General features: G+C 43.1%; 4 protein-coding genes across 8 annotated transcripts; 2 read left to right on the top strand and 2 right to left on the bottom strand.

The window, feature by feature from the left end:
* Positions 1 to 2,254: 2,254 nt before the first annotated feature.
* Positions 2,255 to 33,471, bottom strand: LOC129838426 (GAS2-like protein 3). Of its 3 annotated transcripts, none has more exons than XM_055905364.1 (9): positions 33,323 to 33,471; positions 12,896 to 12,951; positions 8,763 to 8,940; positions 8,409 to 8,527; positions 8,010 to 8,151; positions 7,297 to 7,360; positions 6,740 to 6,881; positions 6,026 to 6,133; positions 2,255 to 4,852 (listed from the first exon to the last, which is right to left on the bottom strand). In XM_055905364.1, the coding sequence occupies exons 2-9, from the start codon at positions 12,917 to 12,919 to the stop codon at positions 3,638 to 3,640; spliced, it is 1,992 nt and encodes a 663-aa protein (XP_055761339.1). In that variant the 5' UTR covers positions 12,920 to 12,951; positions 33,323 to 33,471; the 3' UTR covers positions 2,255 to 3,637. The 3 variants fall into 3 exon arrangements, with proteins under 3 accessions (XP_055761339.1, XP_055761340.1, XP_055761338.1); XM_055905365.1 differs by having other exon boundaries at positions 33,338 to 33,471; XM_055905363.1 differs by lacking the exon at positions 33,323 to 33,471 and adding an exon at positions 15,321 to 15,635.
* A 5,166-nt stretch (positions 33,472 to 38,637) lies between these two features.
* LOC129838759 (AT-rich interactive domain-containing protein 2-like) lies at positions 38,638 to 62,605 on the top strand. Of its 2 annotated transcripts, none has more exons than XM_055905919.1 (21): positions 38,638 to 39,164; positions 39,276 to 39,369; positions 40,209 to 40,306; positions 47,717 to 47,850; positions 50,385 to 50,603; positions 51,048 to 51,115; positions 51,357 to 51,426; positions 51,669 to 51,925; positions 52,092 to 52,188; positions 52,389 to 52,598; positions 52,977 to 53,144; positions 53,769 to 53,844; positions 54,042 to 54,176; positions 54,446 to 54,636; positions 54,890 to 57,249; positions 59,052 to 59,197; positions 59,463 to 59,601; positions 59,684 to 59,775; positions 60,613 to 60,736; positions 60,947 to 61,038; positions 61,198 to 62,605. In XM_055905919.1, the coding sequence occupies exons 1-21, from the start codon at positions 39,073 to 39,075 to the stop codon at positions 61,307 to 61,309; spliced, it is 4,974 nt and encodes a 1,657-aa protein (XP_055761894.1). In that variant the 5' UTR covers positions 38,638 to 39,072; the 3' UTR covers positions 61,310 to 62,605. The 2 variants fall into 2 exon arrangements, with proteins under 2 accessions (XP_055761894.1, XP_055761893.1); XM_055905918.1 differs by having other exon boundaries at positions 53,766 to 53,844.
* A 584-nt stretch (positions 62,606 to 63,189) lies between these two features.
* Positions 63,190 to 88,638, top strand: LOC129838760 (protein SCAF11-like). 2 transcript variants are annotated; one of them, XM_055905921.1, is made up of 15 exons: positions 63,190 to 63,420; positions 72,472 to 72,535; positions 72,671 to 72,816; positions 72,996 to 73,079; positions 73,218 to 73,300; positions 80,438 to 80,514; positions 80,594 to 80,631; positions 82,907 to 82,977; positions 83,216 to 83,341; positions 83,565 to 83,665; positions 84,052 to 86,238; positions 86,435 to 86,727; positions 86,938 to 87,096; positions 87,308 to 87,418; positions 87,682 to 88,638. In XM_055905921.1, the coding sequence occupies exons 2-15, from the start codon at positions 72,514 to 72,516 to the stop codon at positions 87,775 to 87,777; spliced, it is 3,594 nt and encodes a 1,197-aa protein (XP_055761896.1). In that variant the 5' UTR covers positions 63,190 to 63,420; positions 72,472 to 72,513; the 3' UTR covers positions 87,778 to 88,638. The 2 variants fall into 2 exon arrangements, with proteins under 2 accessions (XP_055761896.1, XP_055761895.1); XM_055905920.1 differs by having other exon boundaries at positions 87,299 to 87,418.
* A 7,511-nt stretch (positions 88,639 to 96,149) lies between these two features.
* LOC129838950 (sodium-coupled neutral amino acid symporter 2-like) lies at positions 96,150 to 107,585 on the bottom strand. The gene is made up of 15 exons (XM_055906231.1): positions 107,256 to 107,585; positions 105,919 to 106,044; positions 105,654 to 105,735; positions 105,428 to 105,543; positions 102,340 to 102,506; positions 101,866 to 101,941; positions 101,147 to 101,229; positions 100,680 to 100,738; positions 99,962 to 100,132; positions 99,726 to 99,805; positions 99,479 to 99,579; positions 98,722 to 98,846; positions 98,429 to 98,573; positions 98,222 to 98,319; positions 96,150 to 98,059 (listed from the first exon to the last, which is right to left on the bottom strand). Exons 2-15 carry the CDS (start codon positions 106,041 to 106,043, stop codon positions 97,955 to 97,957), a joined length of 1,533 nt encoding a protein of 510 aa, XP_055762206.1. The 5' UTR covers position 106,044; positions 107,256 to 107,585; the 3' UTR covers positions 96,150 to 97,954.
* Between the last annotated feature and the right edge of the window lie 14,311 nt (positions 107,586 to 121,896).

Below are 121,896 nucleotides of genomic sequence, written 5' to 3'. Positions count from 1 at the left end.
CCACTTCTCAGTTCCTATGCTTCCTGGCTGATGTTTTTTGCCTGTGCCTGTTTCCTCTAGGATTTTGCCTCCGTTAGTTTTTTATCCTGAAAAACTCCCCTGTCCGTAAGGATTTCAAGCGTACCCATAACGTGACGCAGCCACCACTATGCTTGTAAATAACGAATGGTGGTACTCAGTAATGTGTAACATTTTGTATTTAGGACAAAACTTTAATTACCACATTTCTTGCAGTATTACTTTAGTGCCTTACTGCAAAGAGGATTTATGTTTTGGAATATTTTTTATTCTGTACAGGCTACCTTCTTTTCACTGTCATTTAGGTTAGTATTGTGGAGTAACTACAATGTTGTTGATCCATCCACAGTGTTCTATCACAGCCATTCAATTCTGTATCTGTTTTAAAGTCACCATTGGGCTCATGGTAAAATCCAACAACTGAGTTAGGAAGGCCTGTATCTTTGTAGTGACTGGGATTGTTGATACACCACCAAGTGTAATTTATAACTTCACCATGCTCAAAGGGATATATACATATTTTTTCTGTACAGGTATCCTTCTTTTCACTCTGTTATTTAGTATTGTGGAGTAACTACAATATTGTTGATCTATCCTTAGTTTTCTCCTATCACACAGAGATGAGGTAGTCATTCAAATATCACGTTAAACACTGTTATTGTACACAGAGTGAGTCCATGCAACTTGTGACTTTTTAAGCACATTTCTACTCCTGAACTTATTTATGCTTACCATAACAAAGATGTTGAATACTTATTGACTCAAGACATTTCAGCTTTTCAGTTAAAACATAATTCCACTTTGACATCATGGGGTATTGTTTGTAGGCTAGTTACCAAAAAAAAATCTATATTTAATACATTTTAAATTCAGGCTGTAATGCAAGTCTCCCTTGACAAATTATATTTAAAAAAAAGTTGTATTAGATATAATTACTGGGAAAACAATAGGTACATAACACATACACAGAGACATCTAGAGCAGGGATCTTTAACCTTTTCATGCCCAGCGATGCCCACCCCATCATATGTTAGCAACACATTTTTTCACGTCTTATCAGGTGAACGTTAATGGCAAGGAGAAGTAATAAACATATTAAAATGAATGGATTTGGTAGACCTGCTCTTTCCATGACAGACTGACCAGGTGAAAGCTATGATCCCTTACTGACAGATTTTTAAGCCTTGAGACATGGATTGTGTATGTTTGCCATTCAGATGGTGAATGGGCAAGACAAAATATTTAAGTGCCTTTGAACAGGGTATGGTAGTAGGTGCCAGGCGCACCGGTTTGAGTGTTAAGAACTGCAACGCTGCTGGGTTTTTCATGCTCAAGAGTTTCCTGTGTGTATCAAGAATGGTTCACCATCCAAAGGACATCCAGCCAAGTTGACAACTGTGGGAAGCATTGGAGTCAACATCCCTGTGGAACACTTGACACCTTGTAGTGCATGAGGCTGAGGCTGTTCTGGGGGCAAAGGGGGGTGAAACTCAATATTAGGAAGGTGTTTGTTTTTAACACTGAGCTTAGTTCAACTGTCCTACCCCATCAGAATCCAAAATACAAGCTCGTTTTACTCCAATGTTTGTAAACCAAGTAAATTTAAACACCATTTAACCTCCAACCATGGTTAAAACTATAATTTGTATATTACAGATGGTCACTCCTTGCAACCATTGCTCTATGGATTTCAGTGGGTACATTTCTCCAGCCCCAGTAGTCAGCTTTTTACCAAAACAGGGAGGACAATTTGTTATCGTTTCAACTGCTGATTGCTGCTTTAAGGTTCCCAGCTAAGACAACCAACCATCACAATGTTCCTCAATAAAGCAGCCATCACTGAGCTGATCAAGTAAATGAAGTGGTAACCAAGGACTATAGTGGAAATGATGAATCCATACTGAACTAAGTATATGGCTCTAATCTGACTGCACAGATCTCAACTTTCAATGACCTTCTAGTACTTCAGCTGCACATCTACTCATACCTTTTTCACACTACTGAGCCAAACCCTAGGATTATTCTAGGCCAAGCCACACTACTGTGCCAGCCTGGTTACGCATCCATTGTAGTTGCTAAAACTACGCTGGAAAGGACAATGTGAAAGCTAGCGCAGTATGGTTTGGGTTAGCACAAGAGTGTGAAAAGGGTATGAGTATGCTTAGTTCCTGGAAATTAAGTCAATATCATTTCCACTGACTTCAAATGCTACTGTCAATTATGAAGCACAGACATGTTTTGCAGTAAGTCTGGCAACGTTTGGCCTTTTATTGGACAATGTAACAAAGGTAGATCAGACAACACAAATCAACAGAATCAACATTCAAATTGACAAACACACCAAGAGGTTTTAATAAAGTGCTGACCAAGAAAACAGATAAAGTAACTTAGACATGAAGCCCACATAGAAAAGTAAAAATATGATCAATAAAACTCTACCTCACGATAACTTCCCCCTCCGTAAAATGATTAAGGGCTTCGCTTGTCCCTTAGTTGCAATCGTACTACGTGTTCAAAGGATGTGTTATAGGCATATTATTATCAGTAGTAATTCATTTGAGATTTGACCATGTAATAATTTTTAAAAAATCAGTCAGAGTGCTTGTACTTTGTGCAATTCTCATTTGTAAAAACAAATATTAAAACCCTAGTTTCTAGTACATTCTAAAGCCACTCAGCAACAACAGTCATTTCTAAAGGCACACGAGAAACATTACAACAGTGCTTAATTTGACCTCTAAAATGGAAAACACCCCATTCATCATCCAGTCTGTGACAAAGAAAAACAAACGTCTATATTCAATCAAACCTCCATCAATGAAATGCTTATCCACACAGAGGACAAACATTCAGTCCAGTTATACTTTCTGTCAAACATGTGAAACTTTGGTTACAGTAACCTGCTTGTAATGAATATTAAAAACTCAAAAAGCAAATGTTCAAAGTGTGCTGCCTTACTTAGCTCTGCACAGAAATGACCCTTTCTGAAAAGAAAATATCAACGTTAAAAAGTCAAACATTTATATGCAGAGAAATAATATGGATCAGATCAGATGGACAAAGATAGAGCCCTCTCTAGGGAACCTCAAGACATACGAATAGATGTTAGAAAGCTTTCAAAAACACTCAAAATGATGGAAAAAGGTTACGAAACAAAAGGCTGTTGATGGGATGTTGGTTTCCAACGCTTCCATTGAGTGTTTCTGTGTTAGGCTAAAGACTGAATTGAGCTGACCTCAGATAAAATCAGTATCATTCACTTCTCAACCCATTCAAAGACTGTGTAAAAATGTACTTCTTGTCAAATGCTATTGAAGCATGAGCTTTTGACAACAGGACAATAAAAGGAGACAAAGTAACATAAAAAAAATCTAACCAACTGAGAAACATAAATGTAAAATTGGTAGCGGTGCAAATGGCGTTTTGAAAGTTACACACTGGCGTGTGTCTTGACAGTTGCTGCATCTGTAACCGGTTGGGTATATATTTGTGTGGACATTGGTGTTCTGCAGAATCCTGGTTGGGGACTTTTTCAGACAAATACCATGATGGAAGCATTAATGTTCAGTAAGACAGTACAGTCCCTCCCCGTCACGTTACTACGCCCCCCAACTACGTCTCACGTCTTCTGATGCCTTCTACTGTTCATTTCAAAATAAGGGTCCTCGTTTTTGTTCTTGAGTTGGGTCTTCTTTGTGAGAGCAGTGTTCTTTTGGGAGGGGAGGGCTTTGATGTTGGGGCTGGTTTTTTGGGGGGCCGTTTTGGTGGGCTCCGGTTTGAGAGAGGGGGTGTTGGTGGTAGGCACTTGCCTCCGTCCTGCCCTCTGTGCAGTTGGTACCGTTCTTTGGTTGGTCTTGCCAACAGTGGAAGAGCCACTAGGGGTCCCTGGTACCCGCCCAGGGGTGCCACCATGTGGAGGCACAACCACTTTGGGGATGGCCCTGGTTTGGGCCTGGCTTTTGGCTGTGGTGTCTTTGCTCTTGGGGAGCGAGATGGTGGATTTGGGCAGGACTGTTGTGGCAGTCCTGGAGGTAGGGGTTAGTGCCCTGGTGGGTTGGGCCGTTGTAGGCCTGGGTGTTGGCACAGTCACCCGGGGGGTTGGACGGACCCGTCTTGCAACATCCAGATGAAGGCGTGAGGCCGGGGAGGTGGGCCGCCTCTGAGACAGGTGGCGTTGGGTGGCGCCGGTTGGGGGTCGACCCTCTTTCTGGAAGGGGACCCTCGATGGGGCTGTGGCGGGGCGAAGCACTGTGATGGAGGTGTGGGTGGATGGAGTGGAGGGTTTAGGACATTTACAGGAGGGCTCGGGGCACACAGGGCTACGGGGCTGAGAGAGGGCGCCGCGAGGGGACGGCCTGAGCTTCAGCTTGGGGGCAGAAGAGTAATGGAGCAGTGGTGCCGTCTGCTGGCTTGGGCCCTGCTGCGAAGACAGGGTGGGTGACACAGTAGCCACCTTCTTGGGGATTGGCAAGGGCATCTGAGTGGGCTTCTTGGGGTAGGGAAGGGGCATCTGCAGGATCTTTTTGGGTGCTGCGGCTGCTTTCCTGGGCAGAGTAGGGGTCGAGACGGGGGTGCAGGTGGCTTTGGAGGCCGAACCAGAAGAAGACGAGGAGGAAGACGAGGGGATAAGGTTGACTGCAGCAAGAGGGTCCATGTCAGGTGGAGGGGCCGCTGCTGCAGAGCCGTGGCCCGGTGGCCCCTTCTGGTATGCCAGGATCTTCTGCTCCAGAGTGGTGAACTGGAGCACCCGGCCAGGGTCGTACTTGAGCAGGAAACCCCTTAGGGTGTCCCAGCCACCCCCCACACGCACCATCACATGCTTCCCATGCAGCATCTACCACAGTGAGAGAGGGAGAGACAGGGATAAATGTGAGACATTTCAGTTATCTCTTTAAAGTTAACAGTGAAGTGGTGACGCAGGGTACCATGCTAAAGGAAAAATGACCTCTAAGTCCCGCGGTGTAAGCTCACAGCTTTTAAAGGAGGAACCAGTATACCACCACTACTAACCGCTCACTACTCACTCCTACTACCACCAACTAATATCTACGGTGCTGCCAACTACTATCGACAGCTACCATCTATTTTTTCAGCTGCTGTTTGATGGAAGTGTTAACACTGGTCCTTGGCCAATATAATGTAATCCCCCCTGTAGGTCCAGTACTAATGAGATCCATTCTGCTTCCCTAATGAGTTTAGGGAGTGATCTGCTGCTGTGTGGAACCATGAGTAACTGAGACAGACCTTTCCTGCTTCCTTTACCCTACACCGCTGCTTTTTATACTTAGCACGGTTTTTTACTTTCCAGTTGTATCACCATTTTATCAGCCTTAAATACCCAACATCGGTACTAAGCTTACTTGACCTTTCCAAAATGCTGTGTCTCAAGTCTACAGACCTATCCAGTCTATTTAATAGGTTAGTCTCAAGTCTACAGGACTCTCTAGTCTATATAATAGGTTGGTCTCAAGTCTACAGGACTCTCTAGTCTATATAATAGGTTGGTCTCAAGTCTACAGGACTCTGGTCTATATAGTAGGTTGGTCTCAAGTCTACAGGACTCTGGTCTATATAGTAGGTTGGTCTCAAGTCTACAAGACTATCTGGTCTATATGGGTTGGTCTCAAGTCTACAAGACTATCTGGTCTATATAGTAGGTTGGTTTAAGTCTACAAGACTATCTGGTCTATAGTATGTGAAGGTCTAGGTCTAAAAGGACCAGACGACAGGTACTGACCATAGAATTACATCAAGTGTAGTAATTTAATTTCTACGGTGCTGACACAGCCAAACTTGTGCCAGGCACCGAGACTGAACCTTTGGATTAGTGGCCAGGTAATGAATGAGGTTACGATATAGAGAGGTTTCCTGGTCTCTTGGCAGAGGACAGAAAGGGTGTGTCACTAGCTACAGGTCTAATGTTCACTTAGCAATGGAATTGACTCCAAAACTGGTGTTCAATGCTTGGGAGTGTTCAGTGTGTCACTATACAGTGTGTGCTGCTCACCCGGATGAAGAGGGTCTTGTCTCCCAGTCTATAACGGCCCTCTGACAGGTATTCAATAGATACTCTCTGGGAGCAGTTACACGGAGGCTCGTCCGTCAGATGTTGCTCCTGTAACACAGAGGGAGAATTAACATGGGCCTATAGAGTACTGGCTAAGTAAGTAAGAACATGGGAAAGACACTTTCTAAAACATTGAGAAACCCTGTTTCATTAACCCATCGCCTAAGGATAAAGTAGAGTTGCTAACAGGAAAACGCAATGAACCGATGAACTCAAATTAACCAATTTTAAGTTGCAAAGACTTGAAAGGCTATAGAACAGCATTCAGTAGCAGCCTCTGAAAACTGTAGATGAAGAGGACCGCTTTGGCAAACACACTAATCAAAGGCTAAGTGTCATGCAGCTTCGGCTGTGGACACAGGAAGCGTTCTGATGTTCGTTGATGTTGTGACTGAGCTGCATTGGTGCCACAGGCTAGAGTCACATGACCCCAGATGGATGGAGCATCACGAGGACCATAATGACTCATACAGCCCTGAGCAGTGAGGCAACTAGAGCCACCGCTGCCGCCATTTTGGATCTGATGAACTGGGTCACTAACTATTTTAATAGAACAACAAGAGAGATGAGAGGAGAGGAAAGTGGAGAGTTGAGTCCCTATTTAGTCAGTAGAAATTTGACATTAGCACAGTTTTAACTCCTGGAGTGACTTGCCCCAGGCTGGTAGAGGCCCCCATGCTGGCAGCACACAGTGAAGGTTTTGACTGCAGGAGCAGGCTCTGTAGTCTTCAGCAGGGTCTCCTCCAGCTCAATCTCCTTCTCCAGTTTCACCAGCACCGGAGGCTCCACACCATACCTATGGAGAAAAACAGATAAGTCCAGTGCTTTAAAGGGACTGTTAGGAATGGGAAAAAAGATGCCACACATTTCACTTTTGCTGCCTTGTCCATCTTTCTATCCCAAAACAGCTGCAACATACCACATTGCATAACTACAGGATCAGTGAAAGGTAAAAACAAAACGTGGTGGTCATGTTCTAGAATGATCTTAGCTTACATTTGTCACAGTGCAACATCTACAGCACATACAGCGCAAGTCAAAAGTTTGGACACACCTACTCAAGGGTTTTTCTTTATTTTTCAAAACTATTTTCTACATTGTAGAATAATAGTGAAGACATCAAAACTATGAAATAACACATGGAATCACTGTAGGCATGTCCAAACTTTTGACTGGTACTGTACATCATCAATCAACCAAGGGAAACTTACTTGGAGACGATGCGGCCGATCTCTAGTAGACACAGACACACCTGCCTGGGATCCTTGTGCAGAACTGCGAGACAGAGAAAATACATACCGTAGAGACGACATGGTTGTATAGTATCGCAGCAGTGTCACAAACCCATTACTTATAATGAGGTGTCCACATAGAGAACTTATGTTAATTGTTCTCTATGGTGGATCTTATTATGTCATTAAGGAGGATGGCTTAAACAAAAGCCAGACAATGGCTGCAGTGGAGGCATCTGCTCCGTTCAGTCATTAAAGGCTTACAACTCAGCCCATGTTCCTTTGAACCGATTAAGCTAAGGAGCCATTAAGCAACTCCAAGGGTAATGTAGTAATGTATCAAACTCCAAGGGTAATGTATTAATCAACTCCTGAGGTAATATAGTAACATTAATTAACTCCAAGGATAATGTAGTAATGTTACAAGAGTGGTGGGATGGAATGGAGTTGGACCCTACCTCAACTGTACATCCATGGTTCTGCTCCACTGATTACACAAGACTGAATGGGTTTTGGTTTGATTGATACCTGTGGATATTCATGCTAGAATGCTAAGCTAACTAGAGGCTGCCGGAAAAAAATAACCCAAATATACACTTCAAAACTGTCTGGAGCGATGGCCGTTTGTGATTAGCTCCTACTTGCTGTGCCTACTGGTCAGTACAGCCTCCCCACCAAACTAAAACACGTACCTAGGCCCTCTGATTCAAACAGGTACGTCTCCTCCACGCCTATGCGGCGACACCAGCCCAGGAAGTTGGCAGTGTTGTCACGGGCGAAAAAGGACCCTGGAGAGGCATTGCACTTACATGCCACCTTCTTCATGGGAAACAACTGCAGGGAAAGGCATTCAAAAAGTACAACAAATTAACCACACATGTATTGCATCACAGTTGACATATGACCATTCTTGGTTAGGTGATATTTTCAAATGGACAGAAAAACGAATAATTTCAGAACCAAACGCACCAACTCTTCTCAGATGGGAAACAGACCGCCATCTCAAACTACCCTATCCTTACCACTCTCCCCACTCGCCTACTTTTCCTTAATATCCTGTTCCCCCTGCCATTCCTCTAATCACAGCTCACCTTGCCCATATCCGAGGCCCCGCTCTGAGAGATCCTGCTCTGCAGAGCTCCGATTAGCCGACACAGCTTCACCCCGTTGTTCAGCTCCGCCATGAAGCTCTCCGCTCTCACCTCCTCTCCTGTGTATCAGAAACAGAGGAAAATATTAGCATGAGTGTGTTAGTGTGTATTGTTGGGAGTGATGGGTGAGTGACAGGGCGAGACATTTAAGGCCAAATGATTAACAAAAGGAAGAATTCTAGGCTGCACATCCAAAAACTTCCATTGCCAGGTTCAGGGGACAAATAATGCCGCAGGAACAAGACAACGACACACTTTTTGAATTATTCCCCCCCATGACCTGCCTGGTCTTACCCAGCATCCCGGTGAGCCAGATGGCCAGGTCCTCTTGCATGGGTACCAGTGTGGCTTCGTGGCGCACGGCCAGCCACTGGTCATACTGGAGGACATCGGCCAAGCCCGGCCCATGGCGAAGCGTCAAAGGGCTGCGTGGACTCTGCAGGGGCGTGTCAAACTTCTCCCTGAACCACACCTGCAGGGGGGGGGGGGGGGGGGGGAGAAAGAGAGAAAGAGCACATTGAGTGACAAACTACCACCAGCTGGTGCCGTTACTATGGGGAGAGAGGGCAGAAAGGTTTTGGGGTCTGAAAATTAAATGTTCATAGCATATCGCTTACATTCATCCGTCATTCAACCCTTCCATTATATTACAAGTGGTGTCAGCCTGACAAAGGGTGTCATATTTTCAGAATAGATTCCAGCACGATAGTGATTGTATCCAAATGCTCGTAGACTATAGGAGCTGCACGGATCACTGGAAGTGGGTTTAGACTCTGTTGGCAGTGAGATAGGCCGGGGGGAGAAATCCTTCACTCACACAGGATACTAGACCTCAGCCCCTGGCACACAGACCGCGCCTTCGTCAGGGCAAGAATAACATGATTCAAGCATATCAATTTTCAAACATGTTGATATTTATCAGCATACAATTTTGACATTTGGCCCCCCCAAAAAAACTATCCAGCTACACTAAGATTGAAGTGCAAATAGACAGAGGAAAGGTTGCCTTGGAGATAGAGCAGCATTTTGTATGACTCTAAAATGGAAGAAGAATAGAAATGGGATATTGTCGAGACAACCAAGTCCTCTGAGACGGCCTACTAGATGTCTGTGGTGATATTCCAATCGCAGCGAGGGAAAGGAAATCAGCTGAGGGGAGGAGAATTCCTGGAGGCTGGAACAAGCCTTGTATCCTACAGTCACATCAGATTAACCTCCAATCATACACACAGCTGACAGTATATCCGCTATCGCTGCCTCTCTCCCACATCCTCACTGGTATATCATGATTGAGACTTTCCCTGGGTTTAGCCTCACAGAAAGGTCTCGGTTGTTCTTTGGGAGTTTTTTTCACGACCCCATTTGAGTGACTCCCAACCTTCAGTGGAGGTAGAGAACGAGGGTGAGTCAAGTTATCACTGTTGGAGATATCGGACGTCACAGAAAACATCCCAGACTGAAAAGAGAGTATGAGAGAGAAAGTGACAGAGAAAGAGAGCGCGAGAAAGAGAAAGTGAGAGAAAGAAGATAAGAGCAAGAAGGTGTGAGAGAGAAAGAGAGTGAGAGCGTAAATGGCCCTGCTCAGTAGAAAGCATTTAAAATTCTGTCTGGTTGTCAAAAAGAGGTGCATTTAATTAAAACACAGAAATTAGAAGAAATTCTCGCAACTCCCCAACCCCCTCTCCCTTGCATAACTATGTTCTAAGGATAAGGTGCCTGGCTTTTGCTCTGGGCAAGGCAACCCCACAACATATGTTGTTTTCCGTCTTACTCGCACTGAAAACAGCTAATTAGAGAAAAGGCGACGAGGAGGGGAGTGTTTTGAGTTACATAAACATGTGGAGATTACCACCATACCATTGGGGATTACCCGTGGTGACCTCTCCGGCATCACCTGACGATGCAGGTTTCAGGAAATGAAAGCTTTAGTAGCCCTCACATGGGCTTATTCTAGTTAGACATCAATTCAACTTATCCTTTATGGTAGTCCTTGTGCAGTAGAAAACCTAACACCTTTCCTGTGTCCAAATCGAATAGCTAAATGGTTTTGGGAACTGTGAAAACTTTAGACTCCTCCCAGGTATACGTTTAGTTTTCAGAATAAGGGTGTAGAGGTAGCCTGTGTACAGGCAAGTAGACTAACTGTGGAAACAAATACAGCATAATCCTGGTAAATCTGGCACATAGGGGAGGGAAATCGTAAGAGTTTTAAACATTGGACTTTAAAGCTCCCTCTTAATGGAACATAGTTAGGAGAAAATCTACATTCCTAACTCGTTCTTAATGAAGCCACCAAATAGCCATTCAGGATGATGTGGATCGCATATATGTACACCTACTAGGCCTCTCGATTGCATGTTGCTGTGATCACAAGACAGACACCAAGCCAATGAGTTTGAATACTTCTCAAATGCATCCTTTCACCCTTCCTTAACGGAATCACATGATTTTAGTGCATAAAAATTGTTTCCACTACATTGCTTTCACTAATAATGTCACATCAGATTAGTGATGGGAGAAAAATACATATCACAATAATATTTTGGACGATATTATCATTTATATTTTCGCTGTGCCTGCGCCAAAACTCCAGTATTTTTCATCCTATATCTTGTTCTCCATCTTCTTTTTAAAATAGTGAGCCAACATGGTTAACGCACTTTTATTTCAATGACTGATCACTCATTTTGTCATGGTTCTCTCGTCCCTCTGCAGCAGACATATTGTGAGCAATATGTTTGGAACATCAAAGCATAATAAAATCACAGTATCGAATCGCAATTCATATTGTATCGGCACCGACATATCATGATAATATTGTATCGCGAGGTCCCTGGCAATTCCCAGCCCTACATCAGATCAATGGTAACTTCAAGGATGAGAGAAAGGAAGGATTCAAACAGGGCCAGAGTTACACCTGCTAGTCCTTTATGCTCCTCTTAGTTGTGAAATCTTCCCATGGTTCTTGTTGACCTTTGACCCAGGGAGGAGAAACCCCACAGGCAGGGCCGTAACCAAGGTCTGAGTTTTAGTGAGGTCTGGACAGGGGGGGGGGGATTGAAGCTCATTTACTGCATTTCTATACCATTTAAAAACTCCAAAGTGCTATTTGAAGAACAGCAAAAATAACCCTAGCCATTATCACATTGGTTGCTGTTGCTTCATTCACCTCAGTCCATCTACAAACACATAGCCTATTAGCTATGCAATTACCCGCTACACATTAACCCAGCACCGTGATTAAAAACTATAATTTAATACGTACAGAGGGATGTTTGCAGCAAAAGTATTTTATTGACAAAAAGTAAACAAATGAGTTTGCTTTACAGAACTTTTTTTTTTTAAATCCAGACGATTTTTTGCTGGAACACATTTTGCCACAGGGTGGGGATATTTTTTGGTAGGTTTAAAGCACATTTTTTACAATTCTACACATTCTGCAATAACTTATGCCATGTTAATATAATATCTGAGTGAGAGTGACTAACAAAATAAAATACATGAGGGCCTCCTGGAGGTCAGGGCCCCTGGGCACACACAGTGTGGTGGTAATTCAGGCATGATTACTACAAATTTAGAGTTGGCTAAACTAACTAATTTACCAATCAACACATTTTTACTGGCGTTGAGTGACTATCAAGTGAGTAACATAACTGTAAAACTGCTTATGCACAAAATGGCACCTAGTGTATTCTAATATCTTAACTCAACAGTAAGTTGAGACCCTGACTGTGGGTCCCCCCCCCCCCCCCCAAAATTGAATAGTTTATTTCATTTGTTTTATTTAAGAAACATGTATGAAATCCAGACCTCTGTGTCCTCATATGTAGTTACGGCCCTGCCCACAGGGTTTATTGGCCTCCTCAGATATCAGACGGCCTTGAGAGCAAACAGATTATGTTGCTGGAGATAATAGACCAGTAAAAACAGTAAAGCGATTGGATTGGTGTCAATCCGCCTCCTAAATAGACTAACTCAGGGCTGCCCAACCCTCTTTCTGGAGATCTACCGTCCTGTGGGTTCAGTCCAACCCTACTTTAACACACCTGATTCTACTAATTAGCTGCTCAACAACACCTTAACTAGCTGAATCAGATATGCTAAATTAGGGTTGGACTGAAAACCTCCAGGACAGTAGATCTCCAGGAAGAGGGTTGGGTTGCCCTGGACTAGCTAAACCAGGAAAGCGTGAAGGGTCCTAAACTGGCGAGAACGTCACGATTTTGCTTTGCCATTGTAGCTGAGCCGTTTTGCTAACACCTGACTGCTACTCCTATCCTTTAGATATGTAAATACAGCAGGGATAGTGGCCACGGTATGAGAAGAGGTCTTTGGACTGGGCCTTTGAGGGAAAAGGAGTTACCCCTTCTGAACAACAAAAAACGTTCGAAAAATCCTTGTATGTTCATGATAAGTCATTTTCTTACCTGCATGCCAGCCTGCACTGCCATCGCTGCAATCAGAGGAGTTTCACCTTTTCATCCTGAAACAGACACGAGGCTATTAAGTATAAAATATATAACAAACAAATATACAAATTAAACTAATATATATACACTGCTCAAAAAAATTAAGGGAACACTTAAACACAATGTAACTCCAAGTCAATCACACTTGTGAAATCAAACTGTCCACTTAAGAAGCAACACTGATTGACAATAAATTTCACATGCTGTTGTGCAAATGGAATAGACAACAGGTGGAAATTATAGGCAATTAGCAAGACACCCCCAATAAAGGAGCGGTTCTGCAGGTGGTGACCACTTCTCAGTTCCTATGCTTTCCTGGCTGATGTTTTGGTCACTTTTGAATGCTGGCGGTGCTTTCACTCTAGTGGTAGCATGAGACGGAGTCTACAACCCACACAAGTGGCTCAGGTAGTGCAGCTCATCCAGGATAGAACATCAATGCGAGCTGTGGCAAGAAGGTTTGCTGTGTCTGTCAGCGTAGTGTCTAGAGCATGGAGGCGCTACCAGGAGACAGGCCAGTACATCAGGAGACGTGGAGGAGGACGTAGGAGGGCAACAACCCAGCAACAGGACCGCTACCTCTGCCTTTGTGCAAGGAGGAGGAGGAGGAGCACTGCCAGAGCCCTGCAAAATGACCTCCAGCAGGCCACAAATGTGCATGTGTCTGCTCAAACGGTCAGAAACAGACTCCATGAGGGCGGTATGAGGGCCCGACGTCCACAGGTGGGGGTTGTGCTTACAGCCCAACACCGTGCAGGACGTTTGGCATTTGCCAGAGAACACCAAGATTGGCAAATTCGCCACTGGCGCCCTGTGCTCTTCACAGCTGAAAGCAGGTTCACACTGAGCACGTGACAGAGTCTGGAGACGCCGTGGAGAACGTTCTGCTGCCTGCAACATCCTCCAGCATGACCGGTTTGGCGGTGGGTCAGTCGCGGGGTGGCATTTCTTTGGGGGGGCCGCACAGCCCTCCATGTGCTCGCCAGAGGTAGCCTGACTGCCATTAGGTACCGAGATGAGATCCTCAGACCCCTTGTGAGACCATATGCTGGTGCGGTTGGCCCTGGGTTCCTCCAATTGCAAGACAATGCTAGACCTCATGTGGCTGGAGTGTGTCAGCAGTTCCTGCAAGAGGAAGGCATTGATGCTATGGAATGGCCCTCCCGTTCCCCAGACCTGAATCCAATTGAGCACATCTGGGACATCATGTCTCGCTCCATCCACCAACGCCACGTTGCACCAGACTGTCCAAACAGACTGTCCAGGAGTTGGCGGATGCTTTAGTCCAGGTCTGGGAGGAGATCCCTCAGGAGACCATCCGCCACCTCATCAGGAGCATGCCCAGGCGTTGTAGGGAGGTCATACAGGCACGTGGAGGCCACACACACTACTGAGCCTAATTTTGACTTGTTTTAAGGACATTACATCAAAGTTGGATCAGCCTGTAGTGTGCTTTTCCACTTTAATTTTGAGTGTATCAACCTCCATGGGTTGATCAATGCCTTTGATTTCCATTGATCATTTTTGTGTGATTTTGTTGTCAGCACATTCAACTATGTAAAGAAAAAAGTATTTAATAAGAATATTTCATTCATTCAGATCTAGGATGTGTTATTTTAGTGTTCCCTTTATTTTTTTGAGCAGTGTATATATATCAGAATGTTTACTAAAAGTAAAGCTCTCCCTCTTCCTCCCAGGATGTAGGGGATTACCCAGAACCAGACCCATCCCCTTGGCCCAAAGGTGTGTGTGTGTGTGTGTGTGTGTGAGAACGAGAGAGGGAGAGCGAGAGACAATGAGCTGCACTATACTAGCCTCGGACACTGACAGTTTAGTTAACAAGAAACACAGCTCCCCCAACATATACACACCCCAAAACAGCTTCCTTTCTCCCTCAGCAATCCACCCAATTTAAAACTTCTCTACTGGGCTGAGCTCCAGTACTCAAACATAAATGTCACCATAGACCCAAGGGGCAGGCAGCACAAACTAAGACCCCAGAGCTATGACCACATTTCAATATCATAGATAGGGTTGCAAAATACTGGTTAGTTTCAATAAATTCCATGGTTTTCCCCGAAATCCCAGTTGGAGGATTCCCGAAATCAGGTGGGAAGAAGCAGAAAATCCAGAATCCTCCACCAGGATTTCTGAAAAACCAGGGAATTTATTGAAAGTACCCGGAATTTTGCAACCCTAATGATAGATTCACATTGCAGCTAGTTAATACCCTGTTGTCATCTGATAGACCGCTCCTTACGTGCACCAAAATGTGCATTCAGTTACTCTGACACAGCATGAAAGAAATCAATCCATGTCTCATCTGTGATGCGTTGCTCTCGGCAGAGGACAAGATGACAGCAGCGCAGACAAGCAGAATTACCTTAGGAATTCAGGAGGAAGACAGTAGTCATGTACGAAAAGAGCTGCGTAGAACCCCCAGATAGTCGGAAAAAACCGTCTCCACCCTGCTTCTGACCGGAAAGCAGAAAGCGCAACACAAACCACGCAGGCTTCTACTGGCTGGTTCCAGACTTCAGAGTGTGTTATGTCGACAGCGAGCGAGAGAATGACAGAGGGAGGAGAGAGGGAATGGAGGGAGGAGGGAGAGCCTTGACTAATGAAGTGGCTCTGCTCAGCGCTGCAGAGGCCCCCCACTCTTGCCACGGCCAGTCCTCTCACAAAGCACCCATTGTTACACACCACCCCCCTTCCAGGCCCCCCACGCATCCATCATCCCCCAACTCTGCTCTACCCCGGGAGCTCCCTGCGATGAGCTAGTGGAAATGGAGCGCTAGGGGGCAGGGGAACCAGCCACTTCCTCATCTCCCCCCCCCCCCCCCCCCCAAAAAAAAACATGATAGCAAGAGGAAGGTTTGGTGTGGGAAAGACAGAAGAGAAAGGGACAAGGGCCAGGGTTCAAATTACACATTGTGACTGTCCCTGATCTGGGATGCCCTCAGAATAGTGGCTGGACCAAAGTGTTCATTGTCTAATGCTTATGTGGGTGCTCAGGCCAGTGCACATGTCCTGATTTGCTAGAAGGTGACACGCACTGCCATAGTTGGAACCCTGGCAAGACTTGCTCCTGGAGGAGATCAGTAGGCCTAAACTAGTGGACAGTAGACAAACAAAGTGGGGGAGAAAGAGAGAAGGGGGTGACTTTTAATTTGAGTAAAGAGGAATATGTGGCTGACAGCAGAGGACAAAGGGAGCAGTCGTCTCTAGAATGTGCTGCATCTGGGGCCCCAATGCGCGAGCTGAGAGAATGCCTCCCTGTGGGGACCAAAAGGGCAGCATGCGCGTCCACACCACCACCAAATGTCAATGCGAAGGAGGGAGCGAGAAATGAAAAGAGGCATTCAAAAACAGAATGTGTTTTATGCTGCTGGGTTGGCTGATAATAATGTGCGAGTGTCTTTGAGGAAAGGGCAAGGCTCGACACTTGCACATTCTCCAGCGGTTACTGAAACACTCGAACAACGCCCGTTCTCTCTTGGCAGCCTTGTTCAATCAAAACCGGTCTTCCAACAATGACCTTTGGGTCCAGCAAAAACAACTGTTTGAATGAATATGCATTGGAGCTTGTTATTGCTTCACAATGTAAACCTTGTTTGGTACATTATACATTGGTACATTGTTGGGTAAATTCATTAGATTTTATATCTTATCTTTAACTCTGCATTGTTGGAAAAGGACCCGTAAGTAAGCATTTCACTGTTAGTCTACGACGCATGTGTAAAATAACATTTTACTTGATGTTGATTCATGCGTTTTGTTTCTGATAGAACCGGGATGTAAAATTACAACCTGCTTCCTACCAAGACGGCCCTTTAAATGAATTGAAATGGTGGGTCTCCCTTTGTGAGGAAGTAAATGGGAAGGTTTAATGAAGTAGAGGGATATTAGCCAAGCCTATCTGTAGTCCTGAAGATAAACACACAGATGGATGAGGGAGCAGGGGTAGACTGGCCACATGTTCCCCACGCAGGTCATCATCTTGCTTCAGTAATCATTTAAGAGGATCAGGGGCTATTCCAGACATGGACGAGCTACCCTCACTGATCACAATACTACAGACAGCACGTGGCACATGAATGGAGCTGCAGTTGATGTACATCATGTGTTTGATTTGCATTCAAGCGCACAGCGAGAGACCACACAATGTTGGGGGGGTTGCATGTTCATTTGTTTTACAGTGCATTGTAAAGTGTGTGTGAATTATTGAGTTTGGGGGGGGGGGTGATTCGCTTATTTACCAAAAGCATGGAACAGCTGCGCTAGTCTAACGTAAGAGTGTAAAGGGGCTGTAAGCCAGCACATGGGGCCATAGGCTTTTTATTTTTAACCTGCTCTCCTGCCAAACGGAGTCTGCTCCACTCTCCCCAGAGACTACGAACTCCTCATTCATTCAACTTCTCCTGCTGAGCTCTTTGTGTCTCAACTTAATTGGCCTGTCAGTTGAAGGTTTCATTCAGTGCCTCTCCATTGGAAATGGACCTTGTATTCATTATGGGAGTAGGTGCATTCAGGCAGGATTAGGCCTAAATGTAGCATACAGCGTTTAGGCTCAACCCATGTCCTTCAAGAAGAGTTGTCCTGAAGATGACGGGTCGCCAGGAAAGCCCCTCTTCAACTTTTAGGTGTGAACTGAGGAGACACCTGCCAATCCCACTTCATCTTGGTTTGATTAGTCTATTTCTGCTCCACAGCATGCACTTTACGAGGCAGTTGGGAAGTTTGTCTTGTCCAAAAAAAAAAAAAAAAAAAAAAAAAGGTATTTTGGAGACAATCGACACTTCTGGTAGGGAGTAAAAAACGAGTGGATTTACTGAAGTCTGAAATTGAGGCAACCAAATGAAAGCTGTCAAAGGGAGCCGGCATCGAGATAGGCCTCCTATAGGGTGATTGTGCCTGTTAAGCTGCGGCAGGCAGGACTGGCAGCTTGCCCATTCATCTGGAGAGTTTGCTCGCTGATTAACATAGGCTAGGCCACTGAATTGCAAGCCAACGCAGATGACATCATCCCTTCAGGAAACAATATCCCAAAAGTCCCAACTGAAGTACCTAAGAATGTCCCGAAGACCGCCAAGAGCACTGATCTAACCTGGCAGTGTCATAAATGTTGACGTTTGCTTTAAATACATTTTCCAGAATGAATAGGGTTCCATGGCCATATTGACAAAGTCATCAGGAAGAGATTCTTTGATTATCAAGGAGGGTTGTGATCTGATCATTGCAGTGATGGCAACAACTGCAGAAGCTGCTGTATTCAAAAATGGGTCAGTTGTAAGGACAAGGTCGTTAATGACCTCATCTGAAACTATGACTGGATGATGTCAACAGAATAGAAAAAGGGCTTTGGCTTAAAGAGGGTGTTGAGGAAATGTTATGTGTGTATTAGGGTATGCCGAAATGCTCTTATGACAGGAACATACTTTTTTTATCTTATGGTATACAAGACTAGTTGTACCTTTCAAATTGTATGCCTTATTGTCTTAAAATTCAAAAAAGAAAATCTTGGAAGGAAAGAGAACACAATGCGAACACCAAATATGGGCCTAAAAGGTGTCAGCTAATTTGTAACCGGCTTTATCAAAGTGGTCAGATAAGCTGCAAGACGTCCGAGTCCCTGAAGAAGACCCTCGCAGAAGGTCAGGTAAGGAGGGTTATTTGCCTGTATGATAATCCCAGGGATAGAGGGGAGGGGAGTGGGTAAACCTTTCACCTTAACATAAAAGGCTCAGCTCTCAGTAAAAACAAAAGCTACCATAGATCCTGTTGTCATTAACTAATGACCTGCTGTCATTAACAAAGACCTCCAAACACCCTTTCAGCATCCTCCTCTCATCCTGTTCTTTGTTTTGAAACTGGACTCATCATCTGTCGTAGAGGAGACCGAAGACCTCTAGAATTAAAACTGGATATATTCACAGGACTAAGGTTGCAAAGGGTCAAAAACTGTCCAGTAAATTTCCAGAATTTTCCCAGAATTTTTTTATGGGAAGCAAAAGTCCCCAAATTCCCTTGCTTAAATTCATTAAAAAAATGTAGCTTATAACAGTGAACCTTTTTTTGTGGGATACACATAGGGCAATACTAGGTCTTGTGGCATATTTTGGTTAAACTATCCCAAATTCAATGGAATTGCATCCCTCTGCATGCATTCTTCCATCACATGGACAGCTGATTCTCAAGATCTTGCACAGAATGAGATGCTATTTAGCCCACACTACCACACTGACTGAGCCAAGGACTACATGCTTTCTGGTAAGTTTTGATCACAATACTGGGTGGGGTGAATATATTTTATATGACATACATGATTTTTTGTTAACCTGTTGGGGATGGGGGCGCTGTTTAGACTATTTATGCTAATGTGGCTAATTTTTTAAACGGCTTCCCACAAAATCCTTGATCGTACAATATGCATATTATTATTATTATTGGATAGAAAACAGTCTATAGTTTCTATAGGAGTTGAAATTTTGTCTCTAAGTGGAACAGAGCCCATTCTACAGCAATTTCCCTGACATGGAGTCAGATTTGAGAAACGTTGGCCACTTTTCTGAAGTCATTTAAAAGGGCTCTGTCGTTGCTATGACTATACGGACACTTCTTACGTCTTCCCCTGGATGCCTTTACGTGATGACGATTCCAACGGGCTCGATTGCTCGTTCACAGGCCCTACAAATGAAAAAAACCTTTAGCTAGCAAGTCTTTTCTTGCTGCGTAACGCGCGTGGAAGACACCGACCCTCTCCTGTTCCAAGCGTTAGTTTAGCCTGTTATATTTCTCCGGTCATCTTTTCACTCGTTATAGGAGTTACAAACATCACAAAGTAGTTAATTTAAAGCGTTTTATAGCAATTTATATCCGTTTAGTGCGATTTTGGGACATTTATTTTTGCAACGATGTGAAAAGTTGGGCACGCTTTTCAGTTCATCCCGAACGTAGTTGACATTTCCACATGGCAAGAGGACAGCTTTCCACCAAAAGACGATTTCTCCCAAGAAAGGATCCTTTGCCCAAGATACTGATGGAAGAACAGCTCAAGGTAGGACATTTTTATTATGATAAATCGTGTTTCTGTCGAAACATTTTAGTGGCTTAGGACGCCATGTTTTTTGACGTAGCTTCGCTTGGCGCAAACTGTATTGAAAAGTAAGGATAAATTAAAAAATGTAATAACGCAATTGTATTAAGAATTAAATTGTCTATCAATCCCTGTCCACCCTATATTTTTTAGTCACGTTTATGAGTATTTATGTATAAGAGTAGATCACTGTCTAAGTGGCGCAAGGACGTTTTCTTTACCAGCTTGTCTACATTTCACATTGTCTAACCATGATTTTGGTGGCTAAATATAAACATTTTCGATCAAACTGTATATGCATGTTGTAATGTGATGTTACAGGAGTGTCATCGGAAGAATTCTGAGAAGGTTAGTGAAAAAATTAATATCTTTTGGCGATGTTGACTTTTATCGCTCACTTTGGCTAGAATCAATGCTGGGCTGCTAATTGCTATGTGCTAAGCTAATATAACGATTTATTGTGTTTTCGCTGTAAGACACTTAGAAAATCTGAAATATTGTCTGTATTCACAGGATCTGTGTCTTTCGATTCGTGTATGCTGTGTATTTTTACGAAATGTTTGATGATTAGTAGTTAGGTAAACACGTTGCTCATTGTAATTATTCTAGTCCATTTGTGATGGTGGGTGCAATTGTAAACTATGCCATCTACCTGAAATATGCACTTTTTTCTAACAAAACCTATCCCATACCATAAATATGTTATCAGACTGTCATCTAATGAGTTTTTTTGTTGGTTAGGGGCTATAAATATCTTAGTTTAGCCGAATTGGTGATGGCTACTGGTGTTGGTGGACAAATAAAAGATGGTGGAATATGCTAATGTGTTTTTAGGTAATAGATGTACATCTTTACATATTGTGTCTTCCCTGTAAAACATTTTAAAAATCGGAAATGTTGACTGGATTCATAAGATCTGTGTCTTTCATTAGCTGTATTGGACTTTAATGTGTGAAAGTTAAATATTTAAAAAAAATATTTTTTTTGAATTTCGCGGCACTGGTTTTTCAGTGGGGGGGGGGGGGGGGGGGGGGTGCCGCTAGCGCCACGCTGATCCTAGACAGGTTAACTAGTAAATAGTAGTCTACAGCAAAGTGTGTTTAAATAATTTCTAACTTGTTAACATTTTCTGCTAGTTAGTTTTTGATACCATTTGGGTTTTAACTTGCTTGAGCCTGCCAATGGAGGAGTCTTAATTCACCTGTTTCCATACATGTTTCATTTAAAAAAAAGAAATGTTACAAAGGAGTTGTTTAATCCAACTGTTTAACTATTTATCTGTACCTGGATTATTATTATTTTTTACTAATTTCTTCTAATCTTTACAGGAAAATGCCACTCTGATGTGTGGAGACATTTCACCACAGCTAATGTAGAAGGACAATCTGTGTACATTTGCAAATACTGTGCCAAATCATATGTGAAGAATGCAACAAAGATGCAGAATCATCTGGCTAAGTGCATAAAGTTCCCTCAGCGCTCACAACAAGCAACCTCTGACAAAAGTCACTACTTCTATTTGAGGTGAAAAGGATGAATCAGACACCTTATCGATAGCAACAGCTCATGGTCCTCTTGGAATCAGAAGGTTTTTTTGACTCAATGGAGAAACGTCGTCAGAAATGCTGATGAATGTCTTGCTTGAGCTGTGTATGCAACTGGTTCACCTCTGACGCTCACAGGCAATGTGTATTGGAAGAGATTTCTGAATTTCTTCGCCTAGCATACACCCCTCCAACCAGACATGCTTTATCTACTCATTTGCTGGATGCCATCCTGTCTGATGATCAGACTCTGCTTGAAGATGTAAGAGAAGAAATCCGTACTGCCCTGCCCACTTCACTGTTGCTCCAAGCAGAGGAAACTGCAGTTCTGAAATACATCAAAAAAGCTTGAAGACTTCTGCCTGAAGCCCATACACGCCGCAGCGTACATGCTGGACCCCAAGTATGCTGGCAAGAGCATCCTGTCTGGTGCAGAGATCAACAAGGCCTATGGTGTCATCATTACCGTGTCTCGCCACCTTGGCCTGGATGAGGGCAAGGTTCTTGGCAGTCTGGCGAAGTACACTTCCAAGCTAGGGCTTTGGGATGAAGATGCAATATGGCAGTCGTGCCAACATATCTCATCAGCCACCTGGTGGATCTGAGGCTCTTTCCCCCGTTTGCTTCCATCATCCTCCAAATCCCACCAACATCAGCCACCTCAGAGCACAACTGGTCCTTGTTTGGGAACACACACGCCAAAGCACGCAACAGGCTGACCAATACAAGGGTTGAAAAATTGGTGGCCATCCAGGCAAATTTGAGACTTTTTGAGCCTGACAACAAGCCATCCTCAACAAAGTTGGAAAGTGACAGTGAAGATGAAGCCTCAATCTGATGTTCAAAAGGTGGACATTGAGGAGGTCAAGGGAGAAGACATGGAAGCCTGAGAGGATGACAACCAAAGCCTTCGTTTCTAGACTATCATTTTGCAGATGTATGTTGAAACTGTTTTTGGGAGATGCGATGGATCATTGGGGATCATTCAATATTCCCTTTCTTTTGTTGTTCAGTGAAATCATCCGATGTGAAGAGTCAACTCATTTAATTAAAGTTCAATTCGTAAATAAATATATATTTTTTATTTCTATTGGAAGGATTTAATCATTTGCAATTATGTCTACTTATGAAAAGGTAAAAGGTTTATGTCTCCATATGATATGGTAAATATATCCAGTGAAAAAAACATCTACATTTAAATGGTATTAATATTAATTTGCATATATTTCCGTTAATTCCCACAGAGCATTTCCTCCTCTGAATATTCCCCAAAATGTGTAACCCTACACAGGATGCCTAAAAGATAGGCCTCTCTCACTCTGTCAATGAAATGATTTTCATTGAGTCAGGTCAGCGAGGTTATTTCTGTAAGGCCCTACCTATAGAAGTATGTCAACTCTTGTAATAGAAGACTCCATGAAAATACAACCCTCTAATCGTGTTTGTTTTTATATCAGAAGAACTGAAATATTGAATGAGGTCATTAGCCATGAGGGTTCGGCAGGTAGAGAGTGAGAGCATGGAGACGCTGTTAGCCAGACAGGCCACAGCCCAGCTGAAATCTGGCCAAAGGAGAAGACATTTAAGCCAACAGAGAAATGTTTGTGCTGGGGACACTATGAAATATTCAAACCCTTAGTGAATGCATCCTTTGAATGTGTACTTTGAGAACCAGTAGCCGAGCATGCCATATGTTTGGCAGAAAGAGAAGAACTGCTGCGGAACAAAGTGAGCTTAAATGACTGCCCTAGGGCAACACACCAGAGTTATCACACCAACCAACCTATCCTGGCTAGGAAAACATTTAATAATCATGAATGTATGTATCACTGGGGGCACACTGTCTGCACTCCAGAGCATCTACAGCAACCTGTCACATGAAGGCCAAGAAAATCATCAAGGACCGGAGCCACGGCCTGTTCAACCCGCTACCATCTACAAGGCGGAGACAGTACAGGGGCATCAAAGCTGGGACTGAGAGAATGAAAAACAGCTTCTAACTGCAGGCCATCAGACTGTTAAATAGCCATCACTAGCCGGCCTCCGCCCAGTACCCTGCCCTGAACCTTAGTCACTTTACTAGCCGGCTGCCCTATGTACAGTTGAAGTCGGAAGTTTACATACACCTTAGCCAACTACATTTAAACTCAGTTTCACAATTCCTGACATTTAATCCTAGTTAAAATTCCCTGTCTTAGGTCAGTTAGGATCACCACTTTATTTTAAGAATGTGAAATGTCAGAATAATAGTAGAGAGAATTATTTCTTTCATCACATTCCCAGTGGGTCAGAAGTTTACATACACTCAATTAGTATTTGGTAGCATTGCCTTCAAATGGTTTAACTTGGGTCAAACGTTTTGGGTAGCCTTCCACAAGCTTCCCATAATAAGTTGGGTGAATTTTGGTCCATTCCTCCTGACAGAGCTGGTGTAACAGTCAGGTTTGTAGGCCTCCTTGCTCCCACAAGCTTTTTCAGTTCTGCCCACATATTTTCTATAGGATTGAGGTCAGGGCTTTGTGATGGCCACTCCAATACCCTGACTTTGTTGTCCTTAAGCCATTTTTCCACAACTTTGGAAGTATGCTTGGGGCCATTGTCCATTTGGAAGACCCATTTGTGATCAAGCTTTAACTTCCTGACTGATGTCTTGAGATTTTGCTTCAATATATCCACATAATTTTCCTCCCTCAGGATGTCATCTATTTTGTGAAGTGCACCAGTCCCTCCTGCAGCAAAGCACCCCCACAACATGATGCTACCACCCCCGTGCTTCACAGTTGGGATGGTGTTCTTCGGCTTGCAAGCCTCCCCCTTTTTCCTCCAAACATAACGATGGTCATTATGGGCAAACAGTTGTATTTTTGTTTCATCAGACCAGAGGACACTTCTTCAAAAAGTACAATCTTTGTCCCCATGTGCAGTTGCAAACCGTAGTCTGGCTTTTTTATGTCGGTTTTGGAGCAGTGGGTTCTTCCTTGCTGAGCGGCCTTTCAGGTTATGTCGATATAGGACTCGTTTTACTGTGTATATAGATACTTTTGTGACTGTTTCCTCCAGCATCTTCACAAGGTCCTTTGCTGTTGTTCTGGGATTGATTTGCACTTTTCGCACCCAAGTACGTTTATCTCTAGGAGACAGAACGCGTCTCCTTCCTTAGCGGTATGACGGCTGTGTAGTCCCATGGTGTTTATACTTGCTACTATTGTTTGTACAAATGAACGTGGTACCGTCAGGCGTTTGGAAATTGCGCCCAAGGACGAACCAGACTTGTGGAGGTCTACAATTATTTTCCTGAGGTCTTGGCTGATTTCTTTTGATTTTCCCATGATGTCAAGCAAAGAGGCACTGAGTTTGAAGGTAGGCATTGAAATACATCCACAGGTACACCTCCAATTGACTCAAATTATGTCAATTAGCCTATCAGAAGCTTCTAAAGCCATGCCACCATTTTCTGGAATTGTCCAAGCTGTTTAAAGGCACAGTCAACTTAGTGTATGTAAACTTCTGACCCACTGGAATTGTGATACAGTGAATTGTAAGCGAAATGATGCCTGTAAACAATTGCTGGAAAAGTTACTTATGTCATGCACAAAGTAGATGTCCTAACCAACTTGCCAAAACTATAGTTTGTTAACAAGAAATTTATGGAGTGGTTGAAAAATGAGTTTTAATGACTCCAACCTAAGTGTATGTAAACTTCTGACTTCAACTGTACATAGTTATTGAACACTGGTCACTTTAATGTTTACATAACCACTTTATCCACTTCAAATGTATATACTCTATTCTAGACAAGGCTCATCCTATATAACTACTGCTGTACACACCTTTTATATTCATATACTGTCCACACACACACACACACACACACACATACACATACACACACACAGAGTAGACCAAACATTAGTAGTAGAGGTCGACCGATTAATTAGGGCCGATTTCAAGTTTTCATAACAATCGGTAATCAGCGTTTTTGGACACGGATTGTGGCCAATTTTTTTTATTTTTTAAATTACCTTTATTTAACTAGGCAAGTCGGTTAAGAACACATTCTTATTTTCAATGACGGCCTAGGAACGGTGGGTTAAGTGCCTTGTTCAGGGGCAGAAAGACAGGTTTTTACCTTGTCAGCTCGGAGATTCGATCTTGCAACCTTCCGGTTACTAGTTCAACGCTCTAACCACCTGCCTTACATTGCACTCCACGAGGAGCCTGCATGGCTGGCTGACTACCTGTTACGCGAGTGCAGCAAGAAGCCAAGGTAAGTTGCTAGCTAGCATTAAACTTATCTTATAAAAAACAATCAACCTTAACATAATCACTAATTAACTACACATGGTTGATGATATTACTAGTTTATCTAGCGTGTCCTGCGTTGCATATAATCGATGCGGTGCCTGTTAATTTCTCATCGAATCACAGCCTACTTCTCCAAACGGGTGATGATTTAACAAGCGCATTCGCGAAAAAAAGCACTGTCGTTGCACCAATGTGTACCTAACCATAAACATCAATGCCTTTCTTTAAAATCAATACACAAGTATATATTTTTAAACCTGCATATTTAGTTAATATTGCCTGCTAACATGACTTTCTTTTAACTAGGGAAATTGTGTCACTTCTCTTGCGTTACGTGCAAGCAGTCAGGCTATATGCAGCAGTTTGGGCCACTTGGCTCGGTGCGAATTGTGTGAAGACCATTTATTCCTAACAAAGACCGTAATTAATTTGCCAGAATTGTACATGATTATGACATAACATTGAAGGTTGTACAATGTAACTGCAATATTTAGACTTAGGGATGCCACCCGTTAGATAAAATACAGAACAGTTCCGTATTTCACTGAAAGAATAAACGTTTTGTTTTCGAAATGATAGTTTCCAGATTTGACCATATTAATGACCTAAGGCTCGTATTTCTGTGTGTTATAATGTTATAATTAAGTCGATGATTTGATATTTGATAGAGCAGTCTGATTGAGCGGTGGTAGGCAGCAACAGGCTCGTAAGCATTCATTCAAACAGCACTTTTGTGCGTTTGCCAGTAGCTCTTCGTTGTGCTTCAAGCATTGAGCTGTTTATGACTTCAAGCCTATCAACTCCAGAGATTAGGCTGGTGTAACCGATGTGAAATGGCTAGCTAGTTAGCGGGGTGCACACTAATAGCGATTAAATCGGTGACGGCACTCGCTCTGAGACCTTGAAGTATTTGTTCCCCTTGCTCTGCAAGGGCCGCGGCATTTGTTCGAGGGTGGCTGTTTTCAATGTGTTCCTGGTTAGAGCCCAGGTAGGGGCGAGGAAAGGGACGGAAGCTATACTGTTACACTGGCAATACTAAAGTGCCTATAAGAACATCCAATACTCAAAGGTATATGAAATACAAATGGTATGGAGAGAAATAGTCCTATAATTCCTATAATAACAACAACCTAAAACTTCTTACCTGGGAATATTGAAGACGCATGTTAAAAGGAACCACCAGCTTTCATATGTTCTCATTCTGAAAAGTGTTAATTCAGTATTGTTGTAATTGTCATTATTACAAATAACAAAATATATTTTTTGAATAAAAATTGTAAATAATTTATTCAATTTTTATTCAATTTTTTATATTTTTTATTTTAAATCGGTTGATTAATCGGTATCGGCTTTTTTTGGTCCTCCAATAATCGGTATCGGAGTTGAAAAATCATAATCGGGCGACCTCTACTTAGTAGCGCCGTCCTAATATGGAGTTGTGCCCCTCCACCCGCCTTTGCCTTCAGAACAGCCTCAATTTGACATGAACTCGACAAGGTGTCGAAAGCATCCCATGGGGATGCTGGCCCTTGTTGACTCCAATGCTTCCCACAGTTGTGTGAAGTCGGTTGGATGTCTTTTGGGTGGTGGACCATTCTTGATACACACAGGGAACTGTTGAGCGTGAAAAAGACAGCAGCGTTGATATTCTTGACACAAACCAGTGCCCCTGGCACCTGCTACCATACTCGGTTCAAAGACAAAGAAATGTTTTATCTTGCCCATTCACCCTCTGAATAGCACACATGCACAATTCATGTCTCACTTGTCTCAAGGCTTAAAAACTCCTTAACCCATCTCCTGCCCTTCATTACACTGATTGAAGTGGATTTAACAAGTGATATCAATAAGGGGTCATAGCTTTGACCTGGTCAGTCTGTCATGGAAGGTGTTCTTAAAGTTTTGTATACTCAGTGCAGGGTGAATGGGCAAGGCAAAAATATTTAAGTGCCTTTGAACGGGGTATGGTAGTGGGTTCCAGGTGCACCGGTTTGTGTCAAGAACTGCAACGCTGCTGGATTTTTCACACTCAACATTCTCCCCTTGTGTATCAAGAATGGTCCACGACCCAACTTCACACAACTGTGGGAAGCATTGAAGTCAACATGGGCCAGCATCCCTGTGGACTGTTTGACACCTTGTAGAGTCCATGCCCTGACGAATTGAGGATCTTCTGAGGGCAAAAGGGGTGGTGCAACTCAATATTAACATTTGGTATACTCTGTGTATATATTCCAGACTCTGACATGGCACCTGCTGATATTTCTTAATTGATTTGTGTGTATTGTTAGGTATTATTGCACTGTAGGAGCTAGAAACATAAGCATTTCAATGAACCTAACATAACGTCTGCTAAACATGTGTTCACGACCAAAAACAAGAATTGATTTTATTTCGTCTCAGTCCATTCTCCCTCTCCTGTAACCATTCTTCTATCCCTCTCTCACTGGTCCCAGTCTTCCCATTAGTCAGCGGTACCCTAAATAAATGAGGGGAAAACCAAGATGTCTTCATGATCTCCATTGCGTCCAGGGGAGATAGCAGCACATATGGGCTCATGTGGGGGTTTAACCCATTAAGCTGTTAATTTCTTGTCTGTGGCACAGGGTTTTATTTGGTTTGGCCTCCTTCTGGAGACGCCACTTCCCCAAAATGTGAGGCATAATGCCAGAGATCAGACAGATGGTGTTTAAGGGGTAGAGGGGCAGAATCAGGGCTGTTTTGGGGCACACTCCTCCTCACACATGCATGCATTCATTTGGCTCCAGTCCAGAGCTCAAGTATGACCCTATGCCTAAATGTTATTATTTCTGCCAGACAAGCTACCACAAGAGGGTTGTCTGACAAAAGCAGCACAAGGGGGGAAAAAAATAACAATCTTTGTGTGATAGTCCTACATATGAGAAATGCCTATGAAAATTATTTGTTTTCACATTACAGCTCAATTTAGATGCAGAAAATAGTCTGTTAAAGAAATAATAAGCAGGTCTACTTGAATTTCCAAAATGTGTATAGTACACTGCTCAAAAAAATAAAGGGAACACTTAAACAACACAATGTAACTCCAAGTCAATCACACTTCTGTGAAATCAAACTGTCCACTTAGGAAGCAACACTGATTGACAATAAATGTCATATGCTGTTGTGCAAATGGAATAGACAAAAGGTGGAAATTATAGGCAATTAGCAAGACACCCCCAATAAAGGAGTGGTTCTGCAGGTGGTGACCACAGACCACTTCTCAGTTCCTATGCTTCCTGGCTGATGTTTTGGTCACTTTTGAATGCTGGCGGTGCTTTCACTCTAGTGGTAGCATGAGACGGAGTCTACAACCCACACAAGTGGCTCAGGTAGTGCAGCTCATCCAGGATGGCACATCAATGCGAGCTGTGGCAAGAAGGTTTGCTGTGTCTGTCAGCGTAGTGTCCAGAGCATGGAGGCGCTACCAGGAGACAGGCCAGTACATCAGGAGACGTGGAGGAGGCCGTAGGAGGGCAACAACCCAGCAGCAGGACCGCTACCTCCTCCTTTGTGCAAGGAGGAGCACTGCCAGAGCCCTGCAAAATGACCTCCAGCAGGCCACAAATGTGCATGAAATTTATTGTCAATCAGTGTTGCTTCCTAAGTGGACAGTTTGATTTCACAGAAGTGTGATTGACTTGGAGTTACATTGTGTTGTTTAAGTGTTCCCTTTATTTTTTTGAGCAGTGTATTTAGGATCCATTTGTTGCTGGTGAAATTGTCTTCCTCAAAAGGTAGCAGTACACACTTAAGCAAAGGGAAGCACCTGCACAACCTTGCTATTACGGTATTCCTCTAGCAGGAAAGCAGGAACAGGGAGATTTAAAATGGACATAAAATCAGGCTGTAGTCAAACATGTTCTATCCATCTCAAGTTGTAACGGTAGGCTACATAGCTAGAGCCATATATTTTCTGGTATTGCTTAACATTATGTAGGCTAAAAGTAAGCAATAAAATCAAGGGCATCTCCTTTCCAGACATGATGGGTGGATGGTTGCCAGAAGATACCGACTCAGGTATCTTCTGGCAATCATCCACCCTCTTCAACTGGATCCTGGACTTCCTGCCGGGTAGACCACAGGCTGTGAGGATTGGCAACATCACCACCCTGACTCTTCACACAGGGGCCCCCCAGGGGAGTGTTCTCAGTCCTCTGCTGTACTCCCTCTTCACCCACAACTTTATGGTTGCACAACACCAACGCCATCAAGTTTGCTGACGATACCACGGTTATAGGGCTGATAACCAACAACAACGAGTCAGCCAATAGGGAGGAGGTAAGTAAACTGGCATTGTGGCGTCATGATAACCTCTCCCTCAATGTGAGCAAAACAAAGGAGTTGATTGTGGACTTCAGGAAGCAAAGGAGGGAACATGCCCCGACCCACATCAATAGGACTGCAGTAGAGAGGGTCACAAGTTAAGTCCCTCGGCGTGCACATTGGACCAACGCCACTCTTGTCAAGAGGGCGCAACAGTGTCTCTACTTCCTAAAGTCGTGCACATGCTTCCTAGCTGAAACAGTTCGGTAGAGTTCATACATATATAATGATGACATTTTGTGGGGGTTTTATCACTTTTTGGACATCGGTGGGTGTTTTTTTTGGGCAGTTCGGGCACACTTTTTTCTGGAGGCAAGCCAAAGGTCAGAGCCGAAGTCTACGTCCCTGCGATTGGTTATCAGAAGGGATTCTTCAATAAAGTATTCTTTTGTCATTCAATGAGACACTCGTTTTCATGCAAATTTCTTCCATTGAAAAATACTTCAAATATCTTAATTAGATGTAAAATCTTCAGCAAAATCAGCAAAATGAATGACTGATTTCTTGACTTAGATTAATTCTTACTATTTTGAGGAAGTGTATACTGGTTACGGTGTCTCAAAATAAACAAAGTACTATTGCCACTTGTTTATTGTTTTAAAGCGAAGGTCTTTTAAGGAAGTATGCAAGCACACTCGTTCGGTTAGCCGAACTGAAGCATGCTGACATCGAGCAGATAGAAATACAGCTGAAAAGTGCTTTTTTCGTCCTCATGCTAGCTACCAGTAGATACAGCAGCCATTTTGAAATGGTAGTGTCAGCCAATCAGATCCTTTGTTGTTCAACATCATGTGCCATTCCATAATGGCTGCTGTGGCTACTGGTAGCTAGCATGAGGACAAAATGTGAAGTTTTAGAGGAACACAAGTAGTATTTTAATCTTATCTATGGAGCAGTGTGGATAAAGGTCAAATTTGGAGTACAGTGACATATCCAATTCCTGCATTGAGGTACATTTTCCGACCCATATCTCACACCGCCTCAACTGTGTCAATGTAGCCAGGACATAAACATTAATAAAAGAGAGTCACACACACTACATACAAGCTCCCAGTAATATTTTAGGTGAACCAACAACGTTTCGGCATCACTGTGCCTTCTTCAGGATCATGAATGTAGCCAGGACAAACAAATCTTTTCATGATTTCACTAATATCATGAAAATCAATAAATCATAGCACGGTTTGGGCTCATTCTGTAGTTTTTACCTGATAAAGTAGAATTATGTCAAAAGTACCATTTATATTCATAAAAAAACAGGGGTCACCAACAAGTGGATCGTGATCTTCAAGGTATTTCTAGTTGATCGTCAAACATTTCTTTAGAAAAGCTAACGATAAAGGCATAATGGCTCCTTCATTATGCAACTAGAGTTTTGCCATCAGGTGGAAGCCTGTCCCTGCTCTCTGATCAGTCTCACTGGAGGAAGGAGAGAGCAGGGACTGTGAGAGGCGGACCCCTCTGCTGTTCTCTCCCTCCCTCCCTCTGAGACTAATGCCGTATTCGAAACAACTGGGAACTCAGAAATCTACAACTTCCGAGCGTTCAAGACAACTGGGAATTATGAGAAAAAACGAGATCCAACTGGGGAAAATCGTTTTTGAACGGTCATCCAACTCGGAAACTCAGGCATCTTTATAGCGCTCCGACTTTCCGACCTGAAGTTCACTGACTTCATGATTTGACCTCGTTTTTTACAGGTTAATGTCAATGAATCACCACCTCACATCAGTTTCTAAATAGTGATAGGTGTGATAAAATAATTAATGGATTTGAGGGTTAAGCTGAGGCCAGAGACTTTTATGGGAGGAGCGCGCAATTTATTTTCAAGCCACCATGGCCTGAAAATGACAGATACGTTATAAGTCCGGCTACGGACTGGCGTTTATGACAAACACTGGTACTAAACCAAAGATAATGATCTGATTTAAGTAATAGATTTTGTGACTTCTAGATTTTTATATATTTTTTTACCTTTATTTAACTAGGCATAAGACCAAATTCGTATTTACAATGATGGCCTACCCCAGCCAAACCCTAACACAGTCAACCCTGTGCCAATTGTCCACCGCCCTAAGGGACTCCCAATCACAGCCAGTTGTGATACAGCCTGGAATCATACCAGAGTCTGTTGTGACACCTCTAGTACTGAGAGGCAGTGCCTTAGATCGATGCACCAATCTGAAGGCCTATAAACTGTGTGCGCAGTTATAGTCATCGTAAACGGATGACTATAAACTTTAATACCAACATCACCAATCTGAGGTAAAAAGGATAGGTATTTCCTGTAATTCATGTGGTGAAAACATTAGTCTTATAATGTAGTAACACACTATTTCCACCATGGGTAAATTTCAATAATATAACATAATTCACATAATTAATTTAACATAATTCAATGTCAAAGTAATTGAACACAGTAATTGAACACTAATATATGATCATACTACTTTAAGCATGGACAGAGTTTAAAAATGCCTGTAAATGCAATTTAACCAGGCACTCTAGACTAGAGCAGCTGTGCAGCAGTATGAACGTTTGACCACTAAACTTAATTAATGTAACCATGATTGTGTTCCGACCTCAGTGTAGCTCCGTGTAAACAAGCATAACGGTAGTGTCGGTATCTTCTGGCAAGGTGGATGTTTGTCCAAGGCCAAGCATGTCTGTTCCATGCAGTTTGTATCCAAGGCAACACTTTCAAACACACGGTCATTAGTAGGGCGTCTATAACCTGTGTGACATGATGATGCTCATTATGCAGGTTCATACATGGCCCATTTCGAAATGTGTGTTTAAAACGCTTTCCCACGGATTTTCATATGTCGGCCAAATTGTACATTAAATGTAAAACAAGTTCAGTCATCTAAGTAGGCTACCAAATTACACGCATTTCATTAAAAAACATGAGGCCAAATCTAGTCTATTGTTCAGACTATAATAAGGTTTACGAATTTAGAAACTACATGAAATACGTTAGCCTTCTACTCGGGAGAGTGATCAGCCACGGGCACTTGTTGCTTTCTCGTGGGCTGGAGAGAGGAAAGGACAGATTCGTTCACGCCACGGAAACAATTATGTCTCGCGTTAACTCACCAGCATATAAATTACCTGTTCCGTCTCTCGTCGAGTTTTCCTTTAAAATTTCCACAAGTTTGGGTTCAATGTCATTAATGGTCAATTATAGCTCTCGCCAAACTTGCATGCACTGTTCGAAACAGCCAACCAGAGCACAGCCGAAGCTCTTCATGGAAAAGGGGCGTGGTGAAGCTCCTGCTGGAAAAGCAGGTAGGCGGACCCAATGACGCTCCAGGTGGAGTTTGGCTAAACTCACAAATACGCAATCAATATTGATATAGACAAATAAATTGTGGTTTATGAATATATCGTGACAAATCAAACACCATTTATGTTATTTTGTCATATTTGTGTGCGATATTTTCAGCTCTCAATTACTTTTCCATCATAGGCTAACTTTGGACGTTTATGGATGACTTCTGGAATATTTATTATAATTATTGTTGTTGCAGAACTTTTGTTGCACACATCTTCAAGTCTTGTCAATGACAAGTTGTCACAGATCTGTAATACTGTAAATTACACACATAGTGGTTAGAGCGTTGGGTCAGTAACCTAAAGGTTGCTGGATCAGATCCCTGAGCTAATAAGGTAAAACATCTGTCGTTCTGCCCCTGAGCAAGGCTGTTAACCCACTGTTCCCCGGGGCACTGTGGATGTCGATTAAGGCAGCCCCCGCACCTCTCTGATTCAGAGGCGTTGGGTTAAATGAGGAAGACACATTTCAGTTGAAGGCATTTGTACAACTGACTAGGTACCCCTCCTTTCCCTTAATTGAGAAAGAGAGAGAGAGAGAGACACTGAGAGAGACACACAGAGATAGAGACACTTGAAATGTCTCTATTCCTTTGGAACTTCTGTCATGTTTACTGTTCATTTTCTATTGTTTATTTCACTTTTGTTTATTATCTAGTTCACTTGCTTTGGCAATGTAAACATATGTTTCCCATGCCAATAAATCCCTTTGAATTGAATTAAGAGAGAGAGAATAAGGAACTTCTGTGAGTGGAATGTTTACTGTTCATTTCACTTTTGTATATTATCTACCTCACTTGCTTAGGCAATGTTAACATATGTTTCCCATGCCAATAAAGCCCCTTGAATTGAAGTGAATTGAAGAGGCAAAAGTTCTTCCTCTGTCTCTGGATCAAAAGCAGATATATACTACCCCTCCAAGGCTGTTAGTCGTTACTACAGGCTAAAGACTGTTTTCTGGGGGAAATTTCAACTGAGTGAACTCAATAAACAAATTACATATTCTCTACTTCTTGCAGTATTAGCTTTTATATGTTGTTTTTGATGTCAACCACAAGAAAATATGTACCCTTGGTTAAAGATAGGCTAAGATAAAAGATATTGAAATTGGGCCCACCAATTGTGTGTGTGTGTGTGTGTGTGTGCGTAAGAGAGCGAGAGAGAGAGTGAGAGTGAGAGAGAGACCACTGGAACAACTACTGGGACTTGAATCAGGCTCAGCAGACATCTAATTTGAAGGGAGACCTAATTTGGACAGGGAATTGAGCCAGTGTGGCTGGATGGGCAACGAGCACTTTTACACAGTGCAGAGTGTAGACATAATGATTCTAGATGGTGTACTGTCTGTACAATGACACAGGCATTGGATCAGGTTGGGCAGTCTCCACAAACACCCGTACAAAAGAAGCATCCTTCACCCTTATGCAAAACTGAATAATTCCAAGATTTAATGTCACATTCACAAGTACAGTGAAAAACCTTTCTTGCAAACTCAAAACCCAACAATGCAATAATCAATAACAATGTAATACTAGAAGAAAAAAACACGAGAAATAAGAAGATACATTTGGTTTCCCATAAAATATGTCAAAATGTAATTCTATACATAACATTAAATATAGTGTAAAGAAAGTATACCCAAGCATGCTTCAGCCCAGTTTGAACAAAAAGGGAATCAGGTGATGAAGGACGTGAAAATGTATGTCTCATTAATACATTTCTGATCTATCCAGAAACAGAGTGCACCTTTTTCTGAATTTTCCTGGATAGTCACCCGCTGAAGTGTCCAGGGATATGGATTTTTTGGGGGGATGAAATATAGTGTGTATTATATACATTTTTGCATATATTACAGGTTTTCCATGACAAATACACATGTGACAGATGGCCTTTGTAACTGTGCATTTCCCTGGTATGTTTAAAACAAATCAATACATTTTTGCTAATTATTTGTTCCCTGATAATGTATTGGTTTGCTCTTTATTAGTAACGTTTCTTACATAGGACATAGAACGCCTCATATTTTCTAACATGAAACACAACATATTACAAAATATTCAACGCATCTCTTGCAAGTAAAATATCCACAAGGGGGAGCTATTTTTTCACGTTATGGGTTTACCAGCAGCACTAAAATGTATTCCAGTTGAGATCCAGGAAATGTCAAGGACCTGGAAGATAAGAAGGACGTTACATGCAATTAGAACCCTGCTGAGATCTTTTGTCTAGGTGTGCAGAGGCAGCGTGGACCATGGCCCCTTTTGCGCCATATGCTATAAAAGGTCTGTCAGACCTAATGAAGACCAACATGTGACATCACAACTGACCATGCATGCAGTTCATCAGTGGATGGACACTGCTTTCAGCTTTATGTCTCAAACCAGTGATGTATTGCAAAATATTGCACCTGAATGTATTTATTGAAACCCATACAAAGCTACAGAGCAGTGCTCATACAGTACATAATCACATTAGAAACGTTGGTAATGTCAGGGATTTTGAGGAGAATTGTATTTATTTATTTTATAAAATGGCTAGATATTGCTAACTGTATCACTGTCTGTATTCTCTTTTAAAATTAGATTGGCATCTGAAATATATTTTTTAAGCAGTATCCTGTTCAACAAAGAGGAAATTATTGTTAAAAACATTCATGCCTAGGATAACAGGCAGTTGTTTGACTGAATATATGCATCTTATTTTAAGTGATTACGTGTTATAAACCCTACAATGTGTGCCTACATGTTACAGAACATTTCATTTCCAAATTATTGCGTTATAAGGAAGTTTCTGAGAAATAATGAAATAATATAACATTTATTGTAAATAAAGGTTAAATAAAATAACATGTACTGTAGTGAAATGGGGGGTGCCAACACGAAGGTCTTACTGTGCCTTGTCTGTTTCGCTTGACTATAAGGCTGCTTCTTTATACAAATGTTTTTATAACAGTGATTAGGGCCCAACACAAACTACAATAAATGTTCGCATGGCCTTACAGGAGAAAATGTGGACATGTTCAATACCTCTTGAAACATTTTTATGACATTATCCTGATCTGAGCCCCCCAAGCTGACACAATGGACATTTGCTGTGAATACTTTGTTTCTGTTTGTATTTGAGCTTGATCCAGTATTCAAAAGTAAATTCCAATACTGATCCATCTGCTATGTGAATCGCTTACAATGCAGCCACCAATACACATTTTTAGCAGGCCTTTCCAAGTAGCTAGATATGACTAAGTATACAGAGCCCGTGCTGCTAGCTAACCGCGCGAAACTTTGTCTTTCAGTTTATCTTTAGCTAGCCAGTCTGTGGGAGGACACGTCCATGTTGTAACTAGCAACTGTCTCGTGAAAACGTGAAATAATTTGCTAGTTGTTTATATTGATTGTGAGATTATAGTTAGCTAGTCAGTACGAATACACACATACCAGCAATCAACAGCTTCAGCGAACATTAGCTAAATTAGAAGATTGACAACTGTTAGCCAGCTAGATAACATTAACTAGCTAACGTTAGCTAGTTTCCGGTGAGTAAAGTCGATATGGTTGTTAGATAAATTAGCTAGTTAACGTTAACTGGACAGTTGAAATAAAGTAATGGGTATACTATTTAAATAACCCCTCGGGGTTAGCAAACTAACCCTGGGTGGGGGATTATTCGTTGAGTTTTCAGGAACGTTGACGTAGTTAACGTTAGCTGTTCAAAAACAAAATGCCTCAGAATTGGCAAGCAAGATAGCTAGTTGTAACGTTACCTGTCCAATAATAGCTAGCTACGTTGCCACCATGTCAGCAAATAAAACCCTTCTGCTCATGGAAGGAAACACGGAATATTCGCTTAATTCCAAACCCATTCATAAACTGTCCTGGATCTAAAACTGGCTAGCTATGTGGCTAACGTTAGCTGCTGGCTAAATGTGGCTGACTAGCTAGCAGCCACCGTCAACTAGTAAATCCGAAATCGAATGCCCCAATGTTGACGAGCCGCTAATGTCAGTATTGTTGCTATTTATTTAGCTGAATCGTTGATATCCAGTGGGTAAAGTTAGCTGCACCCATAGACTTTCTACTCCACAAAATGGGGTCTATTAACGTTTGTCTCCGCCATTTTGTGACAGAAATTTCTCTGAGCACAGGGGTACGTGTAATGGTTGAATGTAGTAACCTCGTCAAGTAGATATCCGTCTGGCAGTTACAGAAAAGGGATCATGAGCAATTTCCATTCATCCCAGGAGACAAAAGTAATTTCTGACTGCTAGGCTATTGGGTCCAACACCGGTGATAACCTGGTAGCCGGTTGCTCTCAGGCAAGGGCTGCAGATACTGGAATAAAGTTACATTACTAGCTATCTCCTATTAAGATATTACACAATATGGCATTTTCACTTTGAAATTGTAGCTAGATTTGGTAGAAAGGAGAGTTGCGGCTATTGAAACAGCCAGATGATTTCGTTATCACAATATAATCAAGAGAAAGTATTTGTGAACAAACATTACAGTTATGACCGTTTAGAGTTCCGTTCTGGGTCTAGACAATTTAGCTAAGAACTCACAGCTTTGATACAGGTCTAAAGCAATGTGGTGTAATGGGATACTGTTATTGGCGCTGAGATAATTAATATCATGAACCACTCATTTTTGTGGATGAAATGAGCAAAACTGAATTTACTGTGGTGACTTTATAAACTGTAATGATTAGTCTACTTAATTAAGAATATTCAGAGAAAGCAGTCACTTCACCAAACTTTACAATTTAGATGAAACCATTACACAAATTAATTGCATGTCAGTTGCATCTAATATTGATCAACATATAGCCAAATTTGAGAATAAAGTAGGGCTATCACAGCACAGGAAAAGATATGTGGAAACTCTGAATATTCTATTTTGAATGGTTGTCAACTTGTCATATTAAAATTCTTATATTATATCCAAAAGCTCCCCTCCCCCATGAACAGTAGTAATTTTGTTCTGTTTGAACGGGTCTTGTAAATTTCAGATGAGCTCTAAAAAAGACAACACTGTCTATTGTTCCAATAAAACGCTTTGGATTGCAATACCGTTGTTTCTAGTAGAGGGCGCTGCGTGGCAGTACTAGCTCGAGGCCTCAGATCTTTTTGTCTGGAACTGGATCCCGCTGCCGCTCTACAGTGTGTGCGATTGCTTGGAGCCGCGTCCGTAACACACTGTCAAACCACTCCAAACGAATACATTTGCTACCAAAACTATTAATTTAGCATATTTTACAATGGCAGTTTTAGTTTGCCGTTGAAATCGGTCGTTATTCTGGCTAAGTGTTTATTACAACTTGCAGAATCGGCTTGTTTTCTGTGTATAGCTGTGCATCAGTCTTTATTAGCGAGCTGGCGCTCTTCTTGCTATTAGCTATTTCTTTAACTTTTTTAAACACTCAGCTTCGCGAATGACTGAGCGCCGGCGGAGTATGGGATCCTTGGTGTCTTAGGAAGCGAGTGAGTGGGGTTTTAACCGTTTTTACATGCAAAAACAATGGCAAATTCGACGGGGAAAAATGTACTAGATCAGCGAAGGAAAGGACTGGCTTTCCTGGACGAGCTGCGGCAATTTCACCGAAGCAGAGGGTGAGAATGGGGCGTTTAAATACACCTTTAAACATCATGTACACATGACTATGGATGCTTACAAACTATTAGTAATACTATTCTCCATGTATTTCATTATTTTTCCTTCAGATCGCCGTTCAAGAAGATTCCTATCGTGGGTGGGAAAGAACTGGATCTTAATGCTCTCTATATCAGAGTCATTTCGTTAGGTGGATTTGCTAAGGTGAGTGCAACTAAAAGTGCATTTTCGCACTCGGTTTTCAGTGAAGTCTTCAGTGAACCGCTAGAGAACTCTCTTTCGGCATCCCGAAGAGCTATTTCATACTAAAACGGCTGTAGGAGAGAGGATTGCGGTCGGCCTTGTGCTAGTTTGCCATCTATGCAATGTGGTGGCTTGTGTTGTGTATGGTTTGAATTGAAAGTCCGTAAGGTAGCTGCACTGCTCGGAGTCTGAGTGCAGTTAGAGCAACTCAAAATTAGCGGGCACGTTTAACATCGATTATCCTCACAGAGCACTGGCTAGGATGAACTATTCGCCGCGGGGGATAGGTAACATTTTGTGCAAGTAGATTTTTAACGATAATTTGGGGGAAGCTAGTTATTCGCATTAGCCATCTTTGGCTCTATGGCTGAAGACAAATGTAGGCCGCACACAGGCCTATTTATTGAAAACTAAACGTGAAAAGAATTCCCCAAATAAAGACTGCTCGCCATCATTCCACCATTTCTACTAAACTATGACCTGCTTCAGCACAATGTGTCTCGAGCTTTGGTAGCTACCACATTTAGCCTGCACGCTTGGCTTGCCAGAAAAGTAATGTTAGCCAGATTGCTAACACTAGCTTGTAAGTAAGCCATCCAGTTCAAGCTGTAGCTAGCTGTGAGTTGTTGCTTGCAAACAGGGAATTAAATACACAGTTCTAGCTAATAAAAGTATTCTAACATTAACATCTTATTACTAGATTCTAATCAGATTGTTTATGATTCATCTAATACATATTGTATGCATCCTGGTATTGCTTAATTGAAAAATGTATAATAACATCCTTATTTACTTTACAGGTTTCTGACAAGAATCAGTGGTCAGAGCTGGGTGAAGATTTTAACTTCCCAAGGAGTTGTTCAAACGCAGCATTTGTTTTAAAACAGTACTACCTTCGGTAAGTGGCATGGTCTTGTATTAGCTACTACACTCAGACAGCATGTGGCAAATGTTTACAAATTGTGAGAGGCTGGAAGCAGGAAAGGACCATGCAACAATCCAGCATTGCTGACAGTTTTAAAGATGTTGAACACGGAAAACAAAAACATCATACTGGACCTTACCCTGGCTGCAATATGTATGCCTCATAACAGTATGTTTTGATATAACATTTACTAAACTTTACTGGGTTAATGCAGATCACTATTTATATATATATATATTTAAAATATATATATATATATATATATATATATGCCATGTCTTACTGCTGGGGATTCTGCCATACATCTTCTCTTTGTAGATTTAAACTCTTAGTAAGGGACATGAGCTGGGAATGCTTTTTAAATGGTCCATGATTTGTGTGTTACTGAATGCTGGCTGGTCATTTTGTCATTGAATAGGCTAGCCGTTGCCATAACTATGCAATCAGCAGCACGTTACCCTAAACACCTTTGCACTCGGTGTAGCTGTTTCACCAGCAGCAAGCCTGTGGCCAGTGTGGAGCTGCTTCTCTACTCAAGTCTCCTTTTCCCTCCAAAATATTGCCATCATTGACACGGTCACCTGCTTTTAAGAGGAAGGATCACATTCACCGGTCTAGCCTGGAGGCTGCTTATATGACCCTGCTTTGCCAGTTAGTCGAAACAGCATATCTTTAATAATCCTGTTGCATTAATCACCTTCACATGTTGGGAATGGTTGAAAGAGCACTAGGTCAACAGTCTGCAAGTAACCAATCATGTAGGCATGTCAAATTCTTAACAAAGTTCACACAGACTCTACCTAAGTATCATACCTGCCTACTGATATGGCTTATGAATTTGAAAAACTTGGCATAGGCCTAAAGATGTTATTGCATTCCTCTCTTAAGTCATCATGGGATTTTATATAGGCCCTACATGCAGAGCCAATGATAGGCCAAGCACTGTAATGAAGTGTTTCCAAATAGTCCTGGTTATTCCATCATTTTTAGCAAAGGATTTCATTCTAGCTATCAGATGAACAATATTAACGCTTGATACCCTATAAGAGTTTGTTGAATTCAAATATTTTAACATTAACCTCCCATGCAAAGACAATAGCTGATTTGATACTGGGCAGGCGATGTTACCCTGTGGGGTGTGGGTGCAGGCTGTTCTAGCCCAGCTGCAACACCTGATTCTACCAATCAACAAGGCCTACATGGTCTTCAACCAAGAAACAGTTGTGTTGCTGCTTGACTGGGAACAAAAGCCCGCACCCAGTGAGACAATTTTTCCCCCTTTCAAATTGTCATTTGAAGAGTCATAGGCTAATTTATGATAAAGCCTCATGCAGGGCTCTACAATGTGACCATTTTACTCAATGTCGTCACAGCTCGCATATGTGTATCGTCACAGCAAATATGTTGCTGTGACGGTACAAGTATTGTGATATTTTATTTAGGAGCACCAGTGCGCCTAGAAGAATGAAGGATTCTAACATTATTACTTGAAATATTTTTTGGCGCGCTCCTAAATTTATTTTAGTGCACCTGGCTACATTTTACAACTTAGGAGCACATGTGCTCCTTGTAAAAAAAAAAAAAAAAAAGTCAGCATAGAGCCCTGTAAAACAATGTTTGACTGAAACACAGAGATATAAATAGCCTAACTGACAGCACATCAGCAGGTTGGAAGGAGCTGTTGGGAGCTGCCCAGATGCATGCTTTATTTTGCTTCATATTTTCAAACAAATGCACAGGTCTAACCCATTTCAAGCCTGCATTTGACCTGACTGCCTGAAACTTCTCCTGGGTTTTACCTCATGACACAGCCCACTGGGATCACATGGTAGTTGTAGACCAAATGGTCAAATTTATATTCCTTTGAATATTTTTTTCACAGCTTATATAGGTTGTTTATTTTACCATACTCCTGTGTCTTTACCAAACAAAACATTGAATTGGCCATGTTAAGACAGCCTTCTACCGTCAACACAAACTGCTTTAAGGGGGAGATGTAGCCCAATGCCAGGTCTCTCTTATAGGGCAAGCAAGCCTGTAATGGGGAAACTTATTGGAACCAAAGAGCCCTTTGGTTTAACTGGGAGGTGTAGCTCAATACCAACGTGGTCTTAAGGGCAAACGCTGAATAGTCAGAAATGTATTGAAGTAGGGAGTCGTTTGCTTGTTGGTCTTGTACCACTACTTAAATTAACGTTTCCAAGGGCAAGCCACTTGTCAATGAAAATAGTAAGTAATCATACAACCTGGGTACCTGAGCAATAGACTCAATAGTTGACCTCTGATTATCGTTTAATAAAACTGGAATAAAAATTCTACTTATGTGAAAGACTTGTCACAAACATGGAATAAATGAGGAGTTGTTGTAGTGACTTGAATTGAGCTGCAACCATCATGTTGAGGCACAAGTTCAACAGTCTAGTGGTTGCTTCCCCTTGTATCCTTTTATCTGCATTGGTTTGAACCTGATACATGTGGGTAAGCAATATTGATGTTGTGCCTACTGCTTTTGTCTGTCAATTTCCTTCACCTTAGTTCAGGTGCAGGAGAGGAGGTCTCTTAAGACTGAGATGCAGCTTGTGAATAGACTGTACCCAACATGATGACGTTAGCACTGTGATGCCCATGCCAAAATAAGAGCTGGATTAGAACTACCTCAAAGTTTTCATGCATAAGTGAAGTCCGAGGCAAACAAGTTGTCTCATTCACACATCGTTTGCTAGTGGGATTAGCCTTGGCACCTCAACAAAGGTAAAACGCGGCCACGGCGTTTAGAGATCCAGTGTTACCCCGCTGTTCCCTGATATCTGTATGTCTCTTTCTGATGCTAAATAGAGGGTGCTAAAATTATGTAGCAAAACTCATGTATCAGCGAGCTACAGAAAACGCAGTCTGCAAGCGAGTCTGCTGAAACTTTGGAAATGCATGTTATTTCGACAAGAATTTGCAGACAAGGTCAACAGTTTCCTGGTGTAACCCAAGCTGTGCACACCATATTCATTTTTATGAAAAGTCGGTTTGCTTTCTAAACCAGTGTCTTATAAATTAGTGCTGTGACAATACAAGTATCGTGATATTTTTTACATGGCAAAAAGGAAAACACGAGGCAGACATCTCTTTGGTCCTTTATTAAAAACTTGCTGTATGTTAAGTATTGTGTTTTGTAGCTTGGAAAACACAGTGAACAAAAATATGAACGCAACATGTAAAGTGTTGGTTTCATGAGTTGAAATAAAAGATCCCAGTAATGTTCCGTACTCACAAAAAGCTTATTTCTCTCAAATGTTGTGCACAAATTTGTTAAAATCCCTGTTCGTGAGCATGTCTCCTTTTGCCAAGATAATCCATCCACCTGATAGGTGTGGCATATTAAAAAGCTATTTAAACAGCATAATCATTACACAGGTGCACTTTGTGCTGGGGACAAAGGGCCACTCAAATTTGCAGTTTTGTCACACAACATAATGCCACAGATGTCTCAAGTTTTTAGGGAGTGTGCAATTGGCATGCTGACTGCAGGAATGTCCACCAGAGCTGTTGAAAGAATTGGATGTGCATTTCTCTACCATAAGCCGCCTCCAATGTCATTTTAGAGATTTGGGCAGTACGTCCAACTGGCCTCAGACTGTGTATGGCATCATGTGGGCGAGCGGTTTGCTGATGTCAACGCTGTGAACAGAGTGCCTTGTGGTGGTGGGGTTATGGTATGGGCAGGCATAAGCTATGGACAACGAACACAATTGTATTTTATCTATGGCAATTTGAATGCAGAGATATCATGACGAGATCCTGAGGTCCGTTGTCGTGGCATTCATCTGCCGCCATTTCGTGTTTCAGCATGATAATGCACATCCCCATGTCGCAAGGATCTGTACACAATCCTGGAAGCTGAAAATGTCCCAGTTCTTCCATGGTCTGCATACTCAACAGACATGTCACCACCCATTGAGCATGTTTGGGATGCTCTGTATAGCCATTTTTGATATCGTGTTCCAGTTCCCGCCAATATCCAGCAAGTTCGCACAGCTATTGAAGAGGAGTGGGACAACAGGCCACAATCAACAGCCTGACCAACTCTATGCGAAGGAGATGTCGCACTGTATGAGGAAAATGGTGGTCACACCAGATACTGACTGGTTTTCTGATCCACATCCCTACTTAAAGAAAAGGTATCTGTGACGAATATCTGTAATCCCAGTCATGTGAAATTCAAAGATTAGGGCCTAATGCATTTATTTCTATTGACTGATTTCCTCATATGAACTGTAACAGTGAAATTGGTGTTTTCTATCTTCAGGTGTAGGCCTAACAATAACAATCCACTAAAGTTGAATCACTCCATAGTTCCCCACTTAAGTCGATAGGAAAAACTGCTGCAAATGATGGGCAGCAGAAGCTGTTCACTCTATAAAGAAGGTACACCTGGGAACCACTGTTTAAGAACAGCAGCTCTCCCTACTCCAAATCCTATTTCTAATGCCTGGCATACATTACAAGACTTGACTGGTAAGTAGGACCTAACTTTGTGTTGGACAAAGAAAACTATAGAACGTCTGCTTGTTTGCAATTTGATTACAGGTGAAGCGCCATGGTTATTTGCTTAGGTTTTGTTCTGGTTTTCCGCCACAGCGTGAGGCCACAGCTAGCTCTCCCTCAGCATGCCCCCTTATTTTGTCACTGGTTATCTTTTTGCCATGCCTTTCTCTACTATTTTTGAAATTTTAAAACCTTGTCAGCAACAATAGCTAGGAGAGGTTTTGAATCACAGATATAACAGTCCAGAGGTGGGGATTGGAGATGTTGGGACTAGCGAAAGCTAGCCGAGGTAGGCAACACTACTACTGCTACTGGCCTAAGATTGGGCATGCTGTCCCAATGTTCTTTGACTGTGGTACGCTCTCTGCAGATCACACAAAGAAATGTATGAAATTAAATGTTTCTGTTTGATAGAAAGTGAGACAGACTTTAACTTTGCATCAAGCAAACTACACTTGTGGAAAATGTATTTAGGGGGCTGACAAATTAAACTTAGCCACCATTCTCATTATGTTATGCATGGTCATGAGGCCAAAGTGTTTTATTTTTTGTCTAATGGCATTATTTTATCTTTGTTGTGATTCCCACCTTGATTGTGGTTGTTAGCTTTCTTCTCAGTGTAGTTTACCATTGTCTCCCCCAGACCAGTTTCTTGTCCACAACCTAGTACTTGGATTTCACCCACCCCCACTCTCAGTAGTGGCCTGTATATAGTGCTTCCATTTATTATTTTATCAGCCGTAAAACCAGCCTATCAATTGACATAGCTTTAGGCTACATAATCTGGATTTCTAATGTTGCTCATCGGCCTCTGTTGTATGCCACAATGTTTAATAAGTTGTCTCTGTCTACTCAAATGAATCTGCAAGCATTTAATTTAAAGGTACAATAATATATATTCACCTGTTTATAGAACAGTAGTAATGCCAGTTAGTTTACTCAATCTGATTGTGTGTTTGTATGTGTGCTTGTCCAACAGGGGGCACCCAATTTTCTCTCACACTCACTGAGACAGCCTTTATTGAGAGGGTTGCTCTTATGTCCTATCAGCTCTTGTATGATCCGGGCGACTTTAAATTACATCAGTTCACAAACAGTCACCATTTGCCGTGGTAGATCTATGGCTTCAGTTGCCTACATTTTTGTGTGCCGTTCATATTCATTGAAAAAATGTGATTTAAATAAAAGAAAGTATATATATTTTTGTTGTTGTTGCTGGGGACAAAACAATGACAGTTTAAGGGCCCTGTTCCACCTTAATTGCTTGTTTTTTCCCCTGCTGATGGTATGAAACATGCAATGACATTATTTTTAAATGTCAACTTGATTAGACACTGATAATGAGAAGGCCTCTTAATTCTGTGTTGCTTTTCTGTGGCACTCTGGTTGTCTTGTCAGAAGAATGGGAGCTTTTTGCCAGCCATGTATGAAAAGGGAAGTACAGACATGAGCAGCTGCAACAGAACCCATCCCCACCACCACCACACATCCCGCCTCCCCTTCTGCCCGTGCCCAGACAAGTGTGTGATGACGCTGTGCAAAGCCGGGGCCTCTCCAAACGGAGAGTTGGTGTATTTATAGTCCAGTGTGTCACGCGCCGTGGACGGGGGATTACCTTGGTCGCGGCGAACCAGCAGCAGCACTGGGACTCCGTTCAGAATGGGGCTCTCACTCTGACTCACGGCAGCACACACACTCAGCGCTTAGCCAGGGCTTTCCGCGTTACCACTGGTGAGGTATTTTCTGCTGCCACCACTGCAGCATGTGTCTGTGTAAACAAATATTCAATGTGCAGATGTGTTGGTCCCTCCCTACCTAAACATGTGAGAGAAGGCTGCAACACTTGTTAGACATTCTCAACTCAGGTTTTGGAGGTTTTTTTGTAGACTTTTTTGGCTTTAGACAGAAAGCTATCAGTCTTTTTCTTTCATTGAAACTCCCTCTGCTTTTCTGCACTCCTCCCCAGCTGAGCGGGTGGTCATTTGAATGAAGACATCACCTCAGTGTCTAGAATATTCTGTCTGTGCTGGTGATAAGGTCATATCATCCCCACCTGTGTCACATCCGAGATTAATATAAACATATTAAGGAAGACTGGTATCGGTTGTGACTCTTGATAAACTAGTTTTCCCTAAGCAATAGGGCACAAAGGATTCATCACTTGTACTCTGCTTAAACACTTGCACTGTCATGCAGATGGTGTAACACATGTCTTTTGATTCTTGAGTCAGCTAGGTGTAAACATAACTATTTCATCATAACCGATGGTCTCTGTCAAACTTGGATTGGATTTTTATCCCCCTCTGGCAGTATTTTTCATTTCATGCTTTGTGTAGTCATTCATGTTCACTCTGTAGATTTTAGAAGTAGGCGAGAGACATTGGTTGTGTTGTAAGCCCCGTTTTGTAGTTTGTTCCAGTCTGCAGCGGCTGAGTAGTGGAATTGCTTTGCGACTGGGGTTGGAATAGGATCTGGGCACAGATAGCCTGACAAGGCTTGTGAGTCTTTATAGGCCGGTGTGTAGCCTACCAGTTTACTTGTGTGATTGCAAGCATTAACCAAATTCCTCAGAGTGGCTGTCATAGAACTCCATTGGAAAATGATATGGTGGGAATGTGCCAGGGAGTCCAGTTTTGTTATCGGGGATTTGGAGGCACAACAGTTGATGGTGAAGCCAGAGTCTAAGGATACAGGACTTATCCTAGTTAGGGAGATTTGAGGATCGGGTGAAACAGGATTATTTGCTATAGAGAGGCCATTCTAAATTCGATATTGGGGGGGAGAGTAGGAATAGGTGGGGTCTTGGATCAGTCACCCTCTGAGCGTTAAGTTCTCTTTTGTCTACAGATATTTAGAAAAGTATGAAAAAGTCCATCACTTCGGCGAGGATGATGACGAGGTGCAGCCTGGGAACCCGAAACCATCTCTTCCAATTGGTGCAATCCCCTGCTCCTACAACTACCAGCAACACACTGTATCAGGTAAAGCTTTCCCTCTTTCACAAAGTGTCTTCAAACAACCACAAAGCAGTAATTGGCTACACAAGTTCGGCCAAAATCTTGTTGGTTGGGCTAGGGCTTGAAATACAATACAATACAAGATTCTTGAAGGGATGGCCCCATATTTTGCTTTCGAGCTAGTTCTTAAATGGACAGTGGTATTTCAGGATGGTGGCATATTCCAGGAAACAGATGCAAGTATGATAAAATCTGAAAGTTTGTTATTGATACTTTGAGAAGAGGGATTTTATTGGACACGTATCTGTGAAGTAGGACTGGGTAATTGCTAGTCGTGGGGGAAAAATAGATGGTTACATATTGGGATATTATTTTTGATTTATCGTTTTGACAATATTTCAGTATTCATTTTGCGGTAGTTGGCTGTACCTGCCCCAAAACTCCAGTATTTTTCCTTGATGGGTTGTTCTCATTTTCTTTTCAGCTATTTTATTTCCTTGACTGATCAAAACTAGTTTTCTCATGGCTCGCTCTTGTCCCTCTGCAGCAAACATAAGGTGAGCAATATATTTGGAACATCAAATCACAGTATCTGATCGCAATACACATAGAGTAATGAGAATCGCAATACATATTGAATCGGCACCTAAGTATTGTGATAATATCGTATTGTGAGGTCCCTGGCATTTCCCAGCCCTAGTAATTGCCTTGGACCTCACAATACGATATCACTATACTTAGGTGCCGATACGAAATGTATTGCGATTGTATATGTATCACTATTCTATATGTATTGCGATTTGATGTTCCAAACACATGCTCACTATACTGTATGTCTGCTGCAGAGGGACAAGAGAAAGCCATGACAACTAGTTGTGTAGGTTAAAGTGCTCATGTTGTGGCTCAACATGCTTTCTTTTTTAAAATAAGATGGAGAAAAGGCTACAGGACGATAAATACCTGATTTGTGGGGCAGGTACACCTGACTAACGTTAACAACCAGCTAACGTTAACAATATAGTCACAGTAACGATGTAAAACCGTCAAAAATGATATTGTGATACTCTACTGTATCCATACTGTGAGGTAAAGTAACCACCCTTTGGATTTTGGGATGCTGTGAAATAAATAACAGTACTCTTAGGTCAGAGGACAACCTTGGTGTGTGTTTATCAAGGTGGATATTTCTTCAAGTATCGAGTGATGGGGCTGTTGAAGAACACCACTAACTCTGAATTTGAGTTGAAACTTTACGACTCAAATGGAGAAAACATTATGGCTACCTTCAGCACTGAACTTCCTCTCAACTACGTCTCTACTCACAGCACACATTTGTTAGTTATCTGAATGTGCATATACTGCAGGCTTGTTTGCTTTGTCCTTTCAGACAGTTTATTGCACCGCATAACATAATCATAGATTCATCAAGATAGAATTTGGCAGCTGTTCTCCAAATGTTGCCATTTAGTTAGTCATAATGGTGCTGCTAGCCTGCTCCTACGGTAAAGCCTGCTCCTTAGGTGATAACTTGGGAATACCGTTATACAGTTGCTTGAAATGACCAAGTGTTTGCTGAACATTCATTCCTCCGTTTTTGGGTAATGAAAGCTCAAGAGAGGAGGATGTTAGCAAGACAACAAGATCTTAAAATGTATGATGAAAGTAGCCTATATTCCAAGAGAGAGGAGTTGTACTAGGATTTGTCTTTGAGCTGTTTCAGAACTGAGACGCAATGTACTTCATACTGTATTTGGGCTGCTACATTTATACTCCTTTTGTTTATGCGCAAACATATGGGCCTTTAAACCAGAGCTCTGCCACCAGAAGCTCATATCCTCCCTCATATGGCTGTTGAGATAATTGTTTGAATAATCTTGACTTTGTATTACAATTTTTGTCCAATCTTGCCCAGGCCTGAAAGACCCCCATCAGTAAGAGTGTATCTGAACTGATGTTGTCATGTCCCCAGGCATGCAGGCAATTTGCAACAGTGTGGTGCTGTGTGATGGTGCATTACCACCATACCCACTGTGTGTGAAGTAGCTCTAGTTCAGGAGTCCTGACAGCTACACACACACACACACACACACACACACACACACACACACACACACACACACACACACACACACACACACACACACACACACACGTGTGTGTGAAACAGATGCAAAGCTGCCGGCTGTGAGGAGTTGGCTATTTATATCCCATTGATTGCACCGTAATCAATTTCAAATAACTGAAATATGCCATACAATCATTGCCATGCCAGCAAAGTTATGCCAAGTGACTGAGGCTTCAGGAAGTTGCACTTGTTAACCCCACCCCCTGCATGTGACTTTAATTACCATTTCCTATCTTTGAATTCATATTCATTATCATGCAGGTGTCCCAGTGCATTCAGTTGCAATCATTTTTTTAAACAGTCTAAATAAACTCATAAATCATCATTTCTCAAGGTCTTTATAGCGCAACATTGTAATGTTTTTGTATGTTTTCAGCAGGCTTTCTTTGAAGTTGAAATTACAACTGTATTTGTGGTTGTTTTTTGTCCCCAGACTATCTCCGCCAAAGCTATGGACTGTCCATGGAGTTCACGCCCCCATGCGACTATAACAAACTGGTGCTCTCTCTCCTGTCGGGCTTGCCCAATGAAGTAGACTTCGCAATCAACGTTTGCACTCTCCTCTCCAACGAGAGCAAGCATGCCATGCAGCTGGAGAAAGACCCCAAACTCATCACGCTGCTACTGGCACATGCAGGTGTCTTCGATGACTGTACGTCTTCAACACCTTTAAATATTCTTCATTAGTATCCAAATCTATTTTTGCAGGACAGTAATTAGAGATGTGTGTGTGTTTTTGTATTCTTTGTCTATCATGGGAACTTGGGGGAAATGTTGAGACACTCGCACTACTGTGCTGTGTCCCTTTTTGTTAAAGTGGAAATAGGGAATAAACAACTTTCTCCCTTTCATTTGCCTGTATGGACACTAGATGAGTTATTACCTCCTTGGTAAACTTGTTCATTTAGAGTCCGAAGAAGGTTGTGTTCAATGCAAAAATCCAGGCTTTAACACAACAAAATGTGAACACCTTTTCAAGGCACTGCCATGGCAGAACCTTTTTTTTTTTTTTGTGATCCCTCATGTGTGAAAGTACCTTCTGTCTCAGAATGTAAGGGTTGGAATGTTCTCTAACGGTACTCTTGTGAATTTGCAGCACTAGGCAGCTTCTCCTCTGTATTTGGGATGGACTGGAAGGAGCAAACCTCCCGGGACTTCATGAAGGTAGATTTGACTGAAAGACTCACTATATATGTATACTATAGGTTTGTAACTTAGAAGGCTTTTGGTCAGAGGGAGAAAAAAAACGGTTGCCTCACCTCCAGCCGTTCAGGGATCTTCGTGAATACGGTGTGATGTCTGGCCTCGCGGGAGTACATCAGCCTTAACCGCTCTTGTTTTTTGTAGCAATGCATTTTTTCGGCAGTCGGTATTTCAACAATAATCTGTGAATATGATTCTACAGTTCTGGAAGGATGTGGTAGAGGATTCTGAAGTCCGGGACCTCAACTGGGACAAGACCAGCCTGACACAAGGTAAGCAATTTATGCTGACAGACCCAATTTTAAAAGACCCATTGCACAATAAAATATATTTTGCACAACAATGGGAAAAATAGCACGTCAAATAAATATTACGGCAACATTGTTTTGTGGACTTTTTGTGTAATAAAGTATTTGAAGATTTCTCATAAAAAAAGACTCTTAAAAGACCTTGCTCAGACCCTCGATGTCCTTGGTGGATCAGACATTCACTGTTCTCTCTGCTCTTCTCCCAGTGACAGACACTACGTCGGGGGATGAGCGCTGGGGCGCCCTCTTCCACCCTCCACGTAACCTAGGCATCGGCGACATCGAGGGTCAGCGGGTCCTGCAGGTGGGAGTCATCCTCCGCAACCTCTCCTTCGAGGAGGCCAACGTCAAACTGCTGGCTGCTAACCGCACCTGTCTGCGGTTCCTCTTACTGTGCGCCCACTGCCACTTCATCTCCCTACGGCAGCTGGGGTTGGATACACTCGGCAACGTGGCCGCAGAGGTGAGGTGTTTTTACTGTTATTTATATTTATGTTCTGAATGTTATTTCGTGCAGTATTGAGCTAATTAGTACTATTCAGTATAGTGTTAGACAAGGCTGTAGCTGTTCCAGAGCATTTGTGTTATTGATGATTCTATGAGTTAATGTCTGTTTTCTCTCCCAATAGCTTCAGTTAGATCCTGTTGACTTTCGAACAACCCACCTAATGTTTCACACCATCACCAAATGCTTGATGTCAAGGGACAGGTTCCTGAAGATGAGGGGTGAGTGTCAGAGTCCGTACTTTATCTTTGTCAGTGTCTGGGTCTTTTTATTACAAATTCAATGTCAGATTTATTTTTATATCACTGGCCTTGTAATGCGAAAGCAACTTCATGTCTATGTAAAAACAGTAAGCATAAATTGTGATAAAAGTATAGATGATTTTCCCCAGAGCCTGACTATTTGTTCCTCTTCCCCTCAGCCATGGAGATCCTGGGTAATCTGAGCAAGGCGGAGGACAACAGCGTGCTGATCTGTGAGTACGTGGACCAGGAGTCATACCGGGAGGTGATCGGCCTGCTGTCGCTGCCTGACCTCATGCTCCTCATGTCCTCCCTGGAGGTCCTCTACCTGCTGGCCCAGCTGGGGGAGATCCCCTGCAGCAAGATCGCCTCCGTGGACAGGAGCATAGGTGAGATACCAACAACCTAGCCCTAACCAGGGTACTAGTAACCTAGACACTAGTCAGGATTGAGGATACATGCAGTAGTATAAACAACCAAGCCAGAATAGAGGGGATGGAGAACCGTCTAACCAAGATAAAGTGTAGGTATGGCATTAACAACTAATGGAGTGTTTTGAATACAGTTTGATTAAGTATAGTCTCTTAGCATGGCACAGCAACCAAGCTGCATGAATTGGGAAACAAACTGGTTGCACAGAAGATATTTGTCATCTCTTGGAGGAATCGGAAATTCAATGATTTTCAGAATTGGGAAATCAAAAAGAACCGTCATGCAACAATTTAGACGTTCGTTATTAAACGGTGTATATGTGTGTCCCTGGGCAGATCTGCTGGTACGGCTGGTGTCAGTGGACCTGCATACGTTCGGTCCGGATGCTCTGACGGCCGTGAGGCTGATGGAGCACCAGGCTGCTGGGCAGAGCCAGGTGGCCGAGGTGCGGCCGCAGCTTGTAGAACAGCTGCCTGCTCCACCGCAGGGCGCACCCATCCCAGGTGAGCATCTTAACACTTAAACCCTGATCTTCAGATGCACATAGAAATTAAATGAAGCCAAGTTATATTCATGTTGTACATAAAATCAGAATTTAGAGCAAGCTGTGTGAGGGCAATAATTAGCCATATGGTATAAAGGAACAGTTCCTTGAGACAATGGCCTGAGATTATAGGCTCAGCTCTGTGGAGCCTTGCTCCTTGTCGTGTACGTTAGAGACTGATCGAAAGCTGACAGCTCATCAGTTTACGCCTCCCATAAGCCTCTGCATCCACTCTTGTCTGTAGAGACTTTCCATCCGTTGGTGATTTAGAAACATGGATGATCAGGGAAACTGGTGTAACCCGTGTTGTATGCAATCAATCAGCTAAAGTTGCTGGGAATAATTCAAGCTAGGGTAAACACAGTAGTCTGCTTGTACAGTACTGTCGCTGCTCCCTAGTGGGCAAAATGAGGAACCGCACACTAAACACACCATGTATAATAGGAGCACTGTTCTGCAGATTTTACAGTTCAGTATCGCATCAGAACAAAAGTGTTTTCAGCATAGAGAATGGGTTTATTCAAAAACCTTTGTAAATTGATCAAATTAGACTCAATAATGATGTCATCTCTCACTTCAGCAGCAAGAGTCCCTGTCCAGTCCACTCCTCCTCCTCCTGGTATTGTTGAGCTAGATGGGGAGAAGTTTACAGTGCAGTGGTGAGTCTCTCTCTCTCACTCACACACACACACACACACACACGCTCTCATAGTCATGCGCTCTCTGTGACACATCTTAGCTCTTCAGTTTCTCTGTAAGTTGAACGGTAGTTCTCGGGTCAAGCAGTCAGCTTGCTGGTCACAATTGACACCTGAGTAGCTTATAGATACATTCTGAGTCCCTTTGTCTCCACCAGGCTGAACGCCCACTTCGAGGTGAGCGGCGAGAGCTCCGTGTTGCGCTCAGAGATGTACTCGGAGTACCTCACCACCTGCAGCAAGATGGGACGCGCTGGAATCCTGGCCTCCCAAGGCTTCCTCAAATGTCTACGGTTGGTTGGCATAATCCCATATTAAATCAATAGATGTCATTGAAAACCGTCATCATTTGGAGAACACACAACTGGAAGTTTATACCGTTTTTTGAATTTCCTAATTGTGGTCCTGGAAGCTTTATATTCATTCATGTTGTGTTTTCAACCAAGAAATCACTCTATGGACAAGTTACAATATAGTGGTCCAAATTCAATGACTTTGAGAAACATGATTGACAAGGTTTTAGTGTCAACTGCACTCACACCATGTCTCTATCATTTTGTAGGACAATCTTCCCAAACCACACAGTGAAGCGGCTGGAGGACACCAAGCCCAATGCGCAGGCACACATACACGTGGTGGGGGTCAAACGGAGGGCCATCCCACTGCCCATCCAGCTGTACTACCAGCAGCAGGCTAGCCCCACACCAGGGCCCAAACACGACGTCTCTGTCGACCCACAGGCATCCCTGTCAGGTAAACTCACTGTACAACTTACTACATTTTTGTAGTTAGTGGCATTAAAATTCAAGTTTCCACCTACCTTGATTGTTATCACAACAAACGTCAGAAGACATAGTTGCTATACATGTTGTCTTGGAGTATGGTGAGACATACTTTGCAGTTGTGCGAATTAGACCTCAGTCAAGGATTCTAATGTGTTCTTTGTTGTATCTCTCTCTGTGTTTACACTTTGTTCCTGGGCATCCTGGGTTTGCCCGGTCTCCAGTCCCCAGCCTTACTGCTAACCCGGCAGCGCCACAGGTGGCCTCCACCATGCAGGATGGTGTACCTCACCCCCAAGTGGCTCAGACTGTTCCTCGGCTCCCCCTTCACCCCCAGGCCTCACCACATCCACACCCCCACCCTGCTCAGCAGGCCAAGCCAGGGGATATCCTCAAGACGGCCATGGCCCAGAGCTCCATCCCCACCTCTGGCCAGGTGGTCCAGAACCACAGCCCCAACATGGCCCAACAGCTCCACCATCAACAAGTCATGGCGCCTACCGGGACCCCCGTCACACTGTTCCAACAGGTACAGCAGGGCCACATCTTCACGGCGCGGGTTCAAGGGGTGCCCATCGCGCAACGGCCACCCCTGCCACACACTCCCTCCTCAGTACCCCAGGCCCTCTCCCAGGGCCCCCAGCAGGAGACGGCTGTATTCTCTGCCCCCCCGCACTACGCTGCTGTGTCGGCCCCCTGCTCCTCGCTGCAAAACTTCCAGGTGGGCGGGGGCCAGGTGTTCACCATCGCCGGCGTGTCCAACGCCCAGGGTTCCCGCGTCACTTTCCAGAACATCGCCCCCAAGCCTGCACCCTCGCAGGCCAGCGGACCACCTACAACCACTCATAACCAGCAGCAGCAGTCCAGCGTGGTCATCGTCAGCCCCAACCTCCAGCAGAACCAGGCCTATGCCCCGGCTATCCATCAGATCGTTCTGGCCAACCCCTCCACCATGTCTGGTGGCCAGGCCATCCAACTGGCAGGACAGCCTCCCACTACTTCCAAACTCCCACCTTGCCCTTCCACCATCGCACCACTGCCACAGGGCCTGCCCACTCCTTCCAACAACCAGATCCCAATGCAGGGCTCTGCTTCTGTCAGTCAGATGCTGTCGGTCAAACGGCAACCACAACAATTGAACCCCCAGCAGCAGTTTCACCCCCAGCAGCAGTTTCAGATTCAGTCCCAACCCCTGCCTCAGCAGCAGCCGCCACCCCAGCCTACCTCCACAGAGTCCAGCCTGATCAAACAGTTACTGCTTCCAAAGCGGCCCTCCACGCCGGGCGGAAAGCTCATTCTGCCCGCGCCCCAGGTGCCTCCCCCTAGCAGCACGCAGCGTTCCCCCAGCCCACAGGTGCTCTACCAGGTGGCCTCACAGGGCCAGCCTCAGCCCCAGCAGCTCAATGTACAGCTGGTCCCCAGCCAGCTCCAGTCCCCAGGGGGGCCTCTCCAGACGGTGCAGCTCATCTCCACCAGCAGCCCCGCCACCATCATCCAGGGCCAGGCTCCTGGTGGCCAGGTCACCTTCACTGTGGTGCCCAACACGGGCTTCACCACTTCAGCCTCTGCAGCCGCCGCCCAGGTCAGCCAAGGAGCCGCTGCACCAGGCCTGCCAGCGGTCCAGACAGGCAACACCCTCCACGGGCCACCGCCGCCCTTCAGGGGGGACAAGATAATCTGCCAGAAGGAGGAGGAGGCCAAGGACGCCACGGGTCTGCACATCCACGAACGCAAGATCGAGGTGATGGAGAACTCCTCTCTGGCCGATGGGGCTGGCACCAAAACCAGCAACGGGGACCTGGCAGGGGCCGACGCTCCAGGGGCCAAGCTGCTTAACGGGAGGAAGTGCATGGATTCCAGTCTACCTCCATACCACTCAGGGAACAGCCAGGGGGCCTGTGCCAATGGACCGGCCAGCGAGAGTTGCCCCACCAACGGGAAACAGAACTCTGGTCTGGCTAACCCACAGGAGGGCCACGTCGACCCCAAAAAGGCTCTCGTCAACGGTGTCTGTGACTTTGAGAGAGGGGATGCCTCCACCGGTGCCCACTTGAGCAAAAACATTCCAAATCACTTCGCTTCCAAACACTTGGGGAACGGGGAGGTGGGTCCTCTTCAGAAACTGCATGGGGCTCCCCAGGAGCCCTCTGTCCCCCAGCAGGATACTGCCAAAGCAGAGCAGGCAGAGCGCCTTGCCAATGGCCCTCAGGCAACAGGCCCCTTCTCTAACGGACCTATGGGGCCGGGGCCTAACTACGCCCTGCCTGCTTTCAGGCAGCAGCTGTTTCCCACCGTCACTGTAAACTCCCAGGGCGCCACGGGGCCAGGGACCCTGCCGGCCAATGGTTTGAGCGGCGAGAGCCGTGCACTCAAGAGGCCGGCAGAGGAGGACAAGGGGGCGTCTGTGATTCCCTGTAAGGTGGGAGTGAGGATCATCACCATCAGCGACCCCAACAAGGCGGGCTGCAGTGCCACCATGGTGGCTGTGCCTGCTGGAGCCGACCCAAGCACAGTAGCCAAAGTAGCAATAGAGAATGCCACGCAGCAGAGGAACTGCTCAACCATACAGGCATCCAGCTCTACGGTGAGTTTCACATAGCTCAACAATTTGTTTCTTGTCCCAGTTTTGCAAGACTTGCCAACTTAGTTGGCTAGCAAGCTCATTAGATTGATGACTTATCTTGAATACTTCATTGGATCATTGGCATTCTTGCCCTGCTGGTAAAACATGTGACTAGGTTTTTCTTCACAAACATAAAATGCAGGGCTCGACATTAACGCTTGTCCTCTTGTCCGGGACAAGTAAAAACAATGCTCGGACAAGAAGAATATAGATTGAAGTTCGGACAAGAGTAATCTTTTTTCACATCAAACATTTACTCAGATCAGAATTGGATCAGAGGCCGACATTGGAATAATATTACAATCTATGTTTTATGCACATTAATAAAAAAGCCTACATGTCAAAGTGTAGATGATATGCATGTTGGCTACAGCCTCACGTCCAAACCGATGCTGAATGCTGACATGGAGGCACCAGAAAATGTAGCCAAACTTTAATGAGACTTTAAATTACATAAATATAGGTTGAACACCAGTCATTTTTGACATATAATGAAGGATCATTAACGTCTAAAGGCTTGATTCGACATACTCAAGGCACGGTTCGTTCAGATCAAATGGTCACAAGAACAACCTGTTGCGCACCGCACCCACCTTGAATCTGAATGGAGGGGTCTGCATTTTTAAGCTATTTAAAGGGCAATTCCACCACTTTTCGACCTCATTTATCATTTCCAATGTATACCAATGTGAAATCAGCACCTTTTTACAATCTGTAGTTACAAAGATGAGAAGGAAAGTCCTAAAGAAATGCTTCTCTGTGACATCAAAGGGTAAGTTAAAAAAATGTAAATCAACCTGCAATGTGTTTTTAGCCCAAGGTGGGGAGCAAGAGAATACCTCCATCACTGAATCTGTGTTTGAAAATAACTAATGTATTCTAGTATAACTTTTTTAAACTTTTGTTTCTTTCCTACAAAACGTATAAATGCACCGTTTTCACATATGTTGACACTGGTTTTGTGCTGGAGATGATGAACAAGAGGTTGGTGGAGTTGCCCTTTATCTATTAACGTAATTGTTTGAAACCTGGATGTTTTGTAATTTTATGAAGCACGTCTTACCTTGTTTCAAAGTATAATCCTAGTCATTAGTAACCCATGCTAGTTGATGCATCTTTAGATCTCCCCTTGCTTTATTTCTAACAGATATTTTCATATCTCATGCGGTGTGCTTTTGAGAACAATGTTTTCCTGCAAATTGCATTTTGGAACATTCGCGCATAGCCTACAGCCTACAGCCATTCGCGCATAGCCTACAGGCCATTTAATGATTTATACAGACTGACTTTGAAAAGACGCAATTGTGTTTTATATTGCACTTATTGGATTGGCAGGTGTGTGTGTGATCTTTAATTTCATCGTATAACAATGCAAGGCTTACAGTTGTTTTTTACAAGCAAATGACTTGCATAAAACAAGATCAACGATGAGTCTTCAGGATCTGGGACCTTGAATAATTTATTCAAACTCTGTTCATATTTTTGTTCAATTCATTTCTGAAAGTAACTAATAAGCAAGTGGTAGGTTATTCATATTGTATAATTTATTGTAAGCAGAGGGTAGCTAGGGTAGAATCTAAATGTGTTTCTTCAAAATTAGCTTAATTTACCAATTTATCTTTTTAAAAAGGTAAAAGAAATGCAACAACAAAAAATTGTGACTTGTTTGTTTTATTTGGGAAATAGTCAAACACAATCATACAACACAAAATATCACTTATTTGGTCTGATAAAGCTTTGCCTCTTTCCCTGGTTTTACGCAGCCTCCGCCAACAGTGGCTCAGCCTGTGCAGGGTGGCAGCGCCAGTCCCAATGCCTCCCTTTCTGGGCCACAAGCTGTGATGGCACCCCCAGAACAGACCAGGAAAGCGGGACAGAACTTCAAGTGTCTGTGGCAATCCTGTAAACGGTGAGTTAATCTCTGTCCATATTGACTTGACATACTTAAAGAGAAGTCCTTTGTTGTGAAAGGTGTGTTCATATCATGGCTAACTAAAACTGCATTTAGACAGGCAGCTCAATTCTGATATTTTTTCCACTAATTGGTATTTTGATCAATCACATCAGATCTTTTTCAGAGCTGATTGTTCAAAACACCAATTAGTGGAAAAAACATCAGAATTGAGGAAGTGGCCTGTTCATTGGCTGTTCCATTTATATTCGTGTTCTTCCAGGTGGTTTGAGACGCCGTCTAGAGTGTTCTACCATGCAGCCACGCAACATGGTGGCAAGGAGCTATACCCAGGCCAGTGCCTCTGGGAGGGATGTGAACCTTTCCCCCGACAGAGACTGTCCTTCATAACCCATCTACAGGTAAGACTACACCCTCACCTCTCAATCAATCAGTCCATGTTTGTGGGTTTTTGCTGACAATTATCCTATTTTCTTCCTGCAGGATAAGCACTGTTCTCGAGATGCCCTATTGGCCGCACTAAAACTGGAGCAGGAACCGACACCAACACAAGACCCAAATCAGAAAACTTCCAAGTATGTACCCTCTGGTTAGCTTAGTGTAACAATATAACTTCAGACCGTCCCCTCGCCCCGACACGGGCGCGAACCAGGGACCCTCTGCACACATCAACAACGGTCACCCACGAAGCATCGTTACCCATCGGCTCCACAAAAGCCACGGCCCTTGCAGAGCAAGGGGAACCACTATTTCAGGGTCTCAAAGCGGGTGACGTAACCGATTGAAACGCTATTAGCGCGCACCACCGCTAACTAGCTAGCCATTTCACATCGTTACACTCACCCCCCTTTCGACCTCCTCCTTTTCCGCAGCAACCAGTGATCCGGGTAAACAGCATCAATGTATAACTTTAGACCGTCCCCTCGCTCTGACACGGGCGCGAACCAGGGACCCTCTGCACACATCAACAACAGTCACCCACGAAGCATCGTTACCCATCGCTCCACAAAAGCCGCGGCCCTTGCAGAGCAAGGGGAACCACTACTTCAGGGTCTCAAAGAGAGTGACGTAACCGATTGAAACGCTATTAGCGCGCACCACCGCTAACTAGCTAGCCATTTCACATCTGTTACACTAGTATGCTAGTGCTAATGTCCATTCTAGTGGTGCTAGAATGCGCTATGTGTTAACTCGAAATGACACAACGACAAAGTTCCAGTTTAACAAAGTTTACTATATGAACACAATACAAGTAGCCATCACACTCAAAGCTAGGTCCAACAACGACCACGACCTCCTGCGCATGCGCACTCTTCACTGAGTGATAGCCCCGTAATAACAGAAATATAGGGATACTTAAAACATAAACTTAACACTATGTGTGGCTGACTGTCTTTTGCATTGTTCCACAGGCCTCAGCCAGTGGCAAGCAGCACTCCAGCACCGCGAGCACAGAAAGCTATTGTCAATCATCCAAGCGCAGCCCTTATGGCCCTACGCAGAGGCTCTCGGAACCTGGTGTTCAGGGACTTCACTGTGAGTATGACTGAGCTTAGCTGTTTGTTTACACTGAAGGTGTCCGGCTGACTTTTGACAGAAATTTATGATTTTATACCTGGAAATAAGATTTAAGATGTTACACATTGCAGTTCTTGACTACTCCATATTTATCATATATTCCCACTTGGAAATATTTTCTTATCAATATATCTTGTAACTGATGAATTTCACAATCCTTTTCCTTAGGATGAAAAAGAGGGACCAATGACCAAACACATACGACTAACTGCTGCCTTAACGCTAAAGAACATTGCCAAGTATTCAGACTGCGGTCGAAAGTAAGAACAATTTTTTTGTATACATTCACAATTACAGAAGGGTTATCTGAGGACTCCTCGTGCTGTGTTTGTTCGGAGTGATGAATCATAATCAATTAAACAAATGTTTACTGTTTGATGGAGTGTGTGTAATGACAGCTTCCTGTCTTATCTTCTCAGGTTGGTAAAGAGGCATGAGAGCCACCTCTCTGTGCTGGCACTCAGTAACATGGAGGTCTCCACAACGCTCGCCAAATGCCTTTACGAACTGACTCGCTCTCTCCAAGCTTGAGCCCACAAGAGCAACCCCACCCCCCAAAATTGGAGAACCATCCTTCAGGGGTGTTATGACAATGGGGCACACAGGTGGGCAACACCAGACCTATGCCCTTCGGACTCCCCTCCCTCACCCCACTGTGCTCAAATCCCCCCCCATCTCCTTAACAAAACAAACTGCCACGGGGTCTTCCACCAGCCGCCCAAGAGGGGGAGCTCTTTAGACTGCTGCCCTGAGGGACTCTACTAACGAAACCCTAAATACGAGCACATTTTTGTAATCCTGGGACTATTGGCAGACAACTTATTTGAGTAGGAGCGGCAGTACGTTGAGGTTTTGCTGTGCCGAGGGAGGGGAATGGCTGGAGAGGGGGAGGGAGACGCAGCTGCAGGAGACTGGCTCGATTGTTTTTCTTTAGAACTTGGTAGCGTGGTTTTCTTACTTGAGTCAATATATTTTCACTTATTTATTATTGAAATGAATACCATTACAATTAATGAAAATAATCTTGTAAATATTTGTGAATATATATATAAAGAAAATCCTCTTTCATGCCGATACAGCCACTGGGGAACTTGCTCTGTGGAGTAATAGAAGCATTACTTTGGTAGAACCTTTTTTTTCTTTTTTTTTATGATCCCTGGTTACTTGTATCTAATGTGATTCTATACTCAGCAGTGGATGAATGTACTTAAAACCTGTAAATACTTCTGCAAAGGTACTGATGCTGTAAAGTTAAGGGGGAAAACAGTTTTTTTGTGGAACTGTGACTTTTTTTGTATAATAATACCTTGTAGAACTCATTTTGCTGGCTGAAAGAGTATGGAATAATATATCTCATGTCATTTTGTAGAAGAAAATAATATTGAAGGTATTCTCTCACCCCGAACATGTATCCACTGTAAACGTTTGTCATTGTACGAGCACAGTGCGCGTACATTTTTTTTTTGTATTTGTAAATTGGTTTAAATACATGGAGTTTTATACAGGTTTTCTCCTGTGTTCTTTGCTTTATGTGCAGGTATATTTTCTTCACAACTTTTTTTCTATGTTAATATAGTGTGGAGTTTTATTGTACTATTTTTTTCATAATACCATGCCACATTCCGGCTCACGTCCTCAGACTATCCTCTCTATGGAGTGTTGTGTAACATTAATGACTGCCTGTTAGCGTCCGAGCGGGGCAGCCCACCCATCCTCATTTCTGCAGTGTCAGTAGGATGTGCTATTATACATAGACATAAGTCTGTTAGATTGGCTTTATTTACTTTGGTGACTGTTTATAGTTTTTAAATAAAAGACTGAACTATTTGTCTTTGTTTTGGGGCTCTTGTTTTGTGGTGTGAGGAGGCAATGGGTGCCTCTGTTCTACAATGTTACATGGCTGTGATCATCCCCTTTTAAATACACGTTTAATGGATAATGGTTTTCCCTAAATGTGTATATTCTATTGCTCAAATTATGACAGTTACAGGAAGTTGAGCTGTTTTTAGAAAGTTTATTTGCGAGATCATCTCTCCCAGTGGAAAATGGATCAGAATGGTTTTCAATCTGAAGGTTTGTCCACCCAAACTAGCTTAATTGGGTATATAGCTCTGAGTGTTACTTACCTTTTACTTGGATGTCCTGTTGATGCCCTTGTCACTAAAATTGTCAGTCTCCTGCTACTGTTTATGAAATTAGACTTTCAGCCCCCATGACAGTTACCGGTATAATTATGTTTCTTGTAATTTTATTGCATATACATTCCGTTCAATGGAAAGGCAAGGAAAATATCAACGCTTTCTTGAAAATATTTTAATTTCATTGGCTACAAAACGGTTATATCTGGTTATATCTGGGACCGGATTCCGGTTATATCTGGGACCGGAAACAGTTCAAGGATTTCTTCCCTAGTGTAAAATGTATTGCAGCGACACTGTGCGGTGCCTTTTCAACTTCACAGGTTTCAGACATCGAGACATGTGGCCGAGACGTTCTTAAATGTATAACGAGTTAGCAGTGCAATCTATTCGGCTATGTCCAGGTTCTCTTCTAGCTTTGGAGACTAACCAATACACGGAAATAAGTGGGACAACAAAAAATAAACAACCAGGCCAATTTTCTAGCTATTGATTTAGCTTCGGGTAAGTCAACAAACACGTAGCTAGCTAACCAATTTAGCAAGCAAAAGTATCGTTAGTAAAAAAAAAAAATTAAAAAAATATCGTTAGCTGCTAGCTAGGTAGCTGTTATCGTGGCTAATATAGCGTCTGTACTGTAGGCCAGGCCAGTCTCGTTAGCCAATAAAGTTGAATAATTAACTAGCTAGCTATGAACATGTTTCTTGTTACTGACCTAAATACAATTACGTTGTTACTAGCCAGCTAACAGCTGACTAGCCTATATCAACCAAAAGTAGTGAGGTAAATTAGCTGACTAGCGCCTGATCATGACCATCTTGTTACCGTTATCTGAATTGCAAACTAGCCAGCTAACGCTAGTTAACTTAGTTATCAAACTAGTAGAAAGAACAAGTAGCTAGTTAACCAGCGAAACAGAGGTTAGTTGACGTTTGAGGGGGACTAGTACACACTAATAGTAGAAGTTGAAGGGTCGTGTTACATCACACATGGGCCACATCAAAGTTTAAATTGTTAACGTCAGCGACCGCAGGACATTCCATAATGTTTACTAAATTAAATGGCAACTTACGTGACAGCTAGCTGCGTGGTATTTGGTAGCTAGCTGGACAGAAAATAAAATACAAGACCACAACTCGCCAAATTTACTATATGGTAGGAAGCTAGCTGACTAGCTGTTTAAATTAAATAATCCAAGATGGCATTGGATGATAAAGAACATGGCTAGTTAACGCTTAGTTATTTTAGCAGCTGACATGGTAGAGAATGTTGGCCTCAGTGACCAGTGTAACCCATTTAATTTGAATCTCTGTGCCTCTGTCCAGGCCTGCCTGTATTTTAGCCAGAGCTGACAGACTGGCTAAGCAAGGCCTTTTGTGGTACCCTTGCCACTGTGGGAAACCCGTTTGCTCTGGCTTTCACTGGAGGGTGTTGTTTTGCTTCCTGATTGAGGTTAAATGCAGAAGCCAAAATTAAGTTGACTGCATTCAGCGGTACAAACTTTCCTGTTGCTCCACTCACCAAGCAGACGTTGACTTATAAACTGGCTATGTACACTTTGTGACTTTGTTTATTTAATTTAACCTTTATTTAACTAGGCAAGTCGGTTAAGAACAAATTCCTATTTACAATGGACGGCCTACCCTGGCCAAACCCTAACCCGGACAACGCTGGGCCAATTGTGTGTCGCCCTATGGGACTCCCAATCCAATCATGGCCGGTTGTGATACAGCCTGGAATCGAACCAGGGTCTGTAGTGACGCCTCTAGCACTGAGATGCAGTGCCTAAGACCGCTGCGACAATCGGGAGATCTCCTGACATCTCCAGTCTCCTGCTTCATCTGCTGGTCAGGAGCCCGGTTAGCTAGCGATCCACTATTCAAGTATGTTTGTTTCTTCTATTGGACGCGGAGACCGAGAGATATCCTTGGCCAAATCAGCCTTTCATTCAAGTAGTTACTCGCCAGACACATGCTGGCTTAGACGAGACCATTTGTTCACATTTGCTGGGCTTATGCAGATGCAGTTTAAAGTTTTGTCTTATGTGCGGGATAGGCATGGTATACATCGTCCAACTTAAGCTCACTTGCAGGTTCCTTCTCGACAATGCAACAATAAGAAATGGTACAAAAGGGGCCTCCCGAGTGGCGCAGTGGTCTAGGGCACTGCATTGCAGCGCTAGCTGCGCCACCAGAGACCCTGACTCTGCGTGCAATGAACGCAAGAGAAGTGACACAATTTCACCTGGTTAATATTGCCTGCTAACCTGGATTTCTTTTAGCTAAATATGCAGATAAAAAAAATATATTCTTCTGTGTATTGATTTCAAGAAAGGCATTGATGTTTATGGTTAGGTACACGTTGGAGCAACGACAGTCCTTTTTTGCGAATGCGCACTGCATCGATTATATGCAATGCAGGACACGCTAGATAAACTAGTAATATCATCAACCATGTGTAGTTATAACTAGTGATTATGATTGATTGTTTTTTATAAGATAAGTTTAATGCTAGCTAGCAACTTACCTTGGCTTCTTACTGCATTCGCGTAAGAGGCGGGCTCCTCGTGAGGCAGGTGGTTAGAGCGTTGGGCTAGTTAACCGTAAGGTTGCAAGATTGAATCCCTGAGCTGACACGGTAAAAATCTGTCATTCTGCCCCTGAGCAAGGCAGTTAACCCACCTTTCCTAGGCCGTCATTGAAAATAAGAATGTGTTCTTAACTGACTTGCCTAGTTAAAGGTAAAAAGAAAAAAACGTCCAAAATTACCAATTTCCGATTGTTATGAAAACTTGAAATCGGCCCTAATTAATCGTCCATTCCGATTAATCGGTCGACCTCTTATATGTTTGGCAGCATGAGTGAAGGATGCTTTGTTACGAAATAGGAAGCCAATTCTAGATTTAATTTTGGATTGGAGATGCTTAATGTGAGTCTGGAAGGAGAGTTTACAGTCTAATATTGATCAGTGATCGGTTGAAGAGCATGCATTTAGTTTTGCTTGCATTTTAGAGCAGTTGGAGGCCACGGAAGGAGTGTTGTATGGCATTGAAGCTCGTCTGGATGTTTGTTAACACAGTGTCCAAAGAAGGGCCAGAAGTATACAGAATGGTGTCGTCTGCGTAGAGGTGGATCAGAGAATCACCAGCAGCAAGAGCGACATCATTGATGAATACAGAGAAAAGAGTCGGCCTGAGAATTGAACCCTGTGGCACTCCCATAGAGACTGCCAGAGGTCCGGACAACAGGCCCTCCGATTTGACACACTGAACTCTATCAGAGAAGTAGTTGGTGAACCAGGCGAGGCAGTCATTTGAGAAACCAAGGCTGTTGAGTCTGACGATTTAGAATGAGGTGATTGACAGAGTCGAAAGCCTTGGCCAGGTCGATATAGACAGCTGCACAGTAGTCTTTAACTTCTTCTGGCTGCAAGCCCGACATCGGTACACTTATGACAACAGCCAGCTCAAGTGCAGGGCGCGAAATTCAAAATATATATACTTAAAAAAAAATATTTAACTTTCACACATTAACAAGTCCAATACAGCATATGAAAGGTACACATCTTGTGAATCCAGCCAACATGTCCGATTTTTAAAATGTTTTACACGTTAGACACAATATGTAAATCTATTAGCTAACCACGTTAGCAAAAGACACCACTTTTTTTACTCCAACAGTTTTTATAAATAGCCACTAACCAAGAAACAACTTCATCAGATGACAGTCTGATAACATATTTATTGTATAGCATATGTTTTGTCAGAAAAATGTGCATATTTCAGGTATAAATCATAGTTTACATTGCAGCTACAGTCAGAAATTGCACCAAAAGCAGCCATAAAACTTACAGACACCAACGTCAAATACCTAATTACTCATCATAAAACATTTCTGAAAAATACATAGTGTGCGCGCTAGCCGGGTGGCACGTCACTCTCCATGTCAACAAACGGAAGAGAACGGAACACGGCAAAACTCCCGAAAAAATTTCAATAATCTGATGAAACTATATTGAAAAAACATACTTTACGATGATATGGTGACATGTATCAAATAAAATCAAAGCCGGAGATTGTAGTCGCCTATAACGGCAGCTAAACAAAAGGCAATCCCACTGTCCAGCTCGCGCTCTTCAGAGTACCGAAAATGGTGGACACGTCATTCCAAGATGATGTGTTCCATCTCAGACCAAGATAATCACCTCATTTTTTCTTTCACAGCCTCTTGACACCCAGGGTAAGGTGTATTACGTGCATGTATACTAATAGGTCTCGGGCCCATATATAGGCAGGAAGAAGAACAGAGCATCGATTTCAGACTTTCCACCTTCTGGTCAGGAAATGTGCTGCAGAATGAGTTCTGTTTCACTCCGAGAAATAATTCAAACGGTTTTAGAAACTAGAGTGTTTTCTATCCAATAGTAATAATAATATGCATATTGTACGAGCAAGAATTGAGTACGAGGCCGTTTGAAATGGGCACATTTTATCTGGCTACTCAATACTGCCCCTTGCAGCCCAAACTGGTTAATCGATGGCAGTTATGATATCGTTTAGGACCTTGAGCGGGCTGAGGTGCACACATGACCAGCTCGGAAACCAGATTGCATAGTGGAGAAGGTACAGTGTGATTCTAAATGGTCGGTGATCTGTTTGTTATCTTGTCTTTCGAAGACTTTAGAAAGGCAGGGCAGGATGGATATAGGTCTATAACAGTTTGGGTCTAGAGTGTCCTCCTTTGAAAAGGGGGATGACCGCGGCAGCTTTCCAATCTTTGGGGATCTCAGGCGACACGAAAGCGATTGAACAGGCTAGTAATAGGGGTTGCAACAATTGTGGTGGATAATTTTAGAAAGAGAGGGTCCAGATTGTCTAGCCCAGTTGATTTGTAGTGGTCCAGAATTTGCAGCTCTTTCAGAACATCAGCTATCTGGTTTTGGGTGAAGGAGAAACGGGGGGCTTGGGCAAGTTACTGCGGGGGATGCATAGCTGTTGGCCGGGGTAGGGGTAGCCAGGTGGAAAGCATGGCCAGCCGTAGAAAAATACTTATTGAAATTCTTGATGATCATGGTGACAGTGTTTCCTAGCCTCAGTGCCGTGGGCAGCTGGGAGGAGGTGCTCTTATTCTCCATGGACTTTAGTGTCCCAAAACATTTTGGAAAATGCAAATTTCTGTTAGAAAAGCAAAGGCTAGCTTTTTCAAACTGACTGTTTGTATTGGTTCTTAACTTCCCTGAAAAGTTGCATATCGCTGGGGCTATTCGATGCTAATGCAGTACGCCACAGGATGTTTTTGTGCTTGCTGGTCAAGGACAGTCAAGTCTGGAGTGAACCAAGGGCTATATCTGTTCTTAGTTGAATATTTTTTGAATGGGGCATGCTTATTTAAGATGGTGAGGAAAGCACTTTTAAAGAATAAACAGGCATCCTCTACTGGGATGAGGCCAATATCCAGTTGTGCTAAGTTGTGGAGAATCACAGCAGTCTGATTGCTTGTAGATAGAAACTGTATCTGAGCTTGTTGGTGTCAGACCTCATGCTCCGATACCGTCTACCCGACGGTAAGGGAGAGAACAGCGCGTGTGTGGGATCCTTGATGCTGCGTGCCTACCTCAGGCACTGTTTCGAGTAGATATCCTGGATGAGTGAAAGCATCAGTGATGTACTGGGCCGCCTTCACCCACATAGGATTATAGTTTATTTACATTTGTCATTTAGTAGACGCTCTTATCCAGAGCAGCTTACAGTTGGTATATTCATCTTACGCTTGCTAGGTGGGACAACCACATAGCTTAGTCATAGTTAGTAAATTTTTCCTCAGTCAAGTGATCTTGTAGTGGATGCGAGCTTCGACTGGAAGCCAGTGGAGCGTGCAGACGAGCGGGGTGACATGGGACAACTTGGGATGGTTGAACACCAGGTGGGCTGTGCCGTTCTGTATAAGTTGCAGGGGTTTGATGGGACAAGTGTGGAGTCCAACCAACACCGACTTGCAGTAGTCCAGACGGGAGATGACAAGTGCCCGGATTAGGACCTGTGCCGCTTCCTGTGTGTGACAGTGTCGTACTCTACCGATGTTGTAGCATGAACTTGCAGGAGCGAGTTTCTGCTTTGATGTTTGCAGACAGAAATTATTAATGACTGGGCAGGAATATAGTACAGTTGAAGTCGGAAGTTTACATACACTCAGGTTGGAGTCATTAAAATTTGTTTTTCAACCACTCCACAAATTTCTTGTTAACAACCTATACTTTTGGCAAGTCGGTTAGGACATCTACTGTGTGCATAACTCAAGCAATTTTTCCAACAATTGTTAGACAGATTATTTCACTTATAATTCACTATCACAATTCCAGTGGGTCAGAAGTTTACATACACTAAGTTGACTGTGCCTTTAAACAGCTTGGAAAATTCCAGAAAATGTCATGGCTTTAGAAGCTTCTGATAGGCTAATTGACATAATTTGAGTCAATTGGAGGTGTACCTGTGGATGTATTTCAAGGCCTACCTTCAAACTCAGTGCCTCTTTGCTTGACATCATAGGAAAATCTAAATAAAATCAGCCAAGACCTCAGATAAGGAATTGTAGACCTTCACAAGTCTGGTTCATCCTTGGGAGAAATTTCCAAATGCCTGAAGGTTCCACGTTCATCTGTACAAACAATAGTACGCAGGTATAAACACCATGGGACCACGCAGCCATCATACCGCTCAGGAGGGAGACACGTTCTGTCTCCTAGAGATGAATGTACTTGTGCGTAAAGTGCAAATCAATCCCAGAACAACAGCAAAGGACCATGTGAAGATGCTGGAAGCAACAGGTACAAAAGTATCTATATCCAGAGTTAAACGAATCCTATATCGACATAACATGAAAGGCCCCTCAGCAAGGAAGAAGCCACTGCTCCAAAACCGTCATAAAAAAAAGCCAGACTACAGTTTGCAACTGCACATGGGGATAAAGATAGTACTTTTTGGAGAAATGTCCTCTGGTCTGATGAAACAAAAATAGAACTGTTTGGCCATAATGACCATCGTTATGTTTGGAGGAAAAGGGGGGCGGCTTGCAAGCCGAAGAACACCATCCCAACTGTGAAGCACGGGGCTGGCAGCATCCTGTTGTGGGGGTGCTTTGCTGCAGGAGGGATTGGTGCATTTCACAAAATAGATAGAATCATGAGGTAGGAAATTATGTGGATATATTGAAGCAACATCTCAAGACATCAGTCAGGATGTTAAAGCTTGGTCGCAAATGGGTCTTCCAAATGAACAATGACCCCAAGCATACTTTCAAAGTTGTGGCAAAATGGCTTAAGGACAACAAAGTCAAGGTATTGGAGTGGCCATCACAAAGCCCTGATCTCAATCCCATAGAAGATTTGTGGGCAGAACTGAAAAAGTGTGTGCGAGCAAGGAGGCCTGCAAACCTGACTCAGTTACACCAGCTCTGTCAGGAGGAATGGGCCAAAATTCACTCAACTTATGGCTTGAATAAATAAAAAATGAAATGGAACACACTCAAGAAAAAACAAATTGCTTATGCTAACTCTAGATGCAGAAACAAATGATACTTTAGTGAAACTTTCCTGAACTTGCTGCAAATGATGTACAAAACACCAAATGTCAGAATAAGGCTAAATGGTACATTATTCTCTAGGGTTCCCGCCACTATGGATGAAATAAAACCATAGTGTCGTATCTGGATACAAACTAAATACAGGGAAATCAGAACTAATTACTGTAGGTCAACCAATATGCCAAGACATCAAAACTAAGTTTAAACTTAAATGGGATCAAAATAAACTGAAATACTTATTGATTACTATCCCCCAAGACTTGACTTTGCAATTCTGGGAAACCAGTTAAACAGGAACTACCTACAAATATGGACATTGGTGCATTTTAAAATTAACAGGAAGACTTTAAACTATTAAAATTAATGTCCTCCCACGATTTTATTCCTGTTCCAGAATCTATCAAACTATTACTCAACACTTTTAAACAGTAGGATAAACTCCTGAGTAAATTCATATGGGGAGGATGAACAGTCCGTGTCCAACTTAAAACAATCAAACAATGTAAATAAGCAGGGGGACTAGCATTACCAAACCTAATGAATTATTATATAGCTGACCAACAAAAATACATTTTTTGTTTGGATAAACCCGGCATCAACAGCTAAATGGAATCCACCAAATGGAAAAACTATAAGAGCACCCATATTTATGACGACAATCAATGCACACACTAGGAAGATAGAAAATACCTGTATAAATAATACTATAAAGATCTGGACAAAGATCACCAAAATAAAAGGCATCTAAACAGACCTGATCTACCTGCGAGAAATTGTAATGGACGGCGACTTTAAGCGAAGCATGATTGATGATACATTTAAATTATGGGCTGCCCGGGTATCATTAGATGTTCACAGACAAGGGGATAGATACATGAATACCTATAAAAATATATATATTTTACAATTACTTACAAGTGAGAAGTTCTTACTAAAGCAGTGGGACCAAATAAAACACTTAGTGATAAAAAGGACATTCTCAAATGCAGGAAAATGAAATGAAAATCGAGGACTGTTTAATTTTATCGCTTGCTCTCAATGACATCACCAGTCAATTCTATATTAAACCCCCAAAAAATGTTGCTAGCGTAACGTTACGGTATTTTAGCCAAAAGTATTGCATATATCTATAAATAGGGTTGGCTAGACTTCCAGAATTACAAGTTGGCTAGCAAGGTACCTTGGCGTTTTTTTGGGGACGATCTGATGAGAATCTGAGGAAGATGGGTAACTTTTTGTAACTTGTTAATTATTTGATCAAATATTGAATTTGGCCTTTAATACGATAGCCCATAGAAACGCATTGAGTAACACATTCATAAAAGACAGTCCAAAAAGAAATCATAAGGACTGTCCTATATCTAGGAGATATAAGAAGGCTCAGGAAATATTTTTTGTTTTTTGGATGCATAATTAACCTCTTATATTTGTTGGCACAAAACTACCTCCATACTTCCATTAGTTTGTATGGGCCACCTTCAGACGAGTCCTGTGACACTTGTGGGGGTCGTATAGCAAAACAGAGAACATCGCCGTGTTCGTGAGAGTCTCCCCTTTCCATAGAGTAGTAATAGTTTGTAGGCCGTTCGGACGCTACAGACGTTTTCGTGAGAAGAAAGATTTTTGGGATGTCTCATGGTCTGACAAACACAGCTATAGCTCGTCCACCTTCCACCGCAGATGCGGAAAGCCGACATAGTCGGATGCGGTGGATTGCGACGCAGGCCATGCAAAAATACTGATATCTCTAGTTTAAACTGACAGATTTAAAATGTTTTTTAGTGTTACTTAAATTGACACACAGGTGTGTCAATAGACTCTTAAGGATTAAGTTGGCCATTGTGTAAATAATGCATTAAAGTTGATGGAAAACTTGCTTGACAATTTGGTTACACACACATCTCAAGTTCAATGTAATTAAGTGATGGCACAGTGACTGGGTTGTTAACAAGAATCTCTCATACATTTTTATTTCCAGGGGTCATCTGGTCATTAGGGACAAAGCAATACTGTGCCAAAGATGACGGGTGAATCGGGAAATGGTAAGTAACTGCCAGCCAGTCATCATGAATAAGATCTATCAGTGGGCTTTGGCACCATGGTTTAATTTAATCGTCTCTACTCTCAAGTTTGTTCTTGAATGACAAGCTGTTGTGCCACCTCTCTCTGGTTGTCAGACGGACAGACCCCAGAGGGCGACCCGGAGCCGGAAGAGGCGGAGCGGTGTCCTATCTGCCTGGGCGCCCTGGGCCGCTGTGTCCTGGCCATGCCCGACAGCTGCTGCCATTTATTCTGCCTCAGCTGCCTCCTCAGATGGGCAGAGGTAAGCACCATGTACTGTCCTACCCCCTAGACACATCACTCTCATTGGCAACAGATAGTGCTGCAACTGGCAAGTTGTCTATTGTGATAAGCCATGGTCTTACTCCCGGTGAGGCTCAGGAGACGATACATGGCTAAGATGTGTGTAGACTGATGTTTTTTTTTGTCTGTGTTTTTAAGTTGCAGGCAGTTCCATCCTGCCCAGTGGACAGGCAGCCTTTCAATGTTGTCTACAAACGTGACGCTGTGCTGGGATGTGTGACGGTAAGCAGGGGTTTCTCCACTGGCTCTACCTTCTATGTTTCACGATTTATAAATTACATTCACAAGCTATATTATAGCTTTAGTCACTATGCAGGGAGAATTTACGTGCTGTGACTTCAGTTGTCATGTGAATCTCAGGTTCCTGTGAAGAAGAGGGTCAGCCAATCAGAGCCAGAGAAGTGTGGCTGCACAGACCCGGAAGCCAGTGGCTGTTTGTTAAAGTGAGTAGAGGTCTTGCGTTAGTGAAAAGGTTGCCCTGCTGCAGAGTTAACCTGACAAAGACCCTTTGTGGTCGAAACGTTGTCTTTAAACTTGGGGAGCATTCAAACAGTGTGTAGCTTAATGGCAGTCACTTTGCAGTGCATTATTATATTCATTTTTTTACCACATTTTCATTTTTTTTTTGTTGGAGGTGGGGGTTACAGGTATAATATACATGTTAATTTACACACTTAGTTTATACCACATGTACCTGTACTCCTAAAGGATAATAACACTAAGAAATACATAGAGAAATTATTATATTGATCACACAGGATTTTGTAGTAATACAATTGGTATGTAAAGAAACAGAGGTGCCCCCCCCACCACCCAAAATCATGTTTTCCACCCCTTCCCACCCAGCCTAGCAACACAGGTTGGGTGTCAGTTCCCCCCCATATCTCTATCTGTAGTTATTTGGCGAATTTAGTTGTGACTGATACAAACCTTTTGAATTTCTTAGAAATCAAAAAGTTGCACAAAAAGCTTGCACTCTGTTCCTTGCCTCAGGCTGCGTACCCTGTTCTCGCAAGTGTTCATATTTTCACCCATCAGACTATTTTCAATTTTAATTTGTTTTTACTAATATGTCAAATTAGTTTTGATTTAGAATGGCCCATTATCAAATGGGTAGGAAGGAACAGGGGCAGGGGAAAAACACGTAATCCATATGCACTCAAATCGCGAATGGAGGCCGCGCGTTCCCGCAGGTTAAATTATGCCGGGTAGGCTACTTTGGTTTTATAGCGGAGCAGCTGAGAAATAAATATAGTAGCAGCTGGGATCCTCCTCTTTTTAGTGGCAACCATCAAAACTCTGCTTTCACACAGGATTGCATATAGAAATGTCTGGGCTTATAAGAACACTTATTTCACTTTGCGGATCAACCACTCTTTGAGGAGTATGCATCCTTGCTGCGTGGCAGGTGATATTCCGCCGAAACTCTTTATGCCACAGGCTCTCCAACCAACCATGTTCCTGCAGCTAGGGACAATACAGCCCTGAGTACCAGGCCATTAGCGACCTGATGGTTGTAAGCGATTTGGGTACTACCAACTCATGTCCAGATTGCATAAGAGGAGATTACTGTGACCCCACGGTCACGTCGAATTTAACTGCGGTCATTACAACCCTAGTTGGGAGTTGGGGACAATTTCATCGTAAAACTTTTCCTTGGTGTTCAGACTGTATTTAACAAACTTAAAATGTATAAGTTAATGGTTAGGACACCAAGGTTGTATTTTTCTATATTCAATTCTTGTTAAATGGTTGTTCAGATTCACTTAGCTCTTTGGACCATACTTTTTTAATGGCGAGCACAGAATGAGCTTTCCAAAAGTTGTTTATGTATTTTATAGATTAATTATTTTTGGGAACCCAGATCATTTATTTATAAATCTTGTCATTGGCATAGCTGACCTAAATTTGTAAATATAGAAAAAAGGAGTCGCTTGGTAATGTGTATGTCTTTCAGATCTTGAAATGTTCTCAAACCATTGCTGTCCATGATATCGGCAAGGGTAGTGATTACATATTTGGACCATTAGGGGGATGCAAAAGGCCGCCCTCCAGATCACAAGGCATTATTGTGAAATAATTGAGTATGGGCATGCCATTTTGATTCACAGTTGCATTGTTTTTCAATTTTGCGGCAAAATAGAAATTGTGTAAGCAATAATAGGACCAAAGCGTAGTTGACATTAAGCGATATCAGTGAAGACCACCTCTTCCGGGGCAATGGGATACACCATATTTGTCTCTCTACTCAGCCAGGGGGTGGAAGAATCAAGTCTAAACAAATTTAGGATGGGCTGAAATGCTAGTGCCTCGAAATACAATTAAAAGTTTGGTACGGTTATAGAGGTCGACCGATTAATCAGAATGGCCGATTAATTAGGGCCGATTTCAAGTTTTCATAACAATCGGAAATCTGTGTTTTTTGACACCGAATTGGCCTATTTTTTTTTTTTTTACACCTTTATTTAACTAGGCAAGTCAGTTAACCTCTGGGATCGTTTGGGACGCTAGCTTACCACCTCGCCAACAGCCAGTGAAATTGCAGGGCGCCAAATTCAAACAGAAATCTCATGATTAAAATATACCATTTTAAAGGTAATCTTGTTGTTAGTCCCACCAAAGTGTCCGATTTCAAATAGGCTTTTCAGCGAAAGCACCACAAACGATTATGTTAGGTCACCACCAACTTACAGAAAAATTCTGCAATTTTTCCAGCCAAAGAGAAGAGTCACAAAAAGCACAAATAGAGATAAAATGAATCACTAACCTTTTGATGATCTTCATCAGATGACACTCATAGGACTTCATGTTACACAATACATATGTCTTGTTCGATTAAGTTCATATTTATATCAAAAAACCTCCGTTTACATTGGCGCCATGTTCAGAAATGCCTCCAAAATATCTGGAGAAATTGCAGAGAGCCACGTCAAATAACAGAAATACTCATCATAAACTTTGATGAAAGATACATGTTTTACATAGAATTAAAGATACTTGTTCTTAATGCAACCGCTGTGTCAGATTTCAAAAAGCTTTACGGCAAAACACAATATTCAATAAACTGAAAACATCGTTCAGCCACAAAAGCAAGCCATACAGTTACCTGCCAAATTGTGCAGTCGACAAAACTCATAAAAAGCATTATAAATCTTCACTTACCTTTGCTGATCTTCGTCGGAATGTACTCCCAGGACTCCCACAAGAAATGTTAGTTTTGTTCGATTACGTCCATATTTATGTCCCAATACCTCCGTTTTTTTCGCGCGTTTAGTTCACTATTCCAAAGGCACAATGCGCGAGCGCAAAATCCAAACGAAAAGTCAAGAGTTCCATTACGGTTTGTAGAAACATGTCAAACGATGTTTACAATCAATCCTTAGGGTCTTTTTATAATAAATCTTCAATAATATTCCAACCAGACAATAGCGTATTCCACGCAGTAAACAACTCATTGGCCTCAGCCTAGTCCACTTGTTGAAACAGCTCTTATTTGACCCCCTTCCACAATAGAAGCCTCAAACAAACTTTCTAATGACTGTTGACATCTGCTGGAAGCCTTGGGAAGTGCAATCTGACCCCATAGACACAGCATATTGGATAGGCAATCACTTAAATGAAACTACAAACCTCAGATTTCCCACTTCCTGGTTGGATTTATCTCAGGTTTTCGCCTGCCATATGAGTTCTGTTATACTCACAGACATTATTTTAACATTTTTGGAAACTTTAGAGTTTTCTATCCAAATCTACTACTTGTATGCATATCATAGCTTCTGGGCCTGGGTAACAAGCAGTTTACTCTGGGCACCTTATTCATCCAAGCTACTCAATAATGCCCCTTTCCCAAAGAAGTTAACTACACATGGTTGATGATATTACTAGTTTATCTAGCGTGTCCTGCGTTGCATATAATCGATGCGGTGCGCATTTGCGAAAAAGGACTGTCGTTGCTCCAACGTGTACCTAACCATAAACATCAATGCCTTTCTTAAAATCAATACACAAGTATATATTTTTAAACCGAGGCAGTCATTTGAGAAGCCAAGGCTGTTGAGTCTGCCGATAAGAATGAGGTGATTGACAGAGTCGAAAGCCTTGGCCAGGTCGATGAAGACGACTGCACAGTACTGTATTTTATCGATGGCGGTTATGATATCATTTAGGACCTTGAGCGTGGCTGAGGTGCACCCATGACCAGCTCGGAAACCAGATTGCATAGTGGAGAAGGTACGGTGGGATTCTAAATGGTCGGTGACCTGTTTGTTAACTTGGCTTTCAAAGATTTTAGAAAGGCAGGGCAGGATGGATATAGGTCTATAACAGTTTGGGTCTAGAGTGTCCTCCTTTGAAAAGGGGGAGGACCACGGCAGCTTTCCAACCTTTGGGGATCTCAGACGATACAAAAGAGAGGTTGAACAGGCTAGTAATAGGGTTTGCAACAATTGTGGTGGATAATTTTAGAAAGAGAGGGTCCAGATTGTCTAGCCCAGCTGATTTGTAGTGATCCAGATTTTGCAACTCTTTCAGAACATCAGCTATCTGGATTTGGGTGAAGGAGAAGCGGGGGGGGGCTTGGGCAAGTTGCTGCAGAGGGTGCTGAGCTGTTGTGTGAAGGAGAAGCGGGGGGGGGGCTTGGGCAAGTTGCTGCAGAGGGTGCTGAGCTGTTGGCCGGGGTAGGGGTAGCCAGGTGGAAAGCATGGCCAGCTGTAGAAAAATGCTTATTGAAATTATCGATTATCGTAGATTTATCAGTGGTGACAGTGTTTCCTAGCCTCAGTGCAGTGGCCACCTGCTAGTTGTTTCTCCACCTTAATATGGTGTTATATGTTAACAATTATTTTAAAATATACTCCGTGGCCAGTTTATTACGTACTCCCATCTAGTACTGGGTCAGACCGCCCTCAGCCTCCAGTTCAGCTGGAATTCTTCGGGGCATGGAAACGTTGCTCAATTGCTATCAAGAGACCTTGTGTGCCAGGACAATAGTCCCCACGAGTTGTGTGTTCCGAGATGCCGTTCTTCACACCACTGTTGTACTGCGCCGTTATTTGCCTGTTTGTGGCCCGCATGTTAGCTTGCACGATTCTTGCCATTCTTCTTTGACCCCCTCATCAACAAGCTGTTTTTGCCCACAGGACCTGCCACTGACTGAATGTTTTTTGTTTGTCACACCATTTTCTGTAAACCATAGACCAGGGTCCCCCCCCCCCCCCCCCCCACACACACACACAGTTTTCTTAGCACAAAAATGTAAACAAGGTTTGAAATGATTATGTTTAGTCAAGTATCTGTTTGGGATTCTTGCAGTTAATTTTCAGTCTACAAATTAGTTATTATGTTCCAGCCCCCTGTTCTGGCCCCCTGACCATCCGGTCAAGAAAAAAATAGTCCTGTGGCTGAATCTAGTTGATGATCCCTGCCATAGACACGGTCGTGCATGAAAAGCCCAGGAGGCCGTCCGTTTCTGAGATACTGGAACCGGCGCGCCTGGCACCGACGATCATACCACGCTCAAAGTTACTTAGCCTGTCTGGCTCTGGCGTTCCGCCAGCGGAACTCCTCCCACATTCCACTGAAAAGGCAGATCGCGAAATTCAAAAGATATTTTTTTGAAATATTTAACTTTCACACATTAACAAGTCCAATACAGCAAATGAAAGATACACATCTTGTGAATCCAGTCAACATGTCCGATTTTTAAAATGTTTTACAGCGAAAACACCACATATATTTATGTTAGCTCACCACCAAATACAAAAAAGGACAGACATTTTTCACAGCAGAGGTAGCATGCACAAAGCCAACCTAACTAACCAAGAACCAACCAAACTAACCAACAAACAACTTCATCAGATGACAGTCTTATAACATGTTATTCAATAAATCTATGTTTTGTTCGAAAAATGTGCATATTTCAGGTATAAATCATAGTTTACATTGCAACTACAATCAGAAATTGCACCGAAAGCAGACAGAATAATTACAGACACCAACGTCAAATACCTAAATACTCATCATAAAACATTTCTGAAAAATCGATGGTGTACAGCAAATTAACATCTTGTGAATCCAGCCAATATTTCCGATTTTTTTGTGTTTTACAGCGAAAACACAATATAGCATTATATTAGCTTACTACAATGGCCTACCACACTACCGCATTCATTCATCAAGGCACGTTAGCGATAAGAATAGGTACGTTAGCGATAGCGAATAAACCAGCAAGATATATAATTTTGACTAACCTTGATAAGCTTCATCAGATGACAGTCTTATAACATCAGGTTATACATACACTTATGTTTTTTTCGAAAATGTGCATATTTAGAGCTGAAATCAGTGGTTATACATTGTGCTTACGTTGTGCTAACGTAGCATCTTTTTCCCACAACGTCCGGATATTTTTCTGACACACATATTCTGACCAAATAGCTATTCATAAACATAACAAAAAAATACATGTTGTATAGGAAATGATAGATACACTAGTTCTTAATGCAATCGCCGTGTTAGAATTCTAAAAATAACTTCATTACGACATCCAGCTTAGGTATAGCGAGAGAGTACCCAAAAGCTGGGCGCAAACGACTAGTTCACATGTACGACAGATATATGAAATAACATCATAGAATGGGTCCTACTTTTGCTGATCTTCCATCAGAATGTTGTACAAGGGGTCCTTAATCGTTGTTTGGTTTTAGAACAGCCTTTTTCCCTCTCGATTTAGCAAGCACACTTGCCAAGTGGCACGAATCTCTCCATCGTCAACAAACGGAAGAGAACGGAACACGGCAAAACTCCCGAACAAATTTCAATAATCTGATTAAACTATATTGAAAAAACATACTTTACGATGATATTGTCACATGTATCAAATAAAATCAAAGCCGGAGATATTAGTCGTCCATAACGTCAGCTTATCAGAAGGCAAATCCAGGTCCCTGCTCGCGCTCTCCAGAAAACAGGAAACTGGTGACACGTCATGCCAAGAGCTATGATTCGAGTCCAGATCAAGTTACACACTCAATTTCTTCTCTCACTGCTTGTCGACATCTAGTGGAAGACGTATGAAGTGCATCTAAACTAATAAATATCAAGGGCTTTAATAGGCAGCCCCTAGAAGAGTGCATCGATTTCAGATTTTCCACTTCCTGTCAGGAAGTTTGCTGCAAAACGAGTTCTGTTTTACTCACAGATATAATTCAAACGGTTTTAGAAACTAGAGAGTGTTTTCTATCCAATAGTAATAATAGTATGCATATTGTACGAGCAAGAATTGAGTACGAGGCCGTTTAAATTGGGCACGATTTTCCCCCAAAGTGAAAACAGCGCCCTCTGTCCTCAACAGGTTAGGTCACTCGTTTTGCCTATTCTAATGTTCATTCGAACAGTAACTGAATGCATCCATACCTGTCTGCCTGCTTAATATAGCAATTTCGTGAACCTAATAAACTGGCTAGGTGTAAGTCTGTTAATGTGAAGTTTCTTTGCAAAAGAAATTCACGATAAAGCCACGCGTTTCAATGCATGCCTCCTTTTATGACAAATGTAAAAAACTATTTATTTTTATTTTTAAGGAAACAAGGAGGAAGATGGAGGAGAACGAAGACGGAGAGGACATCAGAAGCCAAAGTCAAAGGCCTTATTCGGAAATGTATGTGCTTATTCTTCTCGCATAAATCCTCTTTCCTTCATTTGTTAGTATTTTATTCATGGTAAATTGTTTTCCCCAGGCAGCGATGATGAACCCTCTGTGTTGAGCAAAAAGAAGGTTAGTAATTTCAGACTCTTTGCAGGGGCATCCATTTCATAATAAATAATATGTACGGTTCTTGCAAGATTATATCGGTTTAGAGTCCAACTGTCCAGATATGTAATGCATGCGATGCAACTAAGAAACAAAAGTTTCACACTACACACGCATACCAACACAACACAAACACACATACAGTGCATTCTTTAAGTATTTAGACCCCTTGACTTTTTCCACATTTTGTTACGTTCCAGCCTTATTCTAAAATGGATTAAATAAATTGTTTTCCTCAATCTACATACAATACCCCATAATGACAAAGCGTAAACAGGTTTAGACATTTGTGTTTGTGTGTGTATGTATATATATGTATGTGTGTATGAAAATACCTTATTTACATAAGTATTAAGACACTTTGCTATGAGACTCGAAATTGAGCTCAGGTGCATCTTGTTTCTACAACTTGATTGGAGTCCACCTGTGGTGAATTAAATTGATTGGACATGATTTGGAAAGGCACACACCTGTCTAGATAAGGTTCCACAGTTGACAGTGCATGTCAGAGAAAAAACCACGCCATGAGGTTGAAGGAATTGTCCGTAGAGCTCCGAGACAGGATTGTGTCGAGGCACAGATCTGGGGAAGGGTACCAACACATTTCTGCAGCATTGAAGGTTCCCAAGAACACAATGGCCTCCAACATTCTTAAATGGAAAAAGTTTGGAACCACTAAGACTCTTCCTAGAGCTGGCCGCCTGGCCAAACTGAGAAATCGGGGGAGAAGGGCCTTAGTCATGGGGGTGACAAGAACCCAATGGTCACTCTAACAGAGTTCTACAGTTCCGCTGTGGAGATGGGAGAACCTTCCAGAATGACAACCATCTCTGCAGCACTCCACCAATCAGGCCTTTATGGTAGAGTGGCCAAACAGAAGCCACTACTCTTTAAAAGGCACATGACAGCCTGCTTGGAGTTTGCCAAAAGGCACCTAAAGGACTCAGCCCATGAGAAACAAGATTCTCTGGTCTGATCAAGATTGAACACTTGCCCTGAATGCCAAGCGTCACGTCTAGAGGAAACCTGCCACCATCCTTACGGTGAAGCATGGTGGTGGCAGCATCATGCTGTGGGGATGTTTTTCAGTGGCAGGGACTGGGAGACTAGTCAGGATGGAGGGAAAGATGAACACAACAAAGTACAGAGAGATCCTTGATGAAAACCTGCTCAGGCCCTCAGACTGTGGCAAAGGTTCAGCTTCGAACAGGACAACGACCCTAAGCATACAGCCAAGACAACGCAGGAGTGTATTCGGGACAAGTCTCTGAATGTCCTTGAGTGGCCCAGCCAGAGCCCGGACTTGAACCCGATCCAACATCTCTGGAGAGACCTGAAAATAGCTGTGCAGCGACGCTCCCCATCCAACCTGAGAGCTTGAGAGGTTCTGCAGAGCAGAATGGCAGAAACTCCCCAAATACAGGTCTGCCAATCTTGTAGCGTAATACCCAATAAGACTCAAGGCTGTAATCGCTGCCAAAGGTGCTTCAACAAATTCCTAAGTTAAGGGTCTGAATACTAATGTGAATATATTTCAGTTATATTTAATACATTTGCAGTAATGTCTAAACCCGTTTTTGCTTCGTCATTGTGTGTGTGTGTGTGTGTGTGTGTGTGTGTGTGGGGAAAAAACGATTTCAATTTTAGAATAAGGCTGTAATGTAACAAAATGTGGTGAAAGTCGAGGGGTCTGAATACTTTCTGAATGCACTGTACATAGACATTACACACGCCTACTCACACACTTACACATCATTTGCTGCTGCTACTCTTATTTATTTGACTCTTATTGTTATCTATCCTGATGCCTAGTCACTACCCTGCCTTCATGTACATATCTACCTCAAATACTGGTACATTGATATGGTACTGGTACTCCCCTGTATATATCTCCTTATGTATTTTATTGTATTCCTCTTGTGTTACTACTTTGTTTAAACTCTGCATTTTTAGGAAGGCCTAGTAAGCAAGCATTTCACTGTAAAATCTACACCAGTTGTATTCGGCACATTTGACATAACATTTGATTTTAGATTGTTGGTTAGAAATATGTTCAGCAGATCTAGCCTTTCCCATGTTCGTATTTGTTCAGCCAAGAGTTTTCGATAATACTCTGACATAGAATAAGTAGTATCAACGTGGCCCCCTGTCCTCATAGGCCCATTTGTTCCCACTGGGTGCTTGTCTGGTATTTGCAAACAGCCAATCCTCCTTTTGAACGGTTTTCTTTCTTTTCTAGGTGAGAGGACCTCTGTGCTCTTGGTCTGCGGCCCAGACAGGCACAGCAATGGGGACTATGACACAGTGCATGTGAGTAGGCCACTTCGTTAACATTTTGTTTTGCAGCTCACCGAGCAGAGACACAGTAACTACTTCTTATGGTACTTCACGATTTGTTGGAAACCCTGTTCTAATCATCATTGTCCTAGCAAAGTTGAAATAGATGAACTCTTTCTCTCTCAAGTTAATGTTTTTGACTTAAAAAAAGACAACCAGTGAAAGATGTCCTTTTTCTGTGTGTATATTGTGTCCTTTGTCTACTCTGCAGTGCAGAACCCATTTGGGTGCCCAAGGAGGAGCCGTCTGAGGATGACTGTAAACAGTGTAGCCGCAAAACACAGGACTGCCGATTTCTGCCTGTTGCTGTACCCGTTCCTGCCAGTGACAACTCGAGGTGAGTTGGTCCACACACAATTAATGTATGTAGATGGAGTGTGTGTATATATTATAGAGGTTGTAGGCTGAGTTAAATACCCTGTGCAAGGGGATAGTTTTTCAATAGAAACAGTGATTTTAAGTGTGTTTTTGTGAGTAGTGATTTTGAGTCCATTTTTGACAGTATGAATGAAATTGCTCAGTGTAATTTGTGGAGCTCTGATCTGATATTTCCTTCCCAGGCAGTTGTTCCATCCCTCTGAGTGGAGTAGCAGCCCCTTTCCTCTGAGACCCCTCTCACCGTTCTCTACTACTGCTTCACCTCTCGGCTCGGGGCATTTTGGTGAGTCCTGCTTTGAAATGCTTATCAACCATTTAGTGAGTCTGTTCAAAGGAAACCTCTTGCATTTTTCCCCCCCTCCCAAAACCCAGTATAAATGTTAGCTTGAATCACGGAGTGTGAATGAGATCACGCAAGGTGACTGACTGTAAGCTGCTTTGCTACACTAAGCTACATTGTGGCAGTAAACTACTTTTTCTGAATAATTTCCATCATGCGTGTGGGTTGTGCAGTACCCTGGCATCAGGCTACTGCACAAGGGTACTGTTTTGTGAAGGCACCAAAACCCAACCTTTTAATCAATAGGTTATGCCTAATTTTATGCTACATAAGACCATTGTTAAGTTTCTCACAATACTTCTAAAATTCATGATTATGTCTCATAATAGTCTTTCAGGGAAGAGTTTGCGCAGTCACCTGCCCCAAAGGAGAGGAGAAGAAGGGCACCTGTGGATCTGGCTCCAAAGGCCCCTCCAAACAGACAGAGGCCCTGACGACTAGGCGCTCTGGCCGCCACAGCAGGGCTGAGGAACAAGCTCCTACACAAGACCCTGCATCTTCGCAGTCCCATTCTTCAGATTCCGACACTTCCACAAACCCACCCACAAAAGCGGGCAAAAGCACCGCAGCCGCTGGTAAGAGGAAAGGCAAACGGGCAGCTCAACAAAAGCCCAGCGCCAAGAGGAAAGCCCCAGCTAGAAAAAAGGCCTCCAAAGTCGTCCTCAGTAGCCCAACAGGAAGTGAGGAAGAAGAGGAAGCCAAAGAGGAGGAGGAATTAGAACAGCAGAGGACAGAGGTAGAGGAAAGGGAGCAGCTCTCAGACACTGCAGTGAGCCCACAGGCTGTGCAGCGCAGCTCCAGCCCTACCGAGGAGGAAGGCCGTCCCGAACCTTCTGCTTGTGATGCCTTGAAGGACACTGAGGACCAGCCATGCGAAGATGATGATCTTTCTGAGGAAGAGAATTGTGGAAAGGAGGAAGAGGAGGATGGTGAGAAAGAGGACCAGAAATCATCGTCGTCAGATGTAGAGCTGAATACCCCTGGGCTCTCCCCCGACAGGGACCACGGAGTATGGGAGAAACACCCGGACCAAATAGAAGACCCAGAGAAAAGCAACTCACCCACCTCTTCCAAGTCACCAGAGAGACCATTGGAGAGCCCCCAGTCTGGACAGTCAGGACAACTTGGGGAGGAAGATGCTGACGCTGTGGAAGCCACTGCCGATCCAACAGAAGTGAAATCAGATGATGAAGCCTCAGTGGAGGAGGAGAAAGCAGAGGCCTCTCCCTGCCCCACTGCAGAGCCTGAATCTTGCTCTGGCTCTACTCGTTGTGACTCTCCAGATGGGAATGCGTCCCAGAAAGTTCAAGGCGCCTCAGAAGCAAAAGTGTCAGAGGAGGACAGGCATGATCCAAAGGATGTCAAAAATGAAAAACCAGCAGCCGGCAGCAAAGAGGACGGTCTGTCTGAGGATGGCACAGAAGCAATACCGATAGACTGTGATTCACCCAGCAGTGAGAGCAACACCAACCTGGCCTCTGATCCACCAAAAGAGACTGAAAGTATAGCTCACGAGTCCACAAGCCAGGCCCCGGAAGACAAGAGGAATGGTAGTAGGCAGGAGCGGGAGAGCTCGGTCGGAGAGGAAAAGGTAGAGGAAAGGAAGAATGGCAGGCAGCGCAAGTCGCGCTTCCACTCTGCTGCCACCACTTGGTCTCCCAAGAGAGAGTCGAAGCAGGATTCGTCGAGGAGGTCGCGGTCCAGATCTCGGGAGCGCAACAAGGAGCGCCAGGCCTCGGGCAGCCCCCCCTCCAGCCGCAGCAGGGAACGGGACGCTGAGAGGGATACCCCCAGGATGGGCCGTAGCCGTGACCGTAGCCGTGAGAGGAAAAACAGGAAGCGCTCTAAGAGTCGTTCCAGATCTAGTTCCAGGTCCAGAAACAGGTCCTACCGAAGAGGGGCATCCCCGGAGCGCCCGGACTCAGGGGGACAGTCACCACGGAAGAGGAATTGCTGGACTGGAGATGGATGGAGGGCTGGGCCGGGTAGCGACTCCTCTCGAAGGAATTTCCCAGAGAGGCCGGCCAGAGACGCGGGCCGCTCTGAAAACGGCGGCTTTGCAGATGTTTCCCCCAGCAGGGAAAATCCTGACTGGGTTATGGAGAAGGCGCGTGCTGACACAGAGGCCAGGGTGACAAGTGGCCCTCGCTGGGAAGATAAAAGCTGGGGCGGAGATCGTGAACGAGGCACAGGACGAGGCCGGGGCGCCTACGGAATCTCCAACCAACAGGGGGAGCAGGCAGAAAACCGCTGGCAGCCCAGAAACACATTCTCAGGGACCTCAAACAATTCAGGGAGCGATGCATACAGCCGATTCAACGAGAACCATGGCGGCCGCAGGAAGGAGCCTGAGATGGGCGAATCGATGATGGACCGCTCCGGCTGGTCATCAGCTTCCAGCTGGGCTGTGCGGAGGACACTCCCGGCAGACGTGCAGAACTATTACTCCAGGAGAGATCGAGGGGGAGGTGCAGGCTCTGGCAGCTGGAGCAGGCAGGAGGAGACGTCAACAGCAGGTCAGAACCCTTAGATTGTGTGCCATGGAGTGTATGCACTCATTACTGTTACTAGTTTCGCTGTGCATATCGAAATGGTATTGCTGATGTCTGTTGCGCAGTTGATGTGGATCCCACTTCTGCCACCAATGTAAAGCTTAATGATGTACATTAGGTAATCTAATATTATTCTTGATATTTGTTTTTATCTATTCAGACCCAGCTCAGAGTGAGACCAATGCCCAAGGAGAAGCTCCACCCGCCCTGAATGTCATGCCACCCCAACTGAACGTCCTGCATTACCCAATGGGCCCCCGAGGCCCACCTGTCAGCCTGCAACCACCCCCCTTCGGGATGCCTCCTCAGGTCCCCATGCACCTCCACTCCTCAGTGCCTCTCCTGCAGGTCCCTGTGACAGCTGCCCAGGGCCTCCCGCCACCACCACCACCACCACCTCCCATGCAGCACGGCAGCATGACAGCCATACAGGCAGATAGCCGCACAACACAGGTAAGGACAGGAGTATTTTGTATCCTTTGTCAAAATATAATCTCCTGGACCCAATCAATGTTTGAGTATTTTCACTTCTCTCATACTTGGCACTATCTACAGTTGATTGAATTATCCCGGAAATACACTTTCAGAAGTGTGTTGTATTTGCATAGTAGTGTGTCCCGGTTGGAGGGAATTGTCCCCCTGAATACCATGTCTCTTTCCCAGATGATGAGCAGCATGGCAGGCCATGGCAAAGCCCCCTTCATGCCCACCATGACCAAAGTAGGTGGCGCCACCACAGCCCAGGCCCACAGCATGGCCATGCCATCCTCCACCACCCAGCACAGCAGGGCGGCCCCCCCAGACAGCTCCAAGAAAGAAAAGGTAATGTCACCGCCACTAATAACAACCACAGCACCAGGCAATGTTCTCAATATTCTCAAGTGGCTTCCTATACTTTCTGTTTTGTATATACTGTGGGGAGCTACTTTGCTAGTGAATGATTTGTGTTTGCATTCTGACCCAGATAATTAATGATCCTTTTATTAGATTAGAACTAGATTTCTTAACTTGATATCTGCTTTAGAAACAACAGATCCATGAGAGAGCTGTCAATGAAGTGAAAGCAGCCATGAAACCCTACTACCAAAACAAGGACATCACCAAGGACGAGTACAAAGAGATTGTACGCAAAGCAGTTGAAAAAGTGAGTGGTTAAAAACCTCCAGTAACATTTTGACATTGGTATTTGAATTTAGCTTTCAGGAGTACAAAAACTGCTTAGCTTTCAGGAGTACACTTAGATTTTAGTAGTATAAAAAAGACTTCACATTTAGAGGTATCAAAAATACTTAGCTTTTAGGAGTATTAAAAATAAGATAAATAACCTAGCAGAACTCTTAGGGTGTCCAACAAATCAAAACAGTCTGTTTAGAATTTTTGATTTGCTGAGGGCATTTTACATTTCAGGTCTGCCACAGCAAGAGTGGAGAGGTGAACTCTGGGAAAGTGGCAAACTTGGTGAAGGCCTATGTGGACAAATACAAACACGCTCGCAAGAAATGAACCCTGACATCTGCTGAGGGGGAAACGATCTCAGCCCATCTGCTTAAGTGCAATTTCTACCAGGTGTAACACAGCCTCCCGGCTGACAGACTGGAGCCCGACTTTTGATATCTCTTACCTTGAATGAAGATTTTTCTATAGATTTCATATTTTGTTTAGAAATAATCCAATCGGAAACTGTAGTGTGAGAAGACCGTTATTTCAAGTAGAACTTGTGGCTTGGGAACTACTATGAAATAGATGCCCAGAGTAGCTGGAGCAGTAAGGTTAGCACCTGTTCTCTGGTGAGATGGACATGGTGCTATGGGTAGTACAGAGCAGAGCACCCTCTCGTGGAGCCAGCTGGTATGATGAATGTCTCCACCGGGGACCTCCTAATTACTTCTTAGTTAAAAAGTATTGTAATTGTTTCTCATTTTGTTTTATTTTATAAATATTATATTATGATCATTCTGGAGAAAGCCTAGGTAATAGTGCATTGCCTTTATGACTGTCTAGGCTGCATCACACGTGCAGCCCAATTCTGATATTTTTCCACTAATTGGTATTTTGACCAATCAGATCAGCTCTGGAAAAGATCTGATTGGTCAAAAGACCAATTAGTGGAAAAAATATCAGAATGCGTCCTTAGTCGTCACAGGTCAAAGCTTGTAGACTGGATATGTCTTTTTGAGTGTAATTGTATCAGGGACTTCATTGGTTGAGAGTTGGAGATGAGTTGTCCAATCAGCAGTGAATTTGTAGCGTACAGTATGGGTCTGGCAGATCAGGTGAAAACGGCCATGTCCCTTACTTGTTAAATGTGCTGCGTAAGCATTGTGCGAAATAACCAGAGAGCAATGAAATAAATGAGCTGCTTCATGTCTGGCTATGTGTGTATGTTTGTGGTCAATCATGGAAAAGTTATTGACCTCATCCATCAATTTTAACATCAGAATTTCTATTTTTTAAAGGTCCAATACAGCTGTTTTTCTCAATATCAAATAATTTTTGGGTAACTATTAAGTACTTTACTGTGGTTGTTTTAAAACATTATTTAAGAAAATATACATAAATAGCTTATTGGCAAAGAGTAATTTCTCAATCAAGAATTTAACTAGGACTGTCTGGGAAGAGGTCTGTGTGGGGAGGGGAAAACTGAAAGGTAGCTGTAATTAGCAGGCAGGCCAACACTCCATTCCACCTGTAATTAGCAGGCAGGCCAACACTCCATTCCACCAAAACAGACTGAAATTTCAGGTTCTTTTCAAACAGCTGTTAACACTAAAAGGGGTTATCATCATTTTTCAGTTTCACAGGACAGACATATTTTGTTATGGTCATGAAGACCCACTTGCCAATGTTTCACACAAGCAGTCGAATGTTAAACTGAAAATGTGCTTCACTATTTTCACCAGTAGGGCGAGCCTTTGTCAACACTCTCAGGTTAATTGTTTTTAAACCTGCCATTTCATATAAAAGATTTGAACACAGTTAACATGACAATCCACAGAACTTTGTCAGTCAGGGCCTTTTCCAGCTATAAGCGACATAAACGGTCGCTTAGGTCGGGGTCTCAATCTAGTAAAAATTGTAGAATACACCAGGTGAAATTTGGTTGTGCATCCGCCGTTTTTCACTTATGACACGCACCAGGTTTCCATCCAACCTTTTTATGCGAGTAAAGTACATGTCGGATAAAACATACCATGACAAGCCTGATGGAAACAACATTTTACGGTCAACTTTGCAAATGTCGGCAAAAAATACACTGGACAAGATGGGATCTTTTTGTGTTGGTAAAATGAATTATGCGAAAATGTCAGTGGAAACGCTTTTATGCGAAAATATTGATAGACTTAATAACCATATCGAAGTAAACTTGGAGTCACACGATGATATGTATGGTCCTCCCATTAGGGCTCATCGAGAAAGAAATCAGGTTACAGATTGAATACATTTTGATTAACTTCACAAGGTGGTGAAAGTGCAAGGTGACGACTTTGATGCTCCTTTCCACTAAATATCGAGGGATTTATTCTTGTGACATGATGATCGATTTTTGGCTTCCGTCTGACAAGTAAAAATAATCTCGCTCTTTTGTCCATAATAATAATCTGATCATGTAGGCTATATGGTGGATTTTGAAGAGCAAACATATATATATATATATACACTGCTCAAAAAAATAAAGGGAACACTTAAACAACCCAATGTAACTCCAAGTCAATCACACTTCTGTGAAATCAAACTGTCCACTTAGGAAGCAACACTGATTGACAATACATTTCACATGCTGTTATGCAAATGGAATAGACAAAAGGTGGAAATTATAGGCAATTAGCAAGACACCCCCAATAAAGGAGTGGTTCTGCAGGTGGTGACCACAGACCACTTCTCAGTTCCTATGCTTCCTGGCTGATGTTTTGGTCACTTTTGAATGCTGGCGGTGCTCTCACTCTTGTGGTAGCATGAGACGGAGTCTACAACCCACACAAGTGGCTCAGGTAGTGCAGCTCATCCAGGATGGCACATCAATGCGAGCTGTGGCAAGAAGGTTTGCTGTGTCTGTCAGCGTAGTGTCCAGAGCATGGAGGCGCTACCAGGAGACAGGCCAGTACATCAGGAGACGTGGAGGAGGCCGTAGGAGGGCAACAACCCAGCAGCAGGACCGCTACCTCCGCCTTTGTGCAAGTAGGAGCACTGCCAGAGCCCTGCAAAATGACCTCCAGCAGGCCACAAATGTAATAGTTAACCCTTTACCATTATAAATCAACATACATGCCAGTTTAATTCAATTTAATATTTGTAATTCATTACCTAAAAAAATGCTAGTACTGCCTTTTTGTCACTGGCATTACCTATATTTTAGATGACAATTCAGGCTTTCCTGAATGTAATTTCACATTTAATTTGCATATATAATCAAAGACCGAAAAGGTTCATGCAAATATTCATGAATTGTTTAGATTTGTAATAATTTACTTTAAATCTGTATGTATAAAGTTCTATTGTGACATTTTTATATTTCTACCATGTGTTTTGTGTTGTAACATCAGAAATAATTGAGGTTGAGTTATCAAAATTTGATTATCATATCCTTAAAATGCTTACTAATGCATGCAGCAGCAGTTGGGTAGATACAAATAAATATTATATGAAAATGGGAAACTCTGATGCCAGAACACCAGTGTCCATGCACTAACACTAGTGACACTATGTGAAACCAATGACATACGATTATTAAACACAACATTGAACGTTAACTAAGACTTCCCAAAAGCACTGATATAAACCTATTGTATGCAGTAAAACATGTTCATGGAACAGACCTATTTCCTGTAATAACTTTTCCTGTACTAATTATTTCACATTCTAACATCACTTTTACTTGAGATGTGTTTGTCTTTAGAAAAGTTAGTCCATATGTTTGTCTTTGCCATGTTATTGTGTCATGTCCATCTGTTAGCATCTCCGAGCCAGTCTCCCTTGCTTTCTAACCACTGACGCTTTCTTCTCTGGGAGCCAGTTCACATCTGCCACTTTCACACATTCAGGTGCTCCTCCAAGTACTTCCAGATACTGTTGCCAATCTGAGCTGATATTTTGTTCACTGGCAGTGGCTTTGGCATCAGACACACAATGTGGTCATCCTTATACCAGTTGGTATCATCTCTTGGATTTGGCCAGAAGAACTTGTTGACTTCATTCCTGTGACATTCATTCCTTTGACGTTATGTTCTTTGACCTCCAGTATAACGCCAGGGTATGGTGGTTCATCGTGGTTCACAATGCACCACTGTCCAGTGTGGTGAGCCTCGACGACATCTGGACAAAGTGGAGCTGAGGTATCCGGGTCGATGACATCTGTTTGATGTGAAGGTGAAAGACCATGGCCATTAGCCGGCACTGTCGGGAGAGTGATTTCTTGGAGTCCATGACATAGGCAATCCCACACGCTTTGCGCTGGTTGACAACTTATGTCTCTGTATTTTAGGATACCAGGCGTGATACTCAGAACCTGGTGCATTGGTATGGTTCCTTTTATGGTTACCCCATAAATATGATGTGCCTTACTTTCCACTTCTTCCTCACTGACATAATGCAACTGTATTTCATATCAAATCTGAATTTGATTTGAGTGCCGGAGTCCCTTACCTCCTGATCGAAAGACATTGCATCCTTTGTCTTTCCTGTGTTGGACCAAGAGGTCAGCTGTCTTCTTTAGTGAACCCCCCACTCCATCTGGAGCACCCTTTCCGGGACTGGCCTCAAAAACGTTCCACGTACTTGTGCATTTTATCCATCGTAACCTGCAAGTTTTCAGGAGTCTTGCACTGGCAAGTTTCTCAGTTTCTCTCCCGCGGTGTCACCACCCAAAAGGGTTTTTCCCTGCAAAAGAAGTGGTCTCTCTCTCCTGCTCTCAACATCTCTGTTTTTATGACTGACCCGATATTGCTTTCGCTACTGTCTTGTTCCTCTTTCTGTGAGATCATTCACTCTCTTTCTTTTTTGACTCTCTAAATCCTTTAAATAAGTCAGTTTATTTTATGGGTGCATCTCTGTGGTCTGGGCGGCATCTCTGTGGTCTGGGCAGCATTTCTGCGGTCTGGGCAGCATCCCTGCGCTCTCTGTAGAGCCTTTGCTTTTCAGCAGCACTTCTTTATTTGCTGTATCTATCAAAAGGAAAGCCATACAAATTACAATATTGAAACAGTATAAAACCTTACGTTGATATAAATAGTTAGCAGTGTGATTGATTGTCACTGGTGTTACCAGCATCAACAGTAACACCAGGGACGTAACACCAGTGACAAATCTGCTGACAAGATGGCATATCTTAAATGGGGGCCACAGTAGCTCAAACCACACGTATTAAATTGTAAATAAATAACTGAATAATGTGATCAATTATTGTAATCCTTTCCCCATACTATAACACCAGTATAACACCAGTGAAGGTTTAAAAAAAAAAAAAAATATTCAAACTTTATTTTAAAGCTTTGCACCATGTGCTCTTTAAAACAGCCCCGCCTCCAATGAACCTTTGACCCAGGAAGTTGGCAAGGATGTCATTTTTTTCAGTGGTGTTTTTTTTTAAATTTAGGGTAACACCAGTGGCATGACATTGAGGGACAGTTATTTCCTGTAAATTATTTATAATATTTAGTTCATATTTTAAGTAATTCCCTAAACAGCTATAATACTTTAATTTGTATTATGACATTTAAAGTTGAAGAAAAAAATATATTTTGACTCGATATGTCACTAAACCATGATTTCTGTCTCGAAGTCATTTTCATGGTGCTGAGTGTGTTCTACTATAATATGGAAAATATAATTTGCAATATAACTGTCTTACATATGTTTATTAACACAAAATATATTTTTTAGTTTTAATTGTTATCTGATTTATTTTAATTGTATCCCTGGTGCGCTAGCCAACATCGCGCAGATAACGCTGTGCACGTGCCAATACCAGAGTTTTTTTGTGAGAAAACAATCAGTAGAGTTGAAAATGCGATGGAAACCCATTTAACTTGTATTTTTTATTTGGTACGTGAGAATTTAACCACACAATGTATTTTATGTGCAATACGTCATCACTCACAGACCTTTATCTACAGCAAGTCAATTTGATGGAAACATCTCTGGTGGGAAAAAGCACATATTGTCTTTATGCAGATTTTAGAAGATTCGCATGAAAATCTGTCGCCAATTGGACGGAAATCCAGCTACTGACAGTCACTCAATTAGCCATGTCAGCTAACAATTTTTCATTGATAGTTAGCCAGCTATCTAAACTTGTAGTAATCATGGCTGAATACCTACCTCCAGGAGGCACCCATTGATTTTGTTAGTCATTCTCACTCAGCTATCATATTAACATGGCATAAGTCATTACTAAAGTTGTCGAAATATTGCTTTAAAACTGCCAAAATATCTCTCCACCCTATGGCAATTTATTATTTTCTATACGCCCCATGGCAAAATGTGTAGATGTACATTTTTCTCTCCACCGTCACGAGGGGGGCCACTAAAATCTTTTGCTGCGAGGTGGGGGGACCCTCAACCAAATCTGATTTAGGGCTCCCAAAATAAAATAGTGTGTCTGGAACGCACTGGCAGGGACAACCCATAAAGGGATTGGGTTTGATCGTATGGCCTTGTGGTTGGTATTGTAGTGTTATTATGCAATTTCAAGGTAAATGACCCCACTTGACTGTCACAGTGATTTAGTTTCATTTACAGAAATATTTTCAAATAGCTAGGTTTCCATCCAATTGGCGACATATTTTCATGCGAATATTCTAAAATATGCATAAATAAAATATTCAAATTTTCCCACCAGTGGTGTGTTTCCACCAAACGAATTCCTTGCGGATAAAAATCAGTGCATGTTGACATAGTGCAACAAAATGTAAATTTTTTGGTTAAGTTTTCATGTTCCCAATAAAAATGTAATGTTCAATGTGTTTCCATCGCTTTTGCATCTCTACCAATAGTTTTTGCACAAAAAGTGTTGCATTAAATAGCAAATGTGCCTAGTCTGGTCTTGGCACATGCCCTTTAGCTAAACAGCTTGCAGATACTGTGCGGGTAGGCTCAGCAGGTAGGATAGTCTACAAGACAAGATGAGATTATTAATGATAAGAGCGAGAATATTTTTATTTGTAAAACGGCAGTCAAGCATCGATCATCATGTCACCAGAATAAGACTCAATATTTATTGGAAAGGAGCATCAAACTCATACTGGTCCGTGCACTTTCACCACCCTGTGAAGTTCATCATCATTTATTTCATAGTGGGAGGACCACACACCATGTCATCGCCTGACTCCAAGTTGATTTCAATATTTGTATTTTATTATGGATATCCATTTGCAGCTGCAGCAATATTAAGGCAATTTACATATACACACATTAATACACACTACTACAACATATCTACAATACAAAATCCATATGTAATGTGTGTAGAGTACGTGTGTTAGCGTGTGTCTGTGCCTGTGTGTGTGGCTCTTCACAGTCGGTGCTGTTCCATAAGATGTAGTTTAATCTGTTTGTTTTTTAAAATCTGATTTTACTGCTCTCATGAGTTACTTGATGTGGAATAGAGTTCCATGTAGTTAGTCATGGCTCTATGTAGCACTGTGCGTTTCCCATAGTCTGTTCTGGCCTTGGGGACTGTGAAGAGGCCTCTGGTGGCATGTCCTGTGGGGTATGCATGGGTGTCTGAGCTGTGTGCTGGTCATTTAAACAGACAGCTCAGTGCATTCAACATGTCAATACTTCTCACAAATACAAGTGATAAAGTCAATCTCTTCTCTATTTTGAGCCAGGAGAGATTGACATGCATATTATTAATGTTAGCTCTCCGTGTACATTTAAGGGCCAGCCGTGCTGCTCTGTTCTGGGCCAATTGTAATTTGCCTATGGCCCTCTTTGTGGCACTTGAGTATATGACTGGACAGTAGTCAGGTATGACCAAACTAGGTCCTGTAGGACTTGTTTTGTTGATAGTGGTGTCAAGAAAGCAGAGCAGCGCTTTAATACGGACAGACCTCTTCCCATTTTAGCTACTGTTGCATCAATATGTTTTGACCACTACAGTTTACCCTCCTGGGTTACACCAAGCAGTTTAGTCTCTTCAACTTGCTAAATTTCAACATTATTCATTACAAGATTTAGTTGAGGTTTAGAGTTCAGTGAATGATTGTTATTACATCAATATTTGCGCATAAAGACGTTTCCACAGCCTTTTCTCACGTAATTAAATTTAAAGTCATAAAAAGATTCCACTATGTCGAACTAACAAATGATCTCTCAACATTTATAAAATTGTATTGAAACTTCTTGTTTCTATCACAGCTGTCCTGATTTTTTTTCTTCAAAGGGTGGATGGAAACATGGTTAATGAGGCCATTTGCATAGTTCGGTCCATTGAGTTGTGTTTTTATTTATTTCAGCAAGGCAGAGTAAAGATGTGTCTTATACATATTTGGCTGTTCAAATCCAATCAACAGCACTACTTCAACATCATGTCTAGAATAAGGTTGTGTCCTCCTGTCACCTCATATTCATCATTTGATCTCAAATTGCTGGAGTAATACTTCACTGTCCATACACTTGTGGACTTATGATTCTGGACTATATATCTAATTCATGCAACATTTGAAAAATGCATAATTTCCCACCACAATATTTAGACAATGTAATATTCTCTCCTGAAATTGTCTGTTTTGTGCAGTTTATTCATCAAAATAGAGGGGGTTCAGTTCTTTGTCTCAGGAATTGCCATCACTTTCCCAACATATGGTGGGCTCCCTGCAAAAGCACACCAAAATCAGCTGGTCTATAAAATAGAACTGACACAAAGACCTGACAATGTGTGGGGTTATCTTTTACTTTATTTTGACAATAATTACATGATGTACATAGTGTTTCATTGAAACAAGAGTGTAACACTGGTGGGCGATGCCCTCTGTGCTCCTGAGGTCAAGAGATGGCTCACATACTCTCTAACCAAGACACGTGCATTAAGCATGTGAGAACAGGTTATCAGGGTCACAAATAGAAGTGTGTTACACAAAGACCACTGCCACTATGCTTTGGTAGGTACCACTTTAAACATGGTCTTTCAGAATTACAGCAAGTGGAAGAGGGAAAACTTCCAGAAATGAAATTTAACAGCTCCATTAATCATAGGGGGGTAAATTGATAAAGACCAAATTCACCAGCTATTTTTATAGTTTTTAGTGAAATGCCAATAGAAGGTTAAACAAAACATAGCATATATACAGTAGTTCAACTCATAGATATATATATATATACATATATGTACAATATAAATATAGTAAAATAGATAAAATTACATTGATTTTATGTTCTTCCATAAATAATCGCAGGACAATAACAGTTTGGATGATGTGTGAGGTTAACATTGGAAGCAGTGAGCCGCTCGCCTCGTGTTTGTGACGAGGTGACAAGCCGACATTACACTATCCTTATCAATTTTCTTTTTTTTTTGTACCTACGGTTATGTTTAATAAGGAGAAGCTGCCAACCGTTAGAAAAACACTGACATTTTGACAGATACACTGAGCAGCTCACACGACATTCCTCCGCCTTCCCTCAGTTCTGCATGGAAGCCATTATGTAACGTTGATGTGACGTTTGGTTATGTGCGGTCTCAAAACCTCCATAATACAAACTATTTTTGCAAGTTAAACAGGTACATTACAACCACGCATGTGGTCAAATTCAATAATTTCTTTCGTAAAGAAAAAAGTGTAACGTCCCCCTCCCCTTAGCATCCGGGGGATTTGACAGGGAGCATGCCCCATCTACAAGCAGTAGTGTCATCGCTGTGCTAGATTTGAACAAGGTCTTCAATACATTAAAATGCGTAATACATTTCTTTTAAAAGAGATTTCTCCTAAGAGATATTTCGCAACTTCCAGTGTGGGGTTTTGAGAAGGCAGGTTTCATTGATTCATACTAAGCATTTTACAAGTTAAGCCAACACCACTAGCTAGGTCACACAGCCTTGGTACAAATACTGATAAGCGGTCTAGTAGTCCGTGAACATACAATTTCCTCACAAGTGTGCTGAACATTAAGTGCTTTTTAAATATATAAACACATATTACAAATACCTTTTTTGCCAATGTTTTAAAAAAAAATAAGAAGTTGAACACTAAATTATTCACCTCGAGTAGAGTCTGCTGTCACGTTCTTCACCTCTAATGAGTTCTGGGATTCCAGGATGTCCGCGGTTGCGTGCGGCCCTGGTTGAGAAAAGTTGTCGCTGTGCCCAAAAAGCTGAGCTCACACGCAGTACCTGAATATGAGCTGCATTGGAACTCTACAACTACACAATCCCTGTTTGAGGCACCATCAAAAGTTTCAACTGTACCAGAATTACAAAAAAAGAGAAAAAGTCAAAAACAGGAAACAAAACAAAGAAAGCACAACGAAAGGAAAAAAGAAAATCACCACCTGTGTGGCTTAACTGCATACTGTACAAAGTTCAGTACATTCTCATTGGAATGGTATAGTCTCTTGCTTAGAGTTCAAAGCCAAACATTGTTGTATGTGAGGTCATTTTCTTCTTCTTGGGTAGCAGTCTTAGCGGTCAGATGTTTAGCGGCTGAGCTGCGGATGGTGTGGTGCCCCCCCTGGTGGATGAGGTATCCTAGTGTCCGTCGGCGGCTTGTGAGGCGTTGCTGATCCAGTCAAGGGTGATGAGGGTCAAGCTGCCGATCATGACGAAGAAACCACTGCACAGGAAGATGGATGCCTGGAGTGAGAGGGAGGACAAGACGGTCGGGCTTAGCACAACAAACACAACAAGGCTTTCTTCTCCACTTTATGATTGATGCTCCTTGCTAGGAGTCACAGACCACAACACCCAAAAACACATCAATTGCATGGACTAAAAATGAGCGGGATGGTTTCTTACCCCGATTTTTTGCACAGACTTCATGGGCTCCTTCTTGACCAGTTTGATATAGAAGGCCGAGGGCAGGATGAAGATCAACATGGCTGCCGCAGATGCACCTGAGGAGGAAGATGACAGGCTCAGTGGGGATGTTCACCTCTTTTCTTTCTCTATTATAATTTCTAGATTCTGTGAACTGCACCTGACCAACTGAACACATTCACTCACCGATGAAGCCAAAGATGTCTTTGATGGAGGGGACGAAGATGACCAGACAGTTTGTGCTGGCCAGCAGAACCATGGTGATGATGGTGTGGCGGATCCAGCTGAACTCCTTGGAGGCACACAGCAGCTGGTTGACCGACGTGCGGATCTACGACAGACAGAGAAGGGGGACCGAGGTCAACATGGTGGCAATACCGAACTTGACAATGCTCACAAGTTTTGGATGGATGGATAGAAGGACAGCTGGATGGACAGAGAGACAAGCTGCCAGCCAGACAGATAGATGTGGGGCTTACGGGAAACAGCACCACAGGGACAGTCAGGGTGACAGCTGTCAGCACGGCCAGACGAACGATGAGTAGGATCACGTCAGACTTGTAGACCTTGGAGTAGGTGTGCAGAAGTTCGGACTCCACATGCACTGTAAAGCCAATCCAATATGGTCATTTAATTTATGCTTGGTTCCTTCTCACTTATAAAGCCACATATTCAATTCACTTCCACACCTTTCAAATATTCAGATATCCAGACACAGGGCCCATGTGTGACCAACTGGGTATCGAACCCTGGTCAGCAATGCTCTATAATAACTCCTACGGTCAACATTCACTCATTTTGCTGTATTATTGGTGTTCGTTCAGAAATGTCTTTGTAACCTGCCAGTTACATGTCCAGCCAAATCAAACGGAGATTGGGAGATCAATTGTAATACAGCTAAGATTATTCAAGGTTGTGCGTAACTTTCACACCCTCGTTCATTCATTTTCATCATGTCATGTCGTCCTGGCTAACTAGGGCCATTGCGTAGCCATACATTTAGGGAAGTCTGGAACATGGCCGGACACCTGCTGCGATGTCCTTGCCATAACAAATATACAGGATCATTGGTGTATTGGACAGCTGATTCTGTGTCTTGTTTTCTCACGGGGGACAGTACTTGCATAACAACTGGTTGTATGAGCCCGAAAAGGACTGTTTCCTTCTCAAACTAGTTTTGTATCCGACTGTTAAAAAATGGACGAATACGTTTCTAAGGGGGGCGGGGTGGCTCACCGTTGAAGGTCAGATATCCGAAGAGAGCAGCCAGCAGGTACATGATGAACATGGCCAGGAAAGACACGTTGGCCACGCCCTGCATCTTTCTACGGGAACGACTGGGAAAGAAGAGGAGGTTTAGACAACACAGAACCCCTGTTCTTTTCTCTGTCTTCCTTCACAAGTACTACAGCTATAAACTGTGTGTGTGTGTGTGTGTGATTGTACACTTCTATGTGGCAGCTTTACCCAGCGATAGACTCACTCTTTAAGCTCCTCGTACATGGGCAGGACGGCGGGGTGGCAGACAAAGGCGAACGTCAGGATAGGAACAGCATACACAGTCTGAAGGAGAGCGTTAGACAAGAACGTTAGGCATTTGACACAAGCACACAGACACAAACAAAACTAATACAGGTACGAAAACACTTGGACATCCATTAAGTAGTTCTCTTCCTATTTATCGATTTTTACCATTCAAGATATCTGTCCATTTCTCACCTGAGAGTTGAAGACAAAGTATTTGGGTGTGCAGACGTCCTCATTGTAGACGACGGTGGTGGTGTTGAGGAATCCCACCGTGTTGTTCAGGACCTTGCTAACCGTCTCGTTCAGTATCACATCCATGTTAGGAATGAAAGGGCACGGGATCTGGAACTTCTTATAGATCACCTGGAAAAGAAACCAAGCCCATTTAGACTCCCATACAAAAGGTACAGAGTACTGGCTACATACATTGCTAATTGGCAATATAATAACTACTACAGTTGAAAACTCATTACTTTTAGAAAGCAACGTACAATAGAGGGGATAGGTCATTTGAAATGCTTGCTTATGGTCCGGCTAGTGTGAGCAGGTCAGAATTGTAAACCAATTTGTCACAGTTATTCAGGTGTTCTATCTTAATTTGACCAGTTTCTCACTGCAGGAAAATAGTCCTGCAGCGACAGGAATTTTGAATTTTTGTATGGATTATAATTCATGGAAATGTGGTTGATACATTTTAGTTAGGATAAATCAAGATTGACAGTATTAAAATGGAAATTACAAACTTTAGAAGCCGTAAAAACACTACATTTGCATTTCCTACTGTGGAGGAAGATTATCTTCGACAACAGAGTGATAAAATGAAGATATCATATCTGTAAGTGAGCCATTCACTACAATAACCTGAACTGTAAAGACCACAACAGCGGAGTAGTTTAGGATGTTGACTCACCACAATCAGGAAGAACACCATGCAAAGCAGGGAGAAACCACTTGTGTAACCAAGGTAACCTGAAGTAAGGTAACAGAGAGAGAAAAAAACTATTGAGTACTTCATATACTGTGGAAATGTAAGATAGTAAATATACTAACTGTGTAATATCCCTGTTATAACATATATTAAAACCATATTACAATGAATAAGAATGTAATCTTCTAAGGCAATATATTAACTTTATCAGTCAAAAAGGAATCTAATGTAAACAAACTGTTCTGGCCTCTATTACACACATACGTTGCCACAGTGCGTCACCATCCCCTGCCCTTTCCCAACATTTTACACAAGTGCTGCATTTCTCAACACACGTACACGCACACGCACACGCACACACACACACACACACACACACACACACACACACACACACACACACACACACACACACAAAGTAAAGTGCCACACTCTGTATTGTGTCTTACCAAGGTTCCTGAGAAGTGAGAGTGGCAGGATGATGACAACTGACACCAAGATCACAAGATAGTCCCCGTTCGTATACCACTCTCTGGAACGCACAGGAGAGACAAGAAGATGTCATACACTGTACACACATATCACCACACAGTTTCATATAATAACACACACTTACACCCACACACACTTACACACATTCATATCCCAGCATTTATCTAGCTTTTGTGAAAAAATATGACCTATATCAAAACTATGTAGCGTTCCGTTTCTCGTTTGACTGTTGTTGTAAAATACAAACAAGGCAGAATGTCTGCAATACACACAGAAATAGCAGCCTGCACTTAGGGTGGTCTAGCTACATGCTGGCAACACTACATGAATGTTTGATGGGCCAGTTGGTTGGTCTGAATGAGCTCATCCAGCGGTCTGTCTCGGTGCGGCACTGGCTCTTCTAAAAGGACCCTTTGAACGGCCGCCGCCAACACACCGTCCCACCTCCCTCCTCTCTCTCTGCCGAGAGGGACAAAGAGGCCTCTTCACATCTTCCCAGCACAGCACTCAAAAACAACCCACCGCCATTTTGAATGACACCAAAGTCACTACTTCACCTCGAGGGTCGACCTCTCAAAATCAACCATGGGCCATTTGTCAAACCAAAGTAACAGCAGACTAAAGGACACACACACACACCAACGGACACACAGAATCTAGAGACAAAGCTGCTTACCCGTTGTTAGCTCCCACAAAGGCTTGGATAACGATCGGCAGCTCGTACTTCACAATGTAGAGGTAGCTGGACATGGCTGCAAAGGTAAAAGCAAAGTCACGGTTAGTCAAAGTCATATTGTGAATCAGCGACTTCGCATCAAAACATGCCTGTATTTTGTTCCAAAACAGACATCTCTGAGACATAAATGGTTCTAGTAGCACTAACTAAGGATGAATACGCCTGTTGGTTCGCAGAAGGGATGTTTGTTCCATTGGAAAGTCTAGTACCCTTATTTTATTTCTTTTTGTAAACATTTACAGAACCATTTGGTTTATGGGAAAGGGGCTGCTCTTCCTTTTCTATGTGTGACATCACTGACATTTAGACTTTGGACTTTTTTCCACATAGTCTCATTGATCCACTAGGAGTTGACTGTCTCCCCGACTTTGATCTGTCTTTCTGAATGACCATTGAAGTGCCCTTAGTTCTCACCTCCGATGTTCTGCATGGTGATGGAGATGGATGCAGCCAGTTTCCCGGGCATGCCGAAGGCCTTGTAACCCAGCTGTTCATAGACCAGCGACCCTCCTTCATTGGCTGTCTTTAGGAGCAAGTGCACAGAGTACAGGGAGAAGATGGACACAGCCACCAGGAGAATTCTGTGGAGAGAAGAGGAACATTGTATCACGAGTAAGGTACGGAACCAGGCCAAAGGACTGCTATTGCCTGCAAGACTGGTAAGGACTATTATCGACTGGAATTAACCACACGGACACCCGGTTGACTACTGATAAGTGCACATTGGATATAAGTGCAAGCTTTGTTTCCTTTCGGTGCATTTCACCAGTCCCAATTCAAACACATTATTTTGACTTGATCTCCCGATGGTTCCATCTGAACGTGGAGACAAACCACGCCAAAGGTCAACGCAAGGCTAAAATTTACATGGAAAATGTGTTTTGACCATCGCAAGGACACATCTCATGTTGACCATGATGAGGCTGGGGAAGTAACATACAAGCGACCTTCTCTACTGTACTGTAGCACCCAAACACAGGGATCAATAGCTTCTGTCTGTGAGCTGATCTGCAAAGACCTTGTCATGGGGACAGTTTTGATGTAACACAGCTATGCACAATCCAGATAGAGGGAGGTGATTGGACAATGGGCTCCAGGTTAGGATATTATATCTAGCAGCCAAGCCGTGCAGAGCTAACACTGTCTCACTGTATTAATAGTAGCAATTGTGCACTGAGAAAAATGATCTCTAAGCGATATAAGCTATGGTCACGTTATGAAGGCCTTGTGCAAATCATTTCACTCACACACACAACTTCAGAACCACAACGATTACTCGACTCAGCTACTTGTCACCATTTACACTTCTGCCCATAATAGTTTAGTCTACATTTTATCACGTCATATGCACTTCACTGACTCACCAAATATACCTTGGATGACCCTAAGGTAATTGTTTTCACTCTGTAAATACTGAATCTACCCAGCGGTGAAGTGTTTGCAAGTCCCATGGTGTGGAAACCTTTTGCAAACAAAGATTTTTTTTAAATGGAGGCCTTTGTGAAAATACACAAAAGATTTTATACCCTGAAGATGGTATGTTGGCGGAAATGCATAAGCCAAATCAATAAAGTGTTTTGCATTGAGTGCTTAGGTTTTTTTCAGTATGGTATATATATTTTACAGAATTTCTCCTATTTCACAACGCTACACAAAAATTCAAAGGTATTATATTCATAATTCATATTCATAAGCTGTTGGAGCAAGTGGCCCTTCAGACTGGTTACCCACTGGGCACAGAAGTCATTTCTACGTCTAGTTTTGATTTCAATTTGGTTGATTTGTCAACTAACGTGAATCCAATGTGAAATCAACAAAGAATGTAATGTCATTGGATTTAGGTTAAACGTTGGTTGAAATGATTGTAATGAGTGTAATGGAGAGAAGAAGAGTCTACTGGAATGGCAGGGGGGGCTCTATTCATGATCTCATGTGAGGCCCGTTTCCCGTACCTTACACTTTATATAACTCTTGCCTCAATGCAGAAAGATTAGCGCTGTTAAGCGGCTTCCCCACGGCTTCGAGTGACTGGCCCAAATGAAAGGCCCTGATGCTAGTGCGCCACACCCCCAACCCCAGTGCTCACACTCGTACGCCCCCTGTTTGTAAACACCGGCCTGCGTGGCTACTAGCAACCGTGCCCTGCGGTAGCATAAGCTTTGATCTCTGTAGGCTGTCTCACCAGCTTACCCTAACTCCCTTCAGGGTTATCCAATGCCCTGTCTTAGACAAGGACACATCTCTAGTAGACTGTGGATAAATGCTGTGCTCAGGTTGTATGTACAGTATCTATGCCTCACATTGGTAGATATTGAGGTGTGACCTTGTTGTGCTCTACCTGGTGGTATATCACACTGCTACGTTTAGAATGTGCTGTATTGCCTCTGATATGACGGAGTGCATTCAGACTCAGAGAGTTCCACAAACTATCTTCCACACTAGCAACATACAGTGATATTCTATATTGCATTCTATTCAATGTGATGTTGACTTCCATTTTAGTTATTTAGCGGATGCTGTTATCCAAAAGCAACTCACAGGAGCAATTAGGGTTAAGTGCCTTGCTCAAGAGCACACCGAAAGATTTTTCACCCAAGGGATTTAAACAAGAACACTTTGGGTTATTGGCACAACCCGCTTAAACGCTAGGCTACCTGCCGCTCCTAATTCTTACTACCTACTTCCCAGATTCATAAAGCTGAGCCCCATTTCAATTGCGGATGTGTATTTTCATTCCAATTATTTATATATACACTAGTTGACTGACAGGGGGTGCTGTTTTGAAGCCACTGCGCCTTCATCTTGGCACCCTCCCACCACTGTAAAAAATATTTTGGAAGCTATAAAATAAAATACACGTATTAATGTGTACATTTGTTTTTGCCACATTTATTGAGTTAACAGACACCTAAATGCATAATTGAAAGTATATTAATTGAGCTAAACATAAAAAAAGCACAAAAAATATATATACAATGTTTTTCCTTAAAGTAGAATTTTTAGAAAGTACTAATGTTACTGTCCCCACTACAACAACAAAATACTTAAATACATGTAATTTTGTCCTTGATAATTTGTATTGAAATACTGTAGAATTCCATTCATTCCTATGAAGGACTACGCCTTCTGGGGACTGCCAATATGGCCGACCGAAGGCTTCAAAGCCCCTCATTGGCCAATACATAGCATCAGCAATACTGGGATATATCATTGGTGTTAACCTCTTTAAAACAGACACCACTAGCTCTTCGTCACACCTTGCAAGCTGCAGACATTGCCATTGGATGACACAGTGTGAACATTCTGATTGACCCCGCAGTACAGTTTGCAGTTTTTATATATAAAGCCCTTTTTACATCAGCAGCTGTCACTAAGTGCTTATACAGAAACCCAGCCTAAAACCCCAAACAGCAAGCAATGCAGATGTAGAAATAATCTGCAATTGATTTCATTGAAACCCAAGTCTGACACTGGCATACAGGAACACAAGAACAGTACTCACACAAAGAGTGCAATGCCAGTGTTGGCCATGGCATAGGAGAGACCAAGGATGCCACTGCCCATAATAGCATTGCCCAGGTTGAAGACTGACATCCCAAAAGAGGCGGTGCCTGGATGCTGTTGAGAATAAAGTCAAATATACTCAGTAAGAAAAAAACCTCAAATAAAAACATAGTAAACCATAAGCCTCAAATTGGTAGCCTATATGTTATCAGGACAGCACTTACATAATCCGTTTCATACTTCTTCTTGTCCAGGTGGTAGTCTGGAAGGAAGTTTTGACTCTCCGCATCCATATCGGGATATTGACTGGAAATCAAACATGCAGAAAACATTTATTTAATGGATTAATCCCATTCCAATTCAGCCTTTAAAACAAACATAATACAAGTTCTACTTAAATAAGCAAGTTGATGACATTTCTGCAGTTAGAAACACAGGCATAGGTCTACTGCAGAGCATCTTCAGACCCAGCAGGCTGCAGTGTCTCACCTGTCAATAGGAACCTTCTTGGTTGGACAGGAACTGTATTCATGACTATTGGAACTGACACTGCTATCCTCATCAGGGGAAATGCTGAAGCGACTCATCTCTGTCTTTGCAGTGGCCTGTTTCATGCTGTAAAATAAACAAACGGAAAACAGTGAAGCAATTTGTGTTCATTTGTTAAATTCTTGCCTGCGCCATTCCCACTCTTTTTTTATTGTACCGTGAGTTCTACCCGGGACGTTGAATAATCAATATTGGAAAGGGAGAGACTAGGCTACTCATTGCGCTGCAGCTACCTCATAAATCTGAAGTCATGTGACCAGACGAAGGGGGGTTGACTCATCCCAGGAGCCAGTGGAAAAATACCAGCCGCCCGGCATCCGCGTCTATCCACATCAGCGCAGCGTCACATACCCAATATGAATGACAAAAGCATTGCGCAAGCCTTTTCATCCCCAATTTCAACGTGTTAATAAATAAGAAGAATTGCCATTATAATCGGCCAATATATGTAACTAACCAATCCCATTTATTCAAACAGAATGTGAGATCGTGTTATTGGTTTAGGGTTTTAAATGATAGAGCACAGCCTAATCTTAAACATTTTAGACATGGGACTGTTAAATAATTCGATTTTGGGCTCCATTTACTAAGATTTCTTCCATGACTGACTGATGGAAACAAAGGCACGTGCTTGTCTATTATGGGCTGGCACCATTTTGCGCAGAGCTGTAGTCCTATATCTGTCTTAGATATCCTCAGCTGTAGCTTACAGTCATTCATTTGGGTTGCATAATTTCTTGGACGTTGATGTCTCTTATTTACAAATATCCCAAATAAGTGAAAAGAATCAACCATCAAATCCATTACATTCCTTCCTTGGTTACCGCCCCGACATTCCTCTGGAAAGAATGTAGCCCACTAGCCTACAGCATCAGTGCTATTTATTTATATCCTTGCGAGTCTGGCCCATTGCGCTGTGTAGCCTAGGCCTATAGCATCATAAATATTATAAAGAATATATAAATAAAAAGCTATAACCTAATACATTTTATCTTTGCGCCTAACTGATCTTGGCTAATTGACTAGGGAAATAACATGCAAGAGATTATATACATCGGCCCGCCATTTCAATACACAATATATAGGCTAATTATTTCACCCATTTTCCAATAGAATAGACTTCATTATTAACAATAGAGATTACATACATTTACTAGGTCTATAGAATTGTAAATTACAATTTATAGCTAGAGAATTACAAGATAATTAGCCTACACCAGGTAACCCAGCATATTTCCTGGTAGACAGTAAAAGATGCGCCGCAGACAGAATCTTACCTTTGAGAAGACGAATAAAATCCCTATGAAAAAGTGGCGATCCTTAGCAATTTTAATTTAAACAATTCCTTCACCGTTGAATGTCTCCAATATTCTACTAAACACTATTTATCCTTGAGGTTTTAAATTCCCAATTATCAGTAACAATAAATGTACTTCAGATACAATGAAATTGTCTCAATTAAATAGGAAAATAACTTACAATGTGGATACACTTGTATAATAATAGCTTAAAAGCTCAATTTTAAGATGTTTTATGAATCAAATTGCAAATGATGTGATGCGCAACTAGAATTTACGTCGGTCTAAACGAGGAGGGGTTTGTCTGCACCTTTATATCTATCCAGCGTTGCATCAGCTCGAGGAGGAAGGGGAGTGGCTTTTTGCCTTGGCGACTGGCATAGACTTTACACACACCAGAATGAATGACGCGGTTTGTGTACAAATACACAGTCCAGTAAAGGGGGTGGTTCAGAATGCCCTTCACAATGTGCATTCAGTTATCTTGATTTCTGCTCATTGAAAAAGTTTCAATCAAATTATGATCATGTATTTGGATCACTGTGTCCTCGTTAGTTTTTCTCTGTATGTTGCACTGAGCATACAATAAATAGCCTAGCCAATAGTCTATACTTTAAACTATAGCCCATAATAGTCTAGGCCTACATTCATTTGGCTTAAATATCCCGATAATTAGGCCATGGCTCCTTTTCTGGACAGTTTTTCATTTGGTTCCCGGACATGAAATTGACAAGACGATGAACTGATGAGAAAGCACAAGATTGGGTGTCAGTAGAATTTAAAATGTGACTAAAGCTTCAAAGAAGACCTCCCAGTATCAAGAAGATTAAGTACGCAAACGAATCATGTGACGGCGGTTCAGTGAGCGTGCCAGGAATCCGTGTCATCCCAATCCGTTTGTCATGAAGTGACTCCCTCGCATCGGCTTTAGGTTCACACTCTGCTCCTTTGCGAGTGTAAGCAAAGCGTTGGTCCTCTCACCCATGTTGTTAAAGTTATGTTTACACACTCTTTCTAAACAAAAAACACACACACACACACACACACACACACACACACACCATACATGTTAGGCTATTACACACGTATTAGGCTATCACTTTATTATTGTCCGTAGCAGGGTCAATGTTTCTCAGTATGCTACACATTTTTTGATGGATTCAGCTGGGGTGTCTGACATTGAGGGGAAATCACACAGTTTCGTAACAGAGAGGGGTTCATAAGCCCTTTTCATTCATTATGCAACCATATTAGCAGCAGTCTTTATGTCGAGCCTTCGGGTCTTTACTTTGGCTTCATGAACTTGTGACTCAAAACCAAATGAACCCATGGCACTGTTAGAAAATAAGGATCTCTGAGAACAAGTTTGCAGATGAACAAAGTTAATGTTGTTTGGTGGTTTGAGACCAGTTTGACCTCAGTGGTTAGGGTCAGTTGCTGATTCAGGAGATATTACTGTAAAGGGCCCACTAGTCATACCTACAACGTCCACTATTCGTGCCATTCATATTCATATTCATGCCATATTCATGAACATTTTCATCTGGATCTTCGCAACTAGCTAACCACAATCCCGGGTGACCACTCCTGGCTAGCGTTTCCATCCCGGAGCAGGCACCGGAGCAGGCACCAATTAGCCTGAAGCTAATTGGCTAGGGCTTCTGTGCTACCACTGAAGCCCACTCCTGGGCTACAAGACCCGGACCCATTTACTGCCGGTACGGAGCACGGAACCCCGCCTATCCTCTACGACTGGAATACCGACATAATCTGCCCGGGGACTCCAACAGGCCCCTCAGGCGTGACGCCCGCTGAAGGCCCATTCTGCTAACCTACTAGGCCTGTTAGCTACCTAGAGCTACCTGGAACCCTACTAATTCCACGACTGGTCTATCGACGTCACCGCACGAAGAGGCAAAAACAGACTTCCCCCCCATCGCGACGTCCCCCAAAGGCTAACTTGCCTGCCCCGGTCTGCTAACTGCTAGCTTATCTTGCTGCTAGCGCAGCCAGGAAGCTAGCACCAGTTAGCAAACACAATTCTACAATTCACAACCTCTCTTTCGCCATCGCTATCCGGCTTGGATTCTCTGTCGACACGACCACGTCTGGTTTGCAGACGTGCCCTCAACCGGTGCCCTCAACCGGCCTCCGTCTGAGCAGACCCCCTCCGTCTGAGCAGACCACCCCCCCGGGCTACTAACTTTAAAAGCGTGCTAGCTTAGTGGAGGCCTCACTACTCCATCTACGGCTGCCCCCTGGACACTATGATCACTTGGCTACATAGCTGATGCCTGCTTGACTGTCCATTAATTCACGGTACTCCATTCTGTTTATTTGTGTTTTATCTGTCGGCTCTGTGCCTTAACTCAGGATCTGTGTGTAGTTAATTCGACCCTCTCTGCCCAGTCGTCGCCATTTTTACCTTCTGTTGCTGTGTTAGCTGACTAGCTGCTGTTATCTCACCTGCTGTTTTAGCTAGCTCTCCCAAACATGACCTGCAATCACTTTATGCCTTATTGTATGTCTCTCTCAAATATCAATATGCCTTGCATACTGTTGTTCAGGCTAGTTATCATTGTTTTGGTTTGCAATGGACCCCGTAGTTCCACTCTCCGTACCTCTGATACCTCCTTTGTCCCACCCCACACACATGCGGTGACCTCACCCATTGAGACCAGCATGTCCAGAGATACAACCTCTCTTATCATCACCCAGTGCCTGGGCTTGCCTCCGCTGTACCCGTGCCCCACCATACCCTGGTCTGCACATTATGCCCAGAATCTATTCTACCACGCCCATAAATCTGCTCCTTTTATTCCTTGTCCCCAACGCTCTAGGCGACCAGTTTTGATAGCCTTTAGCCGCACCCTCATCCTACTACTACTCTGTTCCTCGGGTGATGTGGAGGTAAACCCAGGCCCTGCATGTCCCCAGTCACCCTCATTTGTTGACTTCTGTGATCGAAAAAGCCTTGGCCTCATGCATGTCAACATCAGAAGCCTCCTCCCTAAGTTTGCCTTACTCACCGCTTTAGCACACTCTGCCAACCCTGATGTCCTTGCCGTGTCTGAATCCTGGCTTAGGAAGGCCACCAAAAACTCTGAGATTTCCATACCCAACTATAACACTTTCCGTCAAGATAGAACTGCCAAAGGGGGAGGAGTTGCAATCTACTGCAGAGATAGCCTGCAAAGTTCTGTCATACTTTCCAAGTCTATGCCCAAACAGTTCGAACTTCTAATTTTAAAAATTAATCTCTCCAGAAATAAGTCTCTCACTGTTGCCGCCTGCTACCGACCCCCCTCAGCTCCCAGCTGTGCCCTGGACACCATCTGTGAATTGATCGCTCCCCATCTAGCTTCAGAGTTTGTTCTGTTAGGTGACCTAAACTGGGATATGCTTAACACCCCGGCAGTCCTACAATCTAAGCTTGATGCCCTCAATCTCACACAAATCATCAAGGAACCCACCAGGTACAACCCTAAATCCGTAAACATGGGCACCCTAATAGACATTATCCTGACCAACTTGCCCTCCAAATACACCTCTGCTGTCTTCAATCAAGATCTCAGCGATCACTGCCTCATTGCCTGTATCCGGCACGGGTCCACGGTCAAACGACCACCCCTCATCACTGTCAAACGCTCCCTGAAACACTTCTGCGAGCAGGCCTTTCTAATCGACCTGGCCCGGGTACCCTGGAAGGATATTGACCTCATCCCGTCAGTTGAGGATGCCTGGTCATTCTTTAAAAGTTACTTCCTCACCATATTAGACAAGCATGCTCCGTTCAAAAAATGCAGAACCAAGAACAGATTTAGCCCTTGGTTCACTCCAGACCTGACTGCCCTCGACCAGCACAAAAACATCCTGTGGCGAACTGCAATAGCATCGAAGAGCCCCCGTGATATGCAACTGTTCAGGGAAGTCAGGAACCAATACACGCAGTCAGTCAGGAAAGCAAAGGCCAGCTTTTCAAGCAGAAATTTGCATCCTGTAGCTCTAACTCCAAAAAGTTCTGGGATACTGTAAAGTCCATGGAAAACAAGAGCACCTCCTCCCAGCTGCCCACTGCACTGAGGCTAGGTAACACGGTCACCACTGATAAGTCCGTGATAATCGAAAACTTCAACAAACATTTCTCAATGGCTGGCCATGCCTTCCACCTGGCGACTCCAACCTTGGCCAACAGCCCCGCCCCCCCCGCTGCTACTCGCCCAAGCCTCCCCAGCTTCTCCTTTACCCATATCCAGATAGCAGATGTTCTGAAAGAGCTGGAAAACCTGGACCCATACAAATCAGCTGGGCTTGACAATCTGGACCCCCTATTTCTGAAACGGTCCGCCGCCATTGTCGCACCCCCTATTACCAGCCTGTTCAACCTCTCCTTCGTATCATCTGAGATCCCCAAGGATTGGAAAGCTGCCGCTGTCATCCCCCTCTTCAAAGGGGGAGACACCCTGGACCCAAACTGTTACAGACCTATATCCATCCTGCCCTGCCTAGCTAAGGTCTTCGAAAGCCAAGTCAACAAACAGATCACTGACCATCTCGAATCCCACCGTACCTTCTCCGCTGTGCAATCCGGTTTCCGAGCCGGTCACGGGTGCAACCCAGCCACGCTCAAGGTACTAAACGATATCATAACCGCCATCGATAAAAGACATTACTGTGCAGCCGTCTTCATCGACCTGGCCAAGGCTTTCGACTCTGTCAATCACCATATTCTTATCGGCAGACTCAATAGCCTCGGTTTTTCTAATGACTGCCTTGCCTGGTTCACCAACTACTTTGCAGACAGAGTTCAGTGTGTCAAATCGGAGGGCATGTTGTCCGGTCCTCTGGCAGTCTCTATGGGGGTACCACAGGGTTCAATTCTCGGGCCGACTCTTTTCTCTGTATACATCAATGATGTTGCTCTTGCTGCGGGCGATTCCCTGATCCACCTCTACGCAGACGACACCATTCTGTATACTTCCGGCCCTTCCCGGGACACTGTGCTATCTAACCTCCAAACGAGCTTCAATGCCATACAACACTCCTTCCGTGGCCTCCAACTGCTCTTAAACGCTAGTAAAACCAAATGCATGCTTTTCAACCGCTCGCTGCCTGCACCCGCACGCCCGACTAGCATCACCACCCTGGACGGTTCCGACCTAGAATATGTGGACATCTATAAGTACCTAGGTGTGTGGCTAGACTGCAAACTCTCCTTCCAGACTCATATCAAACATCTCCAATCCAAAATCAAATCTAGAGTCGGCTTTCTATTCCGGAACAAAGCCTCCTTCACTCACGCCGCCAAACTTACCCTAGTAAAACTGACTATCCTACCGATCCTCGACTTCGGCGATGTCATCTACAAAATAGCTTCCAATACTCTACTCAGCAAACTGGATGCAGTTTATCACAGTGCCATCCGTTTTGTTACTAAAGCACCTTATACGACCCACCACTGCGACCTGTATGCCTTAGTCGGCTGGCCCTCGCTACATGTTCGTCGTCAGACCCACTGGCTCCAGGTCATCTACAAGGCTATGCTAGGTAAAGTGCCGCCTTATCTCAGTTCACTGGTCACGATGGCTACACCCACCCGTAGCACGCGCTCCAGCAGGTGTATCTCACTGATCATCCCTAAAGCCAAAACCTCATTTGGACGCCTTTCCTTCCAGTTCTCTGCTGCCTGCGACTGGAACGAATTGCAAAAATCTCTGAAGTTGGAGACTTTTATCTCCCTCAACAACTTTAAAAATCTGCTATCCGAGCAGCTAACCGATCGCTGCAGCTGTACATAGTCCATCTGTAAACTACCCACCCAATTTACCTACCTCACCCCCATACTGCTTTTATTTATTTACTTTTCTGCTCTTTTGCACACCAGTATCTCTTCTTGCACATGATCATCTGATGATTTATCACTCCAGTGTTAATCTGCTAAATTGTAATTATTCGATTTATTGCCTACCTCATGCCTTTTGCACACATTGTATATAGATTCTCTTTTTTCTACCATGTTATTGACTTGTCTATTGTTTACTCCATGTGTAACTCTGTGTTGTTGTCTGTTCACACTGCTATGCTTTATCTTGGCCAGGTCGCAGTTGCAAATGAGAACTTGTTCTCAACTAGCCTACCTGGTTAAATAAAGGTGAAATAAAAAAAATAAAAATAAAAAATTCTATATGATAGCAGAACAGTATACAATGCAAAACATACAAACCCTGTGTAGGTATGAACAGCCTCCCAGCCTATAGACCAAAACGTAGCAACACAGATGTACACACACACACACACACACACACACACACACACACACACACACACACACACACACACACAGTGTTAGTTTGTGTATAGGTCTGTGGGAGCCATTGTTTGGGGCTTTAGAGTGACCTTGCCAAACTAAGACGGATCAGGAAAGTGGAGCAGGGCCTGGATTTGGGCCGATTCCCCAGCCTCGCCATGGCCCCATGCTACATTAACACATAATTTAAGCTGACGCGTCCAGACACAGGCCGTGGGGCAGGCACCACAGGAGTGGAAATGATCATAAATTAACGTAACTTTTGACTGATACACAAGAGTGTGAAGTCTAAATGTTGTCAATGTCTGTCTATGGATTTTGATGGAATGCACCCAATTATATATTTCTATAGGACACTGTAGTTTAAATTATCATTTGGTTTGTCACCTCTGTACCCTGTTACTGTCCCAAATACCTGATTGAGTAGCTTAAAGCATTTTTACCTCCTTAAAATTCTGCTGAGCATTCTAGCAGTCTAGCATTCTAGTGTGTTACTAAACTCAAAGCCTACTGTCAGCTGATTGGCTGCAAGAGGTGTAGAGATATTTTATTTATCAACCATTTCCTGTTCACTTTCTCGGAAAGGAAGCAACCAACTTGAAAGTAGAGGAACAAAAAGGCATAGCAAAGGAGACCTATTTTAAGATTGTGCCTCTTTGTCTCTGCAAGGCTAATATCACCAAAATAATAACATCCTGTTTCTTATATATACAGTTGAAGTCGGAAGTTTAAATACACTTAAGTTGTAGTCATTAAAACTCATTTTTCAATCACTCCACAAGTTTCTTGTTAACAAACTATAATTTTGGCAAGTTGGTTAGGACATCTACTTTGTGCATGACACAAATCATTTTTCCAACAACTGTTTACAGACAGATTATTTCACTTATAATTCACTGTATCACAATTCCAGTGGGTCAGAAGTTTACATACACTAAGTTGACTGTGCCTTTAAACAGCTTGGAAAATTCCAGGAAATTATGTCATGGCTTTAGAAGCTTCTGATAGGCTAATTGACATCATTTGAGTCAATTGCAGGTGTACCTGGGGATGTATTTGAAGAGCTACCTTCAAACTCAGTGTATCTTTGCTTGACATCATGGGAAAATCAAAAGAAACCAGCCAAGACCTCAAAAAATAAATTGCAGACCTCCACAAGTCTGGTTCATCCTTGGAGCAATTTCCAAACACCTGAAGGTACCACGTTCATCTGTACAAACAATTACGCAAGTATTAACACCATGAGACCCCGCAGCCTTCATACCACTCCTAGAGATAAACATACTTTGGTGCGAAAAGTGCAAATCAATCCCAGAACAACAGCAAAGGACCTTGTGAAGATGCTGGAGTAAACAGGTACAAAAGTATCTGTATCCACAGTAAAACGAGTCCTATTTTGACATAACCTGAAAGGCCGCTCAGCAAGGAAGAAGCCACTGCTCCAAAACCGCCATAAATAAAGCCAGACTACGGTTTGCAACTGCACATGGGGACAAAGATCGTACTTTTTGGAGAAATGTCCTCTGGTCTGATGAAACAAAAATAGAACTGTTTGGCCATAATGACCATTGTTATGTTTGGAGGAAAAAGGGGGATGCTTGCAAGCCGAAGAACACCATCCCAACCGTGAAGCATGGGGGTGGCAGCATCATGTTGTGGGGGAGCATTGCTGCAGGAGGGACTGGTGCACTTCACAAAATAGATGGCATCATGAGGGAGGAAAATGATGTGGATATATTGAAGCAACATCTCAAGACATCAGTCAGGAAGTTAAAGCTTGGTCGCAAATGGGTATTCCAAATGCACAATGACCCCAAGTATACTTCCAAAGTTGTGGCAAAATGGCTTAAGGGCAACAAAGTCAAGGTATTGGAGTGGCCATCCCAAAGCCCTGACCTCAACCCTATAGAAAATTTGTGGGCAGAACTGAAAAAGTGTGTGCAAGCAAGGAGGCCTACAAACCTGACTCAGTTACATCAACTCTGTCAGGAGGAATGGGCCAAAATTCACCCAACTTATTGTGGGAAGCTTGTGGAAGGCTACCCGAAACGTTTGACCCAAGTTAAACAATTTAAAGGCAATGATACCAAATAGTAATTGAGTGTGTGTAAACTTCTGACCCACTGAGAATGTGATGAAAGAAATAAAAGCTAAAATAAATCCTTCTCTACTATTATTCTGACATTTCACATTCTTAAAATAAAGTGGTGATCCTAACTGACCTAAGACAGGGAATTTTAACTAGGATTAAATGTCATGAATTTTGAAAAACTGAGTTGAAATGTATTTGAATAAGGTGTATGTAATCTTCCGACTTCAACTGTATAAGTCGGGGTAATGAGTGGAGGACAGAGGAGCCTCTTAAAGAAGAAGTTACAGGTCTGTGACAGCCAGAAATCTTGCTTCTTTGTATGTGACCAAATACTTATTTTCCACCATAATTTGCAAATAAATTCATTAAAAATCTTACAATGTGATTTTCTGGATTTTCTTTTCTAATTTTGTCTGTCATAGTTGAAGTGTACCTATGATGAAAATTACAGGCCTCTCTCATCTTTTTAAGTGGGAGAACATGCACAATTGGTGGCTGACTAAATACTTTTTTGCCCCACTGTATATAAGCAAAAAAATAAACGTCCCTTTTTCAGGACCCTGTCTTTCAAAGATCATTTGTAAAAATCCAAATAACTTCACAGATCTTCATTGTAAAGGGTTTAAACACTGTTTCTCATACTTGTTCAATGAACCGTAAACAATTAATGAACATGCACCTGTGGAACGGTCATTAAGACACTAACATCTTACAAACGGCATGCAATTAAGGTCACTGTTATGAAATCCTAGGACACTATAGAGGCCTTTCTACTGATTCTGAAAAACACCAAAAGAAAGATGCCCAGGGTCCCTGCTCATCTGCGTGAACGTACAAGGAGGCATGAGGACTGCAGATGTGGCCAGGGCAATAAATTGCAATGTCCGTACTGTGAGACGCCTAAGACAGTGCTACAGGGAGATAGGACGGACAGCTGATCGTCCTCGCAGTGGCAGAGTGTCTTTGAATAGTGGTTTCTTTGCAGCAATTCAACCATGAAGGCCTGATTCACGCAGTCTCCTCTGAACAGTTGATGTTGAGATGTGTCTGTTACTTGAACTCTGTGAAGAATTTATTTTGGCAGGAATTTCTGAGGCTGGTAACTCTAATGAACTTTTACTCTGCAGCAGAGGTGACTCTGGGTCTTCCTTTTCTGTGGCGGTCCTCATGAGAGCCATCATAGCACTTGATGTTTTTTGCGACTGCACTGAAGAATAGGGCTATCTTCTGTATACCACCCCTACCTTGTCACAACACAACCGATTGGCTCAAATGCATTAAGGAAAGAAATTCCACAAATGAACTTTTAACAAGGCACACCTGTTATTTGAAATGCATTCCAGGTGACTACCTCATGAAGCTGGTTGAGAGAATGCCAAGCATGTGCAAAGCTATCATCAAAGGCAAAGGGTGGCTACTTTGAAGAATCTAAAATCTTAAATATATTTTGATTTGTTAAACACTTTTTTGGTTACTACATGATTCCATATGTGGTATTTCATAGTTTTGATGTCTTCACTAACATTCTTCAATGTAGAAAATAGTAAAAAAAAAAAAAAAGCCTTGAATTAGTAGGTGTGTCAAAACGTGTGACTGGTACTGTATATATTTTTTTAATCATATGGATTCATATGAATTATTACACATTAATATCGTATAAATAAAACCACAACTGTTAAAAGTATCTGCATGAAGTGCAAATATAGTATATTACTGTAAGAGATGCTTTTGGTTTCATTTCACTCAGGAACATATTTGTGTCTGCTTGCAAGCTGAAAATCTTTGCCTGTGCATGTTTAGGCTACCTGCCCCTCCCCCAGGCTACTGTACTGATGTTACAAGCTTGATTCAGAAGATAGAAAAGGGATTTTCTTATTAGCAAGAGAAGAATTATTTTACTTTTCTGTGCTAGTTAAGGATACTATGGGTCTAGTTACCACGTTTCACATAGGATTTATTAACTACCAAAAGTTAAGATGTGTATTTAATTATGCTGCTGCTCTGCACAGACAAGCTTGTTAGCTAGCTAGCTAGATCAAATGAAATTCAAAGTTCCTCCATAAAAGCAGCTCCTCCCAGGTATAAATCTGTGGACCTAATTCAGATAACGCATGTCAGAACAAGATGCCCAGCGCTTCAAGCCTCCTCCTCAACCCTTTCTCACTCTCTCCCCACCTGCAAAATTTCAGTTGCATCTTGCCCCAAAAATTAGGCTACACTTGTCTGTCCATCACACATGTAAATAACTAGCTTGCCTGCTCTAATGAACTAAATGTAAACAACTGTTGATTTCACAGGTTGAAAAGGAACAGACAGGAACTGTCAGCGGTTTGGTGAATGGACAAGACGGAGTCAGGTGCAGGACACAGGTATGAGTAATAAACAGAGAATTTACTCAAAATTCAAGCATTGTTCCAACAAGAAAAATACAGATATCAAGAGCACAAAAATAACGAACCCACATGACAACGACAATCACGCACAAAACAGAAAGGGAAGCCAGAGGGTTAAATAAGGAACATTGATTATGGAATGGAAACCAGGTGTGTATAATGAAGACAAAACAAAACGAAAATGAAACATGGATCGGTGGCGACTAGAAAGCCGGTAACGTCGACCGCTGAACGCCGCCCGAACAAGGAGAGGGACCAACTTCGGCGGAAGTCGTGACAGTACCCCCCCCTCCCTTGATGCGTGGCTCCAGCCGACACCGGCCTCGGGGACGACCCGGAGGACGAGACGCAGGGCGATCTGGATGGAGACGGTGAAATTCCTGCAGTAATGACGGATCCAGGATGTCCTCCACCGGCACCCAGCATCTCTCCTCCGGACTGTACCCCTCCCACTCCACGAGGTACTGAAGGCCTCTCGCCCGACGCCTAGAGTCCATGATGGCTCGCACAGTATACGCCGGGGCCCCCTCGATGTCCAGAGGGGGCGGAGGAACCTCCCGCACCTCAGACTGCTGGAGCGGACCAGCCACCACCGGCTTGAGGAGAGACACATGCAACGAGGGGTAATACTGTAATCAAAGGGGAGTTGTAACCTATAAAAAACCTTGTTCTGTCTCCTCAGGACTTTAAATGGCCCCACAAACCGCGGACCCAGCTTCCGGCAGGGCAGGCGAAGGGGTAGGTTTCGGGTCAAGAGCCAGACTCGATACACCGGGGCCTCACTTCGGTGGCGGTTGGCACTCGCCTTCTGCCGCCTGATGGCCCATTGTAGACACACATGGGCACGTCCCATTTCTCCTCCGAGTGCCAAAACCATTCATCCACCGCAGGAGCCTCGATCTGGCTCTGATGCCACAGTGCCAGGACCGGCTGATAACCTAGCACACACTGAAAAGGTGATAGGTTAGTGGAAGAGTGGCGGAGGGAGTTTTGGGCCATCTCCGCCCCGAGGATGAAAACCGCCCACTCCCCCGGCCGGTCCTGGCAATAGGACCGCAGAAACCTACCCACATCCTGGTTGACTCTCTCCACCTGCCCGTTACTCTCGGGGTGAAAACCTGAGGTGAGGCTGACCGAGACCCCCAGGCGTTCCATAAACGCCCTCCAGACTTTAGACGTGAACTGGCGACCCCGATCAGAAACTATATCCTCAGGCACCCCATAGTGCCGGAATACGTGGGTGAACAGGGCCTCCACAGTCTGTAGAACCGTAGGGAGACCGGGCAAAGGAAGGAGACGGCAGGACTTAGAAAACCGATCCACAACGATCAGGATCGTGGTGTTGCCCCGTGACGGGGGAAGATCCGTCACGAAATCCACCGATAGGTGTGACCACGGTCATTGTGGAACGGGAAGGGGTTGTAATTTCCCTCTGGGCAGGTGTCTAGGTGCCTTGCACTGTGCGCACACCGAGCAGGAGGAAACATAAACCCTCATGTCCTTAGCTAACGTGGGCCACGAGTACTTCCCAGCAAGACAGCGCACTGTCCGACCAATGCCAGGATGACCAGAGGAGGGTGATGTGTGGGCCCAACAGATCAAACGATCGTAGACATCAAACGGAACGTACAGATGCCCAACTGGACACTGTGTGGGAGTGGGCTCTGCACGTGATGCCCGCTCGATGTCCGCGTCCACCTCCCATACACCGGTGCCACCAGGCAAGAAGCTGGAATTATGGGTGTGGGATCCGCGGACCGCTCCTCTGTGTCATACATCCGGGACAGTGCATCTGACTTAACGTTCTGGAAACATGGTCTGTAGGATAGGGTGAAAACAAAGCGGGTGAAAAACATGGCCCACCTCGCCTGGCGAGTGTTCAGTCTCCTCGCTGCCCGAATGTACTCCAGATTGCGGTGGTCAGTCCAAATGAGGAAAGGGTGTCTAGCCCCCTCAAGCCAATGTCTCAATGCCTTCAGAGCCACAACAAAAGCCAACAGCTCCCGGTCCCCCACATCAATAGTTACACTCCGCTGGGCTGAGCTTCTTCGAAAAGAAAGCACAGGGATGGAGCTTTAGTGGCGTACCCGAGCGCTGAGACAGCACAGCCCCTATCCCAGCCTCAGATGCGTCCACCTCAACTATGAACGCTAAGGAGGGATCAGGATGAGCCGGCACGGGAGCCGAGGTAAACAGAGCCTTCAGGTGACTAAAAGCCCTGTCCGCCCCAGCTGACCACTGCAGTCGCACCGGTCCTCCCTTCAGCAAGCTACCTGACCAAAACCCTGGATAAACCTCCGGTAGTAGTTGGCAAACCCTAAGAACCGCTGCACCTTTTACCGTGGTTGGAGTCGGCCAATTACGCAAGGCTGAAATGCGGTCATTTTCCATCTCCACCCCTGAGCGGAAAAGCGGTACCCTAGGAAGGAGACGGACTGTTGGAAGAGCAGACATTTCTCAGCCTTGACATACAGGTCATGCTCCAACAGTCGACCAAGCACCCTGCGTACAAGGGACACATGCTCGGCGCGTGTAGCGAAGTATATTAGAATGTCATCTTATTTATTTGTATTTATTTAACCTTTATTTAACCAGGAAGGGCTCATTGAGATTTAAAATCTCTTTTTCAAGAGCGTCCTGGCCAAGATAGGCAGCACCAAGTCATTACAAAAATTACAGGCAAACAACATGAAAAACTACAAGTAATCTAGTAAAAACCATAGAATTCACAAGAGTATAACAAAAATCAAAAACAGCAAATTAAAAACATTGACAGGTCAGGGAATCAGTCTCAAGAACATTCATCAGTGATTTAAAAATATCAATCGGGACAAGTTCTTCCAGTTTAAAAATATTTTGTAAGGCGTTCCAAGACGATGGCGCAGAGTATATAAAAGCCCTTTTACCAAATTCAGTTCGGACATTTGGAACAGTTAGCAGGATAAAGTCCAGCGAACGAAGAGAGTACCCACCACATTTCTGAACAATAAAAATGCCCAAATAAAAAGGTAGTAAACTCAAAATGGCTTTATAAATAAAAGTATACCAGTGACTGAGCCTAGCCCATCTATATACACCACTACAATCCAATTTTGTGAAGAAGCGCACCCCGTGCAATGACTCTGTCATACTGGCTATGAGAGGTAGCGGGTAACTGTATTTTACCGTGATCTGATTTAAACCTCGATAGACAATACACGGGCGTAAACCTCCATCCTTCTTCACAAAAAAGAAACTCGAGACGACAGGTGAAGTGGAAGGCCGGATGTATCCCTGTCCCAGAGTCGGTGACATATGTTTCCATAGCCGCCGTCTCCTCCTGTGACAGAGGATACACGTGACTCCTGGGAAGTGCAGCGTCTACCAGGAGATTTATCGCACAATCCCCCTGTCGATGGGGTGGTATTTGAGTCGCCTTCTTTTTACAGAAGGCGAGTGCCAAATCGGCATATTCGGGGGGAATGTGCATGGTGGAGACCTGGTTTGGACTCTCCACCGTAGTGGCACCTAAGGAAACACCCACACAGCTCCCTGAGCACTGACGGGACCATCCCTTGAGAGCCCTCTGTTGCCCCGAAATAGTGGGATCATGAGAGGCCAACCAGGGAAGGCCCAACACAACAGGAAACGCAGGAGAGTTGATCAGGAAGAGACTAATTCTCTCCTCATGACCCTCCTGCGTTATCATACAGAGTGGAGCTGTGACCTCCCTAATTAGCCCCGACCCCAAAGGACGACTATCTAAGGCATGTACAGGGAAGGGAACATCAACAGGAACAATAGGGATCCCTAATCTAAGTGCAAAGGAACAGTCAATAAAGTTCCCAG

Source organism: Salvelinus fontinalis, chromosome 39 (assembly GCF_029448725.1).
Source record: "Salvelinus fontinalis isolate EN_2023a chromosome 39, ASM2944872v1, whole genome shotgun sequence".
In the NCBI taxonomy this organism is placed as follows: domain Eukaryota; kingdom Metazoa; phylum Chordata; class Actinopteri; order Salmoniformes; family Salmonidae; genus Salvelinus; species Salvelinus fontinalis.
Note: the sequence above shows the minus strand (reverse complement) of the source record. Positions and strands in the feature narration are given on the sequence as shown.

Coding starts and splice junctions, on each gene's coding strand:
- LOC129838760 (XM_055905920.1), top strand. CDS start 72,514: ATGACGGGTGAATCGGGAAATG. Junction 72,817..72,995: donor GCCTCCTCAGATGGGCAGAG/GTAAGCACCATG, acceptor TGTGTTTTTAAG/TTGCAGGCAGTTCCATCCTG. Junction 80,515..80,593: donor CAAAGGCCTTATTCGGAAAT/GTATGTGCTTAT, acceptor TGTTTTCCCCAG/GCAGCGATGATGAACCCTCT.
- LOC129838759 (XM_055905918.1), top strand. CDS start 39,073: ATGGCAAATTCGACGGGGAAAAATGTACTAGATCAGCGAAGGAAAGGA. Junction 57,250..59,051: donor TACAGGCATCCAGCTCTACG/GTGAGTTTCACA, acceptor GGTTTTACGCAG/CCTCCGCCAACAGTGGCTCA. Junction 59,602..59,683: donor CCTTCATAACCCATCTACAG/GTAAGACTACAC, acceptor TTCTTCCTGCAG/GATAAGCACTGTTCTCGAGA.
- LOC129838950 (XM_055906231.1), bottom strand. CDS start 106,043: ATGAAACAGGCCACTGCAAAGACAGAGATGAGTCGCTTCAGCATTTCC. Junction 101,230..101,865: donor TTTGTGGGAGCTAACAACGG/GTAAGCAGCTTT, acceptor TGTGCGTTCCAG/AGAGTGGTATACGAACGGGG. Junction 100,739..101,146: donor CTCACTTCTCAGGAACCTTG/GTAAGACACAAT, acceptor ACCTTACTTCAG/GTTACCTTGGTTACACAAGT.
- LOC129838426 (XM_055905364.1), bottom strand. CDS start 12,919: ATGGCAGTGCAGGCTGGCATGCAG. Junction 8,941..12,895: donor CAGTGCAGGCTGGCATGCAG/GTAAGAAAATGA, acceptor CCCCCCCTGCAG/GTGTGGTTCAGGGAGAAGTT. Junction 8,152..8,408: donor GGGCCTCGGATATGGGCAAG/GTGAGCTGTGAT, acceptor CTTTCCCTGCAG/TTGTTTCCCATGAAGAAGGT.